We start from the raw sequence: 127,306 nt of genomic DNA, 5'->3' as shown, positions 1-127,306 counted from the left end.
GGCAATAGGGAATAACAAAGGGACAAGAAAAGGGACAAGGAAATTTACACGAAAAGATACATCGAATTTCACAAAAACGTAGTCTAACCTGTGCATTGACTTACCAAGGACAGTGATATATAGGTCAATTACACATGGAATTACATAGAAATATGGAGTGCAGTCTAACCGGTAAATTGACTTACCATGGACACTCAAGCATTATCATGACTGATATATGCGATGAGGGACAGGTTTCCGACTCCTCATTCATGTAAGTCAGATTTCTAGTTCATGATATATATATGGCCTACATGCCTTTTAAGGTAAGTTCATTATCCTTGTCAAAAACCGGTGTGTCTTGGCTATGTGTTAATATATTCAGTTTTTTTTTTTGACTGATTGAGTTTCAAATTAGAATTTTGTACAGTTTGAATACTTCATTCATTCTATCTATATATATTTTATGATCATTTACATTGGTAGAGATATGGAATGTTCTAAGCGAGTTCTTGTGAGTAAATTTTTCTTATATTACAATAAAAAGAAATCCATTTTTGTCTCGTCATTTTTTTTCATGTATAATATTAAAATATATTTGGTTTAGGCTACGTTTAGGGGTCTTCTTCTTCCTTTTTCTATGATTTTAAGTATTTTGCAATTTAGGTATATAAGTTTTAAAAGCGTGGCATATAAAATTGAAAAAGATCTATAATTGTCAACTGTTGTGGTTTCGCTACTGTGGAATTGAAGGGCCAGTGCCCCCATTAATATTCTGAATAAGTAAGAATTGAAGTAGCTAATCAAATTAAGCCATTTTTTTAACTTTTGGGGTTTGGTACTGTGGGATTGAAGGGGCAGTGCCTCCATTAATATTCTGAATAAGTAAGAATTCAAGTAGCTAATCAAATTGTGCCATTTTTCAACTTTTGGGGTTTGGTACTGTGGAATTGAAGGGCCAGTGCCTCCATTAATATTCTGAATAAGTAAGAATTGAAGTAGCTAATTAAATTGTGCCATTTTTTCCAATTTTTGGGGTTTGGTAGTGTGGAATTGAAGGGGCAGTGCCCCCATTAATATTCTGAATAAGTGAGAATTGAAGTAGCTAATCAGACTGTGCCATTTTTTCAACTTTTGGGGTTTGGTAGTGTGGAATTGAAGGGGGCAGTGCCCCCATTAATATTCTGAATAAGTAAGAATTGAAGTAGCTAATCAAATTGTCCTATTTTTTTTCATGCATCTTATTAAAAATATGTTTGGTTTAGGTCTACGTCTACGGGTCTTCTTCTTCCTTTTTCCATGATTTTAAGTATTTTGCAATTTAGGTATATAAGTTTTAAAAGCGTGGCATATAAAATTGAAAAAGATCTATAATTGTCAACTTTTGGGGTTTGGTATTGTGGAATTGAAGGGGTAGTGCTCCATTAATATTCTGAATAAGTAAGAATTGAATTAGATGATAAAATTGTGCTTTTTTTCATGTATCTTATTAAAAATATATTTGGTTTAGGCTATATCTATGAGTCTTATTCTTCGTTTTTCTGTGATTTTAAGTATTTTGCAATTTAGGTATATAAGTTTTAAAAGCGTGGCATATAAAATCGAAAAAGATCTATAATTGTCAACTTTTGGGGTTTGGTACTGTGGAATTGAAGGGCCAGTGCCCCCCCCCTCCATTAATATTCTGAATAAGTGAGAATTGAAGTAGCTAATCAGATTGTGCCATTTTTTCAACTTTTGGGGTTTGGTACTGTGGAATTGAAGGGGGAAGTGCCCCCATTAATATTCTGAATAAGTAAGAATTGAAGTAGCTAATCAAATTGTGCCATTTTTTTCGTGCTTCATATTAAAAATATATTTGGTTTATGCTACGTCTAGGGGTCTTCTTCTTCCTTTTTCAATGATTTTAAGTATTTTGCAATTTAGCTATATAAGTTTTAAAAGCGTGGTATATAAAATTGAAATAGATCTATAATTGTCAACTTTTGGAGTTTGGTACTGTGGAATTGAAGGGGCAGTGCCCTCTCGTAAGCTAAATAGTTTGAAAACTGAAAATAATTTTATTTTTATTTTAGGATGTTGTTGATCAACCCTCACAACAAAAGCGTACAAAGTTGGACGGGGCCCAGGACAACGTCGAGACAGGGCTGATCAAACCATTAAATTCGATCAGGCCAAGCGTAATTCGCCAGGCTCCCAATTCCGAAGGAAAGGAGGATTCTAGTGACCTAGCTGTGATTTTTGACGTAAGTGCAAATAGATATTCTGAAAATATTATAATAATTTATTAATTCTATTCCTTCTATGTTTGAGGTGAATAAGGCTCTTTCGCGATTGACTTGTCAAAATATGCGACGCGATGAAACCGGATTAGCATGCCTCTTTGGAATAATGAGATGCGGGTCCATTCTGGATGTGACAAATTTATGTCTAAAACCCCGTCAGTTTCTTGTATGCATGAGATATCTAACATTGTAATTTAAGGAAAATTGTTATTTGTCATTCACGAAGATAAATATTCTGAAACTTTAATAATAATAGTTTATTAAATATACCCCCATTTATATTTTTATGTTATAGCATTCAGCAATTCTTCCTTTAACTCTTAATAATAACACTTTGAAGTGCCGTTCTTTTTTTATATATATATTTTAAGATGATTGAAATTTAGGCCTATACGCTTATAAGCTACCTACTTCTGAATAAATAATATATGAGGTAAATACTCAAAATTAATGCAATCTCAACAAATAGGGTATTGCTTTCTCGAGGAATAATAATAATAATAATAATAATAATAATTTCGAATCAGCTACTTATAAGTGTATATGCATTTTATAAAGGGGGTGAATTATTCTAGAAAAAAAAGAGTGTGGAGGAATGGGATGAGAAAAAAAATGTAGGACATTTGCAATTTCGGATAAGAAAATAGATCACGAAGGATGAATTAGTGCAACGTACGCGATTGAGTTGTAAATAATGTGTGACGCGATGAAACCTGACTTAAGGGGTCAATGTAGTGACCTTAAAAAATAATAGTAGAAACCGGATTAGCATGCCTCTTTGGTATAATGAGATGCGGGTCCCTTCTGGATGTGACAAATTTATGTCTAAAATCCTGTCAGTTTCTTGTATGCAAGAGACATTTAAGGAAAATTGTTATTTATCATTTACGAGGATAAATATTCTGAGACTTTAATAATAATAATAGTTTATTAAATATACCCCCATTTATATTTTTATGTTATAGCATTCAGCAATTCTTCCTTTAACTCTTAATAATACCTTGAAGTGCCGTTCTTTTTATATATATATATATATATATTTTAAGATGAAGAGTGTGGAGGAATGGGATGAAAAAAATATAGGATATTTGCAATTTTGCATTTGAAAATAGATCATGAAGGATGAATTAGTGTCAGCGTAGGGGTTAGATATCCCCGTTTATATTTTTTATCTTATAGCATTCAGCAATTCTTCTTTTCGCTCTTAATAATTTAAAATCCCCCCCGTCGCATGTATTATGTCATAGGGAACCTTATAGAAAAAGAGGTGGTGATGGAGGGGAGAGGGGGGCACTTTACTTGTTGATATGGAAGAAGAAAAAAGTTTTTTTTCTTGCAATGATTTATTTAGTCCAGGTTTACTGCTATCATCACCACCACTTCCATCAAATACATCACCAGGCCGGAGAGGAAAATTCGGATTGTTGAGAAAAGGGAGAAATTTACACCATCAGCCTCCAATGTATGGGATGCATCTCCAGTAACCGAGCCTGAAGAGCAATGTTTCATAGAACATACCGCCTCGGTTGAACGGTGGACGATTTTTGTTGAGACTTAGTATCAGGAGGGGCAAGCACTAGAGTTGGATCCCTATTTTGCATTTTCATTCTGAACATTATATATTTTCGAATAAAACCATTAGTTTTATACATCATTCTCTTGTTCTAACTTAACCTGTAAGAATAGGGCTTCATTTTCCTGACTAAACCAAATATATGTTTAATATTATGCATGAAAAAAACCTCTTCATTTGACATGACTTTTCTGTTGTCATTGTGAAAGACATATCCCAATGTAACTTTGTTTCTTTTAATTGTTCAGGTGGTGGGACAATGACTATGAAAAATTGACATAGTTTATTAGCTTTAAAAAAATAATGGATTTTTCATATAGAAAATAAGCCTTTTTTCTATAGATTAATGAAATAGCAGAGCCATCTTCATCAGGTCATAAAACATCCTTTTTAGTTGACCTCAACCAATCCTAGCACCGCCAATGGAGGTTAGATATGAGTGTACTTTAGTTCTAGACAATATGGAATGGCATAGGGGTTTTCTAAATGATTGTTTTGGGGACATGGCCAGCCTAGACGATCTAACCTGGGACATTGACATAGTGGAGGACCCGGAATGGACAGATAGATTTATGCGAGAGCATTTAGGCGATGTTAGTAGTGCATCTGAACCGGGTCCTCATAAAGAAATTCCATCACAGGACAATGCAGGCTGGCTTGATCAGCTATCCCCAAACCCCCTAGAAGACATACTAACTAACCTAGGGGATTTCATGCCAACTCAATCCAATGTAATTGAACAGACTGGGGGTGGTGCTATTGACACCAATAGCACCATTGTCACCCACCATTGGTGCAATTTTATGTAACCCCCTGCCATTCTGGTTAATAATACAGCCAGTAGTAGTGGTAGTAACTATAGCAACATCAAAAGTACCCCTACTTCCAGTTTTTTTCTTTCCAACTCTGCCTTGCACCATATAAAGGTCTACAGCGCCAAGTTAGGTGACCCCTTTAACTCTCTAGTGTCAGGGGATATAATAACAGATCCCCAGGCCATTACACATTTATATACTAATAAGATTCGAGCCATTCTTGAACAACAGAGGGGGGTGCGGGGGGGGGGGTTAGGTTAAAAGCTTCAATAGCACTAAAAATATTTTTTTAAATTAAAATGCGAGTTAGTTGTATTCGGAACACATGCGCACAGAGATGTTTGCAATTCACCCATATTTACCAAATTATAGGAAGGTTTTTCTAAATTGGGTTAATAGTATTCAAACTAAGTGGGAAAATTATAAGGAGGGGGGTAGGGGCTCGGTGGTTTTATTTATTGAAAGTTTAAATGTTAATATTTGTAGATTTAAAAAGGATTTTATTTTAAGAGGTGGGCATAGGGAGAGGCGTATAGTTTTAAAATATCATTCCAATTTAGAGGGAAGTAGGGGGATACAACGAATCTGTTTCGATACGAGGCTACAGTGTTTCAAGTATGTATTTTTAATTGCCGCATACAGACCTCTTCAAATAGATGCATCTAAGAAAAAGTTGGATGAAATGGCAGTTAATGGTAGGGAGGGTTCAAAGTTCCCCAAAGTAGATTTTAATTGTTTAAATGGCCAATTTCCCGTGACACTAAAAGGAATATATATTTTCGAGCGGGCTAATGCACATGTAAAGATTGGTGTCATGGTGTTGTATTTTGAAAAAGAATTTGAGGAGGGCAACCGTTCCGATAAGAAGGGGGTATTATTTCCAATGCGGACTCCTTCCATTAAATCAGTGGAACGTTGGGCGTGGCTTCTATACAACCCACACAAAGAGCTCGACTCAATTGGACGTTTTCATCCAATTACCGTTATGATTACGGTTCTATGTGAGTGTAAAAAGCGGGATGGTGTATGTTATTACTGTCCAACATGCCTCTCAATATTTCGCTCAGATTTAAAGTTAAAGCATCACATGCAACATTGTAAAAGTCATAGATACCAAGCTGTGGAGACGGTAAGCGGAGATGGAGCGATCTTACGATTTAAAAATTTCCAAAACATGCTCCTACAGAGCAATAAGATCATTTTAGACTGCGAAGCGAAACTGAGAGACGTGTACAATTCGTCAAATCCAAATCGTGTTAAAATATATGAAGCCATAGGGGTCTCTTACGCTCACGCGCAACGAGATTACAATAATAACATGCAAGTGCTGGATACAGTAGAGAAGTTGAGTGACAGTAAAGACTGCATGCGCTCGCCATTGGTCAGTCTAATCAGAACAGTGAACAGTTCAATTTTGCGCTTTCGTTGTACAAACTATCCTATGCTCCTATCACCAGATGACAGATTGGCCATTAAAAATCGTAAAATGTGTTGGGTTTGCAGGGGAGAATTTGATGATGGTGTTGGGAAACGGGGGGAGGAGGAAGGTGATCGACCATGATCATTTGTGGCAGTAAATTACATCGGGGGGGGAGTAACTTTAGGGGGGTTGCACATCAGTCGTGCAATTTAAACGTTATACAATCATATTTCTGCCTGTTTTTATACACAATTCCAATTATGACTTAAAGTTTGTTCTATCGGCGTTGGCCCGCATTGCCAAGGGTGGAGTTGTAGATGACGCATGGATAGATGGTTCTTTTTCATATAATATCATACCCAAATCATCGGAGAAGCTACTGCTGCTAGAATTGATGTGGAAATCAGTTGACAAGGGTAACACGTGCCTAAATAAAATCCGTTTCTTAGACTCTTTCAGCTTCTTTCTCGAATCTTTAAGTAAATTGATTCCGGAGCAGAAAAATGATAATTTTGATAGGTTCCTTCTCCTTAAACAGCTCTTTCATAATAATGAAATGAATTATTTATTGTCATTTAATGGTATATATCCATATAATTATTACAACTCTGGCTCAAGGCTAAATGAGGTGTCACTACCGCCCTTTGAAGCTTTTTACAATTCTCTTACTGAGAGTGAGTGCACCACTAGCGACTACGAATTTGCTAAGAGGGTTTGGGCAAAGGACGGATGTAAAAATGGGTGGGATTATTTTAAACTATACGTAGCCAGTGACGTACTCACTCTTCTGGACATTGTGTGCAAGAATACAGATACAATCTATAGAGAATTCGGGTTGAATTTATGTTATTATTTTTCCACTCCTCATGTAGTGATGGAATTGTTACTTAAAATCAGCAAAGAAGAAATAGGTGTGATCGCGGACGTGGATCAACATCTGTTTGTAGAGAGATAAATTAGCGTTGGGTATATTTTTCACTGGGATCGTATCATGAAAACTGATCCGACCGGACAGCACACCGATAAAAAGTCGGACGCAGTTTTTTTGGATATGAATTCTCTTTACCCATCGGCAATGTCTCACTACTGTTTGCCGTTTGGCAATTATAAATGGCTTGATAATCCCTGTGCTTCGAATTTCCCCGACATTGCCAGTGTTCAGGAGAATGGGGCACAGGGATGGTTTTTTGAAATTGACGGTGAAATACCCATGGAAATCCATGACTCGGTAAAAGACTTTGTTTTTCCGTGCATAAATAGACCGGTGGGTAGGGACTCTCTGAGCCCCTACAATTTATCTTTAGTAGAGGACGGGAGTATGCACTGGGTACCTTCAAAACAAAAACTAACTGCCGACCTCAACCCGAAGCAGAATATCGTCATTCATCACGTGCTATTGAAGTGGCTGGTGTCCAATGGTTTCAAGGTCACAAAGATTCATAGAGCCCTCCAATTTGATCAAAAGCCTTACATGAAAACGTTTATTGACACCTTTGTTAGTAAGCGTTCACAAGCGAAAACGAAAGTTGAAAAAGAAGTCTATAAACTCATTTTGAACTCAGCTTTCGGTAAAATGTGCGAAAGTGTACAAAACAGAAGTCGATTTGACATTGTAACCAATCCCAAAGATTTTGCTCGAATCATTGCGGATCCAAACTTCACATCGTTCCCAATCATAGACTCTGATATGGTGCTCCTACAACGCAAGACAAGAAACATTGTTTTAATTAAAAATATTTCAGGTGGGAGTGCCATAGCTGAAATATCCAAGAAACTCATGTTGTCATTTTATTATAATGTATGCAAGGTACAGTGGCCGATTGAGGGACAAGTTCAAGTGTATTACGGGGACACTGATTCACTCCTGTTAAAAGTCAAAACTAAAAATCTATTGAATAATTTGGAAAATGGCGAGCACATTAGCTCACGAATGGACTACACTAATTGGGATGAATCCCTCTACCCAGAGCTAGTGAAATGTCAGGCCCCAAATCAATTGTTAATGCTAAAATCTGAATCGGGTAGTAATCTGATATCCAGTGGTGTGTTTCCTGGACCGAAGGTATACTGTGTGGAAACGCAAAACAAGGATATCAAACAAGTTTGCAAGGGGTTACCTACACACTTTGTAAAAAATAATTTCGACATGAGTGTGTATAAAAACTGTGTGGAACGTAGTTAAGTCCGGAGAGTGAAAGTCAATGCGATTAGCTCTACAGTTTAGATACCACACAGTTAGAGTTGAGAAAAACACCATGTCGGCCACATCAGACGAAGTTATTGTACTTAAAGATAGTGCGAAGGTACTACACGGTCATTATTTCATATCAGACCGAGTTGAATGTGTAGAGTACAGAAAACAACTCGGTCTAGAAAAATTAACTTAAATTCATTTAAAAAAAAGTACAAATTGGGGCGGGTGGGTTTTTTTTCTGGGGGGGGGGGGTGTTTTTTAAATTCTTTTTTTTATATCACAAACAATTTTAAATGTGTGTAAAAGGCAGAGCAATTTCCACTATTTAATGCCAGCCCCGCTTCCCGGTTCGGGGCACTTTCCGCGGCGCTTCCCGGCCCGCCACAGCGGGCCCCGCTTTCCGGCCGCCGCAGCGGCCACCTCCAGGGGGGGATCCCAAAACTTAAATGCTGTAAATAAAAGTGATATTAATATTTTAAGTGCCTATTCTAATAAATGTTGTATTTTTTCTATAAATAAATAAACAAAAAGTGTATTTAGTAAATTATTTTTTCTAGTGCCTATGTAAATGTTGTATTTTTTATTATAAATAAATTTAAAAAGTTTATGTTTTTCATGTTTAATGTGCTTTCAACAATGTAGTATTTTTTAAGTGTTGTTACTTTTTTATGTATGTATAATAAAATAAAATATGATTCTTTATTCGTCTTCTCATTATTATTATTCTTGAACGGACTAGTAGGGAAATCATTTAGTCATTAGACAGCCATAGTCTACAGTTAGTTGTCTGGGTGAACTGTTGAAGGGAACATGTATCAATTTAAAACACCATTCAGATCGTTTCTGTGTGGGCCGTCAATGTCAGGCAAAACAACACTCTTAAATAAAATAATAAAAATTGCGATATAATGTTTGTGAAAAAGCCGAAAAAAATCTACTATTGTTACAGTATTTGCCAGGAGTCATACGATAAAATAAAAGCAATTGGCACTACGGGATTGGTTCAGATACAATTCATACAGGGATTTGATGTTTTCAGCATTATTGAACCAAACTCTTGGCTGATTATTGACGATCTGGCTGAATCTATTAAACAATGGTCCCAGGAAATACTACAACTGTTCACTGTTCGCTCTCATCAAGAACAGATTTCCGTTACTCTGGTTCTACACAATCTCTTTCATCAGAGCAAATGTATGCGAACACTTGCATTGAACTGTACCTACTATATCATCTACAGAGTTGTTCGTGATTCTAGCTCGCTAATAACTCTCAATAAACAAATATACCCCGGAGCCCCTATATTTCTGCTCTCAGCATACAATCAGGCAACTAATAAACCCTACGGCTATATCCTATTGGATCTTAATCAAAATGCACCCGAGGATTTGCGTGTAGTCACAGATATTTTTGACAATGAAATTATAGTATATCTCCCAGTGAAGATTAAAAAAGGACATTAGTTGCTATCATAACACTGAAGAAACTACATGAAAATGGACATTTATTTTCAGTTCTAAGCACTTCAAAACCCTCGCTTAGGAAAGCCACACTCAAACGTGGTATTGACAATGATTTCATTAATCTAATATCTGAACTTTGTATAAATTTGACCGAGGGTAATGTTCATCTGCCAGAAGTAGTTGAGCAACAGGCAAAGCAACATCGTTCCATTGTACTTACATTGGCCTCTAAAAAGAAAGGAAAGAATCTTAAAAGGAAACGACTTCTTCAGGCGGGAGGTAGCTTTTTCACACTTTTACTGCCAATAATTGCAGGACTTGTAAACAGTTTTCTCTAGAGAGAATGGTAAAACCCTATAAATTGACTCCAATAGAACTCGCTCTCTCACCCATGGAACACTTTGAGAACAATCTGAGTAAATTCATTGACAACGAGAATATTGAGGATGATAAAAAACTGCCTTTACTTCAAGATGCACTTCGCCGAGTGGACAAACATAAGCCCTATTGGTCGAAGACCAGTGCTATTGATCACAAAAAAGAATCATCTCCTCAGGATTCTGCTGCTGCTGCTGGAAAACAATTAAAGAAGGAGAAATTGGATTCAATTGTATTGAAAATTAGAAATCATATCGTGAACAAAGTAAACGACTCCTAACTTATCTCATGGAAAGTGGTCAAGATAAAATTCAAGTTGAGAGCAATGGGAAAGGGATTATAATTCAGGGCAAGAGCTATAATCTACTTGATTTAATCTATGATATGATTACAAATCGTAAAGGACTATTATCATTTTACGCTCATCTATACAACTTTCTAAATACATTAAACTTCCTCAAAAGTCTTATTAGCAATAGACAAATTCTAAAAAAGCTAAATGAACGTGCACCATTATCATCATCATTATCAACACCATTAAAATATGAAGAAGAAGAAGAAGATTTTAAGTCCATCTTGAAAATACTAGTACACCTGGTGGAAACTTGACAATGAGGAGAAGCACACAATTGATAGCTAGACAAACGTAAAAACGCACCAAGCCATCATCACCCCCATCACCAACCACAACTTGTACACAAAAGGGTAGCAGACGTTACATTACGTGTTTACGCTCAAAATGGTTGAAGTTCTGAAAGGTGTTTATGAAAATATTGGTGAGGCGGGGAGTTTCAGTTCCCCCACCACTCTTTCCAATGTACACTGGTGTTAACACTAAAAGTGTACAAGACTATCTACAAGATGAATCAAGTTACACTCTGCATAAAAATCATAGACTTCGTGCTAATCATTATCGAAAAACTAAAGCCTTTTTCCCATTGCATATAATTCAAGCAGATCTCCTAACTCTAGATTAAATTCAATGATGTCACAGCAAGCCGTTCAAGTACATTATACCGTTAATCACTGTTTAAAGTCGTTACGCAGGTGCACTTTCCGGGGGATCAAAGAGAGATATTGAAGTTTTACTGGCCCTTGGATGTGTTTTTAAAAAGGATCCATATAAAAAATTCTGACGGATCGTAGTTGTAACTTGGAGCACTCTCATATTGCGGGAGTACTAGAGAAATATAGTACACTGCTCTATCATAGTCATAGTCCTATAAAAGCTGTGATGATTGAGAAATTGATTAGAATTCTCTAAAATTTAATTCAGAGATATTTCGCGTAGGAGATTACGCTGGCTTTCCTACATGTGCCAGAAAATTTCATGTTGAGTTACAATAAACGACTTCATCGATCATTGTCCAATTCATCCCCAACGGAAGTTCATCATTCTGATCATGATACAATTGACACCTTTCTTAAACAATATTCCAATGAAACGATTGTCAAGAAGAAGAAAAAATTCAATGTTGGTGATACTGTTCGAATTAATAAAACAACTAATGTTTTTGAAAAAGGGAATTACTTGTGGTCCACAGAACTTTTTAAAGTGGCAAAAATCCTAGACACTAAACCCATAACTTATCGCCTGCGCGATATCAAAGATGAAGAGCTTCTCGGCGGATTTTATGATTATGAACTACCAAAAAGTTAAAAATAATAGTGAAATCTATTAAAATGAAAAGATATCAAAGACTAGTACACGCAAGGGTAGGAAACAGTTACTTGTTCGATGGCTAGGATACAACTCTGATTTTGATTCTTGGGTCGGTGTTGAAGATATTGACAATGCCCAATAATTTCTATGTAACTTTTATGTCCAACGTTTCCGATCCTCTCTACAACGACTTGAATAAGCCAAGTGATTTTTGGACGAAACTCTCCCCCGCCATCAAATTTGATGACGATGCGTATGAAGTGGCTCTTGTCGACTGTATTCTCAAAAATACCTATGACATCCTGAGAAAGGATCGTGTGTATGATATAAAAGTTACACCATTCGATTGGTCACTCTTTGTCGACTATGAATGGGTTGAAGCACTTAAATCTAGCGAATATCCACATGCCAAATTGAAAAATACTGAATACGACGATATAAGAGATTTATTTCGTACAATCAATAGAAAAATCTCATATCGTAGGAATGGTACATTCCATTTTAATTATTCATTGGAAAACGATAGGATTTACATTACCTCACCTGTTGACGCCGAAATAATTATTCTCAATGATAATCTGAGAGACGTTCTTGGCTTTAAACAAAATATGATCAATGGGGAAAACTCTGGCACTGTTTACGGGATGAATCAAGTTATTTTTGCTGATTATCCACCTGGTTTCGCCTCAGACTCTTGCATATTTCTCTATGCATCCTTTGTGGAAACATCAAGAGTTGCTAATTCAAATGTCCCCCTCCTACGTGTTCTTGAACGAAAAATAACTCATGAACTTGTTCATCACTATAGTATAAAGCATCTTCAGTATGTTCATGTAAACACTTCGTATTTGAAACCCTGTCAGTTAACTCTAAGAAGTTAATTGGGTGATTCTCCAGCAATAAACAAAGGTCTAGCTGTGATTACATGTCATTTTCGACCCATCGTCAGCGACACCAACAGCTAAAATGAACAATAGAAGAATTCCATTTGTCTGCCCCGATATCGATTGCTATGTTGGTGCTCTGAGTCCACGTCAAATAGGCAATGGATTGAACTTCTACAAGGGACATACTGCGATGTCTGTCTATGGTATTGTCAGTTGGCTTGATAGGCTATTTCGTTCTGCACTACCCCTTGCCAGAAAATATCTTGTACCGACTTCTTCAAATTTTTCTGCCTCAAGACTACAGGACTGGGGATCGGGCAAGAATTCTAAGGACAGTGTTAAGGAAAATATTAGATCCTCAGCAAGAGCCGTTGGTGAGCAATTAAAATCTCAACAAAATGGGAAGGGATTGAAAATGATGCGTGGGCGTCATTCACTCATCAGTCTCAACCCAGGCGGGAAGCGAAGGACATCAACAAGAACTTTGAGGAATAAAACAAGGAAGACCAATAAGCAGAAGAAAAAGAAAAAGATTGTTAGATCAAAGAAGGATTTCTTCTCTTAAGATGACTTATCTCCCACACAAGGAATCATATCCATCAATCAGTTCCTCATTGAATCTATTCAATGCTGAAAATGTTGATTTCTGTGTCAAGTATGACTACTATTAGCAATTTCATCCTCAACAACCCCTCATGGAAAATATGCACTTTCAAATATTTTCTAATGAAGACTATTTCATTGATTAGCCATCAACATTTATTGATTAAAATGCTGCGTTGAAGAAAAAGTCAGATAATGCAACTCTAACTGCTGCCGAAGGTATCTCCTACGAAAACTGTATTCTACACAACCTATTCAAACAAATTAATGTATTTATTAATGGAACATTGGTGAGCACTAGCAATAATTTATCCAACTATGTAATCTACATACAACTTATGATGATGACACCAAAGGCATACAAGGAGTTGAGAGGACAATCATTGGGCTATGAATATCGATCAGGTGTTGATACTGACGGCGAGTTGACTACTGCAGTGAGTCAGGAGTATCATCTGGTTGGAAGATTAAATCATGAGATATTCAATATATCCCAACGGTTACCCCCCAATGTCAAGATTGAAATAAAGTTGTAATTCGCCCCATCGAATTTTACTTCGAGAAAAATACTTCCTGTTGCACTCGATACAAATGTCATTATCACATCGACAATTCTTCACGTCCGAAACCAACAGATTATGAGCTCTTTTACACTGGCAGTGAAAAATCGAAGACCCAATGGCAACAACATTAAACTTCTTGTTGTCCATATGATCACCAATCAACGTCACAGTGCCACTGGCTCTCGTAGCTATAGCGATTCATCATTTATCAATGGAGAAATCCCATCAAAATTAGCTTTGGCCTTTGTGAAGAGTGGCAGTGCCGTTGGATCCTGGACTGAATCCCCCCATGATTTCAATTTTTTCGATCTATCTAGCCCTGTGTGCAAAGTGAATGGTATTCCACTGTACACTCTATCATTTGACAAAAAATCTTATAGAACTCTGTACGAGTTGACAATGCAATCCATATATCATTACTCTCAACTAATTGAAAATGGAATAACTGATTCATTGTTTTAAAAAAATCATGGCGTAATTGTTTTGGACTTGTCGGGGACCCAGGATATGATCTAAGTATGAACAGGAAATATACGTTTAGAGTGTATATTTGTCAATGCTTTTATGGTGAGTATTAGGCTAACATCGCTAATTCAATTCGCAACCAATTGGAAAATCCCACCCGATGGCAGTGTTCTAGTAGGCCTAGCACCATGAACTCAAACCAAATAATCAGCGTATTTAAGATGAATCTTCACATGTCCCAGTAAAAGTCCTATTGCATGCCATAGGACTTTATTGAAAAAATTCCAAGTGTTAACAATACCCTAATCATTGTTAATAGCAGTCCATCGACTTCAAAGACAGGCCATTGAGTAAGAAACTTTCAAATAGTGAAGAATCTTGAATTTTTTTATCCTCTGGGCATATCGTATAAATTCTACATACCATACATCAGCAACTTCTTTGAAAGCAGTGGGAATACTATTATTCAAATTCAACGAAGAGTACAGGATCTAACGACTAATACATGCGGGTTTCATGCACTGCTCTTTTTCATGTTTAAATGTCATGACTATACCTACAAGCACTTTTTCGACAGCTACATAGACTTACCTCGATTGAACAACATTCCAGTGGCAAATATAATTTCAAACTTGTTTAATTTTTATTGTAGTTTCCTACAAATGAAGTGTTCTGCAAATTTATATTAAATTTCTTATGAATATATGAAAAAATGTTTATAAACTATAAAAATGACTTTTCTACTCTTTACATTTATTCTTCAACTAGGTATAGGTATTTGTCGAGAACAACTAATGCAGGTAGATTATCCGATTTCACAGTATACTGATCCTGATATACTGCAATGTCAGGGTCACATTTTCTACAGTAGAGTGTAACTTCACTCTTGTCATATCTCTTTGTATAGTCAATAATACTATTCGCATTCATTCTATAGAATTCACATGTTTCAATTTGCTTATTTGAAGCAATGTCACATACAGTGTCTTCAAGTGGCGAATCACAATCCGTCACAGCCAAATAAAAATCAGTGGGCTTATAATCGTAGTAGCTATTGTCTTCACAACGATGACGTAGAAACCATATTCTTTTTTTATTCCAACAGTTGAATCGCTGACCCGACTCCTCCTCCCAGAAAAATCTAAAATTACGACGATACAAATCCCGTAGCAATAAACTAAAATCACGCTTAGGATTCTTTCCAATCATACCAGGATATATTTTCTCCCACTGATTACATTTATCATAGTGGCAATTGGAGCATAGATGCCCTCTAGAGAGTCACATACCTATTCAAGACAGGAGTTACAACCTTTAACTTGTACAGCATATCTTCTATGCAATTTACATGGGTTGCATAATCTACACTTTCCATCATACTCATCAATCATTGTGCAATTCTCACATGATGACCAGCTGCCCAGTGTGTACATGCATAGTGGACATGTATGGAACATTTTTTCATGTGTTGACACTCTTACTACCTCAATGAAACTGAGCTACCAACAACAATAAATTGTCTGGGATATATATATATAGGGAGAGAGAGGAGTAAATCATCCTTAAACACCATCTTTCTCATGAAAAAAAAGTCCTAAATTTCTAAACTAGTATTTAAAAGCATATCCACAATAACATTTTGCCGTGTCGTGATTAATATATCAATAAATTGTGTAAATGCATTTGGACCACAACGTAAAAGCTTTATGCAGTAGTCTAATATCGACAAGCATTCCTTGAGAAAATATCTTCCTTTGAATAGACAGCTCTAGAAAATCGTCATCTAGAATCAAACGTTTTTCCATAAGCACTAGATTCCCCATGATTCGCTCTTTCTCAAATCAATCCATTTATTAATGGAGTCCTAACACTCTCACAACCAACTTCAGACTAACCAGAATTTTTTCTACTTTAAAAAAATATACTCTTGTCTGCTATAGAAAAAAAATACTTTTGATTTAGAAACAATTTCATTGAGCATAATTACAACAATAATAATCACTGATTCATTTTGTTCTCATAAATATATTTCACCAGCGCATCCAATGCTGCCCGAAGTCTATTTATATGCACAATATTCAGTTTCGCAGCAAAACATAATTGCTCCTCCAGCTTAAATTTGCTTAATGATATCACGTAACTAGCATACATATTGTCCCATTCAAGGCATAGTCTACAGCCTCCGGTTATTTCAACAGCCACGTTTGGTACTCGTATATCTTTGCTGCTGCGGCCGGCTCCACCATCAATCTCCAATAGTGTAAATGCTCCACTCATTTTCTCTACTAATATCTTCTCAAATAAACTATTCTCTCCGAATTCAATTATCTTACTAATATGAATTGCAATGAAAATCAGTCCTTTTATTCAAATCCAATTACCAATCAAGTTATCGTATATAGAATAACCTCCGCTGTCTCTGATTGGCCCTAAAAAATTAGCGTTGCCTCAAAAAACCAGTATGGTTGTGCTATACAACCTTGACTATAGTTTAAAAACGTGTTTGACCACTTTATAGGTAAAGGTTTGCCAGCTTTTTTGCAATGTCCACGTGAAACCACACTGCATATTCTTGCCGCAGGTGTAAGTTTCCTTGTCCCTTATCTTGTCCCTTTGATATTCCCTATTGCCTTACTACTGCTAATTCGATTGGAAATTGCAAAGTCTACACCCATCATTTCCCCAAATTAATTAAAAAAAACTTTTTCCAAAAATAAGTTTTTCAAAGAAAAGTGAAGAACTCCATTAAACCAAAAATGAGCAAAAATAAAATCAAATAATCGACCAAGCGTGAAACTACCACAAATCAGCATCAATAGATAAATGAAACGAAAAACGAACAGAAATTACAATAAATAACTGTGGTAAAGCTTTCTAATTTAGTTAATTATTAATTTAGTAAAATATATAAGACGCAAATATGAAGTTTTGAAATACCACTTTTTATTAAGATAAGGAACATATCCTGCTAAGTTCTGTTTAACGGGAAATTGAGAAATTACCACTTCCTAGCGATTACGTGGGAAGGTGTGGTTGATAAAAATGTATAAAAGATACATTTTATCGGGAGAAAAAATCTTATACTAACTATATGCCGGACTGACCTCTGGTCCGTGATTTCAGAAATACTTTGGGACTTTGTCTTATCATTGTAAGTGTCTGTATCTTATTTATATATTATTGTTGTTTTTGAGACTTGTGGTCTACTTGGGACAGCCAGTCCCAGTAGACAGAATATATCCGATTATATTATATGTTAAATGAATAAAAGTATTGTATTTTCGACAAACTCTCTACGATCTATTTTTAGCCTCTTGAACATACCCAGTCGGTACGCCTCATTAGTTCGGTCATAGCCTAAGGCACGTTACAAAAGTTTATTTACCTTAGGGCCAGAGTTTATCTCCCCTAAAAAGGGAGAATGAAGGCATCTACGACTACAACCCCCAAATACCACAAATAATACTTCACAACAACTGGTGGCAGCGGAGGGATTTCGACAAAAAAAAAAAAAAATTGCTGAAAAACTTCAGTTCTTTTCTAACACAAAAACTTTCGAAGAAAAAAATTGAATAATGTCAAAAATTACAGGTTACAAAAATTAGACGCCCCCCCCCCCCTCTTAGGAATATGGAGATAATGAATTTGTTCATAAATGGCAATCAGCATAAAAACTTGTTAAGGGTATTGAAAAAGAACATGTAATATATGAATATAGGCTTAAAAAAAAGAAGACATATTTTAGTGAAAAAGCGGGAAAAGACTAAAAAAACCCCTTATGTTCCATTTAAACATCGAATCAAAAAAAAAGAGAAGGGTTCGAGTTTAAAATACAGCGAGAAGAAAGTGAAGTAAAAGAAATTGGGTGACAAAAGGACACAAGTTGGTAGAAATTTAAGGCAAGACCACTTAAAGTTGGGAAGTTAAAGCGAAAACAGTTATGTTCGCTTATATGTCTTAAAAAAAACTACCGTACATAAAAAACATAAAGAAATATGGAGATAAGGATATATTCTTTGGAAAAGAATCACCTTTTTACTAAAGGGAAGAGCCTATGGGAGGATTGTAGCTACAAATAAAGAGTGCAGATATACATAATATATTGTTGTGTTTACTGCTGTTAATAAACCTATTAGATTGAAAAGAATCACAAGAAAACCGTCGTTGAACCCACCAGACGCTTTTTATGGTGATCAAGCACCAAATTGATATTACTGAGGTGAGGGCACGACAAGAAGGTAAAAAGTCAGAAAATTCCATCTCAAGCTTTTTCAAACTGATTCTAATACTACAAATTTAGCTTTTTTTTAATATATTCTTGAAAAAAAAAAGATGTATATTATTTTAGAAAACAATAAACCTTTAATGTGTAAATTACTACAGTTAAACCGGGTTTTATGCAAAAAAAACTTGTCTCAGGTTTTTGACAACCCTTGAGCACACATAGCGCGTAGTGCATAGACGTAGTGTGAGTTTTTTTTTGCGCATAGTAGCGCATAGAACTGTAATTATATTTGCAAACACGTGTTACTAGAAAATGAACAATAAATCATTCTCCGGAAAAAAAGACTTACCTAGATGGAAATAGAAAGAACCACTTATTATAAAGGCTTATTAGCCTCAACTTGGGGATATTTCATAACTGCTATCGTGATTATGGGATTAATTATATATGTTTTTAAATATTGGTATTATAGGAAACATCAAACTCCCGGAGGGACGGATGTAAGAACTCCTGTCTGCAAAAACCATAATCTATCGCAAAGAAACTAATTATTAAAAGAAAAAAAAATGTTATCTACAACCACAGACAATTCGGTTGGCACTATGATTTCATAAATATGAAAGTAACAGGGAAATCTATGATTGATAATGAAGCGATTCTATTACTGTGTCAGCAATAATACTTGTTACTGTAAATAAATTAGCAATTCGAGTGTTTACTAATCAAAAAAAGAGTTATACCACTTTTTAGTGTTGCTTTGCGAAAAATTGACTTTAAAAAAAAAAAAATGCTTGATGCTTTAAAGTATTTTTGTTACTTAACATAATTGTGTAAGTTATTACACAATGCTTATATATATATATATATATATATATATATATATATATATATATATATATATATATATATATATATATATATATATATATATATATATATATATATATATATATATATATATATATATATATATATATATATATATATATATATATATATATATATATATATATATATATATATACTATATTTTTATCAACTTTAAATTTTAACTAGTGATTTAATGTTTATGTAAATGTTTGACCTCGAGTCAATGCAATAAAATATTTTATTGTGAAATAATCAGTTTAGTATTAAATTAAGAATAATCAAGCAAGAAACGTAAGGGTTCGATTTAAGCGGGATATTATTTTTGGAGTAATTAAAAGAGAGAAAAGTAAATAAAAGTAATTAAACTGAGTTACGAAATTAACTCAGATGAAATACAAAATTGAGTGTTTCTTTCTGCAATATATGTAAAATTTTATACTTTATATGTATACTAATGTGGATATTTATTTTAGATACAGTATTAGCTTTTTTTTGGAAATAAAATTTTTCTTAGTATCTTTTTGGATCCATTTTTCCTTCAATCACATTTTGACAAATTTTTGGGAAGTAACAAATTTTGCAAGACACTTCAAGTATATCCTGATACTATCATCTCATACTCAATCAACTGATATGTTGGAAACTATAGCAGTAATACAGACTTTCCAAGAAGTTCGTCATAAAGTGAGATAAAATCACAGTTTAATTTAGGCCTAGAGAATGTGCTACATAGCCCAAACGGCTTATGTTATTGAAATATATGATAATGCTTTGTGAAAATTTAAAAATCAAATGTCATGTGAAATTTACCAAGGCATTCCTAAAACGAAAAATATACGGTATATCAACCACATCACACAGATAAATTAAATTATTAATGGGAAATAAATTTAAACTCAAAAAATTTATAAGATTATTCTAACATAAATCTAATTTAAGCGAAACCACTAATATAATTTATAAGCCACTTGGAGTCAAGTAAAACAGAAGATGCATATGAAGAGGGTAAAAGAGTAATTGTCAGTCCTAGAGACAGAGAAAAAGAGAAACAAGGATGAATTTCAAATTGAAATCCTTCTACAAAAAAAAAAAAGAACATGGCCAATAATGGACCAGAAACATAACCCTAAGGAAACCCATTGAGGGTAGATGCACATAATGACCCAAAGATGGCAGCATAATAGCTGTAAACAAAATTAAGTTGTTTTAAAAGTAAAATATGGAGAATTGGGACAATTCTTCTTTAAATGGGGAGTATTGTGGTAAAGCTTTCTAATTTAGTTAATTATTAATTTAGTAAAATATATAAGACGCAAATATGAAGTTTTGAAATACCACTTTTTATTAAGATAAGGAACATATCCTGCTAAGTTCTGTTTAACGGGAAATTGAGAAATTACCACTTCCTAGCGATTACGTGGGAAGGTGTGGTTGATAAAAATGTATAAAAGATACATTTTATCGGAAGGAAAAATCTTATACTAACTTTATGCCGGACTGACCTCTGGTGCGTGGTTTTAGAAATACTTTGGGACTTTGTCTTATCGTTTTAAGTGTCTGTATCCTATTTATATATTATTGTTGTTTTTGAGACTTGTGGTCTACTTGGGACAACCAGTCCCAGTACACAGAATATATCCGATTATATCATATGTTAAATGAATAAAATTATTGCATTTTAGACAACCTATATACCATCAAATTTTAGCCCCTTGAACATACTCAGTCGGTACGCCTCATTAGTTCGGTCATAGCCTAAGGCACGCTACAAAAGTTCAATTACCTTAGGGCCAGAGTTTATCTCCCCTATAAAGGGAGAATAAAGGCATCTACGACTACAACCCCTAAATACCACAAATAATACTTCACAACATAACCGAGTCAAACTCAAAACGAGCAGAAATTAATATGAGTAGGGCTCAAAACCCCTATGCCTTCCCAAGGCCAGAATATAATTTGCACTTTACTGAAAAAAATATAAATGTTTTTGCTTTTATAACTTTAATAAATCAAATAATATTAACATTTTGATTAATAAATATCAGTATATACATATTAAACTGTCAATGAAAATTTATTTATATAAAAATTTGAACACAAATAGTAGTGTTTAATTTAGTTTCATACCTCCTCTAGTTGACCTGAAATAGAAAACATGATACCATTCGCAAAAAATCTATTTACTTTCCTTGATAGCTTGGATACACTTACGCTATTTTGATTTTGTTAAACTTTAAGAGTAGAAGTAGCCCCGAAAGTTTGAACATAATACCCTCAGTCTTTCTTGGGATACTGCTGAGATGCCTTAATGGGAATTAGCATTAACACAGTGCATTTTAATTTAATGGGAGGGTGGGCGTTGGAGGGGGATTAGTTGCCCTCCAATCACTTTCTAATGTTAAAAATGAAACTAACTCTTTCTATTGTCAACCGAATCAACTCTTTATGAAGTTTCTACAACTCCTTCGATACGAAGTGCCCATGTCTAAACAAAAAAATAATACATTGTACCCACGTCGCTCTTTACTGTAAGAATATCAAGCCTTCCAATCACTTCTATCTATTAAAAAGGACACTAGCCTCTTCAATATCCAATCAAATGAGCCCTTTTTGAGTTCTACGTCAACACTTTCTATAAACACCTTATATGCCCCCAGGGCATAAATTATAACCCTTGGCCTGAGGGCTGTGAGGAATTTATCATTCACAAAGCCCTAATTTCCAGAACTTTCAACTACGTTGAACAAAATGGCTATCTCAAAATTTTGACTGGATGTGTTTGGGAAAATGGTGGGTGTGAGAAGGGCGTTAGTGGCTAACGCCCTTCTCATGCCCACCTTCTAACTGAGGGCTATGAGGGATGTCATCCTCTCAAAAATGTTCTAAAAATATAATTTCCAGAACTTTCAACTACGTCGAACAAAATGGCTATCTCAAAAATTTGATTGGTTGTGTTTTGGAAAATGGTGTGCGTGAAAGGGGTGTTAGTTGCCTTCCACTTACTTTTGACTATTAAAAGGGCACTAGCCATTCCATTTTCCAATCGAATGAGCCCTTTTCGAAGTTTCTACGACAACTCCTTTGATACGAAGTGTCCTGGCAAGGGAAAAAAACAATTCGATACGAAGTACCCAAAAATGTTGTGGAGAATGGTGGCTTGAGAGGGGGGTTAGGTGCCTTCCAATTATTTGAAACTGTTAAAAAGGGCACTAGTCCTTTGAATTTCCAGTCGAATGAGCCCTGTTTCAAGTTTTCATGACAAGTCTTTCTATAAAAACCTTGTATGGCCCCAGGGCGTTACTTACAACCCTTGCCCTGAAGACTGTTGAGGGAGTGTCAAGCTTAAAGATATAATTTCCGGACCTTTCCACTGTGTTAAACATAATGGCAATCTCAAAATTTTGACTGGATGTGTTTGGGGAAATGGCTGGTGTGGAAGGGGTTTAGTTGCCCTCCCCTCACTTTTGACTGTAAAAAGGGCACTAGCCATTTCAATTTCCAATCGAATGAGCCCTTTTGAAGTTTCTACGATAGCACTTTCTATAAAAACCTTATATACCCCAGGGCATACCTTACAACCCTTGCCCTGAAGGCTGGGGGTGTCATCCTCAAAGACCTAATTTCTAGAACTTTCAAGTACGTTGAACAAAATGGCTTTCTCAAAATTTTGATTGGATGTGTTTGGGGAAAAGGTGGAAGTGAGAGGGGGGTCAGTTGCCCTGTAATCCCTTTCGACTATTAAAAAGTGCACTAGCCCTTTGAATTTCTAATCGAATGAGCCTTTATTGAAGTTTCTACGACAACGCTTTCTATAAAACTCTTATATGCCCCCAGGGCATAACTTAAAACCCTTGCCTTGAGGGTTGTGGACGAGTGTCCTCCTCAAAAACATAATTTCTATTCGAAAATCAACTACGCTCAACAAAATGGCTATCTCAAAACTTTGATTGGATGTGCTTCGGGAAATTGTGGTTGTGGAAGGGGTGTTAGTTGCCATCCAATCACTTTCGACTACTAAAAAGGGCACAAGCCACTCCAATTTCCAATCGAATGAGGCCTTTTCGAAGTGTCTACGATAACTCCTTCGATATGAAGTGCCCTGATGTAAAGAAAAAAAAACAATACATTTTGCCAACATCGTTCTTTACTTTTCAATTTTTTTCAAATTTTGAAATCGCTATTTTGTTCAGAGTAGTTAAATGTCAAGTAGTTATGTCTTTGAAAATGACCCCCTCTCCCATAGCTCTCAGGGCAAGGGTTGCAAGATATGCCCCGGGGGCACATAACGTTTTTATGCTAAGAGTGGCCGTATAAACTTCGGAGGGGGTTTGTCAGTTTGGAAATCAGGAGTTCTAGTGCCCTTTTTAAAAGTCAAAGTGTCAAAGGGCAACCAGCCCTCTCCCGTTACGGTCTATTTTCCCCAAACACATCCAATAGAAATTTTGAGATATTTATTAGTTGAAAACAGTCCTAAGATAGTAGTACCCCTCACGGCTTTCAAGCGTATGCCCTCCCAGGATTTCAAGCGCATGCCCTCCCTTTTCCCAGAGCATGCCCTCCATTTACTATAGAATTTCTAGGACATGCCCTCTGACGTGAAACACCCTCGCGCCTTAAATAGGTTCATAGGATTTTAAAGTCATCCCCTGTTACGTTACGCGACACATCCCTGTGTATTTATATGAGAATCCTCTGACGTCACAACACAGGTAGGAAAATAGCATTGGATTCCGAGCGCAACCCTGTTACGTCATGCGACACACCCCTGTGTTTTTCAAACGCATATCACGTCACAAAACACACCCTTGTGTATTTCTGTGACATGCCCTGTTACATCACGCAACACACCCTCACATCTTAAAGGGTCAGATAAGTGGAGCTACCAACCCCTCAAGCCGTCACACCTTACAACGCAGTCACCAATTCTATTAAAGGGAACACACCTTGCAAGACTCCCATGACACATCCCTCTGGACTCAAATGACGTCACACGACTTACCTCGTTTCAAACGCTGAAGTCTAATATGTTTGACTCAATTTTACGTAACCCTGCGTCAGGAACCCATGGAGAATCCCCGCTTATAAAGTAACAACAGTAGACACCTTACGTAATGATTGCCCATCACTGTCACGTAATCCCTTTTTTTGCAATTTATTTTTCGCCCGAAACGCTCAAAGCATTTTTTTTCTTTTTTTAACTTAATTGCGGAAAACACTTTATGTAAGGTCACGTAAGGATTGCGCAGACATCACTGCCAGATAATGCCTTTTGTGACATTTCATTTTTTGCCCGAAATGCTCAACACATTTTTTCTTCCTTTTAACTTAATGGCATTATATTTTTCGCCCAAATCTTTCAACGCTTTTCTTCTTTTTTTTCTTTTACTTACTTCTTTGACCCCACCAGGACTCGAAAGGTCATTCCCATCCAACGAGTTTGTGCCTTATTCAACTCGTCCATGAAACCTTTTCCAACATTCCGTTCCAAGAAATAGTTTCTATATGATAGCCATTACCATGCAATAACAATCCCCATGAAATCGATTAAATGATTTCCAATCCTTTCCCCATGATAGCACAAGCATCCCCAGTCTGATTGATTCTTTGATTATTAAATGCACCTGACAGTTTTCCGCACTAACATAATCTAGACACTCAGATGTTACGTAGTTTTGCTGTTAGATTTTTCATTTTGTAACTAATTATCTATTGAAGAATTGTCCTAGATTAATAGGGCTAAAAAGACATAAGCTTTTGCACATACAAAATTTGTTGATAAAACGTTATAAAGCAATGGAATCACAGAAAAAGCAGTTAAAAACACGACAAAACATGAAAAACCTGATGTAGGCTAAAATATATGAAAAGTATGCGTATATGCAAAATAAACCTTGATAAATTTGGGAACTGATACTTTTTCTGGGTCTATAGTAGGTGTAAATGTTATTTTTCTTATATTTTTTGAAATTTGGTCTGAAACTTCTTTAACGTACTATCAGTTCCCAAATTTATCAAGGTAAAGACCCTATCCCGATAGGTGAAAACTCCGGTGTCTGCAGGATTCCTTGTTCGTGTGGTCTTTGGTATATCAAAAGGACTGATCAGTGACTTACGGATAGATTAACTCAGCACTCTAGTTCAATTAATAATACACATAAAAAGCGAAAAAAAACAGAAAGTTTTGACTCTTCCGTTGCAGAGCACAGTTTTGAAAACCCAGACCATACTATTTTGTTTAATCAAGCTAGCCTAATTTCGCATGACATAGGTATAGTCCAGCACTACAGAGAATCTGTTGAAATTGATAAATACCAACATTTAGGTCTAGCTTTGAACAGAGATTCAGGTGATATAAGAATAAATGAGTCGTATTTCGGTTTTCTCAAAAGAGAAGCCGATACTTTAATAGTCCCAGATATAAACCTTGTACCACTTTCCCAATCACTTAATCAGACAAGTCAACAACTCCTAAGTCTCGAACAGTGTCTGCAAGGAATGTAATTATTAAAATCAGGAGTCAGATGACATAGCTCTCAAACTCATTCAATGCTGTTTCGTTTTGGTTTGAGTGAATGAATGTTTGTCTTTTATTTCTCAGTTATTTCGCTAGTATCCGTCGATGGCGGTTCATTTTGAATTTCTTTGCAAATCACGGATATTGTTGAATCAATCACTTTTACTGTTGTTAGGTATTTGGTTTTAATTTAAATTTTTTTTTGGCTTTTATTGATTTTTATTCATCTTTTAATTTTTTGTTTTTTTTAATTTTTTTTTAATATTGACTTTCCACGTTTTATTTGTTGGTTTGTTCTTCGGCACTAACATTGATTATATTTTTTCGTTTCGTGCTGAAGAAGAGAGCCGTTTGCCCCCTCGAAATATTCGCTTTGTTGTGTTTTTTCAGTATTTTCATTTGGCCTTTAGAAACCACATTTTTGCTCGTTTTTCTTTCTTTATGTTCTATCACCCATGTGGCACCAGTCCCCCGCCCCGAGCGAGCTGATATTAGTGGTATATTTAAAGCGTTTTAAGAGGTATCTTTGAAGGACTTTTAATGAAATTCATCGTTTCTTTGAGTAATTGTTAGATCCCCCCCTCCTTCATGGAAATGAAAAATTTTTCTTTAACATCTCCACCTTAACTTTTAAGCTGTTGAACATGTTACTTTAAGCAATTCGCCCCACATTGACATTGCTTGAATGCCCCCCTGACACCCCCTCCATCATTCCTAAGACATTTTTCAGCTATTTCATAATAAAAATATGCATTTAAATCCCGTGATTCACGTTTTCGCAGCCCACGCCTATCATAATATTCCACAAAACAAACCAAACCACCTTGGCACTACACCCCCCCCCCTCCATCACCTATGTGGTACTAGTCCCCCGCCCCCAAACAAGCTGATATTAGTGGTATATTTAAAGCGTTTTAAGAGGTATCATTGCAGAACTTTTAATGAAATGCATCGTTTCTTTGAGTAATTGTTAGATTTCCCCCCTCCTTCATGGAAAAAATTCTTTAACACCTACACCTTAACTTTTAAGCTGTAGAACACGTTACTCCAAGCAGTTCACTCCACAATAACATTGCTTGAGTGTCCCCCTGACATCCCCTCCATCATTCCTAAGACATTTTCAGTTATTTCATAATAAAAATTATGCATTTAAAACCTGTGATTCACGTTTTTGCAACCCAAGCCTATCATGATGTTAAACAAAACACTCCAGACCACCGTGACATTACACCCCACCCCCTTCATCATACATTTGGCACCAGTCCCCCGCCCCTATGACATCTTCAACCTTTTCTTACCGAAAAAAGCTAGTAAATCTAAATTAAACATTGTTTTTTTTTTACATAAAAACAGAGAAGTCGTCATTTCTTTGCTAGAGCGTGATACTACAAGCAATTTAGAGAAGAAAAGATTAAGAAAACATAAGCAAACAATGCATTATGTTTGGCAGATATTCTCGATAAAATGTTTCAGACATTTCCTGATATTAGGAGGTTAATAACATGGTCAGATTCATGCGTTCCGCCAAATAGAAACTCCTTCATGGGCTACAAAATGCAGAACATCCTGTTCAAAATCTTCAAGTTGAAAGAATCATTATGAAATATTGTGAGCCAGGCCACTCTCTTATTCAAGAATTAGGTTCAATACATAGTGCTATTGAGAGGCACTTAAGAACCTGGAATTATACTCGCCTATAGACCTAATCAAAAAATTGTTCATAGTAAAGCGTCAAAATCCATACGCGATAATTCAGTTGTTGCCATCGCATTTTCTGAATTTCCAGGCATGCTTGAAAACATATTAAACATATTCAGCATTGCCTTTCTCCAAGGTCCAATGAATCAAATTCCGCCAGAATTTCTATAAAAGAGTATGGTACGAAGAGTTTTTTGCAGATTGTCCAACTTGCACCAGAGATAACCTTTCAAGGGGAATCTAGAGATTTCTAAACCTGTCATCTGAGTCATGAGCTTGCCAGAAGGCAAGATGAAATATATAGAGCCTCTCATGCAATTCACGCCGGCTGTTGATGCAAATTACTACCGAGAAGTCTTCAAAAAGAACTTGCCGGGGCTTGCTGCAAGGAAGGGTCGTGAAACTGCCAAAGATGTTTCAAGTAAACCACCTTTTTCCACGAACGCTAGAGTTGAGAGCTGTCCCACAGAGAAAGTTGTCACACATAAATGTAGGCGAAAAACGAAAGGCATAATTTTGACATTTAACTCTACCCGTTTCTTAGCATTCTTTGCGTTTATTAGCATTATAAAACGATGTATGTTCTACAAAAAAGAAGTAAGGATCCTTTTTAATATTTATCGCTCAGCTTCAGAAACACACCTATACGGGTCTTCCGGTATACTTCATATAAATCAGATCCATCTGATTTCTATTTCTCGTATTTGCCATGATTTTCCTTTTGATCAACTTCCATCAAGATTTTCTACAATTATCACGACAAGTTCACAATACCGTAATTGACCCCACTTCGGATTTGCGACCCACAACTACAGCCAGTTCTAGCTTCCGCCACATGGGACCAAATATATGGAACCCTTTATCATTACTACCTCTACTACTAACAACTCATCGCAGCACTAAGGCACCTGAGGCCAACACAGCTACACATGCTCCTCCTCCACCCCAATATATTCAAAGCCTCCCTTTTTACAACCTCCCAGGAAGTCCCATTTCCTTTAAATCTTTCTATATGACGTCCTCCAACCCCAGACGAGGACGACCTGCTTTCCCTTTGCCCTAGATGGTTGGCCGAAAAGTACGATCTTCGGTAATCTGTCATGCCTCATCCGCACAACGTGCCTTGGCCATCTCAACCTTTCTTTCATTATAGCCCTAGAAAGCGGGATTAGACCACATTTTTTGCACAGCCTACATTTTGAAATACGGTCAGTCAGCCGGGTACCCAAAACAATCCGTAGGTAATTTCTCTGGAAAACATCTAGCAAATCTTCATTCGCTTTTCGCAGCGCCCATGCTTCAGAGCCATATTTGACCACTGTCGTCAATGTAGCTTAAAATATTCTAATCTTGGTTTGCAGACTTATCTTCCCATTCTTTCGAACTTTTTTAACTGTGAAAGAACACCCCGAGCCTTGGCTATTCTATTTTTAACATCTTTACTGCTCCCACCGTCCTTACTAATAATACTACCAAGGTAAGTGAAGCTGCCCACCTGATCAATCTTTTTGTTACCCAGCGTCATATTTTCATCTGCACTTATTCCTAGCCTTAGTGACTTAGTCTTCTTAACATTAATTTTTCAAACTTATTCTAGCGCCCTCAACTCACAAAACCTCTAAAAGTTCATTCATTTTTCTCACACTTTTATCTATGATCCTTTAATCATCAGCATAACCTAAGTCCAGGAGAGTTTTTTCCTCACCATTTGATTCCGTAGTCTCCCATTGTCTTTCCTATGCTCCTTAAGACCGAGTCTATCAAAATAATTCATGGAAAGGGGTATAGAACACAGTCCTACTTAACTCCTGATTTAATTCAAAACCAGCTGCTAACCTAATTTCCTACCTTAACTGCAAAAATGTTATTCTCGTACATAGGACTAATCACTTTAATGTATTTGTCTGGTGTACCATACAAGGATAAGACCTTTGCTAAGGCTCTTCTGTCAACAGAATCAAACGCCTGCTTAAAATCTAAAAACAAACTGAGGACCAAAGGTGCTTGATAACTCAGACACTTTTTAATTATTAACCTAAGAGTGAAAATTCGGTCGACACATCCTCTACTTTTTCGAAAACCGTAATGTTCTTCTCTTAAAACTTTGTCTACACCACCTCTCAGTCTAAAAAGTACTATATTACTAATCAATTTGCTACCTAAAGAGACCATACTAATGCCTCGATAATTACCACACTCACTCTTTTGACCTTTCTTATACAGTGGCTCACGAGGAGGAGAGCTGGAAAAAACTATGCATCCACGTGGACTTGTGTTTTCGCACTGGATTTGTTCAGCAAAAGTGTATTTTGCTTGCATCCTCCTCTCACCCATCTGTTGTTGAACTTAACGAAGAACTTTAGTTCAACTTTACCTTGAGACCACGGTAGTCCTAAATGGATCCCACCTTTGTTGGAAGGTGAACGGGAGTTCAAATCCCAACCTCATGAAAATGGGCCCAGACATGCTGACATCTAACAAACCTATAATTAAATAATAGAGGCCTCTTCTAAAAATATATTTAAAAGCACTGTAACGTTTTCTGACAGGTTAGTTTTCTCATTTATTTCAATGATATTTCCTTAGCTAGTTGATAATGATAAAGGTAGCACTTACCATTTCATGAACATGTCCCTTGAGATTAACTGAATAAGATCTTTTAAACTGATTTCTTTGAGCCTAGAAGAATACGACAGACCTTACATAGTCTTTTGGCTTTTACTCTCCCAAAGTCACAAATAAGCTCATTATACTTATGTATAGCCTAAATTGTGCTTGAATATTGATCTATTACCATAAGCTAACAATACTTTTGGTTAGTTTCAGAGGTTCTATTGGTTTAGGCCTATGAGCTTTTTATTTCTTTTGTAAGAAATCAATTTTGACATTCAAACCATGTTCAGTAGAGCACAATAATTATGCTTATTCAATAAGTTATTGTATTTTATTTCAATAAGCTCATTTGGATGCAAGGTAGGAGTTTGAAGAGAACAAAAATGTGTAAATTTTTACCAAATCATATTATTGACTTATGAATAAAGTGAATATACCATTTGATGCCTTTTTTTATGCTCTTTCCAAATATAATAATCATTTTTGTTGGAAATGAATTTTACCCCCTCCCCTATATACCAATTCAGGGTATATATTTTCACATTAGGGGGGTGGGGGTAAAGTTTAAACTTACCTCCCATTTACATCATAAATAGAATTTGCCCCCCTCCCCATAATGTGCAAGTATATACCCTGAATTGGTATATATAGGGGTGGGGGTAAAATTTGGTAAAGTTCTACAAAATCATATTATTGAGTTAGGCTAGGACAAAAGTGAATACACCATTCAATGCCTTTTTTTTATGCTGATTACGAATATAATAATCATTTGTATCGGAAATGAATTTCAGCCCCCCCCCTATATATTCCAATTAAGGGTTAGGTTAGGTATATATAGGGGGGGGGGGCTGAAATTCATTTCTAATATAAATTATTATTATATTTGTTATCAGCATAAAAAAAGGCATCAAATGGTGTATTCACTTTATTTCTAACTCAATAATAGTATTTTGTAGAACTTTACTTAAAATTCATTTCCCACAAAAATGATTATTATATTTGGAAAGAGCATACAAAAAGACATCAAGTGATATATTCACTTTATTCATAAGTCAATAATATGATTTGGTAAAAATTTACCAAATTTTTTGCTGTCCATATTAGGCCTATTGACTTACAAATAAATTGAACATACTACTTGATGCCTTTTTTTATGCTCTTTACAAATATAACAATCACTTTTGCCACAAATAAATTTTAGCCTACCCCCACCCCTATAGGCCATATACCAATTCAGGGTAGCCTATATATTTGCACATTAGGGGGGGAAGGATGTAAAGTTTAAATTTGCCTCTTATTTGTATCAGAAATAAATTTTGCACCCACCCCCCTAATTTGCAGATTTATAACCTGAATTGGTATATTTAGGGGTGGGGGGAAATTAATTTGCAGCAAAAAGTGATTATTCTATTTGGAAAGGCATAAAAAAATGCATTGAGTTGTATGTTCACTTTATTTGTAAGTCAATAATATGAACAACAAAAAATGTACCCTTAAATTTGGTTTCAGAAAGGCAAGAGGGTGTGTCAACCAAATTTTCACTTTTAGATTAGTAATTAAGAAGTGTATAAACCATCAGACCCCTTTATTTCTCAGTTTTACATATTATGAACATGCATTTGATTGAGCCAGTAATGACTAGTACTATGTACAAGAAAAAATATTGCTGCATTTAAGGTAGGAAGTGAGGTTAGTTTCAGGGGATAAGCAGAGCTGTGTCCCATCCCTGTTTATTTGGATTGTTTTCATATGCATTCCTGTAAGAAACTTGTCAAAGTGTATAGGAGAGCATTGAATCAAATGGGGAAGTAAAACTCTCCTTGACTTAGATGTTGCTGATGATTTAAGTATCTTAGATAAAAATGTTGGTGGAATGAATGATGTTTTGAAGATTATAAGAGGTCAGGGTGCAACAATAAGTTTGGAGACTGATATTTGGAAGAGAAGTTGCTTAGACTAGGAATAAATGGAGGTGAAGAGGTGGTGTTGAGTAATGAAAACATTTCACTTACATTGATAGTTGTCAAGGAGGCACACTTGTGCCTCTATAAAGAGGCGACCCACCACAATGTTAAGCGATTTCAGGTCCTAGAGGTCGCAGAGAGACGGCGGTGATCGCATTTTGTAGCCCAAGCTCAAACTAAGAAACTTGCAAAATTTCATCCTCCTCCGACTTTATCTTCATGGGGTAAACTGGGCCGGAAGTTTGGACCCTCCCACCACAGCCCCTCTTTAACGTTGTCCGATTGGGCTGAAATTTAGAGGTTAAGCTTTCCTAGGGCCTGGGGCTTATCCTCGAAATTTCAGCTCAATCCAATCACTCCTTCCCTGTTTTCAAAAAACCAAATATAGCCACTTAAAATTCATCATCTCTTTTTTTTTTCTTAGCCACGCCTACAGGCCACAGTTGGCAACGGATCCGGGTGAATGAGGACTCATTCGAAGCAGAATTTGACCTGTTAGGGCCTTTTGATATTTTCAGACCGAAAAAATTATCCCCCGAATTTACATTTACGAAAAACCTTGTTTTCCTATATTAGCCCATGTTAATTTTTCCCACCACAACCCCCCTTTAACGTCGTCTGATCGGGCTGAAATTTAGAGGATAAGCTTTCCTGGGGCCTGGGAGCTTATCCTCGAAATTTCAGCTCAATCTGATTACTCCTTCCCTGTTTTCCAAAAAACCATATATCAAGTTTTGCTTGCGTCAAAAAGATTCATCCCTTCACTAAAAGACGAATACAATTAGGTCTCTTTAGTGTAGCAGTGAGACTTCTGGGTATCGGGCGGAAAACCCGGGTTTAATTCACCTATAGATCAAGTTTTTTATATACTGAATTTAAATAAAAAAAAAAATTCAGTTTCTTTTTTAAATTATTTGAAAAAAATTATGTTTTCTAAAGAGTTAAAAAAAATGAGTTACAAGGTCGACCCTTAAAACACCCTGTCGAGAAAGAAAAGAATACTACACAATCATCTAACAGTTAGTCAAGCAATAATAAGTAATAAACTCTACAAAAACGTGCAGAAATTATTTGAAAAATACTACGTTTTATAAAGAGTTAAAGAGGCTGAGTTACAAGGTCGAACCTTAAAACGTACAGGGATTAGGAGGCAAAGTTGGGGGGCTGCCGCCCCCAGACCCCCGCTTTCGCAGCCTTTAAATAAAAAAAAAGTTTTTTAAACTGAAAGTAAGGAGCGACATTAAATCTTAAAACGAACAGAAATTATTCCGTATATGAAAGAGGCTGTGCCCTCCTCAACGCCTCGCTCTTTACGCTAAAGTTTGACTTTCTCACAACTCTTTTTTTAAACAATAAAAACTTTAGCGTAACGAGCGAGGCGTTGAGGAGGGCACAACCTCTTTCATATACGGAATAATTTCTGATTGTTTTAAGATTTAATGTCACACCTTACTTTCAGTTTAAAAAACTTTTTTTTTATTTAAAGGTTGCGAAAGCAGGGGGTTTTGGGGGTGGCAGCCCCCTTACTGTTCCTCCTAATCCCTGTACGTTTTAAGGTTCGACCTTGTAACTCAGCCTCTTTAACTCTTTAGAAAACGTAGTTTTTTTCAAATAATATTTGAAAAGATGGTGGATGCAATGAAGATTTAAAAAGTAGAATAGACAAGACCTAGGATGTTTTTAACAGCTGAAAAAAGTTTGGAACAGTAGGAAAATAAGTCTTCAAAGTAAAAATAGAATTTAGAATTTCTAGTGATGACAGGTAAAGTATGGTTCTGAAACATTTCAGGCACCTGTTAGACTACCTATACATCAAACACCAAGCTGTACAAAAAATGTAATTCTATCCCAATTCTTAGAGCTATAAAGAAAGAAAGGTTGAGAAGGCTAGGACACATTTTAAAGAATAGGATGATATATTTCTAAAGATTGTTCTATTTGGCCATACATCTTGGGCAAATCAGAAAGCAGGTTGCCCTCAAATGGGGTGAGAAGAGGTTATAAGGAAGAAATTAGAACTCCAAGTATGGGAGTAAAGTGTGGAGCTTTGAAGAGATTGGGATTGAGGAGGAGCATGTGCAGCTATGTTGGCCTTGGGCAACTTAGGGCTGCAGTGAGTTGTTAGTAGTAGTAGTAAGAAAAATATTACCAGAAAATTTAAAAACTACTTTCAAATAATCAGAAATATGTGCTTTTATAATAAGAAAAAGTGCCTTGCCTCCCCCCTCTGATGGAAAAATATGCACCCCACTGTAGATATTGGCACTTTTTTTTAGTTATTTTCTTCCTGCAGACTGATTGGTTTAAGATAATAAAAAAGAAAAAAGTAATTCTATTGACAAATATAGTTTAAATATTTAAAATGAACTGTATATTTATTCATTGGGGAGGGGGGCTGAAATGAGGCAATACACCTTTAAGAATGGAGTAAGTAATGATTGCTCATGCATCTAGTGGTGCATTCACCTTGTACCAAGCTTAGTAGTGTAAAAAAGCACTCAAAATTTACCAAAAGCTCTTACTTCATTCTCTTCAATGGAACTTATTTTCTAATTGATTTCAGTTTAATTGACTATATATACCCTATTGCCTAGATACAACCCTAGGATAAACAATAACTTGCTGATTTTATTGGTTTTAATTCATCAAACTTGGCATTTAGCCCAGGGCTGTATCTAAGCAATAAAGGGGATGGGGGACCTTTTTACCAGCCCTATGTTAATGGAAGGCACACCTACCACCAGAATGCTTGACAAAACATTGAGTTTTTCAGCAGTTTTGGGGGTGGTGGTTAGTGGTTTGCTAAAGGAATCTACTTATGAGTAATCAATGATTAGATGGTACTGTTGTCTATATAGATGTTAGCCTGTAAATCTTTGAAATCTCTGGTTTTCCTGTGCTGGTGCAGTAGGATTAATCTCTGCTTGGTAATGCAGGACCTGGAATTCAATCTCAGCTACTTAATTCATAAAAATCTGCTTTTTTATCAAAAGATGTGGGGGTTGTATAACCTTGGTATCATCTTTATGTCATAACATCTGTAATAATTATATTATTTACAAATTATATTATTTCATTTTTGAATTCTTGATCAATATGCCTAAGACTCTAGGCAGGCATGCCTTTCCAAAAACTAACCTGACAAGTATGTGTCCAATAAGAGAGTAATGCATACTCCTGCCATTTACCCATGCCCCAGCCATTTAAACATTTGCCTCCCAATTACTTGGACTATCTGTCTTGGCTTTTCTCTGTCTACAATTACCCACCGCCTTGATGCAACCTATTGCAAAATAGTTGATAACTTCATATTCAAAATCAAGCCATTTAAACCCCCAGCCATTTAAACATTTGCCTCCCAATTACTTGGACTATCTGTCTTGGCTTTTCTCTGTCTACAATTACCCACCGTCTTGATGCAACCTATTGCAAAATACTTGATAACTTCAATTCAAAATCAACGGACTCGGTCCGAATTGAATTGAAGTTATCAAGTATTTTGCAATAGGTTGCATCAAGACGCTGGTTAATTGTAGACAGATAAAAGCCAAGACAGATAGTCCAAGTAATTGAGAGGCAAATGTTTAAATGGCTGGGGCACGGGTAAATGGCAGGAGTATGCATGACTCTTATTGGACACATACTTGTCAGGTTAGTTTTTGGAAAGGCATGCCTACCTAGAATCATAGGCATGCTGATCAAGAATTCAAAAAGAGGCAAACAGGGCACACCCGCATATGGTCTTAAGAAGGTTGACCAAGAATTTAAAATTAACATAGGACCATAAATTTGCTTGAAATAACTGGCAAACAATCGTTTAAAGCCATCTTTCAAATAGTACCTATTCGTTGCCTAAGCTTAGCCCCACAATCTGAAAAAAAATTTGAACAGTCTTGGAAAGTGTAAACAAAATCAAATTGAATATTTAATATATAATGATATTAATTGTTGAAAGATCCATCAGTTCAAGATTGTATTTCACTGTAATTTTATTTTCATTTTCAATGCTGTAAGAAGTGGAAAAGAAAATATTTGTAATATAATCGTTTTCAGTGAAGCGCCAATGCTGCAGTAGGCGTTTGGTTTTTACAGTTAAGGAAGGGGGCAGTATCCAAACTCTTGTTTGCAGTGAACCTATATTCGGCTTGAACAATTTTAGAAAGAACTAATAAATTAATCTGAATATTTGATGTACAATGATATCAATTGCTGAAAGCTCATCAGTTCAAAATTTTACTGTAATTTTAATGTTTATTTTCAATATCAAGTACAAAAGAAAATATTTTGAATGAAATTCGTTTTCAGTAAAGCGCCAGTGACGCAGTAGGCTTTAGACTTTTACAATGAGAGAAGGAGGCGATACCCAAACTCTTGTTTGTAGTGATTTTTTTTCGTTTCAAGCTTGATTTGCATATTCAGTTTAAGTTTCACTCGTTATAAGATTTATTTATTCATTTACTCTATTGTATGTTTGTTTGCATTGATTGTTTATTTGATTTCTGTTCGTCTTGAGTTTCATTTATACTTCAATAGCAAAATATTTTTGTTTGGTTTCAAGTTTGATTTGCATATTCAATTTAAGCATTACTTGCTTTAAGATCTATTATTCATATATTTTATTACTTGTTGTACGTATTTTCGCTGTGATTGTTTATTTAATTTTTGTTCGTTTTGGGGTCTACTTATTCTTCAATATTGACTTTCAGTCGTGTTGAGTCTGAATTTTAAAGAGTATTTGTTTCTGCTGATAATCATTAATATTGCCTTTACATTTCATTGAAAAACTTATATTTGGGAATGTATTTTTTAAATTAATGGAACATAAATTATCCAAGACAGGAGAAGGACATAGCGTCATTTGCACTTTACTGAAAAAAAAAATCTATTTAAACATTTTATCTTTTATAATCGTTAATATAACTTTGAAAAATCGAAAATCTCCGAGTATACAAGGACTTTACCGCGTCTTGGCTAATTGACGAAGGCCGTATGTTAAGAGGTACCGCGTCGTTGGAGTCAACCAACGATTTGACGACCCTGAATGGCGCGAATATTACAACTTCAAATTTGGAATGCATTGTGTCACTAAAAACAAACCTGTCAGTTGTTATCCTTAAAACCAGAACCCTTACAAAACAAGAACAAATGGACCTACTTCTGCATGAGATAATCTGGAAGAGCTGGGATCTCATTGGTCTATCTGAAACCCACATCTAAATCACTGGCGAGGAGAAACATGGTGTCTCTACCCTTATCCTCTCTGAATCTGAATGTAATGATGAACAACATCGACAAGGAGCCAGCTTCCTACTTTCCAGAAAGGCTAGAAGATTTCCGATTATGGCAACTTCCATATCAAAATGGCTTATTGCTATCCACCTGAAAGGCTCACCTGTCAGTTTTATAGTTATCCAAGTTTAGACTCCAGACTCCAGTAGAAATGACAAAGAGTCTGAAAATTTCAGTTTCCAGGTTCAAAGTCAAGTCGATTCTGCCCCAAAAATGGACGTAATCCTTGTCATTGGTGACAGCAAAATTCTAATTTCAGATCTCAAGACATTGATCCAACTCTAATTTCAAGGACATGATGGAATTCTCATCCGAAAATGTCCAAAGAATGACCAATGAATCAACTCTGGATGTAAGATAAAACTTAGTCATTGAACTTGCTGCTTATACTTGCACTTTTGAGTAGTCCGGTTTATAGATTTTGCTCCTTTTTTAAAGTTTGTGTAGGCTTGTCTAGGGGGGATGTTTAACTATATCAAAAGACACCAGTTTCATGCAGGTTGTCAAAAGGATGTATCTGCAATATCTCAGAAATAGCTAAGGGTATCAAGTTGAAACTTTCAAAGAATGTTGAGGGATGACAAACTAAATCAAAAGACATTACCTACACACAGGTTGCCAAAAGATTGTATTTATATCTCAGGAATGCTAAAGGTATCAGATGAAACATTTGGGGAATTTTGAGGAGTATATTGAACTAAATCAAAAGACGTTATATGCATCCAGGTTGTCAAAAGGGTGTATGTGCAGTATCTCAGGGACAGCTAATGGTATTAAGTTGAAACTGTCACGGAATGTTGAACTGAATTAAAAGGTACTGTATGCATCCAGTTGGAGAGAAGGGCGTATCTGAAATATTTCAAGAATAGCCAAGGGAATTGAGCTGAAACTTTCAGGGAATGTTGGGGGGTGGCTAACAAATCGAAAGACACTATGTGTATGCAGGTTGTCAAAGAAGGGCGCATCTGCTATGTCTCAGGAATGGATAAAGGTATCAGGTGAAATATTTGTGGAATGTTGAGGGGCATATTGAACTAAATCAAAAGACGCTATGTGCATCCGAGTTGACAAAACGGTATATGTGCAGTATCTCAGGAAGAGCTAAGGGTATTAAGTTGAAACTGTCAGGCAATTCAGGTTTTGAAACTCTATGGAAATGTTCAGGAGAATGTTGATCCAGTGGCCTCTCTTGCGCCTCTTAGAAAATCTTGATTAGCACCCCGCCCCCTGTTTCCCGAAAAAATTCAGGCGAAATTAAAAAATCATTTATTAACAGAATTTGCCAACTGCGCCCTCTATTCCAATAAAATTGTAAAATGATTGTGACCGTTAGATTATTTATTTCAAGCTTGGCGCCCCTAAAATTTCTGCGGCTGGGGCAAGGGCCACCCCTTATTCCCCCCTAAAATTGCTTTTGTGTTGATCGAAACCAAAAGACAATATTTGTATTCATTTGTTCAAAGGAGTGTATCTGCAACGTCTTGTGGACAGCTAAGGGTATTAAAACTTTCAGGGTATATTAGGGGAAGGGGATTTAAACCAAATGAAAAGGACACTATGTGTCTTCAGGTTTGAAAAGAGCATATCTGCATTGTCTCAGCAACGGCTAAGGGCATCAAACCGAATCTTTCAGGGAATGTCGAGGGCTAAGGATCATGTTAAAATACGTAAAAATACTATGTCTATCAAGGATGTCAAAGGGTGCACTTGCAATAAATCAGGAATGGCTAAGTGCATTTAGTGGAAATACTCAGGAGATGTTGGGGGATGTCGAACTACACCAAAAGACACTATGTGTATCAAGGCTGTCAAAATAATGTTTCTGCAATATCTCAGAAACAACTAAGGGTATTAAGTTGAAACTTTTAGGGAATGTAGATGGGGATGTTGAACTAAGTTTCTAGACTCTGTATGTATTCAGATGGTCAAAAGGGTGTATCTGCAGTACCTCGGGAATGGCTTAGGATATTTAATTGAACTTTATGGGAATATTTAGGAGGATGTTGATCTAAACAAAAAAACAGTAAATGTGTCCAGGTTGTCAAAAGGGACGGATCTACAATATATCACGAACGGCTAAGGGTATTAAGTTGAAACTTTTAGGAAATATATAGGGGAGTGCTGAACTAAATCAAAAGACACTATGTGCATCCAGGTTTCAGAAAGGAGTATCTGCTATATCTCAGGAAGGCTAAAGCCATCAGGTGAAACTTTTAAGGAATGTCGGGGGACATTTTCAGCTAAATAAAAAAAAACCTATATCTACCTAGGTTGTCAGAAGGGCGTATGTGCATTATCTCAGGAACAGCCAAGGGTATTAAGTTCAAACTGCCAGGGAATGTTGAGGAGGGGGATGCTGAACTGAATTGAAAAGCAATGTATGCATCCAGTTGGACAGGAGGGTATATCTGAAATATGTCAACAATGACCAAGGGCATTAAGTTAAAACTTTCAGGGAACGTTGGGGAGGGGGGGGGGGCTGCTAACTAAATAAAAAGACACTTTGTGTATACATGTTGTCAAAATTGTTTATCTGCCAAATCTCAGAATCAACAAAGGGTATTTAGTTGAAACCTTATGGAAGTGTTCAGGAGAATGTTGATCTAAATCAAAAGACACTATTTGCTTCCATGTGTTCAAAAGAGGTCTACAATGTCTTGCGGACAGCTATGGGTACTGAAACTCAGGGTATTTAAGGGGAAGTAGAGCTGAAACTAAATAAAAGGGGCACTATTTGTCTCCAGGTTTGAAAAGGGAGTATCTTTAATATCTCAGGAACAGCTAAGGGCGTCAAGATGAATCTTTCAGGGAATGTTGAGGGCCAAGGGGCATGTTGAACGACATAAAAACCCTATGTGCATCCAGGATATGAAAGGGCGCATCCGCAATAAATCAGGAAGGGCTAAGTGCATTTGGTGGAAACGCTCAGGAGATGCTGGGGGATTTTGAACTATACCAAAAGATATGACGTGTATCCAGGCTGTCAAAAGAACGTATATGCAATATCTTAGAAACAGCTAACAATACAAGTTGAAACTTTCATGGAATGTGGCGAGAGATGCTAAACTAAATTAAAGGAATCTTAATACACCCACATGGTCAACAGCTAAGGGTCTTTAGTTGAAACTTTCTGGGAATATCTAGGAGGGTGTTGATCTAAGCCAAAATACAGTATGCGCGTTCAGGCTGTCACAAGGGCGTATATACAATATCTCACGAACGGCTAAGAGTATTCAGTTAAAACTTTCAGTTTAAGTTCGGGAAGGAGATTGAACTAGATAAAAAAATACTATGTGTATCCAGGTTTCAAAAGGGCATATCTGCGATATCTCAGGAACGCCTAAGGACATCGTTGAAAATTTCTGGGAATGTCGAGGGGATGTTGAATCCAGGTTGTACAAGCGCATGTTGAATCGTATTTGCGTCCAGGATGTCAAAAGGGCGCTTCTGCTATAAATCAGGAATGGCTAAGAGTATTTAGTGGAAAGTTCTAGGGAATGCTGAACCAAACCAAAAAACACTGTGTACATCCAGGTTGTCAAAAGAACTTATTTGGGCTTCCTCAGGAGCAGCTAAGGGTATTAAGATGAAACTTTCAGGGAATGCTGAGGAGGGTGTTGAACTAACTGAAAACACAATATTTGCATCGAAGTTTTCAAAAGGGCATATCTTTAATATCTCTTGATGTGTTGCTAAAAGTGTAAATTAGCAACTGAAGGGGCCCAGCTGAAACTTTGAGGAGATATTGAATGGAGAGAAGTAATTCTTCAATTTTCTTGTAAATACATCCTTTTTATATATTTTTTTTAAAATTAATCACAAAGAAGTGTCTGAACAAAACAAACAAAATCTTTCGCATATTGACTAAGTTAGAATTTACGTTCTAATGGATTCCTTTGGTTTCATTTTAAAGAATTGGTTAAGAAAGTTAGCACTAGGCTAAGGAAATGTAAATAATGTTGAACTTAGCTATCATCGTCAATATTCTTGTTTTATCCTTTTCAGGATGAAATCCATACAGCCTCTTGCAGCAGTTATAACATGCGTTGGATTTATCTGTATTTTGTCAAGTATTACTATGGCATGCAATGAAGCAGTATGTGCGAGCATTGTCAGCAAATGTATGCTTACCCAAGCTTGTAACTGTGAGCTCCGAAACTGCACTTGCTGTAAAGACTGTTTCAGTTGCCTCAGCTATTTATATAGTGAATGTTGTTCTTGTGTTGGTATGTTTCAATTTTAATATTGGATAGAGCCAAATATCTTTTGGGAAGGATTTTTTCTTTCTTTGTGGTGTATATATATATTTTATTTGTGTTCTGTTTTTTTTTACGATTTGAATTTGTTTCTGTTTTGTTTTTGTTGGGGGGGGGGAGGTAACAATGTTTAGTTAACATGATACTAGATACACGCAAGTTTAACCCATTTATCTTGGTGAATTCAAGTTGCAGGAATTGTTAAAAAGCCCACAATTTTGTATTGAGAAAGTGTTTGAAATTGTTTTCCTTCATCTCTTACCCACCTAAAGCTATTAGATTTATTTGAAATTTTTCCTGGTCTAATATTGGTGAAAGTAGCATGATGTGATTGAAACTAATTTGGATAAGCTTACCTTCATTAAGATTTATTTCAACACTAGGTCATCTAAAACACAATCACTTTATAGAAAAACAGTTTTTTCCACACAGAAAACTGTCAAACCATTTCACTTCTGGCATATAAATGTCTCGTTGGTACTGTCTGAAAAAAAAAATGGGTACTTCCTTATTAGCAATAATGAAGCTAAAGTGGATGATTAATCTTAGATACAGTGGACGTTAAAATACAAATTTATAAAGATTAGTAGTTATGATAGTGTTACTTTGAGAAGGTAAAAGTATCCTAGACTTAGATTATGCAGATGATTTGATTGTCCAAGTTACAAAATGTCGGAAAAATAAATGATTCTTTTGGAGGTTTGGAGCGTTCAAGCTGCAAGAATAGGTTTAAAAATTAATGTTAAGACTAAGTCGCTTAGACTAGGAATAAATGCAGCTAAGAGATGATGTTGGGTAACGAGGAGATCAATCCAATGGAAAATGTAAAATTCACACATCCACAGTAGACTGTGGATGCAGTGAGGAGGTAAAAGTAGAACAGCCAGGGTGTTTTTTCACGGTGCTATTAATAGGAAAGATTGTGGATCCAGGGAAGATGTAAAAAGTAGAATAGCCAGGGTGCTTTTTGCTCTTGGAAATTTTTGTAAGAATAGGAAGATGACTCTGGGAACGAAGATTATAATATTCAAAGCTACTGTATTGAGAGTGGTCAGGTATGGCTTTGAAACGTGGGCACTTCAAAAGGCAGTTGGCCAGTTACCTAAGGAGAGTTTTAGGTACCCGGTTGACTAAAGTTTGAGATCGGTAGAATTCTTTTAACGGATATAGGATGACTGATTGTCGAAGATTGTTCATTTTGACTATCCATCTGGTGCCAAACGAGAAACAGGTCATCTTCAAATGGGGTATAAAGAGGTCATGATGAAGGATTTACAAAGTAGGAGCTTCTTGGGAGGGGTAAAGTAAAGCTTTGAATAGGTTAGGGTAGAGGAGGAACATGCGTTTCTGTGTTGACCTCAGGTGGCTTGTTTCTGCAGTGAGTTTTTGTTAATACCAGTAAGTTGTACTTTTATTCATCTATAAAAGTATCTGCTATTTTATGTTGGATATGATTATTCAGTTTAATTTTCTTTTGTTTTGGTTTCTCCGACCAAGTTTTGATTGGTGTTGCTTTCCCATACCAGTCAGTTTTACCAGAAAATTTTCAGAAGAACTTCTGGTGAGTGTACGGCAATCCGTAACACCCTCAAAATAGCAATGCGTACTCCCTTTACCCTATCCGATTCGTGTTCCTGTCAGAAAAAGGAGAAAAAAGGATACGTGATCTGGATTAAGCCACAGGCTAGTAAAAGGCTGTAGCCTAGGGGATCCTAAACATTTGGGAGATGTTCATGAACTTTGAATATACCTAATATTTGAAAAATAAATAGAGTCTAATCCAGTTGAATTAAAATAACATTTTTTATATTAAAAAAGAAAAAATGGCGTGAAAAACTTAAAACAAAATCAAATCTTTTTGCTTGAGGATAAGGCAAAAGGTACTCTTGCTTAAGATCCCTTATTTCTATCTAAGGAGACTAAATTGGGCTTTCTTTGTTTTAAGATGAGGGATTCCAGTTTGGATCTTCTATAACATCACTTTAAGCCGAAAAAATAAACCACAAATGAATCTTCATTTATGGAACGTAATAACGGTATTTTTTATTATGGTTACGGCACTTATATTTTTTACTAAGCGGAGCACTACTCTGAATGGCTTCTTTAGGTTTTTTCTTTGTTCAGTATTTGTATTTGTACTTGTTATTGACGACTTGACCTACCTTTGGCAGCTGTATGGATATTGTATCGGTGTTTGGCTGTTCTCCCTTAACTCGGGCCAATCATATAAGGGTCGGTGGCGCCAATTGGGAGAAGGGGCATTTTTCACCTCCTTGATTTCTTAGCCCCACCTTCTAAGTTTGAAAAATACGTTGTTTTCGACTCATTCTTTGAAAAAATATCCTTTTTTGGTGTTTACATTGGAAAAAATAAAAAACACAAACTTGCCCCCCTTATATTTTGAAAAGAAAATTTTGTCCCTCCCCCACAAATATTTGTGTGAATTGGTGCCACTTGTAAGGGTACACTTTCGTTTCAATCCATGTTAGCAATAGTATCAATAAAAGTAGCAGTTCTTTCCTTCTCTGCTTTTACTACTACTACTACTTTTCTGCTTTTATTTTCTACCATTAAAATTGTTTACCTATTTTTAAAATTTAAAGAACCACTTCCTAACGTTGAATATTTCTAAGAGAAATTTTGACCTGGTCCCGATCCATTGGGGACTCAAAAGCTCCTAAACCTATGGGCCCAAAATAGTCTTGATATGGTTCTCATACGTCTAACCTATGGCTTTTTAATCCCTTTTAGACTTGTGTCCTAAGCCAAATGTATCAAGCAGTGAACTAAGTCGAATATCACAAGTAGAGGTTCTTCCAGATAGCGTTCCTGAACTATTTTTAGTGTTGACTGAAGAGGCAGACTCTCTCGATCGTTGGACTTCCCTTACATTCCCAACTGATTTTGACGCTTCTGCGTTTAAAGGAAAACCAGATAAAGAGATGAAATACAAAACAAGTAAGTGTCCGTTTCATATTTATAAAGTTGTTTCTCCTAGTCAACCTTGCATAGGGAAAGAAATATAATGTTAAAAGAGGAAATTTTTACCGAAACTCTCCCTGGGCTTTGAAAGTTTTAGTAAGGGCTACGGAACCCTTGAAATACGGAGCTTTGTGCTGTGTAAATAAGCCTAAATGTTAATCAAGCTTTATTGGAAAGATGGAAAAATGTTTTACGATTTTAATTGTTTTGCTTGCTATGCTGTTTAAAAGTTTGAAAAAATAAGGAACATGTGAAAGCTGCTTTTCTGTGTTCAAATTGCCGTTCTCTACTGCATGATTATGCATAACATAAGAAATAAACACCACGTTACTGAAACCTGGTATTAATAGAATAAAAAGGCAACATAGAAGCCCTGATCCTACCACATTCTAAACCTTACATAATTCATATCCTTTGATAAGGTAACTTTAAATCATTCTTTATGTTGCCGCTCGACCATGCCTGTTACCTTTAACAAATTAACATTGATTAGTAGACGCGTCACTACTGCTAAAAATTGTAGCAACACCAAACCCTCTCATTCACAAAGCTTCGCATGCTCCTCGTCCACCCACTATGTTTATCATCTTCGCTCTTTACTTCCTCCCATGGAATTCAAGCTTCTTTTGAATCTTTTCAAAATACATCTTTTCACCCTGTCCAATGACGTCCTGATTTTTTTGCTCCCAGTTGGATTTCCAAAAGGCACAATTTTTGGCAGCCCGTCATCCACGGAACGCGACCTAATCACCTAATCTTTCTTTTGTTATAGCCCTACACATTGGGATCAAATCACACTTTTTAACTCGTTTTTTTCAACTCACCAACTTTATTTCATTTATACATTTATAACTTAGATCAATATGATATTTATGTTAGGCAAAGCCCAATATGTTTTACGCCCCTCGTTTGCCTTTATATTCATAGATTATGGGGAAAAAAATAGTTTTCCATTCTTAAGTCCATTTTGAAGACGAGTTTAAAAACTATTGTATTTATCATGTACCGTTAATGGTTTTATATCTTCCAACACTTACCTGACACACACTTCTTCTGAAAAATGAAAGTTCCAACACTTCTTCTTCTACAACACTTCTTCTGAAAAATGTAGATTCATGAGAATTTCGTTTTCCTATTCGATGACTAATTCTCCCACAGTTTTTGTCATGCCCCTTAAGGCAAAATCCACCAACTTATCCCGTGTAACCGGGTTTACAACTCAACTTAGATTAACTCTGGGTTCTACCCCAATCCCAATATTAACCACGAAATTCTACTTTCTAACCATGCCTTAACTACGTTCTTAGACTGTAGCGGCTATACATGGCATTTGATAAAACAACGAAAAACGATGGATGCAATAAAAAGATAAAGCAGAAAATTTGGCAAATATCTCCGCTAAGCTGTCCTCAGCGCAAAAGGTAGACACAAGAAGTTTCTTTTGCAGTGAGGACGGCTTGACGGAGGTCTTTGGCAAGTGTCTGACTTATCTTTCGTTATATTTGGTGTATGAAAATAACCCTCATTTGGTTTTTCATTGTTTATTATTGTTCTTCATTTTCTATCAAACCATGCCTTAATCACTTCAGCATAGTTGTCTGCTATACCTTGCGAGGATAGAATCTTTGCTATAGTTTTTCGATTAGTTGGAGCAAATGCCCCTGTAAAGCTCAATCTCTAAAACTCAGGACTAAAGGGGTTTGATAATTCAGGTACTCCTCAATTTCTAGCCTAATTATCCCTGAAAGTGTAAGTTATAAACATTAGCTGGTCTCAAGAAATTGCAGGTATACCCTTTTGAGAACCTGGATGCACATAGTGGGCACAATCCTGGGCTCAAGTAGAGGTAGTCAAGTCGAAAGTAGTCAAACTTGAAAAGAGTTCCAAGTAGTCATAGCCGCAGTCACATTCGTAGACACAGTAGAAGTAGCAATAGTTGTTCTGAAAGTGTAAAATTAACACCCTCCATAACTTAACCACTCCTAAGTTATTACAGCTACACCTTATTCTAGCGTCTTTTCTAAGCTAATTAATCAATAATCACAAATGGAAAAGTATGTGCTCTAAGAAAATATACACCTAGCCGAATTATCGGTCAATACGTCCTCTACCTGTCCTAAGACGTCACTGTTCTTCTCTTAAGACCTCATCATTAGTATTTCAGATTTTTAGTCAAACATCATTATAAGATTGTTCTGTACAATAAACTGGCAAAAAGAGATACCAATATTCTACTAGTTTCCGAACATCATAAAGCAAAAATTGAAGCAGGTCAATTGAATATATGAATATCAAGTGACAGTGATATTCTAACCATTGGCTTGTTGTCCAGGAAAGTCTTGAGATTATTTAGAGTTGTGAGAATATTTGAAACAGTTTTATCATTCGTAACTAATCTGATGCGCATTTAATTCATTTTCAGCCTATTATTATAATGTATTCGGCTGTCAAAATCCAGAAGCATTTACTATATTAATATGCACAGCATAAAACATTACTGGGGAGCTGATTATGATTATTGTATATCCTCTTTCAAGTAAAAAAGCAAACATGAAGATCGTATTTTTTTTCTGCCTTGAGATTCCATGGAAGTGGAAGACTTCCATGCCTAGAATGGAAGAGCAGTAACACGCATGGACTTCATTGCAATGCCGTCTAGATTTTTGTCTAAAACTAACGCCTCTGTTCGGGTGAAAATGTGAGAACTTGCCAGTGCTTAAGTTGGGAATCTAAAAGCCACTTAGCTTGTTTGTTTGAAAATATTGTACATTTTGAAATGTTACTTTAAGTACATTTCTACTGTCTTAAATTTTAGTAGAAATTCTGGCATATTGTAGCAAATACGACAATGCTACCTATTTAGTGTGCAACTTAAAAAAAAAATTCATTGATTATTTTATCAAGTCCTAGGATCCACCGCCACTGATCTCAAGATAATTCGCCGCGTAAGATTAAACTAATTTTGAAGAAAGGATCAAGCATCTTGTTACATATAAAAAGAAGATAGTCGAGTTTGATTACAAGTTTTGTGAAACTTTACAAGTTACAATGTAATTCCTGACAACAACCAAACCAAACAACTAACAACAACAGTCGAGGACCACCATAGAGAATATGTCTGAACATTCAACATCTTTGACAACAACACTTATGTCCCTCGCGATGACAGCACAGATTATGCAAGTTTGCTTTATTTTGCTTGGTTGAAGAAGGAGAGGGGAGTGCAAATTCAGTAAAACGGCAAAACTTTATAAATTATACTGAAAATATAAGGACAGTTGCAAAAATATCGTGATTTACGGAGGGCATGGACCCGAAAATCCTCCCTTGCCTGCATGCGTTTTGGTGTGAATGGTTAATTGTGAGGGGCTATGTAGTACGTGAAGTTTAAATATTGAACTTAGTAGGATATGACTAACATCTTTTGATGCAGGAAAAAAAAAGGTTAAAAAAGTTTAAAAAGAAAGTTAAAAAAAAATATATATATAAAGAAATCAAATACTTTCTCATTTAAGAGAAAGCATCGATTTTTCGTATTGATAATAACAAAACTGTTCAATCCTAATGAATTATCTTGACTGACCGTTGGTAGTCCCACTTTTCGGTGACTTATTTCAGCTCAGTCCTAAGGCCCAAAAACTGTGCGTTTTTACTGATCAGATTTTTTTTTTTTTTACCGCTGCCGTCATACCAGTAGAGGTGAATAGGATGGTATTGCAACTTACAGATTGAGCGGAAAAATAAACGTTCGGTATATTTAACGCCAAAGGTAGCAATGCAGCCGTCAACTTTCAATACATTTGTGTTTTTTTTGCACCTCCGCCGAAATGTTCCAACGATATTGAACTTTTTTCTTTCAAATTTAATGCTACTTTTTAAAGTTTTACGGTGTTTGTTTAAATAAGGTACATTTTTTTTTAGTTACGATACGGAATGGATCTTATTGATTATTAAGATATAACCTACTTGAAGAAAAACATCTCTTGATGTGCCCTCCTTCAAATTACTACCATACAAAATTCTTTATAATACTGCACACTAAAAACGAAAAGCGTAAAAGGTATGTCAAAATCACTGGCGATTTTGATAGTTTTTTAAGTTATGGACCAAAATGCTTCTGATATTTTTCGGCCAACTAACTTTAATATTTAACTTACTTTCTATTTAAAAAGAAGTAAAAGAAAACACGGTTCCGCAATGGTACCAAATGAGTAGGACCGCCAATTAGGGGAGGAGGAGGTGACAATTTCCTCCCTTAATTTTTAAAAACATCTTTTTTGTATTTTCGTTAAAGAAAAATCGGGAAAAAAACAAAAAAGGCCTCCGTATGGATTCTTTCTGTATCTTAATGAAAAAAAAAGATCGAAAAAATAATCGTTCCCTTGTCTATATTTTCGTCAATCCGTGCTGATGCAAATGAGTAAAAAAAACGAAGAATTTTCTATCCGAGCGTGAGGATAACTTATTAGGTCCAATTTAAATCCAAGCATTTCTTCTATTTTTCAGTAAACCAAGAACAGGAAGTTATACCAAAGAAAGAGACCATTACTGTTAACTGTACAGTTGCATATTTATCTCAGTGTGTTTCTTGGCAAAAATGCAAGGCTTCGTGTCGATCTATGGGAGCATCTGCATACAGGTGGTTTCACGATGCTTGCTGTGAATGCGTAGGGCATAATTGCCCTCCATTTGGGGTTGATGATTCAAGGTAAAAGTCTTCTACGGATATCATCATTTTGATTTGTAGTACTTTCATTTTGTCTGTACTTTTTTCCCTTGTCTTTTAAGGGTTACATTCTTTTATAAGAAATTTTGCCAAGTTTTGAAAACGTAGCGTACTTTTACACCGTCTTTAGGAACGTGTCACCATTTTTTTGAAGAAAAATACGTCTTTAGACATGTAATTTTTTAATGTTTTCAGGGGCTGGAAATAACGGAATTTCGTGCAATACTTTTGTCGGCCAAGCCAATGGAAGTTGCTGTAACACTTCACGTTCTTCTAGTAACATAAATCTAATTTCTTTTTAGGTTTCATTTAATATTCTTTTTAGCTTTCGTTTTAGGTGTCATTTAATCATCCATATTAACCCTTGTCATTTCAATCTATGACGTGATTATTCATTTAAGTTTATTTTCTTTGTAGTTTTTATTTATTTATTCCTAGGAGTTTATGTTTGTTTTAAGATTAACGTGTTTTATGAATCTACTTTTGTTCGTTTTAGGTTTTAATATTTTAAATTGATTTTTTCTTATTCTTTTTTTTATTTATCTATGTATTTTTTTTTATTAAGAAGAATATTCACCCACGAGGTGATAAATATGACTTCACGCAACGTAACCTTATAATTTATAAGCTTAAAGCAAATACCCAATTGGTTTACCTTAAGATTGTTTTCATTAAAATTTATTAGAGAGAAGGAGGGTGGAGGTCCAACAGTAGTTCTGGGAAAACCGCCGTAAAATCCAAAATAAATACTTTTCTTACTGCTTTTGAAAATTCTTCTTGTAGCTTACGAACTATGCGAACTAAATGCTTTTAGTTCAGATCCAAGATAACCCCGAATTGAAATTTTCTTTTTATTCTTTTTTTGTGTTTCCTCGAATTTTGTAAACTGCCTGAACCTAAATTTGATTTATTGGTACTAATAAGGTTACCAATTTCCAATTATTCTACTCATATTGGAAAAGAGTCCACAATCCTGCGCAGTGCTAGTGGAGAAATAACCAAATACAATCGTGTTCACTTTATAAGTAATGCTTATGTATGTGTAACAGTTGAAACTCTTAATCAAGACAGTAAATAAACAAATTAAAAAGGCCTGATGATTGGGGCTTCACATTCTGAAACCCTTATGAGTGATGAAAAAAAGTAAAGAAAGAACCAAACTGTATAAAAAGCAGAGACAAGAAAATAACAGATAAAAGTTGAAAACGTTATATAATAAGAAAAATTGAAAAAAAGACAAGAAACATGCATCTGAAAAACTATTATGGTTCTTTTCTGCAAAAGTTATAAGAAAACTCCTGTGATAATGAAAAAATTTACTCAATTCCAATCAACCTGAAGCAATAACCGTGCTTTGGTATTAAAAACTGTGATGTTTACCAAGTAATTGGTACCCATACTAACGACTAAAAGCGCGCTAATTATTTCATGCCTTCATAAAGTTTTATAATTAAAGTCATCAAAAATTATGCAGAAAAAGGTTAATTTTCATCAAATACATTTTTGTTGGGAAATGGTATCGTGAAGAAATTATTGATGGATGTGTTGAAAGTACAAAGAAATGTAATAAGTAAATCAAGAATTGTGCAAGGAAGTGGGTGTAGAAAAAAGAGGAAAAACTGGCAAGAAAAACAGTTACACATCTCTGCCATTTTCCTCTCTTATGACACAAAAATTAAAGAAAGACAAAAAAAATAGCTTTTCAAACTCTACTAATAGTGGGGATTTTGTTAAACGCAGCGTAGATGGGATGCCAAAAAACATACGAAGTTGTTTGTACAGAAAATGCACAATGAAGTTGTGTCTTCCCAAACATTTTATATTAGCAGACCATACCAAAACTAGGAAAAGTCATCAGTAGCATTAATGTTAATATATTCGTCCCTAAAGCATAAAAAGCCGTAAATATTTGATTTAGTGGTTCTGGAACATTTAGTGGCGTTCTGGATTATAGTGTGAAATAGATAAAACATAGAGTTTGATCAAACAAAAATAATTGGCATTTGCAGTGAACTATAGCCTATCGAAGCTTATGAGAAATCGTAGGAGTTGAAAGAATTATTTATTAGGGATTAGCGTCAATAGAAATGAAGGAGATTTCAGATTCAAACCAATTTGCAACATTTTGCTTAAAAAACACACTTTTGCCTCATATAATACTAATATTTACGAATAAAATGTGGATCCAAAGTCAACACATATGTTTGAACTGACTTTGGAAATTTCAATATGATAGAAGAAAGTTCGATGATACCAGTTCTGATGGAAGAACTCGACATACTTTCGAAATGAAAATGAAAAAAATCAATAACTTTTCAAGCTTCAAGTTATATTAAAGGCTGATAACCTCCTTTTGTTTTAATGAATTTGGATTCGATTGACCAATTTTTTGCGCAAGATGTTCACGTAGAAAAAACGGTCTTTCTGTTAAAATTTTATGCCAGAAGACATAATTCATTCTCTTAGCAAAAATGGAAGGAAGTTTTGCTTCAGGAATGCGCCAAGAACTCATCTCCGGGGCCAGCCTAAAATAATGTTAGATTGTGTGGGTTTTTGAATTGTAGGAGTAGTAAGGAAGGGGGTCATTAATATGGGCTCTTTAGTAGATGGGCTGGTAAGAAAAATAAACTGTTGAATTTTTATGAATCAAATGGCATCTTATACATATTATTATGTAAAATATGCAAAACATTTAAAGGGGAATAAGTGTTGTGATGAAAATATAAATGATCATCAATGTAGAGGGATCTTACCCCCCTCCTCCCCCATTGCTAGGCTTATATATGGGCCCAATGAATGTGTTAACTATTTTTTCAGGGTACATCAAGAAGTGCGATTATAGTAGGCACTAATTGTTTCATCAATTCTAGTTGAAGAACATTGCATGCTAATTGGAATAAACTAAAATAAAAACAGGTGATGGAATCCAAGTGTTGTATCAACTGTCGAAAAATACCCCCCCCCCCCCAAGAAGTAATATACGTGGCTTCATGTAACCAAACCCATAATTTTTTGCGAGCCTTAATTTAGACCAGGATTGGATTTGCTCCTCTCTGTGAAATGAAAATTAAGCTGTCAGAAAATTTCTTTTTTCTGTTTTCAAGCTATCTTAGCAACCATGAAATTAGGAATAATTTCGCCAAGAGTATGTTTTAAAATTCTAGTCTATGTGTATAAAATTTACGTTCAAAATAATTTCAAATTGATGGCTTGAAAAAGTTTTTTTCTTCTGATTTTTGCTATTGTTTTTGTTCATACTCTTGGTACTTTATGAAGTTTTATTATATTAATTTTTTTTTTACAGAACAACTAAAATAGTTTTTCAGATTTTTTTTTTATTTTATTTTTTGGTCTAATTTTGTCCCTCTCTTATTTTCTTTCCCGTTGTTTAAGGCCAATAAATCCGAAATATTCGGGCTTTGCTTAGTTTATTTTAGTCACTATCAAGACTGAAAGGTTCATCATTAAATTTTTATTTCTATATTTTAATTTATTTATAATTTGAAAGGGAGTGTGATCCAAGAAATTATTTCCAATTTTATTGTGTTTAACCAACCCGATTAGGAATACGAATGTTTTTCTAGGTGCTCTGCATGTCCTGATACAGATGACGACGAAGATGACGAGGGTATTTTTGAAGAAGAAGAATTTGATCTTTACAAGGCGGAGGAAGCGGCCATGGGTATAGCTGAGGAAGCAAATCGAGAAACGAAAGAAGCCAAGTCTAAATTGAATATGTGAATTAAATTCTAAGATCACTTACCTCAGGACAGGACCAGTGCCGTAATCGAAAGGGGGAAAAATACTACTTTCGCATTTTTCCTATTAAAATTAAGCTTGTAAAATGAATTTCCACCCACCAAAAGGAAACAGATTCAGAAAATCAAATTTCACAGGTTGGACAAAAACTTTTCGAGTGGATACTTCAAAAGCAAAAATACTTAAAATAAATGCTTGTGTAGTTTGAATTATTCTTTTTGTTCCTCTCATAAAATCAGAATTTCAGGACATTTCCTCTGCTTTACGGGGCTTTAGAATCGTTAGTATATTCTCCTATCTATCTCTGTAAAGGTTAGAGAAATGAATATTCCAGTCACACAAATTAGCCCCATAAACACAAGTTGATCAGAATTTATGAAACTTATTACCAAGGAAAATTGGGCATGGAGGGTAAAGTGTTATAAGATTTATCAAGAGCCTTATATATTGTTTGGAAACAAAAATAGTTCGTTTCCATGTTTGTAAAAAGCTATAGATATAGTTATACATAAAGCTAGTTTAGAGAACATCCAAAAAAAAGTTTGTCAAAAGGTTGGAAGAAAATGGCAGCTTACTGGCTATTTAATTCCTTAAATTATTATCTGTATTGTGTTGTAAATCCTAGTATCGAATGCCTATGCTAAATTTGATGAAACATTCTAATGATAATTATTCTTCCGGTTCATATCTATGAATCTAATTTTCACTGGCCATAATTCATGTTAGTTGGATGTTTTCTACATATCTTTATATAGTTGACCTACTGGAATACTTTTTAAAACCTAACAAGGTGTTGTTTTGGGGAGCCATAGCCGCCCAAATGTTGAAAATTCCCTAAATACGTGCCGAAAAAGATACAGTTATCCGAAAGTGGCTTCTATTTTTTTTAAAACACTCCCCCTCCGCCCCCCCCCCTCATCTGAAAAATCTTCAGCCGTTGGTCTCACCTGAAAAATTTTGAAATGACGTGTCTTCAGTTAAATATTTTTTTAAACCTTCATTGGTTTTTACACGATAAATAGTTTTAATACTGATTTTGTAATGTTTGTATAGTTTTGAGTTGACAGTACTTTTCCCTACTGTGCATAAGCTTTTTTGGTGGTAAACCTTGGGCTTCCAAGTAAACTGGTGTGATTTGTATTTGTTATAATTACCATACTCCTGTTATTCTTTTCCGTCCATTTCTTACTGATATTTCTAATTTTATTATGACTTTGCGATTAAATTTATAAACGATACCAAACTTGCCCTGTATATTTAGAAACTGGATAGAAGACCATTTGGACGGTGTTGTATGGGACTTGATTTCATATTTTCTGACACAAAAGGATTTTATGAATACTTTTTAATTTGAGCTTTTTATATGATGCATCTGTCGCTTAAGGCAGTTATGTCAGAAAAGATGTAATTGAGTCAGAAAGCCCACCAGTGAGTTAAAGCGAGCAATAGTTCTTAGTTCTTAGCAATAGCAATAGTTCGCTAATGAGGAATGTAGAATTGACGTCTAAAACCAATCATTTAGTGTGAAAACTAAGCTTTAAGCAATTGCAGTGTTCAAACCATTCATGATGATTAGCGTTAAGTAGAGCGATCCTTGCCAATAGCAAACGAAACTATAAAAACCGAACATGTAAGATAAACAGAATTTAGAAGAACAAAGACTAAACAAACAGAATTTACTGATCCCAAAAACGTAAAATTCATCGAGTTTGAAGTAGTCAAGTCGTTCAGTCAACGGTTGATGGCATAAGAGAATTTGCCTCTCTAAAAAGGATGCTCATGGCTTAGTGTATATTTTTATTTTATTTAGGTGTTTTTTTCTCACCAAGGGTGATTCAATGGAAGCAATGGTTCCAGAATGGCCGGAGGGGGCTTGATCGAACGTAGGTTTACAGTTCTAGTACCTTTTTTGGAGTAAAAAAGAGATTGCGCCACAGCAGGGTGTTGTTCTCTGCCATTTTGCACTATAAAACAATAGTTACTCCGTCATGCCCCTGGTTTTGTGTAGATTAATGGAGCTGCTTATATTTAAGAATATAAATTAGTCTATGTTCTACTTTCGATACTCAGCTTGGCTTTAAATTCGATCCAATTGTAAGTAGGTCCAAGTCTTCTTGGGTACTTTGTGATTGACAGTGATGAAAAGGGTGCAAAGCTTTCACTAGCTGCACATGATTTTGTGACAGATTTAAACTCCGAGGCACACGCGCACCTTCTTGAGTCCTCATCAGTGTGGGTCATTTAGGTATATTGACATAGCGCTTCGAAATATATACTGTAAGTTAGAGGTACAAAAAAACCTACTCAGGTTGTCTTCTCCAACTAATAGGCCTGCTGCATCGACTGTTAGTGTTACCGTTTAGCTGGAAATGTTACCGTGTTTTAGGTTTTGTGGAATAGGTATTACCCCACTGAATTATGCAGATGATATTCTTAGCCCTACTAGATCATTTTCCCGAGTAGAGGAAAACTTTTTTTTCGGCTCACGAATATGTAACTTAAGATTGGTCCGTCATTTAATGAGAGTACAACTGAAATATAGTGTGATCCACGTTCTCACCAACCCTCTACCACTTCTGTTCGGCTCGGAACTAAGATTGTATCACTTCCAGATAAAAACTTGACCAAGCCTGCCAATGAAGAGGGGAATCATTGAAAATTTTCATGCTAGCGCTGAAAATTCAAAGGGTTTCAAACCCTCCTCGAGAAATTCCTCGGATAGCCCCCTTCTTTCCCAAAGAAAGTCTTTTCAAGTGCGCCTATTATAAGGTTAATTAAATGAAATGAGCTACTGTCACATGCAATAGATTTTTACGGCGACGTCCTATTATTTCTTTGTTGTAGTTCACAGGCTGATCGGCAAACTGAATACATGACTTTTAAAATCTCGCAGTGAAAAATTGGTTCACTTCTGAAATTTCAATCTGTGTATGGGCTCCAAAGTTTTCCACGAATCTATGAAAAACAACAAATCAAGGACGATGTGCCGGTGTTACAGATACAATTTCTTTTCTGTAAAATAGTGGGGGAAGACTTGAGATTTTCGCTAATTTTGCTATTTATTTGATTCAAAAGTTTAGCGTGATTTCAACTTAACAGTGAAATTCTTTTACAGTTATGCAAAAACAAGCATATAATGACATTCTTAAATACAATTCTATTCCATAGTTTAAAAAGTTCGAAAAAAGCTAGGAAACAACTTAGCAGACAGCAACCAATGCAGGAGTTAGTTACAGGTCTTATTAAAAATACACAAAATTGCAAAATAACTAGACCCCCCTAGTTGTCCACGAGATGTTACAGGTCTATTATTTTGATAGCTTTGGTAAACATGTTGTCTTTTGGTTTATGTGAGTGCGTCACCGTGTATAGATTCAAAGTTACATTGGGGCTAATAGTGCCAAAATTTCAGGTGGATCAAATTCACACATTGGTTATCTTAGACATCAATTTCTTCTAAAACAAGACATTTAGTCCCCTTGACTCCTCTCCCAATACTTCGGAAATTTCAGCTTGATCCCTTCACATCATTCTTAAGATGTTGCAGATATGTCATTTTGATAACATGAATGCATGGTTTTTTTTTGGTTTACCTCCGCCCCTACCCCAAGTCAAAATCTGATGTAAACTGCCCCCGAGCATCCCTTGAAAATTTCAATTCCATAAAAAAGTAGTTTTTGAAATAGTGTAGATATGCAATGTAATAATTTCGATATGTATGGTAATTTTTGGTCTACATCGCTATTTCATCAAGAGTAGACTCCAGTTCAACAAGGGCTAATAGTGCTAAAATTTTAAACAAATTAGAGACCAAAATCTTGAGACCACTTCCCTCTTCCCCAATTCAAGATTCTAGGTCCACTTTTCTGGGAGGGGGGGAGCAAAGCAATTTTTCGTACATGATGTTCCTTTTTACCCAATGACGTACGAGTGTAATTGCAAACTAATCAGGGACAAAACTTGGCTTGAACCGCCTCCGGGTTCTCTACCCCCTCACCCAAACCCATTGCAAAATTTGACTGAGAGAACGATCCCTGAAAGTTTAGCCACTGAAAAAACAAGATCAAAAATGACCTCCCTTTTCGACTATAAAACCTATACGTAAGCAATGACCAATTAGCATAATTTACAGCTCTTGCTCTAGGGGCTTTGGGGGTCGTTCTGTTCCTAGAGGCATATTCATTGGACCTTTCATCTACTCTGAACAAAATGGCAATCTAAAAATTTTTGTCTTGAGGGTTATAGGGGAAAATTAGCGAAAAAGAGCACGGGCGGAGGACTAGCTACCCTCCAATTACTTTTAACTCTTAAAAAGGACTCTAGAACTTCCAATTTCCAATTGAACAAGCTCCCTCACAAATTAACAGGACCACGCCTTCTACATAACATGACCGAGAAAAAAAGTGTTTTTTTTTTCACTTTGGCGGAGGGGAGATGTAAAATCGAGAGTGACGGATTTTGATCCAATTGACTGCGTGAATGTAGAACATCATTTTTGTTTTGTGATAATTAAACATTAATAGGTAAAAATAGCCTTAATAGTGGGAAGTAAGCGTTCAGGTGGGAAGAGTTAAATCGTCGTTCCGTTGAGGAAATTCTATCTGGTATCGGAAACCCAGTAAGGTTTTGGCGGCACATTTAGATCGTCCTAACACCGGTCCCGTTTTTAAGATTAAACAGAAATCTAAGCGTGATTATACGAGCATATATGCCGTGCTCGTTTGAATGGGTGGAGTGGACCAAGTGATTACGCCTCTTGGGGGAATGTAATTAATAGTGAAACGTGTATATTAATCGTCGATAGGAGTTTGAACTTCTTGATTTTTCCAACCCTAATTGATGTGTTTTTTGAGCTGTTCATTTGATCTTCCATGCAATAATTCTTGTAAAGCTAAGATCATTTTAACCCAACAATATGCAACTATTTTATGTCCTACCTATTTCATTGGACTATTTCCAGTCTGCATCAATGTATAATCACCTACGGAACAAGTACTGACAAAACTCTCCAGAAGCGACCCCGCGTACCTCAGCGCCTCTAGACACAAAGTGCTGTACTACTTAATCGCTCCGAGCCAAAGTATTTTGCTACGAGCCAATAAATTATGCTAGAGCGTGATTCAGGCGACGAGAGACCGGGAAAGTTGTATTGAATTGTGTAACTACGGTATTTAGTTGCCAGGTTCGCATAGGTATGGAATCGTCTCCGGAGACGCGGACAAAGGGTCACTTTTTTGTGTGGAGAGGATAGGTTTTGTCAGTACTTATTCTGTAGGTGATTATACTTTGGTCTGCATTTACGACTGTGTTTCTTAAGTGTACCGAGCCCCATCTGTTGTAACCGGCAATTTTTTAGTTGGTCGAGTCAGCTCTATACTCAAATGAAAACTACAGTAGCTACCGCCCAATTACCGTGTCGTTTTTAAGCAAAGTATTTAAACATTTATTACTGCCAAAAATTAATTCAAAATTTTTTCACATAAATACAAGTTGGTTTTTGTAGTGATCTCAGCTGCTCAAAGGCTCGCCTTATTCTCAGGCGCCTTAAGAAAGAAGTGGTTACACCCAAAGATTAATTAACAGTGGGTATCCCTAGAGGGTTTGATAACGTCGTTTATTCTAATGTCCTACAGTACATCCTTTCATTTATAGTCAGTAAATCGCACCTGGCAATTTTGTCAAATTGGTATTCTAGTGCTAAAGTTTGGGAAAAATGAGAAGTTCATCTTCACAACCCTATTCCTACTTATAAAGAAGTTCTTCAATGGCCTGTTTTGTCGCCTAGTATTTTTAGATGTGCATTAGCTCCGTGCCTACGACAGTCTGTCTGCTTCAGTGTTGTATAGCGGAATCAGTTTTTCATATATTGGGCATGCAGATGGCGTTCTTTTACAAACCCGTCCTCATAGAAGCCTAATTGATAACCGTTGTACGCTTCATTTGCGTCTTGCTTCCGTAGGGTCGTCAATTAACCATTCAAAATGTGAGTTTATATATTTTGATAATTGTTACCAAGTATTCGTTTTAGATCTAGCAAACACTTCCCTTCCTTACTCTTAATTGGTGAATTGGCAGTGAATTTCGTTCGGTCGCTCACTTTTTTCTACTTGTCCAATCCTGATCGGTTAAGAGTAGACTTTCAAAGAACTCTGAAAAAAGGTAATCTTAAAGCAATAACAAAAAGAAATTAAAGAACCGAACCACATCGGTTTTATGGAACAGAATGAGCTTGAATAAACAAGCGTATAAAAAATCCAGAACATACGACAAAACTTCGTTTCACACTTTCAGTCGCATGACGCAAAACAATTCAAATATAACTAAAAATTCCTATACAATCAACTTTTGGTCTGCGTTCCTTTGGCCAGAATGTTCTGCGCAGTCGGCGGGGATTTTGTAGGATCATACTTGTAGGTTTTAGGGACTGGTCCCATACCCGCTCTTCTGAATTGAAGCTCATCAGCACGTTTTCTTTCTTCAACTACCTTCACGGCTTTCATGTTGGCCCATGCTGAAAGTAGGGAACATTTAGTTCTACCGAAATAATGCAAGCCTTTCACGTGCCAAGTAAGTGAAGAAATACTACGAAAGAAAAACCTCGAATGTATGCTTTAGACTAGTACTTTTTTCTAATTGTCAGCTCAATGATGTTCCAAACAATAGATTTAAATCATAAAGTCAAATTTCAACACAAATAAATTCTCTAAAGCAAGAATTTGGTCTATAACCATTTATTATATTTGAGTTGTAGAACCATTTGATTTGTAGATGTTACTGGGAAGTTCAAAGGGATGTAAAAATTGAAATTATAAATAAAATAAAACTGCTCCTTTTTTGATAAAGTAAAAAAGGAAGTTGGTTCCTTCTCATTCGTTTTAACATTTTCCCCCCATAAAGCTTGAATAGAATTTTCAAATCCAATTTTGAAGAGATACAATCTTGCCTGTCCTAAATCAATGACACTTAACACCCAGAGGAATTGAATAAAGCTATTAAACTTCTTTTGAAACTCTCTTACTTCTTACAATGGAAAATAAGCTGATGAAATTAGTTCCTCAAATTAAAGTCAAAAGTAAAGATAACTTACAATCTTTAAAACCTTCCACAAAACCTTTCTTTGTTCCTGGCAGATCTTCAGGTGTCCATTCTCGTTTTGCTGGGATCCCTAACTTCTGTCTTACAGCTGGGATTTTCAAAAATGATACTTGAAGTAACGAGACAGAATTGGCACAGAACCAGTACCATGCAAGATTCTGAAAGAAAAGAGTTGATATTTGGCTTTTAAAAATACTATAGGATGCATTCCCATGCAATAGCTGAAAACCATAGGTTCCTACATTCTATCAATTTTTACCAACTATATTGGTGAATACACATAAATTTATTTACTGAAGCTTCATTGCATAATGCGCCAAACTGCACTACTCTAGCAAATCTCCAAGCTAGCACCTAACCTTAAGCCACTCGAGAAAAGATTCAAAGGGGCAACAATATCAATCTCTTTCATCAAATTGCACCCCTCCCCGCTGAGATTTTCCACAAAAAAGAACTCAGTAAAAAATGTCAAGGAGATTAAGAAGTAAATTCCTTGATCCAAATTTTACAAATTAATAGAAACTAGCGGGATGGCGTCTCCTGTAACGACGCCAAGAAGATTTTGATGAAAAATGGTCCACAATCCGGCAGAGTGGCAATAGACCTCCACAAAATATCTTTACATCTCCCCAAAGAAGACAAGCCTTGCTAAAGATAACACCAGGCACAGCGGTTTCGGTAAATAAACTGTTGGTCAAGTATGCTAGGCAGAATTACAGCCAAAAACTTGCTATTATCCTGTGTCAATCTTTCATAATTACTACTACTGTTGTCAATTCATCGGCGTATCAATCCGCCCGAGGCCAACATAGCATCATAGGCTCCTTCTCCGCACCACTTTGTTCGGGGCTTTGCTCTTACCCCCCCCCCCCTAAAAAAGTCACACAAGCCATTTCGTTTGACCCCACCTGGATTGCCAGAATCACTGTTTATGGCAACTAATCATTCTTCATCCATGAAACGTGACCTACCCACTTCAGCCATCCTTTGAGCATAGCCATTGCTAAGGGGATTGAACCCAATTTTTCGCACAGCTTTTTTCTTGATTAATTTAGAAAAACTTTTGCCACAAAATAAGTTTGTCAAAGAAAAGTAAAGAACTCCATTAAACAAAAAATGAGCAAAAATAAAATCAAATAATCTACCAAGCGTAAAACTACCACAAATCAGCATCAACAAATAAATGAAACCCAAAACGAACAGAAATTACAATAATTAACCGAGTCAAACTCAAAACGAGCAGAAATTAACATAAGTTGGGCGTAAAATTCCTATGCCTTCCCAAGGCCAGAACAAAATCTACATTTTACTGAAAAAATATAAATGTTTTTACTTTTATAACTTTAATAAATAAAATAATATTAACATTTTGATTACTAAATATCAGTATATGTATATTAAACTGACGATGCGCATTCATTTGTATTTTTTCAGTAAAGTGCAAATTTTGTTCTGGCCATGGGAGGGCATAGAGGTTATGCGCCCAACTTATGCTAAATTCTGCTCGTTTTGAGTTTGACTCGATTAACTATTGTAATTTCTGTTCGTTTTGGGTTTCATTTATTTGTCGATGCTGATTTGTGGTAGTTTCACGCTTGGTAGATTATTTGATATTATTTTTGCTCATTTTTTATTTAATGGAGTTCTTTACTTTTCTTTGAAAAACTTATTTTTCAGAAAAAGTTTTTTAAATTAATTTCTGTTCGTTTTATATTGACATAGTCTTTTCAGGGAAAAAGAAAATAATACTTTTAAATCTTTTCGTGTTTCAAGAGTTTATAGTTTGGCCTGCTATTTGTATGTTGGAGAAAAATTTTCAGCAATTTTTAATAATATACACCCTTTTAAAAGTCTGGACACAAATAGTAGTGTTTAGTTTAGTTTCATACCTCCTCTAGTTGACCTGAAATGGAAAACTTGATACCATTCGCAAAAAAATCTGTTTAACTTTCTTTGACAGCTTGGATACACTTACGCTATTTTGTTTTGGTTAAATTTTAAGAGCAGAAATTGGAGGGTTGGCGGGGGAGGGGGGGCGTGGGATGATGGGAGTGGAAGGGGGATTAGTTGCCCTCAAATCACTTTCGACTATTAGAAAGGGCATCAGCCCTTTCTATTTTCAATAGAATGGGCCCTTTTCGAAGTTCCCACGACAACTCCTTCGATACAAAGTGCCCTGGTCTAACAACAAAAAATAATAAATTATACCCACATCGATCTTTACTATAAAAATTTCAAGGCGTCCAATTACTTTCGACTATTAAAAAGGGCTCTAGGCCTTTCGATTTGCAATCAAATAAGCCATTTTGGAAAGACAACGCTTACTATTAACACCTTATATCCCCCAGGGTATAAATTACAAACCTTACTCTAAGTTCTGTTAGGGTGGTAGTCATCCTCTAGTATTGAACTCATAGAATTTTCTTCTCCGTCAGGCCAAACCGCTATCACCAAGCCTGGATTGGAGACGTTTGGGGAATCAGTGAATATACGAAGAATAGTAATGGCATTCCTGTTCTTTGCCACTACTAAAAATGACACCTGCTCTTTCAATTTCCAATCAAATGAGCCCTTTTAATGTTCCTTTGACAAAACTTTCAACAAAAATCTCAATTGCCCCCAGTCCAGAGCTTACAACCCTTGCCTTGAGTGCGGGGGGGGGGGGTTTCATTATCAAAGACCTAATTTCCAGAACTTTCTACTATGTTGAACAAAATGGTTATCTGAAAATTTTGATTGGATGTGTTTGGAGGAATGGTGGGCGTGAGAGGGGGTTAGTTACCCTCCAATCACTTTCGACTATTACAAAGGCCACTAGCCCTCTCAATTTCGAACTGAATGAGCCCCTTTTGAAGTTTTACAACAATTCTACCTATAAAAACCTTATATGCCACTAGGGCAGAACTTACAACCTTTGCCCTTGGGGCTCTGGGGGGTTTGTCATCCTTAAATACATATTTTCCAGAACTTTCAACTACGTTGAACAAAATGGCTACCTCTAAACTTTGATTGAATATTTTTGGGGAAATGGTGGGCGTAAGAGGGGGGTTAATTACTCTCCACTCACTTTCGAATATTAAACAGGGCAATTTCAATTTCTAATCAAATGAGCCCTTTTTGAAATTTCTATAACATCTTTCTGTATAAACTTTATATGCCCCCAGGGCATGACTTACAACCCTTGCACCGAGGGCTCTGAGGAGTTTATCATCCTAAAAGACCTAATTTCAAGAACTTTCAACTACGTTGAACAAAATGGATATCTCAACATTTTGATTGGATGTGTTTGGGACAATGGTGGGCGTGAGAGGGGCGTTAGTCGCTCTCCAATCCCTTTCAACTATTAAAAAGGCACTAGCCCTTTCAATTTCAAGTTGAATGAGCCCTTTTGAAGTTTCTACGCTTTCAATAAAAACCTTATACACCCCCGGGGCATAACTTACAACCCTTGCCCTGGGGGCTGTGGGAGAAGGGAGGGGTTGTCATCCTTAAAGACCTAATTTCCAAAACAGTCAACTACGTTGAATAAAATGGCTATTTAAAATATTGACTGGATGTGTTTGGAGAAAAGATGGGCGTAAGATGGGGGTTAGTTGCTTTCAAAGCCCTTTTGACTATTAAACAAGGCACAAGCCCATTCAATTTTCAATCCAATGAGCCCTTTTTCAAGTTTATACTACAAAGATTTCAATAAAAACCTTATATACCACCAGGGCATAACTTATAACCCTTGTCCTGAAGAGTGTGGAGGGAGTGTCCTGCTCAAAGATATAATTTCCTGAACATTGAACTGCGTGGAACAAAATGGCTATGTCAAAATCTTTATTGGATGTGTTTGGGGAAATGGTGGGCGTGGAAGGGGTGTTAGTTACTTTCCAATTACTGTCGACTATTAAAAAGGGCACAAGCCATTTCAATTTCCAATCGAATTAGCCCTTTTTGAAGTTTCTTCGACAACGCGTTACATAAAAACCTTATATCCCCCCTGGACATAATTTACAACCCTTGCCCTGAGGGCTGTGGGGGGGGGGTGTCATCCTCAAAGACCAAATTTCCAGAAGTTAAAACTACTTTGAAAATAATGGCTATATCAAAGTTTTTATTAGATGTGTTTGGGGAAATGGTGGGCGTGAGAGGCAGGATAGTTGCCCTGTGATCACTTTCGACTATTAAAAAGGGCACTAGCCCTTTGAATTTCCAATCGAATGAGCCCTTTTTAAAGATTCTACGACGACTTCTATAAAAAAAAACCTTATATGCCCCCAGGGCATAACTTACAACCCTTGCCCTAAGTGCTGTAGCCTATAGCCTCTAGGGGACTGTCCTCAAAAACATAATTTATTTCAGAAAATCAACTACGCTGAACGCAATTGCGCTATCAAAATTTTGATTAGATGTATTTGAGGAAATGGTCGGCCTAGAATGGGTGTTAGTCTTCTACCAATTACTCTTGACTCTTAAATTTGCATCAAGCAATTCCAATTTCCAATTGAATGAGTCCTGTTCGAAGTTTCTATAACAATCTCTATGATTTAACATACCCTGCTCTAAAGGAAAAAATTAATAAATAATCCATTGTGCCAAAAATGGTCTTATATACCCCCAGGGTATAACTTAAAACTCTTGGCCAGAGGGTTGTGAGGGAGTGTCCTCCCCTTTACTTAGTCCCCGTTTCTTGTCTCATTTTCGAGTGTCCCGGTTCTTTACTTAGGCAGCACGATCGCGCTACCTATGATTTATACAACAAAATTCTATATATACCTTATATGCCCCCAGGGCATAACTTAGAACCCTTGCACTGAAGGCTCTGAGGGGGTTTTCATCCTAAAAGATCTAACTTCCAGAACGTTCAACTACGTTGAACAAAATGGATATGTCAAAATTTTGATTGGATGTGTTTGGGAAAATGATGGGCGTGAGAGGGGCGTTATTCGCTCTCCAATCATCGTTGACGATTAAACAGGAAACTAGCCCTTTGAATGTCCAACTGGGAGAGCTTTTTTTGAAAATACCACAACAATACCGTCTATAAAAAACTTCTATGCCCCCAGGATCTAACTTACAACCCTTGCCCCAAGGGTTGTGGGGGAGTGTCCTCCTCAAAAAGAAATTTTCCATCTGGGACTATACAATGCCCAACAAAAAGACTATCTCAAGATTTTTATTGGATGTGTTTGGGGGAATGATGGGCGTGGGGGGGGGGCTAGTTGCCCTCCAATCATTTTCGACTATTAAAAAGGTACTAGCCCTTCAAATTTCCAATCGAATTAGCCTGTTTTGAAGTTTCTATGACAACGTCATCTATAAAAACCTTATATGCCCCAAGGGCATAACTTAAAACCCTTGCCCTGAGGGTTGTGGGGGAGTGTCCTCCTCAAAAACAAATTTTCTATCTGGAAATCAACTATGCTGAACAAAATAGCTATCTCAAAATTTTGGTAAGATGTGTTTGGGGGAATGATGGGCATGGGGGGGCTAGTTGCCCTCCAATCACTTTTGACTATTAAAAAGGGCACTAGCCACTCCAATTTCCAATCGAATGAGCCCTGTTCAAAGTTTCTACGACAACTCCTTCGATACGAAGTGCCCGACTGAAGAAGAAGAAAAAAAAACACAAATTGTGCCCACATCGTTTTTTACTTAGGCAGCGCTAGCGCGCTGCCTATGATAAAGAGCTGCGTAAACCCAAAATCATGAGTTTTCAAAACAAAATTTCGTTCACCCACTGCGATTCTAGTACTTTCGTCCAAAATTCTCTCCCACCTCAGAACCAAGTGGCTTGCTAGCAAAGAATTCATGCTGGGACTATACCAAGGCTGTTGATACCAATCAAGCCCAAGGGAAGAAAGCCACAAAGTCTATATTTTTGGGGTCTCCACTGGCATTATAGCTTCCCTCCCGAGGTTTGTAAATGGTAGCGATCAGTTGACTGAGCTCAGCACTTCACTTTGAGCAAAGTTCAAATAACAAATTTTTTTTCACCCTACCCCCATCATACAAGGTCAGTGGATTATCATAGGTTCCGTTTACAAAAAAAAAGAAAAAAAGAACTAAGTAGAAAGCCCAGACAGTATGGAAAATCACCTGGTCTCCGAGTAGCTTTGAAGTGTATGTGATTACTTTAGGCTAGTAGACTTTGCTGACCATTACACGCAAAAACAAAACAAAGAAAATTAAGTCAGTGGATTATCATAGGTTCCGTTTACAAAAAAAAATAACTAAGTAGAAAGCCCAGACAGTATGGAAAATCACCTGGTCTCCGAGTAGCTTTGAAGTGTATGTGATTACTTTAGGCTTACAGGGCATCACAGGAAAAGATTCAAAAGAACCTTGTTGTCTAGTAGACTTTGCTGACCATTACACGCAAAAACAAAACAAAGAAAATTAAGCCTAGAAATTAAAAAAATGCTTTGCTCTCCAATTATCTTCAAAGGGCTCATGGAACTGACTATCTGCACTAGCCTTACTATATGCCTATCTGTCTTAATACTACCTTGGTATGATAGACTATCGCAAAGAGGGGAAATTAATCATTTTGTAGGAACTCTGAAAAAGGTATGCCAGCTTCGCCATTCACAGAGACAATCTGTATGCTATAATTAGGCTAACAAGTCGGTCTAACCTTGGTCTAACCTCGCCCCCGTTTTTCTGTGTGCGCCAGGCGTACATAGGGAAACACAAGGACTCACCACCAAGGACTATATGTACTCACCACCAAAGACTGTATGTACGGTTCCCTCAATTAGAAAAAAGGTGCAAGGGCGCATGTTCCTCTGGAAAACAAATAGCATATCTTCGCCAGCTTTTTAAAATAACCAGAGTTAAAAAAACACTTGTGAAGGAGCAGGGCGGAGAAGGAACGTGTGCATTTATGTTGGCGTTTTATGGGTGGGCGATCATCTAACGCACAAAAGACTTGGAGGCCAAGTAGCCCCCCCTACAGCAGCAGCCTTTAACTCTCTAAAGAGTCCTTTCAATGTTTTTAAAAAATGGGGATTGTCAAAAGACTAATATCATTACTATTTATGGCAAAGTAGATCCTGCTATAAAGGAAGATAATACATAGCAAAGGCTTTATGTCCACTTTTAGACGTCCTGATTCAACAGAAAGGAATGAGAGTCTAAAGTCTAACAGAATGAGAGAGCACCCAGGCAGAATAAATTTTCGAAAGAAGTTTTTTCGTAGATCTTTATAGGATAAAACATAAAACACAAAAGGTTATACCCTAATAAAATAATTTAGTACGCTTGAAAAAAAAGAAAATCTTTGAACAAGGTGGGGTAGCTCCATCAACGGACATAAAGATAGTGAAAAATAAATATATAATGATCATCAGTAATTTTGAAGCTACAGAAAGAGAAAGGAAATAAAGCGAAAGGTAGAAAAGACTTACTGTTGGAAAATTCATGATGAAAGGGAACAAGATTACAGGTATTGCTTTGAAGAAATAGGATGCTAACGGATTATTTGCCATAGCATTGCTTCCTGTGTCAACACCAACCTTGGAAAAAATTAAGAAGTGTTAACATAAACAAACAAACTTAAAATAAATTAAAACAAATTGATACAAATTAAAACCAAAATCTCCAATCTCTAAATCCATACTCTCTCTCCTTCGCCATGCCAAGTGAAAAATAAGTTCCAGGTTGAACTCGAAAAAAAAACATGTATTAGTTGTTTTTTTTTAAGTCCTGCAATAAAATTCGAACTTTTATGTAGAGCAAGGTTTGTACAATAATGCATTGCTGTGCGAAATGTTTTGAAGTAGGCCGACATAGTACCGGACATGATTACTAGGCTCGTATGATTGATTCCAAGTTCATATATAATTCATTACAAAACACACGACAAATTTTATACTCTATATTTAGCAATTAGTTCTGAAATCATTTTGAACGAAATTAGGTAATTTAAAAAAAAGTCAATTCAGAGGAACTCTCGTCTTGGAGTGAAACTGTTATTACTTTTTTTCTGATAAACTGATTACTACCTATGCTGATTTTAGCAGCTGGGCTCAATCTTGGAGAGCTGAGATCAAAACTGTGCATAGAAACGGCAAACGAAAAAAGGGCCAATCCACCAAGGTCGTAAACCCGAGCTGCCCCCTCCCCCAAGGAAACAAGAAGCTCATTTGAAAGGGCCAAAAGTCCGATCTGCCCCCCGAGTAAAGTAATGATCAATTTTTGAGAGCCAGAGGTCCGCTTATCTGAACTGATGAGACGCGGCAATAAAGAAGGTCAGGCTCAAAAAAACGCAAAAGCGTTCTTGTTATCTATGAATATAGATAATAAGGAAGTATTTATTACTCTATCACAATAACAACAATTTGTTGTTAAATCATGACGACGTATTAAAGGAATTCAACAAACCACACGTACATGGATCCTTTGACCACACATGAAATATTAACAGCCAAACAAACCCATTAAAAAGCTTTCGAAGACCGCAACAGATTAAAAAAAAAGCAAACAAATTAAAAAGATAACAACGAAAATATAAAATAGTCAAGTATATAATTATGAGTTTAATCCGTCAAAATCAAAATGTAACCGTGATGAAACTGGAGTTAAGTTTATGATGGCTTCTTTAATTTAAGAATTCTTTTACTTTAGTCTGCCCTATTTAGTTTTTCCTTGTTTTTAATTTTTCCTTTGAATTTACTTTTATTTCCAATTTTTACTTATATCTTTTACAGCTACTATACATAAATTGATTTCACAGTCAAAATTTTCTTAATGATACGTTTTGTTTATTGATTTTGTTTACTCTAGGTCCTATTTTATAGCTATGTAAAATAGCCAAAAAACTTACTTCTTGATTTTTTTTACGTTTATCTTCTTTATTTCTTTTTTTGTTAGATAATGCAAAAAAAGAATATTGGAAATTTTAGACGAATAAATAAATAAAAAAACTGCATGTGAAAACTAGTTGACAGAATAGACTTTTAACAGCAGTTTGCTACAAAACTATTAAGATAAGAGTTAAAATAAGTTACCTTCATAACAACCGCCAAAGTCGCACAAGTTAAAACTGGCAAAATATAAGTAGGGTCAGGTACTGTTAGGTCTTGGAACCAGGCCAATCCTCCAACTCGTAAACTATCTACAGGGGCACTTGCCATCCCTCGCAAGGCAAAAAATATCGACATAAATATAGGAGCCTAAAACAGAAAGACAATTAAGGAAAATAACGAGATTTTTATCATTTCCTCCAAGATTTCTTTTATATTTTCCTATAATTTTCCTGTTTTTTCCGTGATTCCAAATCAGCGCAATTAATTTTTGTGTATGGTCCAGTCCATAATTAAGTATTTTTTACAGTGAATTTCAAAATATGTTTTATATATACTGGCAGAGTTTTTTAATAAGCAAATAAGATTGAATATGTTCACTTCACCGAAGAATTTATATTTTCAATCCAAAAGGCCCAGCAAGCCCAAGAAATACCAATTTTAAATAAGTTAAATAAATTTATTTTTACCTACGTACAGTTTTTCCCAAGGGGTAATTCTATAGAACCGTTGATCACATAATGTGGGGAGGAAGCTCATTTGAACAAATATTTAAAATCCTGGTTCCTTTCTCAAGTGTCAAAGAAGATCTCACAATAGCAAAGTGTATATTTCACTCATTAATGACTCTAATAGGGCCAAAATCTATCCAATAACATTTTTAGAACTACCGAAAACTTATTTACACAACATTCCAGATTCAGGGACCATACTGCCGTGCAGTGGCGCGCTTGTCTCCAAAAATATATCCAGTCTATACAAAATGAACAATTACTACTGACCGTTTAAACAGCAACATTAACGGTTACAAAGTAGTGCATAGCCAGACACCAAATATCAGGAAAGAAGCCAGTGGATCATTTTAGGGTGCGGGTGGGGGGGGGGAAGCCTCAAAAAGACAATTTTAGGCCTATATCTCCGGAGCTTCCATAAAAGGACCTTAAATCAATAAGAAGGGCAAGGGAAGTTTACCCCTAAGCTTTTGGCGGAATACTTTCGGACTAAACACATAATATGGGCGCAGAGGGGTGATTGCTGTCTTATTATGGAAAAGTTTTGTCAAACTTCATCGCAAGAAGCAAGATATTAAAGGGACAGGGCCCACTTCATATATAGCGTGATATCTGATCGTTTTAAGTTTTACCGTTGCTCTTATATTTTATTATATAACAAATTTTTTTAATTTAAAGTAATTAGCAACATTAAAGCTCAAAACTAACAGAAATTATTCCGTATATGAAGGGGATGCCCCGCTCCTCAATACCTCGCTCTTTACGCTAAAGCTCATAGCACTTTTAAAAAAGCTTCCTATTCTAATTAAACGTCCCTTATGTTTCAGGAGCCGTTCTTAAAAAATTGGGACAAACAGTCAAACTTTAGCGTAAAGAGCAAAGTATTGATTAGGGGGTAAACCCTTCATATACGGATTAATTTCTATTCGTTTTGAGTTTTAATGTTGCTCTTTACTTTCAGTTATTTTATTTTTTAATTCAATTTCTGATCGTTTTCAAATAAAGCCGGTAAATCTGGCTCATCCTCCATGAAAAATCCCCCCTCACGGGAAACTCCTCGTAGAAATTTCCTCCCACGTAAAATACCCCCCCCCCCCGTAACATTCCGTCCTTACAGTTCCAAGACAAGATAAAATCTTTTATTGACAAAATACACGATAAATAATTTTCTAAACTGGTCGACGGGGAGCAGGGCTCGATGTGGCGGCCATAAACAGAGATAAGAAAATGCCAAAATAACAAATAAAGGGTATCAAAAATGAAAAAAAAAAAAATACAAGTTACGAGATAACAGAGGAGGTCACCCCAGCGCGAGAACACCACAACAAATTTCATACTAATATCCATTATTCATCAATCCCAACATCCAGACAAAGAACTATTTTTGAAATATGTTTTTTTTTTCAAAGAAAATCGGCTCTTGAAACTCGGGGACATTTCTACTAAATTAAGTTTATTTACAATATGAGGAATCTGGTCGAGAATCTAGCTCTTTCTGATTTAATTGGAAAAAGGTGATACTTCTTGGAGCGGAAGTGGTGGGCAGGAGAAATAGGAGTCTCAATTACACCCAAATCATGGAAATAATTTGTTGAAAATTGAATATCATAATATCATTGAGATTAAGTATATTGAGAAAAACATAAGGTTTGGGTTTCCGAGAGATTATGAAGCCTCACTGGACGATGAACAAAAGTACCCAGAATTCTAATTGCCTCATTTTGAATTATCTGAAGAGGTTGCAGATGGACAATAAATGTGTTGAGATAGATTACAGGGCAATAATTAAGATTATGATTCAATTAGAGAATGGTATAAAATTTCAAGGATAGAAAAAGGATGCTTCAATCTATGAAGAAAACCTAAGTTATGGGCAAGTTTCAATCTCAAATAATCAGAATGCTTACGGAAAGACAAGAGCTCATCGAGAATAATCCCACGGTAACAAAATGAATTTACTCTTTTTATCCTTCTTTGGTTTACAATTAGCTCTTCTATGGTAATTTTATTTACTTCCCGCTGTGACCGCCCTAAAATCATGAATTCAGTTTTAGAAAAGTTCGGAGCTAGGTAATTACATGCAAACCGATTATTCAAAGATTTTATTGCTGTCACAATTTTCTCAACCAACAAAAATAGGGTTTGAGCTTTTACTGTCACCGCCGTATCATCTGCAAGAATTACTGCTAATCTACTATCTGGGGTAAACACCTCGGAAGGTCACTTATATAAATCAAAAATAGTAATGACCCTAATACTGATCCCTAAGGGACTCCAACATCATCAATAACAATATGGCTTGACAGGTGCCCATTAATTTCTACCTGAATTGGTCGACCATGCAGGTAAGATTTTATTAGATCTAAGCCTTTACCTCTAATACCTCTGTTATTAATTTTCTCAAGCAAAATTTCGTGGTTTAGCGCATCAAATGTCTTTTTTATATCATAGAAAAGAGTAGACACATGATTATCACCGTTTAGTGAATCATTAATCTGTAAAATTAGCGCAGCAATAGCTTGTTCAGTAGAAAGACCCGACCAAAATCCAAACTGATTTTTAGTAAATAAATTCCTTTTATCAAAATACGAAAAAATTCTTTTTTGAAAAATTTTCTCAACCAACAAAAATGGGGTTTTAGCTTTTACTGTCACCGCCGTATCATCTACAAAAATTACTGCTAATCTACTATCTTGGGGTAAACACCTCGGAAGGTCACAAAAATAGTAATGACCCTAATACTGGTCCCTGAGGGACTCCAACATCATCAATAACAATATGGCTTGACAGGTGCCCATTTATTTCTACCTGAATTGGTCGACCATGCAGGTAAGATTTTATTAGATCTAAGCCTTTACCTCTAATACCTGTGTTATTAATTTTCTCAAGCAAAATTTCGTGGTTTAGCGCATCAAATGTCTTTTTTATATCATAGAAAAGAGTAGACACATGATTATCACCGTTTAGTGAATCATTAATCTATAAAATTAGCGCAGCAATAGCTTGTTCAGTAGAATGACCCGACCCGAATCCAAACTGATTTTTAGTAAATAAATTCCTTTTATCAAAATACGAAAAAATTCTTTTTTGAAATTTTTTTTCTAAAACCTTAGATATTGGGGAAAGAATAGCTATTGGGCGATAGTTGCCTATATCTGTCTTATCACCTTTCTTGTGAATTGGAATAACTTGTGCACATTTCCATACTTCTGGATAGATCCCTGATGATATAAGTGCATTTAAAATATGAAACAACGGGACATGAATTACACAAGCAAGTTCTTTCAGAATATTTGTGGAGAGCCCATCTAGACCTAGGGATTTACCAATCTTTAGATTCGTAATTACTTTCTAGAACTCACCGAAAGTAACAGGGGCCAGGAACATGCTGGAATTTTCAGATGGCGGGAGATATTCTTTATATGAATAAAATGGAGATTCAGCGGATTCCAGTTCAACAGTAGTACTAATATGAGCAAAATAATTACAAAAATAATCTGCAACAACATCCTTCCCCTTCAGTTCAACACCGTTTTCATTTATTATCACTTCAGGGTGTGGTGTCTTAAAACTGTTTCCAATTTTTTCCTTGATTAATTTCCATGTAGTCCGAGGTGAATCAGATTTTTAAAATGAATTTTCATAATAAATTTGCTCACTTGTTCTAACAATTTTAACCTGAAAATTTTTATAATTTTTGAATCGCTGTAAATTGTGGGCTGAGGGGTATTTCATTTTTATCTTATACAGTCATTTTTTTTCCTTGATAGATTTTAAAAATGATAAAACTTATCCAAGGTTGTTTGGGTGAGGTTCTTTTCCGGTATGAAGTTTTAAATGGGCAATGAAGGTCCCTTTTTTCATTCAAAATTCGATAAAGTACACCTAAGGATGTATTTGGGTCATTATCATTAGTTACTTCACTACAATCTACATCGCTAAGACCAGATTTCAGTTCACTCATATTCACTAGTGAGAAATTTCTCCTCTTCATAGGATTTTCTTTATTGACCATCTTTTGCGCTTTGAAATCAAACATTAAAATACAATAATCAGATGTATCTTCCATAACCACCTCGCTAAAAATCCCCCCCCCCCAGAAAGATTCCTTGCAGACAATTCAGCCTGAAAAATTCTCCTTACCATACTTTCAATTTAAAAAGACTTTGATCTCTAATCGTTTTCTCAATCATTCCGGAAATCACACCCTCCGTGGGGTGAAATCAGCCCCAGAACATCTCCACATGCAAAATTGAGTTGGAAAATAGAAAGTAAGACAAATAAAAACAATTTCGAATAGGAATTCTGTCAAATAATTCCAGTGTAAAATTTCTTCTGGAAATTTCATCCCCCGGGAAATTTCCCTCCCATGAAAAATTGTCCCTATGGAAACCTATCTCAAGCCCCCCCCCCCCAAAAAAATGTCTGAATACTTCCCAAGATCAAATAATATATAGAGGGGAAATTTCCTAGCCTAAAGGCCTCTCCCCACGGACTGCTGGGGATCATGTTACCACTAAAGACATATTTATTTGATCTTTCAACAATGCTGAACAAAATGACTATCTCAAAATTTTGATCGGACAACTCTGGGGAGAAAAGGGGCGTGGGAGGAGGACTAGTTACCATCCAGTCTTTTTGGTTACTTAAAAAGGGCACCAGAACTTTTAATTTTTGCTTGAATGCACCCTCTCCTGATCTTCTAGAACTAATATTTCGATAAGATCACCCCTGGAGAGAAAAAAAAAAAAAATTAACACGCATCCATAATCTTTCTTCTGGCAAGAAATGTAAAATTCCACATTTTTGTATATAGGAGCTGGAAACTTCTACAGTAGGGTTCTCTGATACCCTGAATCTGATCGTCTGATTTGCATTAAGATTCATTGACTTTTAGGGGGCGTTTCACCCCTTTTTGAAAAATCAGGTAAATTTTCCCAGGCTTGTAACTTTTGATGGGTAACAGTAAACTTGATGAATCTTATATACTTTAAATCAGTATAATAATTGGATTCTTTTGATGTATCTATTGATATCAAAATTCCGGTTTTTAGAATTTCGGTTACTATTGAGCCGAGTCACTGCTTACTTACAGTTCGTTACCACGAACTGTTTGATTTGCGTTAAAACTTGTTATTTAGCGTAATCAAAAGTCAGATCAGGGCTTGGTAGTGGTATTCCTCAGTAGCTACCGTAATCAAAAGAGCTATTTTACCCTTTCGTATTTCTAATCCGTGAGAACACCATACCCAACCCGTTTAAAGAATGCAGCTATACTACTACAAGACTTCGAAATCCTTTAAGAAAATAACTGAGGTGCCCTTACATTACACGACTCTTGCAGTATAGGTTCAATAAAACTGGTTTTTGTTCTTTTTTCTAGATAGAGACAATTGGCTCCAACCTAAATCCAGCGATTCTAAACATCAGATGGGAAGTTAAATTTAAAAGACAATTATTCATAAACTGTAAGTAAGGAGCGACCCGGCTCAATAGTAACCGAAACTCTAAAAAACGGATTTTGATACCCATGCCCATAGATACATCAAACGAATTGGATTAATAGACTGATTTCAAATATATAAGTTTCATTAAGTTTAGTTTTACCCATCAAATGCTAAAAGCCTGAGAAAATATGCCTGATTTTCGAAAAAAGAGGGAAATACCCCCCTAAAAGTCATACAATCTAAATGAAAATCAGACCGTCAGATTCAGCGTATCAGACGACCCTGCTGTAGAGGTTTGAAGCTCCTATCTGCAAAAATGCAGAAGTTTGTATTTTTTGCCAGAAGAAAGACCACGGAGGCGTGTTTATTTGTTGGTTTTTTTCCAGGGGTGAATGTATCGACCCATTGGTCCCTAGAACATCGTGAGAGGGCTCATTCAAATGGAAATTAAAAGTTTTAGGGCCCTTTTTAAGTGACCAAAAAGGTTAGAGAGGAACTAGGCTGCGTCCCCCGCCCCGCTCCCTTTTTTCCGAAATCGTCCGATCAAAATTTTGAGATAGCCCTTTTGTTCATCATACTTTAAAGGCTTAATAGCTATGCTTTCGGATGTAACATGACCCCCCACAGTCCTAGGGGAAAGGTCTATAAGTTTAAAATTTGCTCATTGTTTTTGCATAGTATTTGTCATTGGGAAGTATGCATACATTTCGGGTGGGGGGTGGGGACGAATTTTCTGAAGGGAGTATTTCCACGGGGGAATTTTCCATGGGGGGGGAAATTTGTAGGGGTTGAACTTGTCAGGGGAAATTATACACGGAGGGAATCTGCCAGAATTCCTGTACAAAATTCTTTTTAAACGTCTTGCTTTTTCTTCTCCGTCTTAATTTTACGCGTTTAGTTATTAAGGGTAATTATCCGGGTAAACTTTCACCGAGATTGAATTGTCTAGAGGATACTTCCGTGGGGAGGAGAATTTCTCCGTAGAGGTGGGGCCCCATCTCCTGGCATTGTTTAAAACGATCAGAAAAAAAAACTGTTTTCAACTGAAGGTAAGGAACAACATTAAAACTTAAAACGAGCAGAAATCGTTACGTATATGAAAGGGGTTGCCCCTCCTCAACACCTCACTCTTTACGTTAATGTTCGACTTTTGTCCTGATTCTTTAAAAATGACTCCAACGGTCGTTAAATTTGAATAATAAGAAGCTTTTTCAAAAGTACTAAAAAACTTTAGCGTAAAGAGCTAGGTGTTGAGAAGGGGGCAATCCCCTTCATGTACGTAATAATTTCTGTTCGTTTTAAGTTTTAATGTTGCTCCTTACTTTCAGTTGAAAAAAGTTGTTTTTTTTATTTAATTTCTGATCGTTTTTAAACAATGCCAGGAAATAGGGCCCCACCTCTACGGAGAAATTCCCCTCCCCACGGAGAGAGTGGAATTTTTTTTTAATGTACACTAAAAACTGAATTATATTTTTGGCGTAAATAAAAACAGAATATATTAAATTTTATATTGTCTACATTTCTTGCAAAAGTGTCATTTGATTTTTAGTGGTAAATCAAAACTGGTACCTGAACTAGTGGTAGCTTTAACGCCCTAAAGGGATTGATATCTTTCTTCTTCATAAAATCATTGAGCTCGTGCATAAGTCTTGCAGCTAGAAATTGAAAGAATAGAATAGGTAAACAAAGATTGATAGTAATAACATGTTTATATATCTTCAAACAAATTACTAAATTTGTCTAAAATTTCCGAAAAACTTGTAAGTAAGCAGTAAAAGTTATAAATAATCATTTGGGCCCAGCTGAATTACTAGAACGGATGCTTTTTGGCATCCTACAGTCATTCATAAGTAAAATGTGGGCTAGCCCTGTTAGCCTTGCTTTAATTATAGCCCTGTTAGCCTTGCTTTAATTATAGCCATAGAAAGTAGTAGCGAACCGGTCCGATAAGCAAGGCTTATTACTCGATATGTGGTCATTCAAAGGAGAACACAAAATTATTCTCAAACAATTCTGATGGAAAACATTTATCATATCTTCCTACTTTCGAAGCTCTGGTCTTTCAATGCCCTGGTTGGCCACTACAATCACCATGGCTTCTTGCCCCTACCCTTAGTTCTAAGACTTAATTCCAATTATTCAAATTGCAAAACATAGTAAAGGCATATGTACATCATGTCGGTTACAGAAAAAACAACGAGGCCATATGCTTGATAAAACTAAAATGGTAAAGACTTGTCATTCTCTCTAGGGGAGAGGAATGCTTGGGGGTTATATTGTCGGAATAAGAGAGTATGGGAAACTAATAAAAGGCAAAATGTCCGTCTATGAGAGACAAATAGAACATCCAACGCCATGTAACGTTATCCATAAAATTCCCCCTTTTAATTACCGTATGAAAATCTCAACAACAAAAATTATATTTTCACCTTTTTTTTACTTTTGATGTACACTGGACAAAAGATAAAACAAAAAAAATTGTTAGATGACCGCAATAGCATTATTTTCAGCTTACTTTATGTTCTTTATACTGACCTAGACCTAACTTTTTAAGCATCAATTAATTATAGTTACAAAACAAATCAATTTACCAACTATCTAAAAATGTCGGATCGGATCTGTTTAATTTTACACCTTTTGAAATCACAATTTTGATCAATCAAAATAAATTTATTTCTAGTTTTCTAGCTCTGCAGGGTAACATTGCCCAGTCAGAGGCACTACTAGCTTTAATTACCATTAAACTCATTTCAAAGGGCAAAGAGTTTGGCTCTAATCAGTTTCACATACTCTTTCCCCGACAAGATCAACTCTAATTTGTGCAAGAAACTTCTAAGCTATACCTGGGATATTTCGCTTGATTTATACAAAACAGTTTAAAGGCCACAAAAGCTTAAATTTAATGTAATTTCTATATTTTGTCATAATGTATAACTTAGAATATTCGTATAAAATTCATCATAAGAATCCCGCTGATGCTAAAAAATAAACCTGATTTGTTTTTATCTTTATTTCCGAACTAAAGTTTGTTAGTTCAATAGCATTATCACAACAATAACAACCAAAATAACTTCATATCAAAAAATTATCATCAAACAATCACGATAACTACTAAATTCTTCCATTAACACAATAAGCCCATTATTAGTAAACTGTGAATTTTTTTTAACAATTTTATTTCTTTTACACTAAAAAAAACTAAAGCGATATTAATTACAGCTTCAGCTATTGTAAAAATAAAGCTGATAGAAGGTTATAGTTCATTGTCAACGCAACGGCGTAGACTTAGCAAAGAATAATTTATCTCCCGCGTATTCAAGGCCAAAAATGCTTGGAAGGAAACCCATGTCCTTTAATGTCATCAAGTGCCCACACAGCATTGAATAGATTTTCAAAAAAAAACATTTTAAACAAGGTAGAATTTAATTCTGACTTTCCATTATTGTTGTTGCAATCTCTTAATTGTTGAGGTAGAGAGTTCTGATCGGAAAAATATATACGATCGATCTAATATAGGCTATATTGGGTGCATACTCTAAAAGGTATAACTAGGACATTTATTCTCACTTCCTAGTAAGCATGGTTGAAATCCAATAAACCCTTCAGCTAAATGTCGAGACGAGAAAAATTTTGAAATTCTTGTCATTTCTATGTACTCCCAGAAAAGGTTGGATCAGGCACGCGCCCCAAAAGAGAAAACAAAGACAATCACTTTTACGTCCCAAAACCTTTGAGATCGGATAGCCTATTCTAGCATATGTCCTGATAAAAAAAAAGAGATTCCCTTCTCTTATAGAAGTCAAATTGCGTCCAGGCACTTAAAAAGTACAACTAGGACACTTACCCTAACTTCCCATAAAGTTGGCTGGTACCTGAAAGCTACTTTTGGTAGATGTCCTGATAAAAATAATTTGGGACTCAAGTACCCACTCCCCAAAGTTAGGCTGTGTCCAGAAGCACAAAGGGCTTAACTTAGACAATAAAATCTCTTAATTAGAAAATGAGAAATCTTTCTTTTTATTATGTTTAATTGACATCTGACAACACCTTCTGGCAGATTGGCAGATGACATGGTTCTGGGAAAGAAAAATACACCCTTCACCCACCTATGAGTCAATCACACAGGAATTTTTCTTCCCTGTTTCACGATTTCCATCCTGCAACAAACTAATGAATTTTCAGCTCTTACTCTTACCGAGTAACAGACCACTGATCACGATAAAAAGCCCAAAAATAGTAGTGCTAATCCACAAAACAGTTAGATAACAAAATAAGTATCCATGCACAAAGGATTAGTCTATAGTTTTCTATAATAATTTAATATAGCGTGGTTAAACAATAATTCTCTATTCTAAGCCAGATAATCATTTCTGAAGTCATTGAAGTCAAAAGTATAAAGCCACATATTTTAAGTTTTAGTGTTATAAAAATGAAACTGAGACGAACAGACGTAAAAGAAAATCGTGTTTAAACCTCGATATTTACACCAGCATTCACCAGCAGCTTTGCAAGCCACTAAGGAATACTCTGAATCGTGTTTAAAAACTTGTTTAAAAATAAAATCATGTTTAAACCTTGAAATTAACACCAGCATTCACCAGCAGCTTCGCAAGCCACTCAGGAATAGTCTGAATCGTGTTTAAAGACTTGTTTAAAAAGAAAATCGTGTTTAAACCTCGATATTTACACCAGCATTCATCAGCAGCTTTGCAAGCCACTCAGGAATAGCACAAAACTGTTGTCTCCAGCAACTCTTCTGAGATGGCAGAAACAACTTATCATAGTTATCCTTCACGTTCTTCAAGCCTTGGGATTTGTGAACTTTTTCTTCAAGTACCCCCAAAGAAAAGTAACATGCGTTAAAAAGGAACTTCTGACGAACCCATAATGGGAACAATCTCGACCCAACCGTCTCTCAGAAATAGGTTCATTCAGCAAGTCACAAATACAAATAGCAGAGTGTAGTGGGAGCACCATCTTGAATGAATATCAAGTTCCACATTCTCAAAGATATTGATAATAGACTGGATTTCATCTAGTCCTTCATTCTACACCATTTCACTGTTTTAAGTCATTTCTCATATATTTTGGGATTATAAGAGGATATACATGTACCCAGTAATGCCAATTCCTTCGTCACTCCAAAGAGTATCTCTAAAAATAGTCTGGTCAACCTTCATATCATGTCAAGATCATCTCTGCAATTCTATATGGTATTCGCACCCTTCGGCACACTACCTGACAGTAATGTTGCTTCCATGTAAGCCGATTAAACTAATTATTTTTATCACATTTCGCACAACGTGGAAAGAAATCAATACTACTTACTTAACCTTCAGGCATTAGTTAGCATACGCTTTAATAATTCAGCAAAACATGATAGTAAAAAAAGGTTCAAATAAGCAGTTTTTAACCAACCGATAGATAGTTTCAACGACAAGACATATCATAGTTACAATTGATATTATAAATACCAGTACTAGAAGAATTTCAAGTTTCAATCTATAAAGAATTTGAATAATTTTGTGGTTTACAGATAAGCTATTTGCCAAAACCAATGGCACGTCGGCATTGCTACTGATGCAGGTGATCTTGCTAAAAAAAAGTTTTCCTGTTATAGCATGAGGGACTCCAGCTTTGACATATCAAATTTTCACTACATTAATATGTTTTGCCGTCCCTTTGAAACTCAAGTTATTAAGGTTTAACTTTTTTCTACTCAAAAGATTTACCTTCCAGCTTGTTTCCATAAGCTTTGGCTTCATTGAAATTCTGCTGCAGACGTTGAAACTGAGGCATATGCTCTGAAAAATGAGCAGCATTGATCTGGGCTTTCACGACTAGTGGAAATAACGCCAATCTAACAGCTACAGTTCCTAAAATACAAAAAACAGGAATTAGCCTGAATATCGAGCTGAAGCTAACCAATTCATATATAGCGATTAGGCTCGTATATAGGAATTAATCGTACAAATTAGAATTAATCCGATTACTTGTGAACCCTGCAAAAAAAAAATAACATCTTAACTCACCATTTAATCTTTGGGTTGTTTTTAAGTCTATAATTCTGCATTATTTTTCAATCGTTGTACTTTTTTTTAGCCAATCGAGCAAGAAATTCAGGCAATAGTCAGTTCTTGAGGCGACCCAGCAATGTCTACTGCCAATTGACAAAGTCGTAACTCCGCAAAAGTCATGACTGACGTCCCTCAGCCAATTTGGGAAACTAATTATCTGACAAATAATTTTTTTCATATTTTATGAAAGATATGTTAAGCACGGATTATGGATACTTACAAATTCAAAATGGCAAACACATTTTATAATTAGATGGTTTTTATCATAAGTTTCAACTGGGTTAAAATGAATATCAATTAGTTGGGCAGCATTCGTTTGAGGTATCAGGTCGACACAAACTTTCTCAGACTCTCAACCCCCCCCCCTCGTACACAAAAAATACCGCCAGATAATTCAAGAGGTCCTCACTAGAACCCAGTCAGTGTTCAAAACAGATAATAATCTAAATTTTATATTTTACCAGCTAAAATTGCAAGCCACCATGGCATCCCGACGTTGGCATGTAGAAACTCCAAAGCATGCTGCACCCATCCTGATGGCCACATCCCTCCAAGACCATAGCTTGCCATACTAGGTTCTCCAGCCTAAAAACAGTGACACATTTTAAATTAAAGCTAATGGAATTTAAAAATTACACAATACAGCTATAGAACAGCTCGTCACTGGACAATTTAGATGTTTAACTTCGTAATTATCCGCCAGTATTCAAGAATTCGCACTCCAAAAAGAAAACTTCATAACTATTATGCTGTCCGGATTGAGTGGCAGGCAATATTAGGCTAGAACAGGTTTTGATTTCAATTAAAACCCTGGTTTTGAGGCGTCTCACTACATCGTTACCCATTTTACTACACTGATTAAAACAGCGACAGGTTACCTATACATTGCTCAATTATTAACAAATTTAATTTTAACTGAACTCTAAGTTTCTTTCTCATTCAAATAAAAGCAATTTTCGAATTTATCTTCTTCTTACTAAAACAATATTAACAGGTTCAAAAAAAAAAAAAAAAAAAAAAAAAACTTGTCCTGGACACTTTTGAACCGTAAAGTTTTAGCCATGAATTAGCCAGCACTGTGAAATAAATTAGCGTTTAAAAAGTCCAAGTGACGATACAACTGTCTTGAAAAGAGAAGACGAATAACACTTTTAAAATTAGAGATTTGTGTTCAAAACTGATCCCTTCCACTATCTCTTTTATTCCTGTGTATGAAGCGTCAAGGAGTTAAAGTCTTTATTCTTTAACCCAAAGTTTTATCTCACTTAAAAATTTGAAATAAGTGAAGAACAAATCATTTATAATTTAAGTAAAGAGCGACGTCAAACTCAAAACCTACAGAAATTAATCTATATATATTAGAGAACTACCCCCCCCCCCATACTAAAGCTTGATTATCTTACTTCAATACTTCAATTAGGTATACTCGAACGTAAGAAAAATTTAAGAGTAAGTCTTACCTTTTTTTTAATCACAAAGCTTCCAAGAGAGAATGGCTTCGCTAATTATAAAATTAAAGCACATGAGCAAGTACTTGCTTGAAACAATAAAATTTTTTAGTCAAAATATTTTGAAAGGCAATAGGAAAATTAAACACTTGTAATTTCTCCAACTGACTATACTTCTTGCAGTCTAACATGGTTTTAGGAAAACATTAATCGATCTGTAGTATAAAGACACTGGGAATTAAGAAAATGAAAACCACAACTCCCTGATATATAGGATAATTTCTCTTTAATTTAAGGTTTAATGTAGTATTTTTTTATTTTAATTTTTTAGCTCTCTTAAATTTGAGGAGGGGGCTGTCCACCCTCTACCGTAACTCCCAATGTTTAAGTTCAATATATATATATATATTTATAACAATGCATACTCCTTAAAAAATTTATCATGGGAGGGGGGAGGCAAAAAAGTTGGAAATAAGTTTTAGGGTTATTATTTTCGAGTTTTCAAGAGAAGTTCTTCAGACAAATCATGTTCAAAAGGGATTCCCTTCCTCCCAGCTCTTCATTCTTTGCTACGAATAAATATATAAAAAAATTGAAAAAAAAACTATTTCACTGGCATAATAGTCACTGTTCGTAAATCAATGAAGCCTCATGTGATTCAATTCAGCCAAATGAAGAATAAAAACGTCCGTTTATAATAACCATTTATTTTATGCCAATTGTAAACATTGTATGTTCAAGGACAAATGAACTACCATGAGACATTCTGGCCTCTAAAACTGAGATGCTGTTAAAGACTTCCCGATATTCCGAAATCGATTGACTATCTCAAAATTTTCAAACGATAATGATTTGGTCTTGTTTAACTTCTGAATGTCAGATATCCCTAATTTCCTGAGCTGCATCTTTGTATCTTAAAAAAAAGCACTACAAACTTAATTTCCCATTCGAAAGTGTCGTTTTTCCGATATCCTACGGCCTCGGTTCAAAACGATCTTCTCATAAAAAAAAATGCTTTAACGGTCATCCATGTCCAAAAAAAAAACGTATTTTTGAAAACAGGCGTTCGTAACGTCTTTTAAATGATTCTAATTTATGCCAAGTATGATGGTGTTATTTTCATCGAGATGATCCTGCGTTTTGGGGTTACCCACCCCCCTTTGACGAAGTGACGCAAATTATCTCTTCTGGAAACTACTTTTGACGGGTAACGTTAAACTTAATGAGTTTTAGATATTTGACTTCATCATAAAAATTAGAGTTATCAAATTTATGTCTTTTTTAAGAATTTTGGTTACTATTGCGGCAGGTTACTCACCGTTATTCGGTTATTCACCGTTAACTACCATAAACTATTTGATACTCTAGAGTAAAGTAAGAGTTTGTCGGTCGGCCTCATTTCTTAACAAAAAGGATAAATATAGCTAAGACATGGTAAAACAACTTCACTAAAACGATCAGAACAAAAGGTTGGGACCTCCTGATCACGTTTTTTCAGAGGGCAGCAAACACATAATGAAGAAACTGGGGAAGGCTTACATTTTTCAGGATTACATTATATTTTATTAGTGTTTCTGCCATAAGAAGATGATGTTATATGGATATTTCAGTCTATTAGACAATAGCCCTGCTTTATCATTTTCTGAAATTTACACGAAAATATTATAGCACGAAAAAAGGTAATAAGAAAGGAAGAAAACGCAATGTTATTGGCCACCGGTTGGACTTCACGTCTTTTTTGCCTTTTTTTCATGACCCTAATTGCGATAACACGACGCAATGCTCCTTATCGCAATTAACTTTCATTCCCCAGTAAACGGTTGAAGGTGATTCCAAAGGAACTTTAGCAACTACCTTCTAGGGAATTATTCCTCCATTAGGGGTGTTCCATGTGACAGCTGATTGCAGGACAAAGCTTTTATACAAAGATTCCTGTCAACAACTGTCCTTTCCGCTTTTGTTATACATACTTCCACACCCTTGAGGATTATGACAAATTAAAAGTCTCTTTTAATATGAGATTATTTGTCAATATCTTAGTGATCTAAAAAAAGATTAAGAATAATCATGCTAATCTTCACGCTGGATTTGGTCAGGTTGGCTTCTGAGAAGCATATATAAAGAATTTAGACTCTGATTATACTAAGCATAGAGTTTAATAACAAGACCAAAATGAATCGCAGATTCTACTTACAGCATTCAATGTGACACCAACTTTATCTAAGACTTCTGTTGCATCAACTATTGAAGGTGAATTTAGTGCATCTGCAGGGACTAATGGCGGTGGTTCTGGGATGGATATTGTACTACTTGATGCATTATGATCTTTTTTCAAAATATGAGCTACTGAAAAACTTCTTGACTGTGTTTTATGGCAACATGACCAATGTTTCAATGTACTCTTTGGTGATATTCCTCTATTGGCTACCTTGAATCAGACAACAAATTAAAAAGTATTAAAATAACAATAATTTTTGTAATATAAAAACGCATTTCTTTTCTTAGATGTAGCACCAAATCATTGCTTACATACAATAATAAGGAAGTCAATATACATTAAGCTAAACAGCAGCACTGAGTATATAATACATTTTTTTCTTCTGTTTAGATATCATGACCTTCTTCCAGCTTTATTTCTTATATTGAAATATCAGAAAAAAGTCAATACACATTAAGCAGCATAGTAGCATTAATAAGGGATAAATTAAAATAACGAATACCCAAACTATACAGCCTTCATAGTACGGGCCCCACCCTAGGCCACACAGCTTGTCCCAAGTAGCAGATAAGCGAAATCCGCAGCAGGTAGATGGTGATTAGACGGAGATCAAAGGGGAGATTCAGTCTCAGGGATTCTGAAATATATCTGGGCATCCTTGCCTACAGATGATAATAATAGGCAGAGAAGGAAATACTACTCAGATATATTCTGAGGAAGCCCTCCAGAATATCGACATGTCCGATCAGCCACGAGCCTCCTCACACAAACAGAGTATATTGTATGGTAATGCATAACATCTTCATGGGAGGATCCTTTTCGGAAGGACCTTAGCAAATGGTAGAGAAACCAGATATGAACAGCAGCCTCTGCAGATTGATTGAAAAGATTAGCTTATAGCCGTTTTCCTTTGAATAAATATGGTGCAGGTAGATAAAACTAGGTGTTATATTGTCCAACGAAACCGAATAGCGATGCCATTCGATGTCGATGACAGGCCTTGGGAACAGTACATATAAAAGATCCAAAGCCGAACTGGTATACTGGCCTTGTATATGACGATACAAGGAAAGAAATATCGAAAATTTCAAAGGAAACCCGAAAATAAAATAAAAATAAACAATCAAACCGATTATATATAGTCGAGTATAAACACAAATCTCACGAAACAGCAAATTGTATATATTACATTTGACGGTTTTGTTTTTATTCTTCATTGATATTAAATTTACCTCCCATTTTTTTTATTTAATTTTATTCGAAAATCGTTCTTCTCTGTGCCGAGGACACCTTGTTTGATGCAGTCGAAATATTCGTGCAAGTGTTCCTTTTCTTTTCTTCCTAGTGGCAATAGACCCATTGTTTTGTCAAAATTACTTTCTTTGTTTTGAAAGAGTGCATAATTTTTTTTATTTTTTTTTATACAACGTACAGAGAGACAGACGGAAGTAATAGGCCTAGAACGACTTCGAGTCAGTATAAGAGTAACCTATACACAGCCATGTGTCTCATCAAGAAACGTCTTCTTAACAAAATGTAAGAAGATACCAAGGAATTTTATAAAAACAGAGAATAAAAAATAATATATAACCCAAGCAAATACTTCGGCTATATAGCCTAACCAACAGTCGTCTTCAGCGAAACATATTGTAAAACAAAGAAAAGAAATGAACATACTCCAAAACTTTTTGGGCAAAAAAATTTCAAAAAAAGAAAAAAAAAAAATGAATACATAAATAAATACATATACAAATTTTGATATAGTCCGAGAATCACTACCCCACATAGGTTCAGCCAAGACTGATGAAAAAGGTGATCGATTTATGATAGCATATTTGAACTGATTAAAGATTGGAACAACTCCTTATTGCATTATTTGCTCTTTTTTTCTGCTAGCCTTGAGTGCCTTTGGGATACGAGTGCATTTTGATTGGCTATTTATTTCATTTCATACTACATTAAATCATTTTTACAATAAATTTGTGCACACAGGGTAAGTGTGCACTCACCCATATGCCAATTTAACGGTGCATTATTATTTAAATTTTGTTCAATTTCAATTACTTCACGGACAATTTGTTTAATCCCTAGGTCATTGCTAATTAGAATTGTTTCTTCCAATAGTACGGAATGGTTGGGGTTATCGAAATGTAGTTGCTTGAGGCGGAATCAAAAGATATTGCACTACTACAAGAATTCAGTGCTTTTGCTACCCAGCTCAGAAGAGGTAGTACAAAATGACCCAGGAAACTATAGATCAAGACTGATAGTACTGACTATTTTCCGTGCATTAGTAAGGTATTAGAAAAACGATACTTTATCAGAGAAATGTTATAAATGCTGCACCAGATAAAGGTTTTATAGTAGGTACTGTATTCTTAGATCTGATTACAGATTTTGACATGACGGACTATAAACGTCAACTGAAAAAGTGTGCTGTGTATGGTCTGAGGGGAAAAGCGTCATATCAAATAGTTTTTCTTAAAGAAAACAAAGTTGAAATACGCGTTTCACAGGGATCGGTTCTAGGTCCTATTTTATTTTCAATATTTGTTAATGATTTATAAAACTGCCCAAATAACTTTTGTTATAGAATAAAGAAACTAACAGTAAACCCCAACAATGAAGCACTTTCACTTTTTGCCAGTGATAGCCATTAGCACAGCTAAAACAGCAGATATGCTAGAAAAGTCTATGAAAGAATCAGTTGATAGAATTGTAACATAACTAAGGGTAAATAAACTAAAGATTAACATAACCAAGTCTAACTTATTATTTTTTTGCTATCACTAAATTTTTAACCTTTGGGTTAAGGAATTAAATACATCTAATGGAGCTATAAAACAGAATGCATCTGTGAAACAACTTTGAATAATATTTGATGAAATTTTCTCTTTTATGGAACATGCAACTTTATTTAGTAAAATTCTGGCTTGTTAGTATGAAGGCTGATATTCCTGAGGAGGAGTGATATGCTCATTTCGAATCCAAGTTTTCGTCTCCAGATTCTCATCTTCGAGACTTTTAAGCCTATAGCAGAGATTCAGATAGCGCCTTAGGTTCTTCTCCTAAGATATACTACACCGTGTCAACTCGAGTAATAAAAAAACCGAACCTAGACCTAAAATGAAAGTCTTCCAACAGCACTAGTCGTAAGGGAGCCATGCTTCTAGAAAAGGGAGTCCTCTTCTGATTCAACACCTTGAACTTTATGATGCAAATGATAATCTTGCAGTCCACTATGACTATAACATTTTGTATTTGATACCCTATTCCAGTCCCAGAAAAAAGCTGAACCCAGGGTATCTCCTTTCAATCCATCACTATTGCAACCTTTTTCTGTAACTTTTTGAGCTTCTTGTTTGGGATGAGTTGTAAGTGATTTTGCAATAGCCTACACATCTAAATCAATTTGACTTCAAACAAAGAACTAGTTGTATCAATGCACTTACTGAAGTAGGAAATGCTCTTGTTGGCACTGAGTCATCAGGCAAAAGTTTATTTCTTGCTGGTTAGATGTGCATTTAATCCACTTCAACACTCCACAATGCTTCTTAAAACTGGAAAGTGTGGCTTGAACCTGAATGTCCTTCAAACACTCAGAGATATGTATTCACAGTCATTCATCACCTAAAACATCTACTGGATAAGAATATGTCTTCCATTACTTGAAGGAGGCTAAAAACTATTTTAACGGGTACCCAAACAAAGGGCATCTTCCTCACCTGATTTATTCACCAACTATGTCCTGGAGGCTCATGACAATGCCCTTCTTCCTTGATTTCGGAATCTATCAATCTGTCATTAGTGTTACAAAGATAATATCCAGAACCTCAGTTATATGCTGCAGCAGGTCAGTGAAATTTTTGATATCCTTCAAGATGGATACCTGAGGGTTGGGCTTCAGTTGAACTTGAAGAAGTCCAAAATTATTCTGCTCAACTGGAAGTGCTTATCTCCTTTAGTAATAGAACTTCGAAGCTCAGCAGTTTAACTGTCAATTCAAATAACATGTTTGCCCCTGTTCATTGGCTTCTCCCTACAACATGCAAGGCTGTTTCTCATTGAGCTTCTTAACCACTATATTTTAGTGTCTTCTGCCTCTATTGTCACATTCAAATCCATTTTTTTTTTTTTATTTTCATCAACTAGCCAGCCTTACAATCCGTTTGTAGTTTTTCCATTTTGCAAAATATTTACTATATCTACCACCCTGACATAGAAATAACAACAGTTCAAAATACAAAAATGCAGACCCTATACTAGCTGTCTCTCAGGTTATTATAAAAACATAACATAAAAGCAGCTTGTTACACATTAGCCCGACTTCTAGTGCACTCATATACCCTTGAACTACAAATAAATATAATCAAGCAGAAATTAGCATAGAAAGGTAGCAAAGCATCCCTGGTATCCTCAGCTGGTACATTGTGTACAGTTTAGAGTCAGTGTTTCATGCCTAATGTCAACATGAATTTACTATTATTTGTTCTTTATTAAAGTGCAATTAAACTCGTTTGTTATAAGATCTGTTATTTTCTTTTCCGTTTTTTTTTTATTTATTTTTACTCATATATAAATTGTTGTTTGTATACATATCAGTTTGTCTTTGTGTTTTCTTTTTTCAATTTTATTTGTTCTCTTTTCTGTTGAGTGCAGTTCTTGCTGGATAAGTTTTTTTTTTATAAAAAGAAACAAATAAAAGAGGAAATTCCAGCACTTTGGCATGGTATTCATAGTAATTGAAAACTAATAATGCCAATGTCAGTGAAGCACTGCACATTTGAACTAGAAAAATTAAAGATGCATTAACAAATATACTTATTAAAGTTTATTAAAATATTGATTGTAATTCAAGTTTCTTTGGATCTGATCTGAAATTTTCTGAAAGTAAGCGGACTACTTTGATTTGAAACTTTTCAATAATCACTTGATAGGTACAATTAGGTTAGTCTGCAATATAATAGGCTAGTTTTAAAAAAATGTACATAAATATACCTATTGGGCCCTTTTGACAAAAGTGTCTCTTTCATTGTAAGTAACATGTGTAATAAGGTTTTAATACTTACTCTATCAATTTTGCTGGATATTAATAGATGGAATTTTCTTTGCATTAGTTCTATCTCTCATCAGTTTCTCATGATTTTTTAGCTAAATTAAGAGAGACAGCTGTAGTTTATTTAATCATTAACCCAATTTATTTGAAAGAACAATTTTGATTCAAATTGCATTGCTTTGATACATTTAACTGAAATAGCATATAATTCAATTACAAAAAATCATTTTTAAAAATATTCTTAGGTACTTTCTTGGAAGGGAGAAGATGTGGCTCCTTCAATAAAGCCAGGTTTGACTAACTACCACAGCCATTCTGTCTTCCCTGAAGTTCATAGTCTTTTGAAAACACATACTTCAGGTTTGGTCTGCTTGAAAATCCTATAATCTTCACAAGTCCTGGTCTTATGTATGAACAGTGTAAGTGTTTCACTCCTATTGTTACAGAGTCACTAATAAATACCTTTTCTTTTCAGTTACTTTGACTTATTAAAGGAACTTTTATTTGCTTCCCTTATTTTATTTTTTTTATTAAGTTCAGATCCATTTCTTTTTTTCTTTATTGGAGCTTAAGAAGAAATTTTTGTTCATAATGGCAAATATGGCAGCTTGCTTTTTTCTAGTTCCTTTGACTTTTACTAAAGGTGGTCTTCACAGTGACCTATTTTTCCTATATTATTGATTGAAATTTACTTATTTTATTTTCTTTGCCTAGATTTAAGTTCCAATTTAGCTCAAGATAACTTGTTCTGATGATTCAGGATCATATAATCACTATCCTATCATAAATTGAGAAAAACATTTCATTCTTTACCTTGTATAGATAGTTTCCAGCTTGAAAGAATGTCCTAGAGGCCATAACCTAGAATATAAAATCAATTACTAAGAAAAACTGAACAGGATAGAAAGTTTGAATGGTGTCTGCGTTAAATTTAAATTAGGCAGGGCTATCAAGAGCCAAAAATGGGCTATGGTGATATATTTGTATTTGTTTATGCCTCCATTTGAAACACAACTTTTTCATTTATGCCAAAAAAAGCAGGAGAGTATAGAATGGTTGTCCAATGGATGCATCATGACACTCCAATGGCTTGACTGACACATTTCTGCTGAGCCATTGAAAAAATAATAGTTTTTAACTCAAACCCATGTTTCTAGTTTTCCCATTTGCAACAGATGAAAAGAATCAATTTATACAAACAGTTCTGCATCTTTGCTGCATTTGCTATGCATGAAAATTATTGAATCAGAAAAAGCCACAGCTGTGTGAACCTGGAGCTAAGACACACAAAATTATTTTTTGCATTTATTTGTAGATGATGTTCACACATCAGTTGCTTTTTCTGATCAAAAAGCCCTCAGGCATAGCAAATACAACAAAACTGTAGACCACAATAATTCTTTAAAAAAATAATTCAAATTGATTCTTTTTCTTCCATTCAAGCATGTGGAATTTTGCACAGAGCCATAATTTTTTTTTTTTTTTTTGTGAATTAATATCTCAGTAGGATTAATTCAATAAAAATGTTGCACCATCATGAAGCATGCACTTACCACAAAAACCAAGCAAAATCTGACAGAAAATACAAAAATACTACTTTTGCACAAAAGCAAAGAGCATAGCTTTGTGAGCCTAGGGCTAAATGTGTCTTTGAATTTTATAGTTGATAAAATTAGGGGTATTTTTATTAAGAATTTAACTTGATTATCTTGAGTAAAGAATGAAATTTCACTGAATTGAAATGGGTTGCACATAACCAGGCATAAACCTTCTGTGGACTCAAATGATGCACACAAAATGATTTAGTGTGTAATCTCTTTATCCAGATACATATGTAAGCACTGCTTCTGAATTTTAAATTATATATATTTTCTATATCTACTTTAATTTGTTTTGAAAATTTTTCCAAAAAAATTACACTACAAATATTTATATAGATGCTTTGAAAATTATGAGTAAATAACTGTAGGAACAACAAGCCTACCAATTTATCTTCTTCTTCTGTCCACTAGCTTGTAGAGATTTTATTTTTATGAGCAGTTTAAAGCTAGATTCCATCAGCAAAATGCCACCAGCTTTGCAAGATTTTAAAGAACACACTGCAAGTTTTTGCATATGATCTTTTTTTTGCACTTCCATTGCAGTGGCTTGACTTTGACTTACTTGACTTAAAGCTCTTGCTTGGCAGCGTTGCCAGCATAGAGGGAACCAGACGTCAGCACTGTCAGTCGTCTCCAGAGTGGCCTGTTTTGTGCCAGGGTAGGAGCTTCACTGGGCTCAATTCCCCATGCTGTGAATTGATTTTGGGTGATATCCGCCCATCTCATATGTGGTTTACCTCTGGGGCATTTCCAGCCGTTTGCAGTTGGATCTAAGTCAAATATTAACTCGGGCAGGTATTTTAATGGGTAGGCAAAGTAAATGAACATACAAACGCAGCAAGCTGGACTCAAGCTGTTTGGATAGTGGTGGTAATTTAAAGAACAAAAGGAGATCCATGTTCCATACCCTGTTGAGCTACCTAACGTGTTCAATTTTGCAGAGCTGTTTTGTCTGGACAGCATCTACCTTCATGATCTGCGACTTCATTAAAGGCCAAGTCTCTGATAAGTACAACACAACACTTGCTACCAACACAGAGTAGATGCAAGCTTTTGTGAGACGGCTAATCTGGGGTTTGCAAAATATTGTTCTCAGTAAGTGGCCAAAAATGGCGTTTGCCTTTGCCACCCTTGCTGATATCTCTACATCTAGATTTCTGTTTGAGCAAACAATTGAACCAAGGTACGTGAACTGCTTGACTGTCTCAATCTTGGCCACGTACTTTTATAGCTGTCAGGGGGCTGCATGATGTCGTGTCAACAGATAATATTTTGGTCTTGGTTCAGTTTACGTTTAAACCAAGCTTTCTTGCTACGGATACTAGTATTTCCAGGGCAGTTTTGATATCATTGAGATTTTCGCATACCAATGCAACATCGTCAGCGAAGTCGGCATGTACCAGAATTCTTCCAGCAAAATCGATGCCAAACAGATGCGCCAGCAGTGTTTTGTTGAGAACATGGTCCATGACACAGTTGAAGAGTTCAGGAGCAGCAGTGCAGCCTTGCCAAACACCATTTCTAATTTGAAAATGTGATGAGAGCTGGCCATTTACAAGAACAGCACTTTCGGTCTTATTGTGTAGTTCTTTGAACAGATTGACAATTTTCTTAGGTACACCAGCAGATTGAAGGATCAACCACAGTGACTGTCTGTCAACAGTGTCAAAAGCAGATTGAAAATCGACGAAGGCAATGTATGCTTTCCTTTTATAATCTAGAGTTTTCTCTATCAGTTGTCTAATTGTATGGATTTGCTCAGTAGTGGACCTACCCGGCATGAATCCAGCTGGCTGGTGGCAACAAAGGGCTTGGAATACATAAAATTCTAAACAAATAAAATAGTGCTCCAAGCCTCCTTATAGGTTCAAATGCAGAATCACACACTAATTCAAATAGCAATTCCTAAATAGTTTGGTTTGAATTTGTTTAGATGTGTATATGTATTACAGAATTTTCTTTTGGAATAGCAGTACAACCCAGGTTACTGGGCTTCCTGCCATCTTTTTTTTTTATTTTGTTACATAAAGTCTTAAAATAAATATAACATCACAAAGCAGCAAAATTTTCGAATCTAGAATTAAAATTCCCTTTGCAGTTTTAATTCTTCATAGCCTTGGTTATATGATTGTCATAGGGACTTTTCTGTAAATTTCAACACCCTTTGCCTGGCAAAAATCTTTAATGACATTAGATTAGACTAACTATATATCAAATTTTGTTGGGCTTGGCTTGACAAGTTGTTTTCTAGGGGGGCAATTGGTTTCTGTTGACTTTGAGCACATGAAGTAGTAAGTTCTGTAGGGCTTTGCCTGACAAAATCCCTTCCAGATGCTTCACTTTGTACTGAAAGATAATGATTTTTGTCAGGCTCTGCCTGGCAAAAGTCCTTTCTGAGGACCTTTAGGGGGAGTCCCCCCACCCCATCCCCCATTAGTAGCACCTCTGTGTCTAAATGATTTCAGTTGAATTATTAAAATTGGATGTCACTTTATGATTATCTCATTATTTGGAAAGAGCATAAAAAAGCTATCAAGTTTTTTTTCACCTTGTTTCTATGCAAGCAATTTCCTTAAATCACATGTCTAGCAAGAAAAGGAGGTGATGAGCCTCCTGTGGAACATTGCAATGGACTTGTCATTAAATTTACTGAAATTACAATGGAATATGGATGAAACATTTCTTAAAACAATTTTGAGACATGGATGGAAACACAATTATCTGATTAATAGAAATGTCCTGTATATTGTAAAGTAAAAACTTAATTCTTTTACTGTTTTCATTAAATTCTTATATATTCATAGGGATGTATCTGGGACCATCAGAGGGAATGATACATTGTCAGAAAAGCAACTATACATTTGAAGATTGCATAACCTAAATTAAGGAATCTAATGGTAGGCTAATAACCTAGGCTAGTTTACTTCTATTTATTTAGCATGTTTTCTTTGAAAGTGGCAAACCACTATAGCCAATATTTACCAAAGCAACATATTACATTTTGGACAATGATGCTATTTATAATTAATTTCATCAAAAGGGGTGCTAAACTCACCTAGGCTAAATCTTTGGTGAATTTTCAAACTGAATCACTAATGAGATAGCTAAGAAATAAACATATCTCTAGAATCAGAATTTAATCCTGCATCAATATATAATATTCACTTGTGTTAGAATTGAACTTTACTCCCATACCCCACCCCTATTGTACAAATATATAGCCTGAGATATGTCCCTGTCTCAGCACTCTCTAGATGGCTGTCAGTTGGTTCATCAAAGTTGTGTTCCTCTGAGTCAATGGCTATTTGGGTTTTGCAATTTAAATTGAGGGTAAGGGTCCCACTTACCACAGTCTATGAGCCATGTGTGTAAAAATGTTCTCTTTAAAATCAATCCAGGCCATTTTTGAAACTAGGGTAAAAGACGTCTTTTTGGAAAAGACACTTTTCTTTGGCATTCTAGAAAAATAGAGATGGGTTTTTGAACCATCCCTATTTTACTATGGTATGATGCAATGTGAGGTACTAACAAGAGCCCTGCCTTCTTTGTAAAATTTTCACCAATAATTTGACAACATAAACAAAAAATGTGGTCTCTTTTTGACAAGCAATTGAAAAGAAAATATTATATTTAATATTTGCAATGTATAGAATAAATATCAAGCAATAAAAGTTAGATTTTTAGAATCAGAAGCAAATCAGCTTTCTGTTAATATGTGAATAAAACTGAAACACAAAAACAATATATACATCAAGCTAGGATAATTGGTATTTCTAAAAAGAGGTTCTTGTAGGTAAATCAATAAACTAATAATTTTTGGTGTTTGATCTTAAATAATATTAATAAATACCATATTGATTATAGCTTAGATTTTCACTTTTCATTGATATAGCCTATATAATTCTTCTCAATTCCTCTTTGGTAACAATGTGTGAGGGTTTTAGTTTTACATAATTTTGCTCAATTGGATACTGGTTGTATACCATACCCATTTTGAACAGCTTAGCTTCAATCTACCCGAGTCCCCTGATATTACTGCCAATAATCTCAATAAATTCCTCGCTTCCATTGTCCAGAGCCTTCCACCACTGTCTGACCAATTACCATCAGGAGCCCTTTCCCCTTCTTTACCCTCTGTTTCCCTGTCTGAGATAGAAAGAAGAATTCAAAAACTAAGAAAGACAAGTATTTGTCCTTTTGGATATCCCCTTTCCTCTTATTAGTGCCTTTGGTGATTTCTTGTCTAAGCCCTTGTCTTTCCTGTTTAACAAAATTACCGAGTCTGGGCAAATTCCTACAATTTGGAAACAGGGTTTCATAGCCCCTTTGAAAAAGAAAAACAGAAAGCCTGGTTTTGAAGGCGTTCAGCCTATAACTCTTACTCCTATTTTCTTCAAACTTTATGAAGGATTACTTGCAGATTGGCTAAAGGAAAAAATCCTACCTCTTACTGACTTGAAACAATTTGGGAGCCTAAAATCCACCTCTACTTCCCATTACCTCATTTCTCTTATTGATCACATTGGAAAAATCCTTGAAAAGCCTAATTCCTGGCTAAATTTAATTTCCATTAACCTTCAGAAAGCATTCAACCTTCTTAACCACAATATTTTAATTGAGAAACTTGTTAACAAGTTCAATATTGATCCCTTACTGGTGAAATTAGTTGCCTCCTTCTTAACAAATAGATTACAAGGTGTCAAATACCAAAACCATTATTCAAATCCTCTCCCTGTCCACAATGGCATACCCCAAGGTACTCTCCTAGGTCCTGACCAATGGAAATTTGTTTTGATGACCTAGTGGTTGTTGAAACTTGCTTCAGAAATTTAATAAGTGACCCTATGAGTATCCTCAATGAAATTGGAAACAAGCCCTTAAACTTAGACATGACAGTAAATGCCTCTAAGTCCATGATTATGCCGATTTGTTTTCTCAAATCCTCACCCTATTTTCTTAATCCTATCCCTCCTGAAATTTCGGTGTCCTCATTTAGACTACTTGGTGTCAGAATTTTTTTAAATTTAAAGTGGAATATCCACTTTAAAGACATCATCCGTAGAGCTAATGTGTCTATCACCCTCCTAAATAAATTCAGCGTCCCCCCTTCCCACTCCTTATGAATTTACATGTCTTTTGTCCGCCCGCATCTAGAATATGCTTGTCCAGTTTGGCACCCTGGTATCTCTCGTGAAGAATTGGAAAAAATTGAATCAATTCAAAAAAGAGCCTTGCAAATAATTTTCAAAGAAGGCAAGGTACCATACTCTCTGCTCCTAAAAAAAAGCTAGTCTGAAAACCCTGGAGCAAAGGAGGGTTTTGTTGTACCTCTGTTTTGCAAAAAATGCCATAACAAACCCTTGGACAGCAAGTATTTTCCCCAAACGTCACTCCCCATCCAGATTACGGCCACCTTGAGCTGTTTCTGAGCCCATCCCTGCTTTGTCCCCCATTCCCTGCATTACTTCCAGATACAAAAGAACTTTTATCCCCTTCATTACAGAAAAAATAAATAAAATGTCTCAATAGTTTCTTCCCCCCCCCCCTCCTTTTTGTTTATTAGCTGATGGTACTGCCCAGGTTCTTGCACTCATTTGCTTGCCCCCCCCCTTTTATTTGACCAGTTTTTATTGTTTTTAACTACTACTACTACTACTAACAACTCACCGCAGCACCAAGCCACCTGAGGCCAACACAGCTACGCATGCTCCTCCTCCATCCAAATCTATTCAAAGCCTCCCTTTTTACACCCACCCACGAAGTTCCCATTTCCTTTAAATCTTTCTTTATGACGTCCTCCCAACCCAGACGGGGACAACCTGCTTTCCGTTTAGCCCTAGATGTTTGGCCGAAAAGAACAATCTTCAGCAATCTTTCGTCCTTCATCCAAACAACATGCCCTAACCACCTCAACCTTTCTTTCATTATAGACCTAGAGATCGGTATTGAACCGCTTTTTTCGTACAGCCTATTGTTTGAATTACGGTCAATCAGCCGTGTACCCAGAAAAATCCTTGAGCAATTTCTCTTGAAAACATCTAGCAAATCTTCATCCGCCTTTCGGAGTGTCCATGCTTCAGAGCCATATTTGACCACTGTCATCACTGTTTTTAACTCTTTTATTGATTTACTGTAGTTGAATTATTGACATTTTCTTAGTATCCCTTTTAATTTAAATGCATTTATGTCTTGCTCTAAGTTTAGTTTGACCAGTTTTTAATGCATTTATGTCTTGCTCTAAGTTTAGTTTGACAAGTTTTTATCTTTTTAATTTTTTAATTGACTTTTTACAGTTTTAATTATTGACTTTTAAATGATTGTTCACTATGGTTTTATCTATTTTGTTGTAGTTCTTTGCATTTTTAGTGTAACCATTTATATTGTCGACTCCAAAGTCTGAATTTGGCCCTTTGTGGGATTGTGATAGCAATTTTTTTTAAATAAATATCTCATCTTACCCTGTTTAAGGTTTCAGATTTCACAACTATTTCTTGGAGTGATGACAACTTCTCTGTGTGGTTACAGAAACAAAATACCTTTGGGTCCCCTTTAGCACTCAAGATGAAATTAGCCTCAGAAACAATCAATGAATTATGAAAGAACATAAAAAAGGCATCAAATGACATTTTCACTTTTATCCCAGCTAAATTAGCCTATAGCCTATAGGCTAGCCAACTGCAAATTTACCTTGTTTTCTTAATGTTTCCTTTCCAATAGCCCTAATTCTTTACTTTTACCAATCTTTTATTCAAACTGATTTAACAGTTTACGACAATCATGGAAAATTTATTGCACATAGGCTATAGCCTAGGTTATAATTCAGGCTATATATTTGTATATTATGGGGGTGAGGCTAAAGTTCATTTCCAATGGAAACATATGTTGTATTTGGATTTAAATTCTGATTTTAAAGGTATGTCTATTTCTTAGCCATCTCATTAATGAGTTAGCCTAATCATAAAAATTAGGCCTACCAAATATTTTGGGGAGTTGACCAATTTTCTAGCTTGAAAAATACCATTTGATAGTTGGCACTCTCCAAATACGATAACTAATACTATTCCTATAAAAGAATAATAGTTACTGGCATAAACAACCTTGCATAAAATTAATAGGCCTAGTCTTATTAAATGGGCTAGGCCTAAATTAAAAAATCTGTTGTAACGACCAAAATTTCTTCTTTTCCTTCTCGTCCAGCGCTTCTAAACCAGAAAATGAAAAACCCATTATCAAAAGTCGAAAATCCTGAAAGAATCCTGTCGGGTTAACTGAAAAAAATCCATAATTTTTCCTGGCAAGCGCAGGCCATTCATATCTTGTTTCCTGGTAACAAATTCTCGTTTTTCGATATTGTTTAACCTTTTACACAAAATCCAATAGTTGTACAGTTGGAAGAGTCTAGACGACTGACGTTCTCGACATTTCAACGCCAGTAAAAGTAAAAACTGATTTATTCTTTTTGGCCCAAATCAAGCATAGACAGAGGGTACTAATACAAAATGAATTCACAAAATCATAAAAAATAAGTCATCACATCTGCCAGTTGTATCTATGCTCTCTTCAAGCCCAGTTTAGGTGGTTGTAGACACTAATGCAGCGCCAATTCATTGGCGGCGTGCCGCCATTGAAGGACGCGCCAATGCGGAGAAAAATTTTGGTGGCACGCTGCTGGTCTGTCTATATTGAGCCTTATGTTTTTGCAATGATTTTTTGATTTGGTGTAATACGTAAGCCAACTAGCGTGCCAACCAGCTTTGTATAATTCTAATCATATTGAGTTCTAATAAGAAAACTTGGAATAAGATCTTACAGACAAAGTAGGCAGTGGTGTATTTAAATGGAGGAAGGGGGCCTGGGTCCCCATAAATTTCTCAAGGACTTTTAAAGAGTTTATTCTCGCACTCACTGACAGCAGTGCAGCGCTATGTGAGCATAATGTGATATCTATTTGAAGAGGCTCACAGTAATAAAAATTTTACACTTTACAAATCTTATTTTGCTTTTATATATCTATTAAGGTTAACAGTTTGTTCTAACAAACTTAAAATAAGAACCTACTCTGACAAATACTAACCGAAACTAAAAGACGTAATTTTCATGAGAATAGATACATGAACGCATTGGCTTTTTATCTTGATTCTAGGTCTGTAAAATTTATTAAGTTTAATGCTACCCATCAAAAGCTACGACCATGAGAGTATATTTTTTCCCAGAAGAATGATTACTGATTCATCTTTCTTTGCTTTTTTTTCCCAAGAGGTGATCTTATGAAACCAAGGGTTCTAAAAGACAGTACGGATACGGATGTTATAAACGGATAACAAAAGTTCTAATGCCCAGTTTAAGCAACCGAAAAGAAAGGAAGGCAACTAGCTCCCCAAATATGCCTCTCTGTTCCCCAAAGATATTCGATCGAAATTTTGAGATTGCTATTTTGTCACGTATAATTGAAAAATCCAGTAACTATGAATTTTTCCCACCAAAAAGAAAGGAGGGCAACTAGCTCCCCATACACACCCCTTTTTCCCCAAAGACATCCAATCAAAATTTTGAGATGGCCATTTTGGTCACCATAATTGAAAAATCCAGTAACTATACCTCAGGGGATGACAAGATCCCCATCTTCTGGGGAGAGGACTACAAGCTATAGAATTTGCCCGTTATTTACATATAGTGTTTGTTATTGGAATGTCTACGAACATTATTGGAAGGGGTTGGAATTGTCTCTATGATAGGGGATTTTTTACGGAGAGAGTTTTCCGTGGGGAGGGCCGTTTTTATGGCTGAACTCTCAAGGGAAAATTTTAAATTGGGGGAATTTGCCCAAATTCCAAAACAAAATCCTTTTTATTTATTTTAGTTTCTCTTTGGTGACTAAATTTTGATTGTGGATATATTGCATGGGAATAATCTGGGGGATATTTTCAGTACAGTTGGAATTGTCTGTTTTTTTACTTGAGAGGAGGGATTTTCAGAGGGATAAATTCTCCATGGGGAAATTCTCCTTGGCAAAAATTCTGGGAATTTTTTGCAGGAGAACCTTATCATCGGGAAAGGTGGATTATTAATTTGCGGAAAATTGTCCACAGAGAGGGATTTCTGGCATGACTTCAAAAAAAATTCAAAATTAAATGAAAAACAAGTCTTTTATTCAGATGAAATCAGGTTAGGGAAAATTTTCAGGCAAAATTGTTTGATGAAATTTCCGGGATGAATTTTCAGCGAGAATTTACTTGTCTAAAGAAATATCCCAGAAATATTTACTTGTCTAAAGAAATATTTTACACGGGAGGAGCAATCCACGGAAAAATTTTTCGTGAGGGGCAATTTTCCATGGAGGAGGGTGGATTTTCTTGTGTTATTTGAAAAACAATCAGAAATTATATTAAAAAAAAATACTTTTCAACTGAAAAAAGGAACAACATTAAAATTTGAAAAGAACAGAAATTATTTCTTGAAAAAGAGGGACAGTCACCTTCTCAATACCTTGATTTTCGCACTAAACTTTTACTTTTTGTCCCAATTCTTTGAGAGCGACTGCTGAAAACAACAGCCGCTTATCATAGGCAGCTCGATAGCGCTGCCTAAGTAAAGAACGACGTGGGCGCAATGTATTATTTATTTTTCTTTTTTCTTCTTCTTCTTTCTTCTCCATACCCGGGCACTTCGTATCGAAGGACTTGTCGTAGAAACTTCGAAAAGGGCTCATTCGATTGGAAATTTGAGTAGCTAGTGCCCTTTTTAATAGTCGAAAGTGATTGGAGGGCAACCTTATATGCCCTGGGGGCATACAAAGTTTTGTAGAAGGCGTTGTCGTAGAAATTTCAAAAAAGGCTCATTCGATTGAAACTTCAAAGGGCTAGTGCCCTTTTAATAGTCGAAAGAGATTGGAGGGCAACTAGCCCCCCCTACCCCCATCAGTCTCCCACACCTCTCCAATCAAAATTTTGTGATGACGAGTTTGTTCCGTATAGTTTATTTAAAGGGTTAAAATATGTTTTTGTGGAGAACATTCCCACACAACCCTCAGGGCAAGTGTTTTGAGTAATGTCCTGGGAGAATATAAGTTATTATAGAAAGCGTTGTCATAGAAACTTAAAAAAAGGCCCATTCGATTGGAAATTCAAAAGGCTAGTGCCCTTTTTAATAGTCAAAAGTGATTGGAGGGCAACTAGCCCCCCCCCCCACGACAATCATTCCCCCAAACACATCCAATCAAAATTTTGAGATAACCTTTTTGTTCAGCGTAGTTGATTTCCAGATAGAAAATATGTTTTCGAGGAGGACACTCCCCCACAGCCCTCGGGGCAAGGGTTGTAAGTTACGCCCTGGGGGCATATATGGTTTTTATAGAAGGCGTTGTCGTAGAAACTTCAAAAAGGCTCATTCGATTGGAAATTCAAAGGGCTAGTACCCATTTTAATAGACGAAACTGATTAGCGGGCAACTAATACCCCTCTCACGCCCGCCTTTTCCCCAAACACATCCAATCAAAATTTTGAGATAGCCACATTATTCAGCGTAGTTTTAACGATTTGGGCACAATGTTTTATTTATTTTTCTTCCTCCATACCCGGGCACTTCGTATCGAAGGAGTTGTCGTGGAAACTTGGAAAAGGGCTCGTTCAATGGCTAATTGGAGTGGTTAGTGCCCTTTTAAATAGTTGAAAGTGATTGGAGGGAAACCTTATATTCCCTGGGGGCGTATAAGGTTTTTTAATGAAGGCGTTGTCGAAGAATCTTCAAAAAAGGCAAATTTGATTGGAAATTCAAAAGGCTAGTGCCCTTCTTAATAGTTGAAAGTGAATGTAGGGCAAGTAGCCCCCCCCTCCACGCCAATCATTTCCCCAAATATATCCAATCAAAATTTTGAGATAGCCATTTTGTTCAGCGTAGTTGATGTCCAGATAAAAATATGTTTTTGAGGAGGACACTCCCTCACAACCCTCGGGGCAAGGATGTTTAAGTTATGTCCTGAGGGCATATAAAAACGATGTTGGCACAATGTGTTATTTATTGTTTTTTTCCTTGGGAGCAGGGCACTTCGTATCGAAGAAGTTGGCGTAGAAACTTCGAAAAGGGCTTATTCAATTGGAAATTGGAGTGGCTTGTTCCCTTTTTAATAGTCGAAAGTGATTGGAAGGCGACTAACACCCCTTCCACGCCAACTATTTCCAAAAACACATCCAATCAAAATTTTCAGATAGCCATTTTGTTCAGCGTAATTGATTTCAACATAGAAACTATGTTTTTCAGGAGGACATTCCCCCACAGCCTCCAGGGCAAGTGTTGTAAGTTATGCCCTGGGGGCATATAAGGTTTTTATAGAAGGCGTTGTCGTATAAACTTCAAAAAAGGCTCATTTGATTGGAAATTCAAAGGGCTAGTGCCCTTTTTAATACTCGATAGCTATTGGAGGGCAACTAGCCCCCCGCCCCCGCGCCCATCATTCCCCCAAACACATCCAATCAACATTTTGAGATAGCCATTTTGTTAAGCGTATTTGATTTCCCGATAGAAATTATGTTTTTGAGGAGGACACTCCCCCACAGCCTTCAGGGCAAGGGTTGTAATTTATGTCATTGGGGCATATAAGGTTTTTATAGATAGTGTTATCGCAGAAGCTTCAAAAAGGGCTCATTCAATTGGAAATTCAAAGGGCTAGTGCCCTTTTTAATAGTCGAAAGTGATTGGAGGGCAACTAACCCCCTTCTCACGCCCACCTTTTCCCCAAACACATCCAATCAAAATTTTGAGATAGCCATTTTATTCAATGTAGTTTTAAAATCTGTAAATTAGGTCTTTGAGGATGACAACCCACTCACAGCCGTCAGGGCAAGGGTTGTAAGTTATGCCCTGGGGGCATATTAAGTTTTTATAGAACGCGTTGTTGTAGAAACTTCAAAAAGGGCTCATTTGATTAGAAATTGATATGGCTAGTGCCCTTTTTAATAGTCGAAAGTAATTGGAGGGCAAGGGCAACTAACACCCCTTCCATGCCCACCATTTCCCCAAAGATATCCAATCAAAATTTCGAGATAGCCATTTTGTTCACGCAGTTAAAGCTCAGGAAATTATACCTTTGAGCAGGTCACGCCCCCTACAGTCTTCAGGACAAGGGTTATAAGTAATGCCCTGGGGGCATATAAGTTTTTATCGAGATCTTTGTCGTAGAAACTTGAAAAAGAGCTAATTCGATTTGAAATTCAATGGTCTAGTGCCCTTTTTAATAGTCGAAAGTGATTTGAGGGCAACTAATCCCCTTCTCTCGCATACCTTTTCCATTTTGTTCCAAGCAGTTTAAAGTTCAGGAAATTATACCTTTGAGCAGGACACTCCCCCACAGCCTTCAGGATAATGGTTGTAAGTTATGCCCTGGGGACATATAAGGTTTTTATAGAGGGTGTTGTCGTATAAACTTCAAAAAAGGCTCATTCGATTGGAAATAAAAAGGGCTAGTGCCCTTTTTAATACTCGATAGTTATTGGAGGGCAACTAGCCCCCCCCACGCCCATCATTCCCCCAAACCTATCCAATCAAAATTTTGAGATAGCCATTTTGTTCAGCGTAATTGATTTTCAGTCAGAAATTATTTTTTTGAGGAGGGCACTCCCCCAGAGCCTTCAGGGCAAGGGTTGTAAGTAATGCCCTTGGGGCATATAAGGTTTTTATAGAAGGCGTTGTCTTAGAAACTTCAAAAAAGGCAGATTCGATTGGAAATTCAAAGGGCTTCTGCCCTTTTTAATAGTCGAAAGTGATTGGGGGGCAACTAACCCCCCTCTCACGCACCTTTCACGCCCACCTTTTCCCCAAACACATCCAATCAAAATTTTGAGATAGCCATTTTATTCAAAGTAGTTTTAAATTCTGTAAATTAGGTGTTTGAGGATGACAACCCCCTCACAGCCCTCAGGATAAGGGTTGTAAGTTATGCCCTGGGGGTATATTAAGTTTTTATAGAACGCGTTGTCGTAGAAACTTCAAAAAGGGCTCATTCGATTAGAAATTGAAATAGTTTGTGCCCTTTTTAATAGTCGAAAGTAATTGGAGGGCAAGGGCAACTAACACCCCTTTCCATGCCCACCATTTCCCCAAACATATCCAATCAAAATTTGGAGATAACATTTTTGTTCACGCAGTTAAAGTTCAGAAAATTATACCTTTGAGTAGGTCACTCCCCCTACAGTCTTCAGGGCAAGGGTTATAAGTTATGCCCTGGGGGCATATAAGTTTTTATTGAGATCTTTGTTGTAAAAACTTGAAAAAGGGCTCATTCGATTGTAAATTCAAAGGTTTAGTGCCCTTTTTAATAGTCAAAAGTGATTTGAGGGCAACTAGCCCCCCTCTCTGGCCTACCTTTTCCCCAAACACATCCAATCAAAATTTTTAGACAGCCATTTTGTTCAGTGTTGTGGATTTCAGGATAGAAGTTATGTTTTTGAGGAGGACACTCCCCCACAGCCCTCAGGGCAAGGGTTGTAAGTTATGCCCTGGGGTATATACATTTTTTATAGAAGGCATTGTCGTAGAAACTTCAAAAAGGGCTCATTCGATTGGAAATTGAAATGGCTAGTGCCCTTTTTAATAGTCGAAAATGATTGGAAGGCAACTAAAACCCCTTCCATGCCCATCATTTCCCCAAACATATCCAGTCAAAATTTTGAGATAGTCATTTTGTTCCAAGCAGTTTAAAGTTCAGGAAATTATACCTTTGAGCAGGACAATCCCCCCACAGTCTTCAGGGCAAGGGTTATAAGTTATACCCTGGAGGCATATAAGGTTTTTATTGAAATCTTTGTCGTAGAAACTTGAAAAAGAGCTCATTCGATTGGAAAATCAAAGGGATAGTGCCCTTTTTATTAGTCGAAAGTGATCTGAGGGCAACTAATCCCCCTCTCAAACCCACCTTTTCCCCAAACACATCCAAACAAATTTTTCAGATATCCATTTTATTCAACGTAGTTGAAAGTTTTGGAAATTAGGTCTTTAAGGATGACAACCCATCCCACCACAACCCTCAGGGCAAAGGTTGAAAGTTATGCCCTGGGAGCATGTAAGGTTTTTATAGAAAGCGATGCTGTAAAAACATCAAAAACGGCTCATTCAACTGAAAATTGAAAAGACTAGTGCCCTTTAATAGAGAAAGTGATTGAAGGGCAACTAACCTCCCTCTGACGCCCACCATTTCCCCAAACACATCCAATCAAAATATTGAGATATCCATTTTGTTCAACGCAGTAGAATTTTCTAGAAATTAGGTCTTTTAGGATGATAACCCCATCAGGGACCTCAGTGCAAGGGTTGTAAGTTATACCTTGGGGGCATATAGGGTTTATATAGAAAGTTGTTGTAGAAATTTCAAAAGGGGCTCACTTGATTGGAAATTAAAATTGCCCTCTTAATAGTCAAAAGTAAGTGGAGAGTAATTAACCCCCCTCTCACGCCCACCATTTCCCCAAACACATTGAGTCAAAGTTTAGTGATAGCCATTTTGTTAAACGTAGTTGAATGTTCTGGAAATTATGTATTTAAGGATGAAAACCCCCCAGAGTCCCCAGGGCAAAGGTTGTGAGTTATGCTCTGGGGGCATATAAGGTTTTTAATGATAGAGTTGTTGTAAAAACTTCAAAAGGGGCTCATTCAATTAGAAATTGAGAGGGCTAGTGCCCTTTTTAATAGTTGATAGTGATTAAAGGGTAGCTAACCCCCCTATCAAGCCCGCCATTCCCCCAAACACATCCAATTAAAATTTTAAGATAGCCATTTTGTTCAAAGTCGTAGAAAGTTCTGGAAATTAGGCCTTTGAGGATAACAACCCCCCCCCCCCCCCACCAGCCCTCAGGGCGAAGGTTTTAAGTTATTCCCTGGGGGCATATAAGGTTTTTATTGAAAGTGTTGTCGTAGAAACTTCAAAAGTTCTCATTTGATTGAAAATTGAAAGGGCTTGTGCCTCTTTTAATAGTTGAAAGTGATTGGAGAAAGACTAATGCCCCTCTCACACCCAATATTTTCCCAGAGACATCCAATCAAAATTATGAGATAGCCATTTTGTTTAACGTAGTTGAAAGTTCTGGAAATTAGGTCTTTGAGGATGACAATCCCCCTCACAGACCTTAGGGTAAGGGTTGTAATTTATGCCCTGGGGGCATATAAGGTGTTTATAGGAAGTTGTGTACTAGAAACTCAAAAAGGGCTCATTCAATTGGAAATAAAAAAGCCTTGTGCCCTTTTTAATAGTCAAAAGTGATTGGAAGGCTTGACGTTTTTATAATAAAGATCAATGTGGGTATAATGTATTATTTTGTTGTTGTTGTTTAGACCAAGGCACTTTGTATCGAAGGACTTGTCGTAGGAACTTCGAAAGGGGCTCATTCAATTGAAAATAGAAAGGGATGATGCCCTTTTTAATAGTCGAATGTGATTGGAGGAAAACTAATCCCCCTCCCACGCCCACCATCCCATTTGACTTTGTTTAAAAACTAAATGTTGCCATAAGATTAAATCAAAATGCACTGTGTTAATGCTATTTCCCAATAATTATTATTATTATTATTATTATTATTCATTTATTACCCGTCAAAAAAAGGTACAAAAGGTACAGTTGACGGAGTAATCACTAAAGAAAACAAAAAAGAAAAAAAAAAAGAAAAAGAAGGACACAAACACACATTGAAAAATCAAACGCATGACAAAAGAAAACTTTTCATTGCATTAATACGAAAAGTGACTTTATGCATTACATTAATACAAAAAAAACTATTATGAACAAATTGGTGACCCTGGATGATGAAACATACTTTGAAAACGGGATAGAGATTTATTAATGGTAATATTAGGGTCAGATAGCTTATACAAATGAATAATTTTACGGTTTCTTGTCCAAGGGGGCAAATGTAGAAGATATTTAGCAAATCTGATGAAGATTGATCGTAGGTGCTTTTTATCTGTAACTGTAAAGGATCTCCAAAAAGGAGCAATGTAAATCAGATGAGGAAGGGCTGTGGCGTTGTAAATGGATGCTAGAATATAACGGTTGAAACGTAGTTTGCTTTTTACAATTACAGTGTAAGAAATGCTAATTTTACGCTCAACGTGAGAAATCAGCAAACGACGTGTGTGGCCTATAGATGTGCCAATTGGGAGGCCCAAGTATGTAATATGGTCTGAGGGTTTAACAAGAGAACCATCCATATTTATAAGAGGAGTAGAGGGATTTCGCCGATTGAAAAGAATTACTTTGGATTTCTCAGGATAAAAAAACAGACCGATTTTTGAATATTCATCTTTGAGGATTTTGAAATTCTGCTCAATGCGCTGGATCGTACGGCTGAGATTCAGGATGTCATCAGCATAACAAATAAGAGACATATCGATTCTCCCAAGAATGCATGAAGGAAGACACTAATGCATCTCAGCAGAATCCCAAGAACAACTGAGGGTATTATGTTCAAACGTTCGGGGCTGCTTCTGCTCTTAAAATTTAACCGAATTAAAATAATATAAGTGTATCCAAGCTATCAAAGAAAGTAAACAGATTTTTTTACGAATAGTATCAAGCTTTCCATTTCAGGCCAACTAGAGGAGGTATGAAACTAAATTAAATACTGCTATTTGGGTCCAGATTTGTAAGAGGGTGTGTGCTGTTAAAATTTGCTGAAAATTTTTCTCCAGCACACAAATAGCAGACCAAACTATAAATTCTTTAAAAAAACGAAAAGATTTAAAGTATTATTTTCTTTTTCTCTGAAAAGACTATGTCAATATAAAACGAACAGAAATAAATTAAAAAAAAAATTTCCACAAAATAAGTTTTTCAATGAAAATTAAAGAACTCCATTAAACAAAAAATGAGCAAAAATAAAAACAAATAATCTACTAAGCGTGAAATTACCACAAATCAGCATCGATAAATAAATGAAACCCAAAACGAACAGAAATTACAATGAATAACCGAGTCAAACTCAAAACGAGCAGAAATTAACATAAGTTGGGTTCAAAAACCCTATGCCTTCTCAAGGCCAGAACATAATTTGCGCTTTACAGAAAAAAAATACAAATGAATGCGCATTGTCAGTTTGATATACATATACTGATATTTAGTAATCAAAATGTTAATATTATTTGATTTATTAAAGTTATATAAGTAAAAACATTTATATATTTTTCAGTAAAGTGCAAATTATGTTTTGGCCTTAGGGCAATGGTTTTAAGTTGTGCCCTGCGGGTATATAAGGTTTTTATAGAAGGCGTTGTTGTATAAACTTCAAAAAAGGCTCATTCGATTGGAAATTCAAAGGGCTAGGGCCCTTTTTAATAGCCGAAAGTGATTGGAGGGCAACTAGCCCCTCGCTCACGCCCACCTTTTCCCCAAACCCATCCAATCAAAAATTAGAGATAACCATTTTATTAAACGTAGTTTTAAGTCCTGGAAATTAGGCCTTTGAGTATGAAAACTCCTTCACAGCCCTTAGGGCTAGGGTTGTAAGATATGTCCTGGGAGAATATAAGGTTTTGTATAGCCAACGTTGGCGTAGGGTTTTAAGGGTTTTAAGTTATGCCCTGGGGGTATATAAGGTTTTTATAGAAGGCGTTGTTTTAGAAACTTCAAAAAAGGCTCATTCGATTGGAAATTCAAAGGGCTAGTGCCCTTTTTAATAGCCTAAAGTGATTGGAGGGCAACTAACCCCTCGCTCACGCCCACCTTTTCCCCAAACCCATCCAATCAAAAATTAGAGATAACCATTTTATTAAACGTAGTTTTAAGTCCTGGAAATTAGGCCTTTGAGTATGAAAACTCCTTCACAGCCCTTAGGGCTAGGGTTGTAAGATATGTCCTGGGAGCATATAAGGTTTTGTATAGCCAACGTTGGCGTAGAAACATCAGAAAGGGCTCATGCGATTGAAAATTTAAATGGCTATTTCCCTTTTTAATAGTCGAAAGTGATTCTAAGGCAACTGACATCCCTTCCACGCCCACCATTTCCCCAAACACATCCAATCAAAATTTTAATATAGCCATTTTGTTAAACGTAGTTGAAAGTTCTGGAAATTATATGCTTGAGCAGGACACTCCCCCAACAATCTTCAGGGACAAGAGTTATAAGAGTAGAGAGCTATCTTATACTCCGGTACACCATATATGGGCATAGAGTCCATAGGGAGATAAATTTTGTCAGTGAGAATGGAAAAATAGAATTTTTCTCACTTGAAAAAACAGAAATTTTCTAACATTTATGGATGTTTTCATGGCTGATTGTGTATTTTAGTCAATCTATTTGATGTTTCTCATGGATTTCAACATCAATTTATGTGTGTTTTATGGTTTTTGTCAGTGAGAATTAAAATACAGAATTTTTCTCACTTGAAAAAACAGAAAATTTGTCACTTTGATGGATGCTTCTTGGTCGTTTATGTGTGTGAGTTAATTCATTTTATGTTTTTCATAGATGTAAACAGTAATTTATGTCTGTTTTATTGTTTTTGTCAGTGAGAATGAAAAAACAGGAACTTTCTCACTTTGATGGATTATTGAGTCTAACGGGTACCGGAGTCAATGACCTAAATTTCCAACATGTCGATTTATTTGATGTTGTTGTTGTTGTATGCTCGAGGCAAATGTTATGAGTTTCCAGAAATAGGAAACAGTTAGACCCCGTGTTTCCTTCTCAGCCAATCAGCGAGTCGGATACATATCCTTTCTCAGCCAATCAGAGGGCTGTTTACATATGGTTTTCCCCATTACATAACAATTCACCCTTGAGATTTCGTATATAACGAACACGCATTGTGATTAAATTATCAGAAACTATTGTGACACAATGGATATAACAACTGCCATAATTGATGAGCTTGAAGCTATGCCAACTTCAATTTGCAATGTAAGTACATTTTCATTTTTTATTTTCAAAATAAAATTATTTTCCTTGGTTACCCTCCACTATATTCAGGTAAATCCCCCCCCCACTCTAGTACAAACATCACTATACAATTTTCATACTCGATAGAAAACATAAAATATGTTCTTTTTACCCTCAAAACCTAACCCCCTCTCTCATTGTTTTTACAATCAAATTCTCGCAAATAGAAATAATTATCTTTTCGTTAAATTTATGCAATTTTAAGTGTTCTATATCCTGGCTAAAAGCGACCACTGACTTCCGTCAAATCTTAAGGCATTATATCGTTCTGTTTTGACATAATGCTCTACGCGAGGTTAAAATTAGCTGTCACCCTTTTCCTGTTTGTATACATTAGCTGGGTTTAGGCAATCTAGGTTTTCAGTGCTTTTACGTAATTCTGTGTTTGTCTGAAAATAGCGGGGAACTAATTTTGTCTGCAAAATTAGCGATAGATATTTAGGGCATTGGAATTCTATATTCTATGTAAGAGTGAAACGGGATTATTTCCAAAAATAAATGCTAACAATTTATTTAGGACATTAGCGAAAGGGGGAGGGGACCATGCCTCATTTCTAACGCCATCATTTTAAAATGAAAAACAAAACTGTTTCTTCGCGTTAGGGCAGTAAGAGGACCGAGGGTTTCTAAGAAAAAAAGATAGCTTTATTTTGTCTGCAAATTTTAAATCCTAGATTGTAATTTAGGCCTATAAGCTGCTAGGCTAACAATCTTTTTTCTATTTTAAAGACCTATAGACGGGAAACATTTAAAAAAAAAAATTCTCAGCATGGTAAAAATAGGGGCATTTCTTGCAAATTTTACCTATTGCTTTGCCTTTGGCGTAGGGGGGCTTTCTTAGGGATAAATGCTTTTCTAGACAAATTATATCTGACAATAAATTCTGTAGAAGGGGGTACTAATTTTCCTTCTTTAAAAAAGAGGAAAATTATTTTCGATACTAACTTTTTTCTCTTCTTTTTTAAGGCCAATTGTGAAGAATGTGCCCCACCTCCCAGTAAGAGAGCACGGGGTAAAGGTAAAACCCCTGCAACAGTTGTTCAATATGGCCGTTGGCTGAAACCCCCCAGCTCCACGCTGCCGGCCCAAGTGCAGCCATCTGTGCAATACCATGATATCACTGGCTCGACTGCACAAGTCCGTGCCGTCACTGGTCCTACTGCACAAGCCACAGCCCAATCTGCGCAAGAAATTAACGACGTCGGCCCGTCCGCCCTCTAACACGCACTACCAGGACCATCTGGCACCCAAGTGCAGCCAGGATTTGCAAATGTGAGCATTTTTTCTACCTATCTTATAGAAATACATATCTATTACTTCCAATGTTTTTTAGTCTTTTCTTTTCACTATTTTTCAATCCCAATATAAACTTATATCAGCGGGATACTAAAATATTAACCCCTCGCCCCAACCATTACTTTCTCTGCCCTCCCTCAGAGATATCTAAATGTAATTTTTTTGCTTGTCAAACTGCTCTTTTTTTCTAATCTATACTATTTTCTATGCATTCCCCCTATCTCCTCGCCGCTATCACATAATAATATTTTTAGGTAATTTATAGTCAATTAATAATCACCGCCTTTAAAACTCTGTGAATGTTATTTTTCACAATTGAATATCACATAGTTTTAAGAGAGAGAGATTATTCCATTTATCTATTGCACATATCGGCGTTCTAATTTGCGCTGGATATTTCTAAATAGCTTTCAATCTTGCCAAGATTCTAGCGAGGGGAAACCAAGTTAACGGTTCCCGGCATTTAATTCTTGTATTTTCCTCGTCTGAAGTTCAGTCTTGGAAATCAGAACACTCGCGCGCGACAGGTTGCAATAATTGTGGGCTAGTCATGAGTTCACCGAACCAGTATGGAATTAGAGAGAAATAGCGACTTATGCAGTCTAAGCGAATATTTCAACTTTTGACGGACATTATGTAAAGGTGGGGCCGAGAAGCGCTGTGGGAAGCACTGTGGGATGCGCTGCGGGATGCGCCGCGGGCCAGAGAAGTGCCGCGAAAAAAACAAAAAAAAAACAGCATGGTAGATTTGAACACTTTGAAAATAAACTATTTTTTGAACAAAATCAAATTGCCGCCTTCTATGTAAAGCGATGTTTTAGATTGTAAATATCTTATATTAAGTTGGAAATTGACTGCTTTCAGTTGAATTAACCAAATGCTACTATGTGCATACTACTAAGTACTGACTTTAAATAATAATTCAAATTTTAAAATCAGTAGGGATGATTTGAACACTTTGAAAATAAGCTATTTTTTCATTTATAGGTTGGAGCATTGGTCCCTTATTCACCATCGTCATCAAGTGAAGGAGAGGAAGAACTCGCGTCTACGGAATTTCATGTCATTCAGGACAATGAATGGGATGGTATTGTTAATTCCGATGAAATGCCTTTTAATATTAATAATTTTCTAAGTAATTATTTCAATGTAGAACCTAGCACAGTTGAGCAAGGTAATGTTCCTAGTTTAGAGGGGGACTTGCCATTGCTAAGTCCAAACACCTTACAAATTTTAGAGGATTTTACAGGGAACCCTCCTCTATCCCCTACTGATTACATACTTCCACTTCAAACAACTGAAGTGGAACATTCGCATACCCCAAATATTGTTGAACAACTTGGGGGCGGGGGTAATATACCCGAAGGGGGTACAGCTTTTCCAGACTTTCAATTGTCGAATTCAATTTTAAATAATATAGTTGTTTTCACTGCGACTTTTTGGGATCCTTTTAATTCGCTCATGGGGGGAAATTTTGTGTTTGATCCCGTAGAAATTGTGCATGACTATTTAGATAAAATTCGTGCACCGCTTAAGAAGTAAATTCAGTTATGGGGAGGTATAGATTCAGTGAAATTTTCTGTCGTTTTAAAGGTGTTTCAATTAAATGAGGGGAGAAGCGAGGTTGAGTGTCATTATATGCATTCAAAGATACGCAAAGTTTATGAGAATTTGTAAAATTTCGAGGGTGTTTTTTCGGAGTGGGTAGGGCAAATTATTGCGCATCTTGAGAACTATAGCGAAAACGGGAGCGGGTCTGTAGTTTTATTTATTGAAAATTTAAGTGTAAATATTTGTAAATTTAAGAAAGATTTTATTTTAAGAGGGGGGGGGCAGGGTCTGATAGGGATACAGTTTTAAAATATAATCCAGATTTAGTAGGTTGTTGTGGTGTCCAGCGGATCTGTTTTGAAACAGGTCAAAAGTTTTTCAAGTATGCTTTCCTCATATCAGCATTTCAGCCTCTAGCAGATGACGCTACCAAGACAAATTTGGATCACTGGGCTGTACATGGGAAGGAAGGGTCCAATTTCCCAATTGTAGATTTCTCTTGTTTAGAAGGAAAATACCCAGTAACGCTAAGATCTATTGACATTTTTGAAAGGGCTAATGCCCATTTAAATATCGGCGCTACTGTGGTTTAGTGCGGAACTGAATTTGAAGATTGGGCTCGCCCTCAAAAGAAGAGAGTGGTTTTCCCTATACGTGGTCCTTCAATTGATTTGGTTAAACATTGGGTTTGGTTTTTATACATACCATCTAGTCAACCAACCAATTCAATTGGTCATTTTATCTCGATTACAGACTTCAGTTGACTTCTGGGGGAGGGTAAAAACGGGCGGGGGGTACGTTTCTACTGTCCAACATGCCTGTCTAGATTTTGGACTGAATTAGAGTTGAAAAATCATATGAGACACTGTAGACAGCATGGCTACCAGACAGTGGAAACGGTTTCAGGGGATAGGGCCATTATACGCTTTAAAAATTTCCAAAACACCTTCCTCCAGTGCAACAAAATATCTTTAGACTGTGAAGCTAAGCTGGTGGAGGTTAACAATCCACAATTTCCAAACCGAATCAAAGAACACCAAGCTATTGCAGTGTCCTATGTTCGTGCGCAAAGAGACAGTTCTAAAACCACGCGATTGTTAGATATCGTAGAAACATTGGACGAAGGGGACGACGAGTGCATGGTCAAGGCACTGACTAAACTAATTGACACGGCTCATGGGTCTATATCTCGTTTGAAAAATACACATTATCCAATGGAGCTGTCTAGAGAGGATCGTCTCACGATTAAAAATCAAAAAATATGTTGGGTTTGTAAGGGAGAGTTTGAAGAGGGGGATAAGGGGACTAAAGGGAAAAGAGGGGGGAGGGGGAAAGTCAGAGACCATGATCACTTATGGCAGGAAATATCATCTGGGGGTAGTAAGTTTAGGGGGGTAGCACATCGATCATGTAATTTAAATGTTAGCCAACAGTTTTTTATCCCTGTTTTTATCCACAACTCAAATTATGACTTAAAATTTATGGTACCAGTACTGGCACGCATGCATAGGGAGGGAGGAGGAGTGGATAGTCCATGGTTGAATAGTTCATTTACCTATCACATTATTCCCAAATCAGCCGAGAAGCTGTTGCTTCTCGAACTGAAATGGCAGGTATTGGACAATGGACGTACGTGCTGGAATAAAATCAGGTTTTTAGATTCTTTTAGTTTTTTCCCAAGGCATTGAGTCAATTGATTCAAGTGCAGAAAAGCGACAATTTTGATAGCTTTTCTTTGCTTAAACAGCACTTTCCAGACAGTGAAATGTATGACTTATTGACCTGCAAAGGCGTATACGCATACGATTATTACTGTTCTGGCGCTCGCTTAAGCGAGGTGAAACTACCGCCAATTGAAGCTTTTTACAATTCACTGACCAATAGTGATTGCACAGCCGAGGAGTATGAGTTTGCCAAGAAGGTTTGGGCTAAGGGGAATTGTAAAAATGGGTGTGATTATTGTAGACTATACTTGGCCAGTGACGTTTTAACTCTGTTGGATATAGTCTGTAAGAACACAGACCAAATCTATTCAGAGTTCGGGTTAGATATAGGCTACTATTTTTCTACACCCCATTTGGTGATGGATTTGATTTTAAAAATTAGTGGGGAGGAAATAGGCCTAATCACAGATGTAGATCAGCACCTTTTTGTAGAGCGTTCAATGAGGGGAGGGTATGTTTTTCACGGGGACCGCGTCTTGTCAACCGATCCGAGCGGACAAAGCACTGGTGCAAAGTCAAATGCAGTGTTCTTGGACATGAACTCGTTATACCCCTCGGCAATGTCACACTACTCTTTGCCGTGTGGGAACTATCAATGGCTTGAGAATCATTGTGAGTTCCCCGACATTACCACAGTCGAGGACAATGGGCCACAAGGATGGTTCTTTGAAATTGACGGTCACATTCCGCTGGCGCTTCACGACTCAATCAAAGATTTTGTTTTTCCCTGTATCAATCGACCAGTGAGCAGGGACTCATTGAGCCCCTACAATCGATCATTGGTTGAGGATATGCGGATGCACTGGACTCCCTCCAAGCAAAAACTGATTGCTGATTTGGACCCTAAGGAGAATATCGTTGTTCACCATGTGCTTTTGCAGTGGATGGTGAACAATGGTTTAAAATCATCAAAATACATAGGGTCCAACAGTTCAATCAGCGACCATACTTGAAAACGTTTATCAATACTTTTGTCGATAAACGCTCTAGGGCAAACTCCAAGGTCGAGAAGGAATTGTACAAACTTATTCTAAATTCAGCATTTGGCAAAATGCGTGAAAGCGTAAGTAACAGATCTCGCTGCGACGTCGTGACTGACCCTCTAGAGTGTGCACGAATTATTGCCGATCCCAATTTTACATCATTCACGAGCATAGAGACTGGCATGGTTCTTCTACACAGGAAAAAGCGAATTGTGGAACTGAACAAGAATATAGCAGGCGGTAGTTCAGTACTGGAAATTTCAAAAAAGCTCATGTTGTCGTTTTTTTACAATTTGTGCACTGGGCAAAGGCCCCGGGCGGGGGAGGCTCAGTTTTACTATTGGGATAAAGGTTATCTGCCGCTGAACGTAAATTGGACCGAAGATTTATTTGCTGATTTAGAAAAGGGGGAACACATCAGCTCGCGGATGGATTTCACCAACTGGAATCCATCACTCTACCCCGAGTTGGTGAAACGTCAAGCACCAACCAACTATTAAATTTAAAATCAGAGACGGGGAGCAATTTGATGTCCAGGGGGGTGTTTCCAGGTCCTATAGTTTATTGCGTTAAAACACATAGTGGGGATAAAAGAAGGCGCGTAAAGGGGTGCCTACACACTTTGTAAAGAGCAATTTCAACATGAGCGTGTACAGAGACTGTGTAGAAAGTAGCCTAGTGCCGAGAGCACAAGTGCTTGCAATTCGCTCTCTACAGTATAGAAATTATACTGTGAGAGTGGAAAAAAATGCAATGTCATGTATATCTGACAAAGTCTATGTACTCGAGAATAGTGTGAGTGTCCTGCCACATGGCCACTATCGTATTTCAGACCGAGTTGAATGCATAGACTATTGCAATCAACTTGGTCTGGATAAACTAACCTAACCAACTAACCTGCTCATAAATTAACTAACCACCACCACCACCACTGACCCAACTAACCCAACCACTAACCTGCAGTGATGACAACTATTGTACAGTTTTCACCTCCACGGCTCCCGGGGGGTGGGGGACCCTTCCCGCGGCCGGCTCCAGGGGGGGGGCCACCATTAAATTCACTGTAATGTTCAACTGTGCTAGTTCATGTTCCAAGTGTTTTTTTTTTGTAAAGAAAAGTGTTGTTGTACAAAAAAGTGTTTAAAGACAATAAGTGCTGCTGATGGACAAAACTGTTGTACAGATAAGTGTTTAAAGACAATAAGTTTTATTGCTGCTGATGGACAAAAAGTGTTTTTATTTATATTGTACATAAAGTGTTATCATTGTTCATGTTTAACAATTATTTGTTTTCATGTTGCCGAAATAAATGCTGCCATGAAATATTGTTTTTTGTTGTTCTTGTTAATGTACTAGATAGATCTATGGTAAAATTATTGCTACTACTTATTCATTGAACACGTATGATTTACAGTTAGTTATAGTCCGACTGTTGTCAGCAGCATGTATCAATTTAAAATACCCTTCAGATCGTTTCTGTGTGGGCTCTCAATGTCGGGGAAAACAACACTTTTAGCTAAAATAATTCAAAATTGTGATAGAATGTTTTTGGAAAAACCGATAAAAATCTACTATTGCTATAGTATTTGGCAGGAGTCCTATGATAAAATAAAAGCTATTGCCACATCCATACCAATACAATTCATACGAGGACTTGATGTTTTCAATAGTATTGAATCGAACTCGTGGTTAATCATTGATGATTTGGCTGTATCCATTGAACAGTTCTCACAGGAAATGCTACAACCGTTCACTGTCCGATCTCATCATGAACACATTTCCATAACCCTAGTTCTACACAATCTGTTTCATCAGAGCAAATGTATGCGAACCCTTTCTTTGAATTGCACTGTCTATATTATCTATCGAGTCGTTGGGGTTTCTAGCACGCGCAAAACAATAAATAAACAGAAAAACCCAGGCACCCCAAAATTTCTGTTTTCAGCGTACACTAAGGCGACTAATAAACCATATGGTTACATTTTGCTGGATCTTAATCAGAGCACGCCCGAGGATCTAAGTGTAGTCACCGACCTTTTCGACAACGAAATTACAGTATATCTTCAGGTGAACAGTAGAAATGGCTATTAGTTGCCATTATGACACTGAAGAAACTACACGAACAACGGCATTTATTTTCCGTTTTAAGCACTTCAAAACCCTTGCTTAGGAAGGCCATACTCAAACATGGTGTTGACAATGATTTCATTAATCTAATATCTGAACTTTGTTTAAATTTAACTGAGGGCAATGTTCAACTGCCAGAAGGTGTTAGACAACAGACAAAGCAACATCGTTCCACTGTACGAGCCTTGGCTTGTAAAAACAAGGGAAAAAAATTTAAAAGAAAACGGCTCCTTCAAGCAGGCGGTAGCTTTTTCACACTTTTACTGCCAATAATTGCAGGACTTGTAAACAGTTTTCTCTAGAGAATGGCAAAACCCTATAAATTGACACCATTTGAACTTGTCCTCTCTCCCGTCGAACATTTTGAAGACAATCTAAGCAAATTCATTAATGATGAGAATATTGCCGATGACAAAAAACTGCTTTTACTTCAAGATGCATTGCGACGTATGAACAAACATAGACCATATCGTGATAGACCCGCCGCCGCTGTTACCGATCCCTCCAAACAGGAATTATCTCTTCAAGATTCTGCAAACACAAAGGAGAAAGAATTAAATTCGATTGTATTGAGAATTGGGGACCTATTGGCACTCACCTATCGTGAACAGTGTAAAAGAATATTATCTTATCTCATTCTGGGAACTGGTGATCAAGTTCACGTCGATAGCACAGGGAAACGAATTATAATTAAGAGAAAAAGTTATAGTCTAGTAGATTTAATTTGTGATATGGTAACGAATCGTAAAGGACTTTTACCCTTTGACAATGATCTTTACACCTTTCTAAGTGTATCAAACTTCCCCAGAAGTCTTATTGGCAATAAGCAAATTCTTAAGAAACTAAGAGAATATAGTCCTCCAATAAGGCCAACACCATTTAAAAAAGAAGAAGATTCAATATTTGAAAATACTATCAGCGCCACTGATTTTACAACACCTGTGGGTGCTAGTCAAAAGCGAAGACGAATTGATTCACCCTCCAGTGTGCAAAAGGGGAGTGGTCATTGCACTACGTGTTTACGTTCAAAATGGATGAAGTTCTGAAAGGTGTCTATGAAAATATTGGTGAATCGGGAAGTTTAAGTTCTCCCAAAACGATTTCTAGAGGTGTCTCCGGTACCACTTTGAAAAAGGCAAAAGAGTATCTAGAGAATGAACCGAGTTACAGACTACACCGGAATCAAAGGCTTCGCAGCAAACAATATAGACAAATTAAAGTCCTTTTCCCTCTGTATATAATACAACCGGATATCCTAATTTTAGACACAATTCAACAGTGTCACAGTGCGCCTTACAAATGTATTCTGGAGGCAATCAGTATGTTTACTTGCTCTGCCTACGCCATTCCATTACGGTCAAAGAGAGGTTTTGAAGTTGCTCGGGCCATTGAAAGTATTCTTGAACAGCATTCGTATAGAAAAATTCAATCAGATCGTAGTAGTGAATTTGTTAATCCTCCTTTGTAAGGACTTCTTTTGAAATATCATACAACACTACATCATAGGCACAGTCCCTTAAAAGCCGCATTGGCTGAACGAATTATAAGAACGATTCGTCTATTAATTTCAAGATATTCTACATTGAAAAATACACCGGCTTTTATTCATGATTTAGATAAAATCATGCAGATATACAACCATCGACCACATCGATCTCTGTCCAACTCTAGCCCTCGGGATGTTCATTACAGAGAAAATACATTTGATGCTTTTCTAAAGCAATACTCCAATGGCAATGAGAAGAAAAAGAAGAAGAAATTCAATGTTGGTGATACTGTTCGAATTAATAGAACCACCAATATTTTTGAAAAGGGGAATTATTTATGGAGCACCGAACTTTTTAAAGTGTCAAAAATTCTAGACACCGAACCCACGACCTATCGACTACGAGACACCAAAGATGATGAGATTCTTGGCGGTTTTTATGAATATGAACTGCAAAAAGTTAGAAACACTAGTGAAATTTATCAAATTGAAAAGATATTAAAGAGTCGTACTCATAGGGGCAAGAAACAGTTGCTCGTTCGCTGGGTAAGATACAACTCAGATTTTGATTCTTGGTTCAGTTCTGAAGATATTAACAATGCCCAATGATTTCTATGTGACTTTTATGTCCAATGTTTCTGATCCTTTCTACAATGATCTGAATAAAACAAGTGATTTTTGGAACTCTCCCCCACCATTAAATTTGACGGAAAGTATGAAGTGGCTCTTGTCGACTGTATTCTCAAAAATACCTATGACATCCTGAGAAAGGATCGTAAATATGAAATAAAAATTAGACCCTATGATTGGCCGACACCACCAGGTGATCAAGAACAAATTCAAAAAATCAATTGGATGGATTATCCATATATTGAATTACCCTACGAGGAACTCACCTGTATGAATGATTTATGTCGTTCTATCAATGATAGAATTTGCGCTCATAAAACAGGAGCTTTTCATTTCAACTATTCAAAGGAGGAGGGCAAGATCTACATTAGTTCACCTATTGCCAGTGAGAAGTTTATTCTCAATGATAACCTAAAGGATTTTTTTGGCCTTAAGCTCAATAAAATGAATGGTAATAGGGTTGGAAACATAAATTTCATTTTTGATGACCACCCGCCTGTCTGCTCCACAGACACTTGTATATTTTTCTATGTCTCATTTATGGAAACATTTCGGGTCGGTAATTCAAATGTTCCCCTTCGATAAGTTCTTGAACGAAAAACCAATCAAGAACATATTCATCACTATAATATAAAGCATCTTCAGTATATTCCCGTAAACATGTCCTATTTGGAACTCTTTCAGTTAAAACTAAGAACTGAATTGGGTGATTCATCAGCCATATAAAAGGGTTTAGCTGTGATTACATGTAATTTTTGGCCTATTGTTCAAAAACAAGATGTCCAATAAAAAAGTGGTACTCATTTGTCCTGATATTGACGGCTATGTTAATACTCTTGGCCCAAGACAACAGGGCAATGGATTGGACTATTATATAGGTTGCTCGTCAAGGTTTAACTATGATCCTGGCAGTTGATTTGCTAAGCTCTTTCGCTCGCCACAACCTCTGGCTAGAAGATATATTGTACTGGCTGCGAAAGATTTCGAATTCTCTAAGCTATAAGATTGGGGTTCTGGCAAGGATTTTAAAAAAGTGCTTCGGAAAATCTTAGGTCCAGTGCGCGAACCCTTGGCGAGAGATTAAAACAAAATGGAAAAGGTTTAAAAAGGTCAAGAAACAATGCATCGCTCATCAGTCTCCACTCAGGTCGGAAACGAAAGACATCATCCCTTTTGTCAAAGAAAAGAGGGAATAAGCCGATACGTAGTCTAAACAGAAGCCCCAGGAAGAGAATTGTTAGATCGAAACTACATTTCTTCTCTTAAGATGTCCTACCTATTGCATCAAGAGTATCAACCTTCTATCACCGCCTCATTGAATATATTCAATGCTGCAAATGTGGATGTGAGTTTCAAGCATAGATACTATGAACAATTTTATCCTCAACAACCCCTCTCTGATAATATCCACTTTCAAATTTATTCCGATGAAGACTACTTTATGGACATGTCCAACATTTATAGATTTGCAAATGAAAGTCCGGAAATCCGATAATACAATGCCAAATTTGGCTGATGGAATATTCTATGAAAATTGAATATTACACAATTTATTTCGTCAAGTCAGTGTCTACATGAATAGCACGCTGATGAGTACAAGCAACAATCTCTCAAATTATGCGCGCTATATACAATTCGTGCTGATGCCACTCAAGTCATACAAGAAAATGAGAGGCGCATCCAATGGATTTGAATATATTACTAATGCTGATAGTTCAGACGCACTTAAAAATGCTACAACTAGTGAGTTATATCTAGTTGGAAAAATATATCATGAAATATTTAATATACCCCAATGGCTCCCGCCCAATGTTAAAGTGGATATAAAAGTGACACTTGCACACTCTAATTTCATATTGAGAAAAGAACTTGTCTTAATCCCGATGTAAGTCTCTCCCTCACCTCGGCAATACTTCATGGACGCAAACAACAGGTTATGAGTTCTGTTGCTTTGGCAGTGGAAAAACTGAGAGCCATTGGAAATAATATTAAACTACTTGTTCCTCATACAACCACCAATCAACGTCATATTGCCATGGGCTCACGCATCATCACCGATTCATCCTTTATCAATGGCGAAATCCCCTCGAAACTTGCATTGGCATTTATAAAAAGCGCTAGTGCAATAGGATCGTGGACTGAATGTCCACATAAATTTGAGATATTTGGACTTTCATCTCTTGTTTGCAAAGTAAATGATATTCCACTCTGCAATCTATCCTTTGATAAATCCTATAGAACATTATATGAACTGACCATGCAAACTCTAGATCATGATTCACAACTATTTGAAAATGTTATAACCGAAGAAATGTTTTCTATGACACATGGTATCTCTGTATTGAATTTGTCTGGCACACAGGATATGCGTACAGTAGGTATGGGGAGTGTGCGTTTAGAGTGTACATTTGCCGACCCATTGGCTGAGAGTATTGCACTAATCTCACTAAATCAATATGAAAACCTATTGGGAAATCACTCCCGAAGGCAGTGTTCTACTAGACTTGGCGCCATGAACACCAGTCAAATAATCAATGTATTTAATATGGACCCCTACATGTCCCAGTACAAATCCTATTGTCTACCCTCAGACTATCTCGGAAAAATTCAAAGTGCGAACAATACCTTGATTATTGTTAATAGCAGTCCGTCGACTGTGCTGACGGGTCATTGGGTGTGCATCTTTCAAACAATGAAAACGATTGAATTTTTTGATCCTCTTGGCCTACCCTATACATTCTACACGCCTCACATCAGCAACTATATCGAGAGCCGTGGGAAAACTATTATTCAAAATCGAAAGAGGGTGCAGGATCTAACGACTAAAAGCTGCAGCTTCCATGCACTACTGTATTTTGTGTTCCTATGTCGTGGCTATACTTACAAGCAGTTTCTCCACATTTATGGTGACAATCCGCGTCTGACTTTCTAGTGGAAAATATCCTCTCAGATCTATACAGTATTGATTTCAGTGCCCTAAGAGTAAAGTGCTTAAAAAATGTTTGTGAATTTGTTTATTAATAAAATGTATATATACAACAATGTATTTAAATCTTCACTTTAGATTTCTTCATCGGTGTATAGGCAACTGTCGTGAACAGTTGCTGGTAAATCATTTGGATTCACTGTATATTGATCTTGATTGACTGCAAAGTCAGGGTCACATTTTCTACAGTACAATGTAACTTTACTCTTGTTATATCTTTTTGTATAGTCAATGATACTATTTGCATTCATATTATGAAATTCGCGAGTTTCAATCTGTCTATTTGAAGCAATATCACATACAGTGTTTTCAAGTGGTGAATCACATTCGGTAACTGCCAAATAAAAATCACTTGGTTTATAGTCGTATTAGGCAGTGTCGGCACAGCGATGACGTAAAAGCAAAATTGTCTTGTCACTCCAACAGTTGAATTGTAGACCAGATTCCTCATCCCATAATAATTTAAATCCACGACTATACCAATCTCGTAGAAATAAACTAAAATCATGTTTGGGATTCTTTCCAATCATAGCAGGGTACGTATTCTCCCACTGATCACATTTATCGTAGTGACAATTGGAGCATAGATGCCCTCTAGGGTGAGAGTCACAAATCTCTTCAAGACATGAATTACATCCTTTAATTTGTACTGCAGAGCCTCTATGTAATTTACAAGGATTACATAATTTACACTTTTCACTATAGTCATGAATAATTGTACAATTCTCACATTGAGTCCAACTGCTAAGAGTGTACATGCACAATGGACATGTATAGAACATTTTTGGTTTCCGATGTCAACTGTCTGACAGGTAAAAAGAAACTGATCGTCTTCGCTCGATAAATTCAGTGACAGGAATGGGGAGAGGAGTAACTCTGTGACGTTACCTCTTTCGAAGGAGGAGCATCTACATTGAATCCATTGGCAATGTTTTCAAAAGTGTATCCACGATATGATTCTGGATTGTTCCAATTAATATATCAGTACCATGAGTATATGCATTTGAATCACATTTTAAAAGTTTCATACAATAGTCCAATGAGGGAGAATTAGTTCTCATTATATTGTCAAGTGTTCCCCGAGAGAATATCCTGCGTTGAAGAGATAACTTGAGAAAATCATCATTCAAAATCAAATGTTTTCCATAAACACTAGATTTGATCTAATTCTCTCTTTCTCAAATTTTTTCATTTTTCAGTCCATTCACTCTGACTGCTGACTCTAGACTGACCCTGATTCGTCAGCCCTGACCAGAAAAGCATGTACAATTAGCGATAGAGTTTATTGTCTTCGATATGTTTCACCAATGCACTTGCAACACACTGAAGTTTATTCACATGTGCTATATCAACTTTTGCGGTGAAACATAATTGATCCTCCATTTTAAATTTTTTCAAGGATATCACATATCTTGCATATACTGCATCCCATTCCAGACAAAGCCGCGATCCTTTCGTAATTTCCACCGCAATGTTTGGTGCTCTTGTATTATTACCATCAACTCCACTATCAACTTCTAATAGGGTAAACATTCCACTCATCGCCGTCACTAATATATATCCAAATGAGTAAAGTCAAAACTGTTCTTCTCACTCCATTAAATTCTATTCACAGACTAATAAAACTATAGCAAAAATCCTTTCCTTATATTCCCTCCGCCGCTAATATGTAAGCGAGCTTTCTGATTGGCTGAGAAAGGATATATATCCGACTCGCTGATTGGCTGAGAAGGAAACATGTGATCTAACGGTTTCCTATTCCTGGAAACTCTTAACATTCGCCCCTAGCATGTACATGACCAAAACAACAACAACATCAAATAAATCGACATGTTGGAAATTTAGGTCATTGACTCTGGTACCCGTTAGACTCAATAATCCATTAAAGTGAAAAAGTTCCTGTTTTTCAAATTCTCACTGACAAAAACCATAAAACAGACATAAATTACTGTTGACATCCATTAAAGTGAGAAATTTAGCTGAGAAAATTCGCTGATTGGCTGAGAAGGAAACATGTGATCTAACGGTTTCCTATTCCTGGAAACTCTTAACATTCGCCCCTAGCATGTACATGACCAAAACAACAACAACAACAAATAAATCGACACGTTGGAAATTTAGGTCATTGACCCTGTCCCCATTAGACTCAATAATCCATCAAAGTGAGAAAGTTCCTGTTTTTCAAATTCTCACTGACAAAACCATAAAACAGACATAAATTGCTGTTGACATCCATGAAAAACATCAAATAAATTGACCAACACACATAACCGTCCAAGAAACAACCATCAATATGAGAAAATTCCGGTTTTTTAAAGTGAGAAAAAATACTGTTTTTCCATTCTCACTGACAAAAACCATAAAACAGACATAAATTACCCTTGACATCGATGAAAAACAACAAGTAAATTGACCAACACACATAACCGTCCATGAAACATCCATTAATGTGACAAAATTCCTGTTTTTTCATTCTCACTGACAATAACCATAAAACAGACATAAATTATGTAAAAAAAGTTGTAGGTGGCAGCAGGGGTGTCGCGTGGGAGTTATAGGGTCATCTCTACTTATAAGTTATGCCATGGGTGCATATATGGTTCTTATGGAAGGAATGCTCGTATAAACTTCAGAGAGGGCTCATTTGATTGGAAATAGAAAGTTCTAGTTCACTTTTTAAGCTTAAAAATATATTGGAGGGTAACCAGCTCCCCCCCCTCAAACCTTTTTTCCCAAATGCATCCAATAAAAATTTTAAGATAGCTATTTTGTTAAAAATAGTTCAAAGATCACATAATCAATATTCCGGTGTCGACACAACCCCCCAAGGCCCGGGGGCAGGCGTTGCAAGTTATGCCCTGGGGGCATATATGGGTCTTATGGAAGGGATGCTCGTATTAACTTCAAAGAGGGTTCATTTGATTGGAAATTGAAAGTTCTAGTTCACTTTTTCAGAGTCACAAGAGATTGGAGGGCACCTAGCCCCCCCCTTAACGCCCTGTTTTCTTCAACCCATCCGATAAGAACTTTGAGATAGCTTTTTTTAAACAGTTCTAAGACCATATAACGAAAACTCAAGGGTCAACACAGCCCCCCAGGGACCGAGGGGAGGTGTTGAAAGTTATGCCCTGGGGGAATATATGGTTCTTATTAAAGAGATGCTCGTAAAAAATTCAGAGCTGGCTCATTTGACTGGAAATTGAAAGTTCTAGTTCAATTTTTTAGAGTCAAAAGAGATTGGAGGGCAACTAGCCCCCCCCCTCCATGCCTTCTTTTGCCCAAATGCATCCAATAAAAATTTTGAGATAGCCATTAAGTTCAAAATTGCTCAAAAGTCAGATAACAAAAACTCAGGTGTCGTCACAACCCCCAGGGCCCGGGGGCAGGCGTTGTAAGTTATGCCCTGGGGCATATATTGTTCGTATGAAAGGGAAGCTCGTATGAACTTCAGAGAGGGCTCATTTTATTGGATACTGAAAGTTCGAGCTCCCTTTTTAATAGTCAAAAGAGATCCGAGGGCTGCTAGTCCCCCCCAAGCCTTCTTTTTCAAAACACATCTGATGAAAATTTTGAGATAGACGTTTTGTTAAAAATAGTTCAAAAGTCGGATAATAAAAAATCTGGTGTCAGTAGAACCCCCCAGGGCATAGGGGAAGGCGTTCTAAGTTATGCCCTAAGGGCATGTATGGTTCTTATGAAAGGGATTTTCGTATAAAATTCATAGAGGGCTCATTTGATTGTATATTGAAAGTTCTAGTTCTCTTTTTAAGAGTCAAGAGAGTTAAACCAGCCCCTCCCCCCCGCCTTTTATTTTAAACCCGTCCGCTACAAATTTTGAGATAGCCAGTGTTTTGGAATTTGTTCAAAATTAGATAGCAAAAACTCCCTCCAGAGCCCGGGGGATAGGTTTTGTAAGTGTTGTCCTGGAGGCGTATATGGTTATTATGAAAGGGGCGC

The 127,306-nt window shown here is 36.2% G+C and overlaps 2 protein-coding genes across 3 annotated transcripts; one reads left to right on the top strand and one right to left on the bottom strand.

The window, feature by feature from the left end:
- The first annotated feature begins 30,126 nt into the window (after nucleotides 1–30,126).
- LOC148945221 (protein twisted gastrulation-like) lies at nucleotides 30,127–53,519 on the top strand. Its single transcript, XM_089099576.1, has 5 exons — nucleotides 30,127–30,144; nucleotides 41,467–41,687; nucleotides 44,469–44,675; nucleotides 49,206–49,407; nucleotides 53,010–53,519. Exons 2-5 carry the CDS (start codon nucleotides 41,468–41,470, stop codon nucleotides 53,164–53,166), a joined length of 786 nt encoding a protein of 261 aa, XP_088955702.1. The 5' UTR covers nucleotides 30,127–30,144; nucleotide 41,467; the 3' UTR covers nucleotides 53,167–53,519.
- Nucleotides 53,520–59,373: 5,854 nt separating this feature from the next.
- Nucleotides 59,374–98,825, bottom strand: LOC148945220 (mitochondrial inner membrane protein OXA1L-like). Of its 2 annotated transcripts, none has more exons than XM_089099513.1 (10): nucleotides 98,747–98,825; nucleotides 90,862–90,909; nucleotides 84,969–85,202; nucleotides 81,788–81,911; nucleotides 80,982–81,125; nucleotides 76,819–76,904; nucleotides 69,276–69,440; nucleotides 67,674–67,781; nucleotides 60,272–60,437; nucleotides 59,374–59,695 (listed from the first exon to the last, which is right to left on the bottom strand). In XM_089099513.1, exons 2-10 carry the CDS (start codon nucleotides 90,904–90,906, stop codon nucleotides 59,523–59,525), a joined length of 1,245 nt encoding a protein of 414 aa, XP_088955639.1. In that variant the 5' UTR covers nucleotides 90,907–90,909; nucleotides 98,747–98,825; the 3' UTR covers nucleotides 59,374–59,522. The 2 variants fall into 2 exon arrangements, with proteins under 2 accessions (XP_088955639.1, XP_088955638.1); XM_089099512.1 differs by having other exon boundaries at nucleotides 98,734–98,755.
- Between the last annotated feature and the right edge of the window lie 28,481 nt (nucleotides 98,826–127,306).

This window comes from Artemia sp. Qi Xiang Cuo, chromosome 13 (genome assembly GCF_049724085.1).
Source record: "Artemia sp. Qi Xiang Cuo chromosome 13, ASM4972408v1, whole genome shotgun sequence".
In the NCBI taxonomy this organism is placed as follows: Eukaryota; Metazoa; Arthropoda; class Branchiopoda; order Anostraca; family Artemiidae; genus Artemia; species Artemia sp. Qi Xiang Cuo.
This window is presented reverse-complemented; position numbering and strand designations above follow the sequence as displayed.

Bases quoted from the DNA above. Each gene is read 5' to 3' on its own strand.
- LOC148945221 (XM_089099576.1), top strand. From the start codon at position 41,468: ATGAAATCCATACAGCCTCTTGCAGCAGTTATAACATGCGTTGGATTT. The intron at 44,676-49,205 runs GTAAGTGTCCGT...TCTATTTTTCAG, and splicing joins AGAGATGAAATACAAAACAA to TAAACCAAGAACAGGAAGTT. The intron at 49,408-53,009 runs GTAAAAGTCTTC...ATGTTTTTCTAG, and splicing joins TTTGGGGTTGATGATTCAAG to GTGCTCTGCATGTCCTGATA.
- LOC148945220 (XM_089099512.1), bottom strand. The intron at 81,126-81,787 runs GTAAAATATAAA...TTTGTATTTTAG, and splicing joins GTGGCTTGCAATTTTAGCTG to GAACTGTAGCTGTTAGATTG. The intron at 69,441-76,818 runs GTACCAGTTTTG...TTTCTGTTTTAG, and splicing joins TAAAGCTACCACTAGTTCAG to GCTCCTATATTTATGTCGAT.